The following is a 143818-nucleotide window of genomic DNA, read 5'->3' as shown; positions in this document are numbered from 1 at the left end:
GGTACTGACCACTTCTGTTATTGAACTGGCAGCAATTGACCTGCTCCGAGTGTTCTTCATATACACACTTACACTGGCCCGTTCTTGAATTCCAGATCTACACAGAATTAAAGGATGACAAAGACTTTTAAATACATTTAAAGTATACTTCATTTAAAAAAAATCTGTAAATTACACTGAAATACAGATAAAGTCCTAAAACATTCTTTATAACACCTCAAAAATATTTTTAGGATAAAGGGAAAGCATATATATTTACAATTAGAACTAAGAAGTTATAAGGGGCAGGTCATAATTCAGATTACAATCTGATAAATACTGGAATTTCACCAAGGTTTTGCTACAGTACTGAGGAATTTAAAATTCCAAATTATTCACATGTTAAGAGGAAAAAAAGACACCATGAAAAAAGAATTATGGATATGTTAGTCTCATATTATGGATAGGGTTGGACTCACACATTATATTCTACTTAAAAAGAATCATCTGATAATACAAGTAAAATAAGTGGTCATTCTGTAAGTATGATGTTAACGTTAAGCATCTTTTACGTTATATAACAAGCAGGGCTTTTGTTTGTCGGTTTGTTAAGTAGTGAACTATCCACACAAGATTTAAGACAGTTTAAAAAAGCTTTAGTTTTAAGAATCTGGTCTGCCTGAGTTGGTGAAAACTGAAATTTGAATTATTAATTAGGAAAAAAATTGTCTGCTCTCCATTTCCTTACCTTCACTTTTTTATCAGCTGAACAAGTTGCTACAAATTCACCATCTGCAGAGAAAGCGCAACAAAGTATTTCATCATCGTGGGCATTTATCTCTAGGAGCCTCTCTCCACTTTCTGTTTTAAACACCTAAAACAATAAACAATAAAATCTTTTAACTCACCTACAATTTTAAACCACAAGTATAAGTTTGTTTTCTCTCCAAGAGCTCTCTTTACATAAGCTCTTTATAAACGCTTTCAAAAGTAAACCAGTTTTGCGATTTCAGGGAAATTAACGTAATAATTATTACAATATTCAATTCGAGCTTCAATTTTGTAAGGATGATAGAAATTGTTAGGGAGAGAAATAGTGAAAACATTTCTGTAAACAATGTGTGTTTCATTAATGCCTTTTTCTACTGTCACTCTCTAAGCCTAAATCCATGTCCTTTCTCAGTATTTTTTAATAGGAACTGCAAAACACTGTAACTATCAATAAAATATAACCCATTCTTAAAACTACAAATCACAGGTTTACATATATATGAAATCCTTCTGTGAAAGGTAAGAATTTCAGCAGCAATTGATGATTTGGGGAACAAACAAGGAAAAAGAAGTAGTGAAAAGTCGTACAGAATGACACGGTCTCAGTCTCAGTCTTGAGCTAGTCACAGGCAAAAAAGGGCATTCAGGATACTAGAATTGTGAAGTCCCCGCTTTTTCCTTCACTTTTTCATAGAATGGGAATATCAGTGACAATGAAACGGTTGGTGTTTGTTCAAATAAGAATATAAATAGTGAAGTAACAGGAAATTTACATTTACAGTAAATTCTGCAGAGTATCTGTTCTTAATCTAATAATATTTTTTTTATTTTACAGAAACAGTAGAAGTAGCCTTGAAAACTGAAAAGCACAGGCCACTATTAGGAAAAACATGAATAAATTCAAAGTTAAACAATGAAAAAAGGATTACTGCTAATTTTCCTATTACTTCTTCAACAAAAGTTTAGTTCAAATGCAATCGCAATCCACAGATTTCACTTTTTGGGGTAGAAAATGAAGAGAAAAAGCAATCTGCAGTCTCAATAATGAGGCCATTTAGTACAGAAGCCCAGCACAGTAACTTCAGCACAGCATAAAATGAGTACATCCACCAGGAATCTCCTTAAGTGGATGCCATGACCACAATATTGTAGAAGCCAGCAAACAAAATAATTAAATAAAAACACAATAACAACACATTAAGTAGCCAAATGAGCAGCAACTAAGCACCACTAATATTATTACTTTAGTACTCAACTTATCAAGCATCCAAAAAAATACCAAAGGCTTGCAGAAACGTTGTTCTTTTCCCTTACCTTTGGCTGTCTGGAATATGGATAGTTTACCAGGTTACTGTCTGGCTGATTGCTAGTTTTCTTGAGAGCTGGCTGGCTCCCCTCCGGGCAGACTGCTGGCAAATTTATATTAGTCACTTTCCTCTCTGTCTCCCCTAATCCTCTTCCTAAGCATTTTGGGCCCGTTTCCAATCTAATACTGCCCTCAACTTCAGGGGTTCATTTTTCTCCCCAGTTTATTTCTTTTGCATAAGACAATTTACTAATTAAGCACCAAAGTAGCATAATGTCCATTAGCATTCCATAGAAATAGTAAAGCTGTAACTAAAACGTCTTACTGTTTCTCAGTTATGTAGAGGGTCTACTGTGACCAGAAATACCACTTTTGCGAGAAAATATTAAATATGCCGGGTGTATTACTTGGGCTGTGAGCAATTCCTTATCATTAAAAGGCATCTCATATTCACGAATTATACCAGTGAGGGTATAAACTCTAAAATCACACAGTTAAACTTTTGAACTATAAGATAATGCTTACTATTCTACACATGCAAGACATTTACGTAATAATACATCCTTTTTAATCATTTGTCTCCAATATATTCTAGATCCCTAATATCTCCATATAAGAGCAAAAGAAAAACAGGACTGTTAACAAATGTTAATCAGAATGGTACACAGCACCTCTTTTCACTCATGCATAGGTATCTTACCTGAAGTGTTTTATCAGCTCCACATGATGCTATTCTTTGTCTATCCTTAGAAAAGCAGGCATGGTAAACTGCATCTCTATGCGGACGAACAACCAGACGGTAGAGGTTTTTCAAGGATTTTTTATTTCTACAGGGTAAGACAGTTGATTTTAGATGAGTAAGATTTCCTAATGCATTTTTATTATTCAAAATCCTCTATAAAAAGATGACAGTTTTTCCACGCATCTTGAGTGGCAAGCTTTATAACAAAACAGCCAACCAACCTTACCTTTACCTCTTAGCCCTTATGTTGAAGTAATAAGGGAAACACAAATTCCAGCATTCACTCAGAGTTTTTATTGCTGTGCAATAGTTACAGCTTAGAGATCAAGAAAGATAATATGTGCATGAGAAATTAACATGCTACTTTATGGGCAAAGCTGTTGCACTGCAAGATACAGCCTTCCTAATGACATTTTTACGATCTGATACATGCTATTTCCAAATACAAATTTCTTCCTGAGAATTCTTGTTCTCCTGCAGGTTCCTTTTCAAGCTTATTCAAAAACATTCATGAATTGGCTTAGTAAACAAATTTTTAAGTAAACTTAAAAATTAGTAAACTTACTTGGTTTTAATAGAAATGACTCAATTCTTATCACTAGATATTTAAATAAAACCTATGATTATTGCTGCATTTCAATCAGAGATCAAGTACAGAATCTAACACACCTTAGATGATTCTTCCCTAACTTTAACAAAAACTTAGCTTTAGTAGTAATCAGGATCATCCTGTTTAGCCAGATCTTAATACAGGAAGCTGTCACTGTAATAAGATGATTTTTGGTGATGAATAGATTGTTACAAGATTAATTTTTTTTCGAGAGTCTAAATGAATCAATGTACTTCAAGCTTTTATCATTACCAGTTCCCGTCTTCAGGCTTAGCATTTAAATAATGGGTAAATCATATCAAATAAAGTAGGTGTACTTTAGAATGAATGCAATTTTTCACTGCAAAATAGTGACTCATCTAAGCCAGCATTTTAATTTTTTTTTGCATATTTTAATAAAGCTAAAGTTGCTGGTCAAGAGAGCAGTGTATTTACCTACACATCCTACAAATCATTTTTAGGACCTTGCCCTAGGATGGGAAACAAAAACATCAGTCTCTGTTCCGTTGATTTCAGTGCTGTTCTTCAGCATAACTCTCCCATATCCAAGGTGAAAGCCTTGAACTACCTGGAGGCTGAATCGTGCAACTTTAAAGTGTTTTAGTTAGAATTCTGTTAGCAACACAAAATGAAATAACCAAATACTCAAAGACAAGGTCTGAATTCAAGTATGCCTGGATTAATCTGCCTGGTTATTACCATAATTACCTGACAGAGTAATTCTGTTTTTTAACTACCAAGTACTGCAGTTATCAGAACAGAAACATCAAACAGGAGAATCTAACAGAGACAGTTACATGGTCAGATGACTACTGGACTATGGTGGAAAAATGTTTAGGTATGTATACTTTTTCCTTAAACAACTTCCAAAAATACGAAAACAGCAAAAAATTATTTAAATAGGAGAAATATCAAGATTGTATAAAGATTACATAGCCTTTTAGTATTTCCCATCTTCCTACTTTCAGAAACTTTGCAAGTTAACACAAATGCTCTCACTTCTAAAGTGTATATTTTATGAGAAAACCTAAGCATATATTGTGCCATACACATTACTTGCACTACAATTTCAAGTTTTTTTTTTAAAAAAAAGCATTTAGAGATGTTTCAAAGTACCTTATTTTCATCTTTGTATAGTTATTTAAACGGAACAATCACTGAGTACAGAAGTAAATATATTCCTCTATTTATTTCTATGTAATTATTACTAATTTGTGGCCTTACATATCTAGAGTTCCCCTCCTCTCACAAGTTCCTGAAAGTTATTTCACTTTCTTTCCCCAGAAAAAGAAACAGCAGTTCTTAAAAAGGTTCTTGTATTAGCCATACATTGTATTTAGTTGTACATTAAATTATTTTCTTGGATCAAGGGATCAGCATATCAGCGGATGGACTGCAGCTACTTACATCCATTCCAAATAAAATGCTCCTCTTTCTCTTTGAGCATGCAGCTTGGCTTGTTGATACACCTCTGATGTCTCTGGTTGGCAGAGACCCAGCTGTACTATGTCAGGAAACGGTTGCCGTCCAAGAAGGTGCCCATTTAAAGACAGAAATTCCTGGAAGTTCTCACGTACTGTGCTATCCTATATACGGAGCAGATAATACTTGATAACATAGAATGTAAATTAATTTCCTAAATGCCCTTTGCTTTTTAAATTTTCTATACAGCTAATATTCTGACAGAAACACTTAGTTCTATTTTTCTATTATGTTCTATTAGTAAGTGCATATGATAGACTGAAATATTCATTATCCTATTCAGGAAAGCTTATTATCCTTATTTTTCAAATAAAGGATACTGGCAATAGTGATTTACTCAATAAGCAGTCAATGTGAAATATCAGAAAGACTTGTCCAAGTGCTCAACAAAATTCTGCACCTCTTAAAAAGCAGAGTACCATAGGTACCCACCATCAGTTATTGTTGTTAACCTTAGCTATTGAGTTCCATGGTCAGTTACTTGGGCACACACTGAAGTTACAACTAAAACTAAAACTGAAAACTAAGTTTTCTTGATTTTCCTCTTCTCCAAGTTAAAGTTTAACTTACTACTGTTTTTATGTTTCAGTTTTTTAAGCTTTCTATATATCTCCCTACATGCAACAAAATGCAATTAAACATGGAAAAATATATTTGGAACGGACAGGTCATTTACATTTTAGTATCATACCTTTTGATCCAGGATTGAACTATATTCTACATATTCATGAATCAGATGAGCAGGCCCTACCAATTCTGTTTTAGCTTTAATCCAATCCAGAGAAAACATAAGATCACAGAGTTCCTAAAAGAAATACAAATTTAAGTTCAGAGTGTGAGTTCCACAACAGAATCTACTCAAGGGGAAAAAGAAATGCACAGGAAATACATTAGGTATTGAATATGCTTTGGTACAATTGTCTCCAGCTAAAAACTTAGACAATTTCTGTTTCCTGCATCCTACTCGATCAGGTATGAATATTCTGGGTATAGAAGGTTAAACTTGTTATTTTAATGCAAAGGACTGCTCTTTGATACAGCTAGTCAGAGAAGGGATGGGAGCACAAAGCAAATCTTGACTTTTGTAGCACACAAAACCTGGTTTAAGATAAAACTCTGATAAAGCTTCTTCTAGTCCAGTTTAGCAAAGATCACTCTGCTAACACTGATCTGTTGCTCTTCTTAACAGATGCTGAATTTGAATAAAAGCAAAAAATACTGCAGTTGCATTTAACTTAAAAATGAGAAAGCTACTTAAAAGGCAATCAGAAACAGAAAAAAGAATTATTAGAATAGAATATTTCAGTTGGAAGGGACCTACAACAATCATCTTGTCCAACTGCCTGACCACTTCAGGGCTCACCAAAAGCTAAAACATGTTATTAAGGGCATTGTTCAAGTGCCTCTCAAACACTGACAGGGATGGGACATCAACAAGCCTGTTCCAGTGTTTGACCACCCTCTCGGTAATCACAGAAATGCTTCCTAATGCCCGGTCTAAACCTCCCCTGGTGCAGCTCTGCACAATTCCCACCACTCCTATCACTGGATCTCAGGGAGAAGACTTCAGCACCTCCCTCTCCACTTGCCCTCCCGAGGAAGCTGTAGAGAGCAATGAGGTCGCCCCTCAGCCTCCTTTTCTCCAACCTAGACAAGCCCAAAGTCCTTAACCGCTCCTCATAGGACATACCCTCCAGCCCTTTCACCAGCTTAGTTGCCCTCCTCTGGACACATTCAAGGACATCCACATCATTCCAAAATTGTGGGGCTCAGAACTGCACACAGTACTCAAGGTGAGGCCACACCAACGCTGAACACAGCAGGATAATCACCTCTTTTGACCAGCTGGTTACACCGTGTTTGATGCACCCCAGGATGCTGTTTGCCCTCTGGGCTGCCAGGGCACACTGCTGACTCGAATTGAGCCTGCTGTCAACCAGCATCCCCAGATCCCTTTCTGCAGGGCTGCTCTCCAGCCACTCCTCTCCCAATTTATATTTGTGCTCAGCGCTACTCTGTCCTAGGTGCAGGATCCAGCATTTGGACTTGTTAAATTTCATTCCATTAATCATTGCCCAATGATCAAATTTATTTAGAACCCTCTACAAGGCCTCTTCTCCCACAAGAGAGTCAACAGCACCTCCCAGTTTGGTATCATCAGCAAACTTGCTAATGGTACATTGAAATCCTGCATCCATATCGTTGATAAATTGAAATATGAATCCATATCATTGATATTGAACAGAACTAGCCCTAGAATTGAACCCTGCGGAATACTGCTGGTGACTGGTCAACAGTCAGTTGTAGCCCCATTCGCTACAACCCTTTGAGCCCTGCCGTTTAGCCAGTTCTTCACCCAGCGCATCGTCTACCTGCTCATCTCACAGTTGGCCCATCTCAAAAAGAGGTTCAATTCTAAATGTTTGAGTACATGTGAAACAAACCAATTAACAACCAGCACCCAATGCTATTCAAGGCAAGAACTCTGAAGACGTTCAACTGAAACTACTGAAGTACTAATCTTGCTGCATGATTTGCATCTTATACTAGCTCAGTACCTAAAGAACAGTAGGTGGCAAAAAAAACTGCAATCGTTTTAAGGTGCTAAGGCAATCCTGGGAACATGAAATTTGCCCATCTAACTCTTCATAGATTTTTTTTATAGCTGTTGAAATCTGGTAACACAGAGAATGGACTTTTACACACAAATCAGTATGTCATAAGAGGAAAAAACTAACAAGAATTCTGTAGAAAAAAATAACTAATCTAATCAAATTTTCTGAAGAAATCAATTTACTTGTATTATACAATAAAGCGAGCCTGGTTTTTCAAAAAGGTTTAGAGAAGATTTCTTATCAAAGGTTCTTCAAAAGAAAAATAAAAACACAAGCTATTACGATACAAAATAAGAAATCTTCTCAAGAATTGGTTGAAAAGACAAGACACAAAGGATAGAAATTAAGCAGTTTTCATAACAGACAGTGATTAGCAGAGGAGTTCCTAAAGGACTCTATGTTGAGTGTTTACCTATCTGCACAAAAGCCTGGGAGAAGAGAGGTTCAAGTGGGAAAAAGCCTGGGGGGAAAGATAGCCGTAAGGGTGGGTCAAGAAAAGAAACAGAGAACACTGGTCAGAACTCACCTTCTGCATGTTGGCACCAGCCATGTGATACGCTAGAAAGTTATACCAGTACATGCAATCCTCTTGAGATGGAACAGGTGTATTAAGTTTGTAATATTTCTTGTACTGATTTACTATGTTTTTATGTAGCTCCTGCAATATGAATCAAAACACGCTTTCAGTTAATACTATACCAAGGTATGGATTGGTTTCGGTATTGAGGAATTATTATTAATATTGTATTGTATATAGTATTGAGGAATAATATTATTATTATTTCTCAACCATAATACGTCAACAAATGAACCAAGAAAAGCTTACGTTCTAGAACTGCACATTTAACCTAATTTATTCCTTAAGACTTCTCCAGAAACATTCTCTGGATATTAAAAGACAGAAAAGCAAGCTGTTAACCTTCGTTCTTAGGTTGAGAAGAGCTATCAAATCAGTTTGCACATTAGGTGTGGGTAGCCAACAAAAAAAAGACCTTTACATATGTCTAAAAACTTGCCTTTTATTCATATCTACTCTTTCTGCCTTGTCCTTCGGAACTGATAAATTTATTTGGCCCAACATATAGGTCCTCTCCCTGCAAGACTGGCTTTAAATTGAAGAAAAGGTGTAAAAAGCACTTCTCTGAATTAAAAAAGAAACTTCCTATTCTGGTAGGGTCTTGATGCCTTTGGAAACATCAGTAGAACATTCCATCTCCTGCTGGAAATGTCTTTGACAGAGAAATAATGGGTATAGAATCTTCTCTCAGTTTAGTTTCTTAGCTCCAAATGGAGTCATCATGAAATCACTGCACAGTTTCAAGTTGAAAATAAATGTTTTTAATTAGTCAGCATTAAGTTTAACTGCATTGTGGACCTATTCTATGAAGCTACTCTGGATACCATTTAACAAAGGAACATTTTCTGAAGAATGCCCGGCTTTGGAGAGCAAAGTTAAAAGCGAGTAAATTAGTCAATACCCTACCTGAAGCTGGTTGCGATTCTTCTCTGTAAGAAAGTCAAGTTGAAGATCATGTAAATAATAATGGAATGACTTCCCATTACGATCACAGAACAGCAGTGATTTGTTAACAAATTCCTGTAGTATATCTTCAACTTCTTCAGTTTCCATATCCCAAAGAATACAGAGAACCTAGAAAAGCACATTAAGACAGAAAAGAATCAGAACTAAGGGGTAATATGACTTCTATGAATATCATAAGAGGCTACCAATTAAGTGACAACAAAACACATGGTAACAAATATAGACATATTACAAATGGTAATAAATTCAGTAAGTTACTAATTCTTCCATATCAGGACAGATAATACACGTTATCCCATCTTTTGTCTATTTGTGCTAATTTATGGTGATGATATCTTTTTCTTAAAGGAGACAAATTTCACATAACAGTTTTTAAGCCTTCAGAGAGCTCAATTACAATCTAATTAAAGAGCTATATACAGAATGCATATTAAACTAACATTATGAATACATTTATTCAGTTTCACTGAACTTTTTAGTTTCACTACTGACAATAAAATTCATGATACAACAATGCACCAGACCTACCCAATCTAGCAATTACTATTAAGTTACATGCACAAGTTATATACAACAATTATAAATTTTATTAATTCTTTAAAGTTATTGTTTGTATCTCACTAAAAATTATTATATTTATGCATTGCTGTTATTACCTTAGTAGGTACTTTAACATCTTTTGGGAGGATAGAGAGGTCTTTATAGTAGTCTTTATAATTGTCATTCAGTTGCTCAACGCTTATGGACATTGCTTCATCAAGGGCTTCATAATCATAAGAAGAAGATTTTCTTATTCTTTTAAATTGCTTATTCTGCAGCTGTTTGAGATAGTATTCCCAACGACTAGGGAAGTCTCGTAACAATGCACCTATCAAGGATATCACAAGAGGAGAACCTGAAGGAAAAGATTAAATTAATCTTAGAGGTTTTCAAGGAACACAATCCGATAGTTTAGCCAAGTGGTTGAATACATCAGGTAAATTTCTCACTACATTGATTAAATCCTTGAGGTGCGGAGAACAGACAAACAAAACATCTCATTCACGTAGACACCTGCAAACTCACCAAATTTAAGTGTAATAGGGGGCAGGAGGAAGATACGCTGAAAAAAACTACTTGAAAATCAACATGAGACTTCTATTTAGTTTGAAAAAAACAAAAAGCATTTAACAAACACTTGTGTTTTACTTAAGGTATACCATATTAAAGAACGTTCCTTCCTCTATCTGCAAGTCAAAAACCTAGAAGAAAAAAAAAAATACAGTGAGTGGTAAATGGTATGTCAAAGAGCGGCAAGCATACCTTTGCATTCCCTTACAAGACAGTTAGCTTGTTCTGGCAGTTCTGATATTTTCATGTTCACAAATAGGGATAAAATCTCCAGTCCTTTCTCATGTGCTAGTCCACTTTCCACATGAACCTCATATTTATTGCCTAGACATAAAAACATGGAAAAAAATTAAAGAATGTAAAAAATCTTACGTAAATTGAGAGTATTTTCCACGCAAAACCTGGAGCAAAGGATCTGGCTCATAATTTTATGCATAGTATTTTAAATTCTTAATACTAAGAAGAGTGCAAATTCTACTTATCAGAATCAAGTTTGCATTAAAGAGACAAAAAATTAGATTATGATCTACTAATTAAAAATGCATTATGGGCACTTCATACTGGTGAATGCTTAATAGTGTAGAGATAATCACTCTAACAGCAGCAGTGTCACACAGGTTAATTTATTTTGTTGAGAATCATTGCACTCTTCAAAGTAGACATATAACTTTCAGGATAACACATAACATTTATTTCATGAAGAGCATAAAGAGCTAAAACTTCTCCTCTTGTGCAGAAGTTGATAGTCATAGATGCTATCAGATTCTTTTAAAAGTTCACGAGAACGAACTGCATACGTATACACACATAATCTGTGGTTCAGGAGAGGAAACTGTTCCTTACCAGCCACAGCATCGGTTACACTCCTGTCCCTGCTGGTGATAAGAACCTGACATTGATTATCAAATGCTTTTAATACCCAGGAATCCCAAATGTCGTCCAGGATCAGAAGAGATCTAGTGCAAGAAGAAATATTACAGATCAACTATTAGTCCTGAAGTACCGCATTTTATTTTAATAATGAAACATTTTCAGAATTCACAATGTATCACTACATAATTTTTGTATTAATATGTAACATACCTTAAGAGAGCATTAAACACAGTGCAAGAAAGCTGAATGCAAGTATCTCAAAAAAATGTTTTTACCATTTATTGCTTTATAGCTACAATTGAAGCATAAACAATAACATTTTCAGAAATGTTTCCACTAGTAGATGCCAGGTAAAACAGAAATGTTTACTCTGTTTTCATGTCATCAGATACTGTAAGTGAAGAAAAACGTTGTATAGGACTAGATAAAAACTCTGCTTGACACAGGTTACTGATAAGCTTTGTGGGAGAAACCAATTCAGTTTCCTTTTGACTCAAGAGTTCTCAGTTTTGTTCTTGTATTTTCAGATACGATTCCTCTTGTGAAGGAATTGTCTTGGATAATGAAATTTTTTTTTACATAATATTTTATAGTGACTACATATTCAAATCCTATGGCTAGTTATGTTCGTAGGTTACTACATGGAATCTCATCAGAATAATGTAAAGTAGACCTCCCTACACCTGCCCATGTCTGACAAAGAAGTTACTGAAAACTGTTTTTAAAAGGTTGATTCCAAGGGAGTAAGAAGTCAAAAAGACTGGCTGGCAAGTAGATTTATGAAAAGAAGTACCAGTTATTTGCATTCTGTGTCGTTTGCGAAGGAAAGTAAGTTACTGAAACCAAATACTGCAAATTGTTTATATTTACTGTCTTTTTTTTTTTTAAAGGGATGGAGTTTTCAACTACACTAGTCATTGGTTAAATTGTCCAATTCCCACTGAAGCATGCCAAGACTTCTGCATTTTTCTTCAGCTAAATGACACTTGTGCCATCAATGCTTATAAGGATGTTATCCTTCTTAACAAGTGCATACACATTACACCACATTTTCAAAGTTGCATGTAAGTCTCAGATACCCATGTCCCATTTTTATAAAATTGCTCTATTAACACCCTTTTGATAAATCAGATGGTTTACAAGAATACTATCATAGCCATAAATGACTAATTTTGTGGTACTTTCACACTTGAAAATATGCTGGGCAGCACGAATTACAGCCTGATTTTATATTTTTAATTAATCTGAGAGCTTCAAAGTTCTCCCAGTCTTTTGGTACTAGTGATTTTCTTCCCCAACCGCACCAACAAATCTTAAATCCTAATTAAGACTGTAAAGAAAACCCAAAAGAAAGCAAAAAACAAAAAAAAATACTACTAAATCCTGTGATAACAATCACAATTCTGAAATTTCTTAAAGAATATCATAGCTTCAGTTTCTTCAACCATAATACAATAAAACACAGTGATATTTTGCTCAGAAAGTTTTCATTTGACTAATACTTTAATCCCAAGAAATGCACTGGATTCACAATCTGAAGCCAGAAATAGCTGAAGTGACTTTTGGGCACCAAAGAGAATTCTAGTGCAGAACAAGCTCCACAAGCCACAGAACTAGTGAAGCTTAGTTTCCAGTACACTTGCACCCTGTGAACCTCTCTCCAGTTCGTTCCCCTCTGCCTCCTCTCATCCCCACTATGATTTCCCAGATAACCCATCATCAGCAACATGTTCAGTTTGTTCTTACCACATTCTCACATATACCTAACTGGGAAGGATGGAGCACGGGCCTGTTCCCAGCTCACGGCCGGTTAGCAACGCAACAAAGTGTGCTTCCCTTCAATTCATTCTGTATACACCTTTTCACCACTGAAAGCACCTACTTGTATTTCTCTTCTTTATCCGACTGTCAACTTTTCATAAACTTACAGAATTTTCAAAGATACGAAGTTCCTACCTTTAGAATCAATTTCAGCAATATGATCAAAGTGGTTAGGATAGAGGAGAGAATGGAAAGGATAAACAGGACTAAGATGAACAGTGTGATCACAATAACATAGTTTCGTAATGGTGAAAAGGAGTCAGACTAGAAAAGTTTTATAATCAATTCTTGTACCTTCTCCTTGAGGTGCAGTCATTCTCTGCAATAATCCTATTTAATATTCATTACTTTATCTTGAAACAGATTAACAAACATTGCCAGGTGAACTGCACCCTACATGCTATCTGGCAGTCTATAAAGACGACACTGTCACAGCTGGCACTGAAACATCCTCAAATGAAAACAAGTGCCTAACTGTTTCCAAAGCTGGCATTTTCTCCTTTCCACTTAGTTTCCTCATATACAGGAGCTTTTTGACAAAACACAGTTAAGTACCTCTCAAATGAGTCACTTTGTGCACTACAAACACTATCAACCATGTTAGGCTGTCATGTTACTTGGCTATACAGTAGTTGCCAACTTCTGGAACATTTCATGATGCCATAGGGATACATCTTACAAGAAAATAGCACACAGTTCTCCCTTCTACTTGGAAGGGACTGTAATGTTGTGCATGAATTAAACTTCCAAATTCTTCTGTATCAAAGAGCTTGGTTTTGTTAACGAACAAAAACTAACTGGAATTGTGTCAAAAGCTAACAAGAATTGTGTCAATGAAGATAACCACTTGTTGAAAGTGTCCTGTTTGCACTTTTCATACAAGACTTCCACAAAAAATGAAAGATTTCTTGTGGAAGACCTGGCAGTGTTTTTCAAATCCTTTCTTCACAAGATTACTTTTTTCCCCTGTACAAAAATGCCAGTATTCTTCTACTCTATGTCATCTATAAAGATCACAAGATTGGAGTATTATTACTGAGATATCTCACTCAGGTGCAGGCTAGTTTAGTTTAGCACAAATTTTCCCAGAGGGTAATGAAATCCTCAACAAACAAAAACTATTGCTCAAAGATGAAAAAAGCTGTGCAGTGGCTGAGACGCTGCTTGATTAAATCGAGTCACTTTTCCTGAAGTTTGAAAACAACTGGTTTCTTGGCAATAATTGATCATATCATGAAAACCTGCTTTCGCTGTGATAACTGTAGACATCAGCTGTTCTGGAAAGGAAAAATTTTCAGCAGTGATACACACCCTTTTTACTGCTGTATGATCCTCACACATCAGTGAAGCGTTCTATGTACACAATGAGAACACTGAAAGTTAGAGCAATTCTTACTTCCAACTGTTCGTTTTCAACCTTCATTATTCAACTACTAATAATTTTTCAAGCAACTGTGACTCCTGCACAGCTGGTTAACATATTTTGTTAGCAGAAGCCTTATTAGCCTACTAAACATATTCATATCCAGGACAAGCCTGCAATGTAACCCTTCAGTTACCCCATTAAAAGACTCACACATCTAAACAGGGACAGTTATACTATATATATTATGCATCTGCCTCTAGCATTTATTTACCCTTCAGCTTTTGTACACTTATCTGAACTTACTTATTCTTTTATCATATGCAAGTCAGTAATTCAGAAAATTTTAACGGGAACCCCCACACAAGAATTAAAATTCTAGAAGTATTGTCAGCTTCACCTTGAATAACACTTCCTAATTAGCTACAGTAAAACAGAAAAAGGGAAAGCAAAAAGTGGAAGAGTTAGGAAGTTGGGTTTTTAAAAAAAAAAAAAAAAACACAAACCAAACAACAAACCACACCACAGAGACATGTAACCACAACACAGACACCTAGATGATTCGACCAAAGTTACTCTGTAAAGTTTTATCAGTTAAAGACTAGTGTTTCATTTTACTGACATCACCTGGGATATTTGCGTAGCATCAGCAAACGAAGACGATCTTTAGCTTCTTCAATGTTAAGTGGTGGCCTTTGTGAAAGAGTAGAGTCATGTTCTAATCTACTACAGAGATTTTGAAGTTTTATTAGGAGCCCTGCTTTGTCCTGTTTTCCAACAGAGATCCAGTGAACTCCTCCTGGAAAGTAATCTAACAAGAAATGCAGCGTTAGTTGTGCTATACATTTAAAATCAGACATATTAAAGAGCAGCTTACAATAGCAATCAATGACTCAATTTCAATTAAAATATAGAACTCTAAAGTCTATTGCAAGCCAAACTTGCAACTCTACCATTAACAGAGAAGGATAGTTCTACAAGACCACTACTTTTCATTTTTAAAGGAACAGGCTCTGTAGAGCAAGTTCCCACACAGAATTCACACTGACGCTGATGCTGTCATCCCTCCTCTCTACATGCCGTCCTGCCTGTCCCTTGGCAACCCCTTCTACATCCATCTTCCTGCTAGTCTAACTTAGCATTTACTTTTTTCCACCCTGTTCTACTGCAGGAGTTCAGGGTCTGGGATGTGAAAATTATTGCAAGACAGTGAACGTGAAAGCATCTAGAAGCCCCAGCTGCAGCAGAGGATCCTGTATCTATCCCTACATCACGTTTTCTAATGCCCGAGTCCCACTTTTTCCTCCAAGAGTCCTATGCAGGGAAAAAAAAATAAATCATTAAACGATTTCATTTATGATCTGCTTTAAGTTAAAGTGATACTAGTGTAATCACTCCACAAATGCTCGCCATTATCAAAATATATGCAAAAGTTAGAGGAAGATTTTTTTCTTCTTCTAACTCACAAGGGGAAGAGTCTGAGGACTTAACAAGCAATGACCAAAAAGAATAAAAACTAAATATTATTATTTTGCACAAAGAGAAATAACAATTTCAAGTTAATTAAGGATGTATCTACTCTCATAAACCAAAGCAGATTCCAAGGTGAAAAGCTACTCAGAATCTTTTCTTATTAATTAGTAAAATATTTAGTGGTCCTAGAGCACTAAACGGTTATGAAAGCTGTTAAGTTGCAAGCAAATATTTCAGAAGCACTTAAGGAACTTAGAAACCTAAATCTTAAACTACTTTCAGATGACATAAGATACTTCACCATATATATCCGATGTGCATATACATGTATTAATTTTATAAAAATACAGATTTTTTTTTTTCTAAAATTACCTTCCAAGAGCTGATGATCCCTTAAAGCTTCTGCTGTTAAAACAGTCTTCCCACAGCCTGCCATTCCATAAACTGTGACCCAGCCTGGATCATTTCCCAAGCAGCACAGTTTCTGTTTAATAGCATCTACTAGTTTTGGCCGAGTGACAAAAACAACCGGTCTCTGTGGTACACCTCCTTCACAGAGAATTGTCTTAACTAAAGTTAAAGACAAGATACATGAAAATAAAAATTAAATTAAAGATGTGATGCATCTTGAAACCAAACCAAACAGCTCCCCACCCCATCCCAAATAACTAGTGGGCTTTCTCCCCCAACTCATGTCCCATACAAATGCTCTAAAAACTACTGAACTCACAACACCAAACACTGAAAAAAAATATTGTTTTTTAGAAATAAGTTACTTAGCAGGTAACTAGCCTCCCAGCTGCAATAGTGTCCCAGTTAATAACTACATTTTATGCTAGCTAGTTACATCAATCCCTAGAAGTAAAAAGATAATTAACAACTCCAGTAGAAACCGTGGCAAACAGACATAGGTGCTCAACGTTACTATATTCAACTGACAAGTCACTTTCTCAACCAGAAGTTACCGCCCCGTGGATGCGGCAGAAAAGAAAGCATGCTGTTAAGGCTTTTACTATTGGAATGTAGGCTGAGAGATTACAGATTACTCTTCAAGAGAGATGTCAGGATTTTGGAGGCTACAATTTTTTTTACATTAGAGTCAGCTTCTTTAATATATACAAGACAAGAGTCTTGTAATATATGTAAGTCAAGAGTCTTTCTTTCACGTACAACAAAAATGTTACAATTTAGAGAAAACTGTGAGAGCTTCAGGTGTCCTGTCTTTTAAAATAAACATTACTAAATATGAAGATTTTCAAGATGACCTACGGAAGTCATAACTGTTGTAACTCTCCTGCTGTATTAAATTATGAAATACAGAAATACTGACTACACTACTAAAATAAGCAAATGCACCAACTACTCCTTTTTCACTGGAACAGGTATTATAGATAGTCAATTAGTAAGGAATAAAAAATACAACTTGTCTTTACTTTCAAGCATAGGGATTGCTGTAGTTATACTGACCATATGAAGTCATTCCATCCATTGAACTTTTTCCATTACCAGAGGAGATGGCAGGGATGCCGTCCTGAAGAAGCGCAGCAAGATCTCTGTACCCTTCATGAAGTAGTGCATTATAAAAGGATCTATATGAATTATTATCTTTTTCAAGAATAATGTTTATTAGCATAGCTGCTCGCTCCTTCTGTGTATTCTAGAAAAAAAAAAATCGAAAGAAATGTTACAAAAAACTAAGAGACCTTAGAAATTATCTAATCTATCACTCTGTCAATTATAGACTGTTCATCGCCTTCAACTGTGTAATAGCTTTCAACTTGACTCAACTGCATGCTAGACATATGCTTACAAATTTGCTGAATCCAGCAATGAGATAGACAGAAAGTATTATTTTTAAAAAGAATGATAAAACATGTGAACAGACTAGGAAGATAAAAAACAGTGAGAGACAATTCTACCTGTTGTTTCACTTTCTCCTCCTCCTGTAATGTCAGTACTTCATCAGAAATCATACGATCCATAATATAAGAGGTCTTGATGTCTCTTTCCAATGCTTGGCGATTCATAAGTAAATAATTTCTACTCTTCGCATCCATATTTCTTCAGCATTTAAAAAAAAGTCAAGGCAGAATCAAAACATAACTTAAAAGTACAAGGAACTGAGTTTTAAAATAGTTTATAAATTTTGGTTTTAAAGTCAGAAAAAGTAGCAGAGCAGCTGCATTAGTGGAGAATACAATGAAGTTTCAGGCAAGTTCATATTATAAACTGCAGAAAGCTAAAAAATTTAGTGGTTTGGGGATTTTGGTTTTTTTTTGGTTTTTTTGTTTTTTTTTTTTTTTTACTTTCTGTCTTGATAAGGAGACTTTCATACTACTGTTTTATGAGTTTAATTACACTGTTTATGACCCACAAATCCAGCTTGGCTGGACAGTACAGTAGCATCAAGAAAACACTGGGAAAATCTAATATCATTCCTTTTCAACAGAGTAAAAAAAGGCACATTGTGAACTATTAAGTTGTATTAGTTCACAAGCTGCTGTGAATATGAATAGTATTCTTGGAATATTATTTAGATACCATATACTATTGTGTTTAATAAAGACATCCAGCTGAGCATTATTACAATTAATCTGATCACGTTATTTCTCCAATTGCTCCACTTGGAGGCATATAAAGCAGGTATAAAAAGAATTTAAATCTTTAACAACTAATTAGCCTCACAGTAAAACTCTTGTGGTCACTACATGAAAAAAAAGTCTGAGTCCTTTTCCACATTTCTATGAATTTATGTTTACAAACACTTGCGGAACTAAAGAATCACAGTCTGTGCAAGCTTCTCATACCAAATGTCTCTATGAAAAGGTCTCTTCCCCTCCCACTACATCCCTCAATTTTTTTAAGTCCTTGAATCATGTGACTGGGACAACAGATGAGAAAGAGGACTGGTCTCATGGCTGACAGCACCGGGCAGAATTACAATAAAAAATAAACTTCCTGTGTACCAAATCTCATGAGATAAACTCGATATTGTCTCTAAGTCCAAGACTCCACACAAGTACACTCAGATCCCAACGGAGGATGGAACACCCAACACTGCCAACGACTGATCTGCATCTTCCTTTGTCAGCATCAACCGTCACACAACCATAAGCATCACACAACCATAAGTTTGCATTCTTCCTCTATGTCATTAAAAAAAAAAAAAAATATTGCCTGAAGACAAAAGAAGGTGAAAACTATTGCCTACCACGTATAAGTTTCCGAATACTGATCAGCTGCCCCTGAGAGTCCCTAATGATCAAAACGATCTCTCCAATCACACTCCTGTGCAAGGATCAAAGGCTCCATAGGCAATAGCAAGCTCCTCCACAGAGCAGCCTGCAGAAATGCTCACCTTTTCCTTCACTCCTTCAGGAGCCCGGTAGATGCAGAACAGCTGCCTTTGGGTGAACCCGCGATGGTAGTGCCTCTTCCGCCGTGCTGACAGAATCTCCTATTTTCACTGGAAATTACGTGGGTTAGGAAAGTCTTTCACCCCACCTTTACTCCACCGCACGGCTTAGGAAAGGGGACGTGAAAGCTGCCTAGCCGCAAAACGTCCAGGTAAAGAAAAAAAAATAGTAATAACCAATCCACACATGAAGCAAACACATAAAGAAAGCACCCCGCAAAGGCACAAAACAAAGGGGTTACCTCACACCCAGACACGCCTCACCGCAGCGGCCCTTCCCAGCTGCGGGGAGAACGAAACAGAAACCGGAGCGCTCAGACCAGCCGCCCGCCACCGCCCCCCGCCCCACCCCGCCGGGCCGGGGGGCTCTGCCCGGCCACCTCCGCCATTTCCCCCCCGAAGCGGGGGCCGCCGAGCTGCCTCCTCAGCAGACAGCCCCAGAGCCGCGGGCTGGAGCCAGCCTCGGGGGCGCCACGGGGAAACCGCCCGGGCACGGACCTTCCTCGCCTCGCCTCGCCTCGCCCAGTCCCGTCCCTTCCCCCCTTCCCTCTCCGCCACCGCCGCTCACCCGCCGGGCAGCGCGGGGCCGTCAGGAGCCGCCGGCAACAAGTTCTCGCCTCGCCTTGAAGAGAAGCCGCTACCCCGGCACCGGGGAAGCAGCGCGCCGCCGGCACTTCCTCCTTCCGGCCCCCAGGGGTGGGAGAAGGGCCGGGCCGGCCCGCTGCCGTCCCTGCCGGCCTCCGGCAGCCCGGCCCCCGCCGAACAAAGCCCGGCGCTCCCGCGCCGGCGCGAAGGCTCGGCCGCCTTGGCGGAGCGGTGGCAGCACTAGCGCCTGACGTGGCGCGGCAGAGGCTGAGGGAGCGGCGGCCAACGGCTGCAACGGGCGCGGCACAGGCTGAGGGAAAGGCGGCTAACGGCTGCAGCGGGCGCGGCGCCAGGCGGTGGCCCCGGCCAGAGGTGGGGCCCCAGGACGTGTCAGCGTGGCAACGGCCCTCCCCGCCTTCCCGATAAGGGTGCCCCGGCGGAGGAGCGCGGCAGCGGCCGGAGGGGGTACCGGCCTGCCGAGGGAGGAAGGGAGCGAGCGGGCAAAGCGGCCCGAAGTACTGGGGGGAGTCGGTGGCGCCGCGGGCGGTCGCTGGAGCGGCAGGGCCGCGGGAGGCGGCCGGGGCTGGGTGGCGTCCCGCAGGCCCGCTCCTGGGCTGGGGGAGTTTCCTGCGGGCGGAGGGTGTGTGGAAGCGCCCTGGAGGGGAGGGGGCGGCCTGTCACTTTCGGTGCCCCGGGCCGAGCGCAGGCAGGGCTGGGGCAGGGGAAAAAGCGGGGCAAGGAAGGGGCTGGGGAGCTTGAGACGGTCTCTGTGGGGAGCTGCGGGTCGTTCCTCTGCCCTGCCCGGCGCTCTGAAGTTATCTTTGTTAAAGCCGAGTTGTTGGTCCTGTATTAAACTGTTTCCCTAACTACCGTTCAGATATCTCTTATTTTTTTTTAATTATTTTAACTTCATAATATGTGCTCTCAATCATAAAGGTGTTTAAAAGTTACAAAGTATCATTGTTCCTATTTTTTTGGGAGAGCAAGAGGTGGTTTTTTCCTACATGCTTCAAACTCCGAGCACACTTCCTAGAACTGTGATTCACAAACAGCTCTAAGCTTTCATACCGTGCCTTTTACATGTGTATGAGACTATGTAACTGTCTGTAATACTTAAATATTTATATTTTGACATGTGACTAAGCAATCCTGCAAAATTATCCAGAAGGAAGCACAGCATTTTTGTCTCAAATTATGCTAAACTGAATCCACCAAGGATCTAATCTATTTTGAGCAGCATGGTGGAACATTTTAGCCTTGAAAATTCCACTCTGTACTTCCACTTGGTTAGAATATGAGTTTTTGTATTCTTCGAAACTGGAGATTCATATTGCCTGAATTTATTTGGATCTTAATTTCAACAAAGTGGAAGGTATAGCTTTTCTTTTATCTAGATGCATTATTTCATTAATCTTCTGTATTGTTCTATTAATGGCTTTCTATCAGCTGATGTCTGTGGTTTTACAGATGGCATGAAATCATTACAACAGAACTATTTCTAAAGTAAAGCTTGATTTGCAATACCATTTTTAAAAATGAGAAAATTAATTTTCCCCTTTAATGTGGAGTAGGTAATTTATTTTTTAAAAAAAAATCTACAAGTAAAACAGGATAGTGAAATCCTGATGAAATTGTGACAGTAATCAACTATATAAAGAAATATCACGCTTTCAGTAGTGATTGAAAATATATCTTCAAAAATGCTTATTGTACAACAGATGAAATATTTCTGGAAAGGTGAAATTAGCTAATGTTTGAAAACTCAGTTCAGTTTGAAGGAAAAAATCAAAGCAGTGGTCTATGGTATGGAAAACAAAAATGTTCACAAAGCCTTATGAAAGTATTATGACACTTTACAAAAGTTCACATAACTAGCAAACACAGTCAGCACTGAAGGAAACATTTTTGGGGCTGTACTTGTGTAACTAAAGGGCAAAAGTTTGTATTTGGGGGTGCTTAGAAGTAACTAGTCCATTCTGTTTTGTTTTGTCTTTTTGGTTGGTTTTTTTCCTAGGTCTCTCTTTGCTTCTGCTTTTTAAAAACACAGAATGTCTGAAGTTAAGCAGAGGAAAAAAGATACTTCATCCAAGACCAGTGAGGGTTCACGAAAGGTTAAGAAGCACAGTAACTGTGGGAAGCTGGCAAGTCCCAGGACCAGCAATAATCAGAGTTCCTTTTGGATGGACTCACGAACAACCTTAAGCATATCTTCCCTTGCTGTTTGCCTGGTGCTGACCTGGTAGGTAACCCTCTGCAGTGTATTTAAATATTTTCTTTTGCATTCTATACAGTATCCAGTCACAGAATATGTGATTAGTTGCATTTGAATATAGTGTTTGGGTTAAATGCCTGTAGAAATTTGTTAAAGCTGGAAGGATCAAGAATACAATAGCAATATTCACAAGTGTGGAAACATTGGTATAGAGTGAGGGATTATAGAAGCTCGGTCTGTTGTATCATGTTGAAAGTTTAAAAGGTGTCTTGCTCATGAATTGTAAATACCTGCTTTGGAGACTACATGTGACTGTGAAGGGCAACTTAATCTGACAATAAGTACAACAAGGCTCATTTGGCAAGTAATAAATAATTCAACAGTAGAAGTGCAGTAGCGTTTTCTGTAAATAATTTGCTTAGCAGTGTGGTAAAATGTTTATCAGGTGGAGTCTTCAAGTAAAGGGCAAATATATTTGTAAAAGATGTTTTAGAATGTCTTAGCATGTTAGCAGCATCAATACCTTAGTTCCATCAGCAACTGAGCTTCTGGCAGAAATGATATGATGAAATTCTCGGAACTCTAGTGCAAGAAATCAGTCCAGATTATTACACTCTAGACATCAGTCTGAAAATTGAGGTAAACTTTGCTCTTAACATCCCTCAGATCTCATTATCTTAATCCTTGAGAAACAGAATGACAATAGTAAAATGTTTTGATGCTTCTGCTTACTGTTTTATCTATTTATGTCTGTTTGCATGTATCTGTCTATAGCTAGCATTTTAGCTTTTATTGCCTAACTTTATCTGTAGAGACTGTCGTAGATCTTTTGAAACTTCTAATCGCTATTCAATATACTAATAAGTATCAGTTTATGAAAGCACAAGTATTTTAAATGAACTCTATTGTTCTAGTTAAATTGTTCGTACCACTGAGAGGACCCCTGCATAGTCTACAGTAAACCTTGTTTTGGGATTAATAAACATCCAGCAAAATTCAGGGCTGTCTCATTTTCTTTTTAACTGTATAAAGTGCTTACAGTTCAGAAAGCTCCCAAATTCACAGTACATGAATCTCGTATGTATATCAAGTACAGGATTGAGATCTCTACTGTCTGTTCAAAGCTAACATCATCTTAACAGTAGCTATACAAGCTTTGCCACAATGCATCGTGTGTTCTTGGGTGGTTACAATTAAACAACATTACATTTCTTTCTAAATCCAAAGGCTTCTATGCATGATTTTGTGATGCTTTGCAAGGAAATACAAATTATTTTTTTGTGTTTTTTTTTTTTCCCCACCAGTTAAATAATACTTGATCAATAAAATATATTGTGAGGCAATGCATTACAAGCGTGTAATGGCCTCCCTATGTCAGCAGTCTTATTGGACATTTTTCCTGTTTGGATGGCATACAATGTAAAAACAAAGCATATCTATGGATGCTTCCTTATTTTTCTACCTCTATTGAAAGATAACTCCAGTATGAAGCGAGATCAACTTCATGAAATCCTTTTTTTTTTTTTTTTTTCTCTCATGTATTGATCTAGCAAATTCTGTGAACACAAATTCCGACAGTTACAGATTGCAGTGAATCAGGCCCAGGAACACTTAATTTATGCTAATTATGTAGTTATGTTTACTATTTATTTATTTGCAATTTGCAGGTTCTTATTTCAGCAGTCAAATAAATTTGCTAATATGGAAGAGAAGTACAGTTTCTTACAGCAAGAGGCTGAAAAATTCCTGGATGTGGAAAATAAAGTTAACTTAATTTCTGAAAAGGTAATCATTAACATCTTAATTGGATAAACTCTGATGAACATTTGACATTGTTTAACTTTGTTGTCATTTAGTTAAATTTAACTCAGTGTTTTAAAATAAATGTTCATAATGTGTTCTACTTGCCTGTGAATAGGCCTTTGGAGAATATTTCATGTGACGTAATGTGTCAATCCATACCATTGTTCAAGTGTGTGAATATAGTGGTTGTATCTCAGTATTAGTTTTTAGACACTAAACTATTTTTAAAAAAACTTACATGTATGCGCATTCTTTATTCTACCAGTAGTGCTCTCTGTATAATTCTAATATACATTGATTTGAAGAAAATTTACAGGCATTTTAATGTAGTAGACCTGTTGTAATAATATGAAAGACATAATTAAGTGATAGTAATATTTTTTCATTGCTGTTCTATTTTCTTATCTATGCATGATATTTTCAAGTAGAAAACTTGGGCTGACTGCTGAATTATCCTTTATATCTTACAGATAACGATGGGAGTTCAGCATGGCTTATGCTAGTGCTGTTGTTTTAGCACTGATCTCATAATGATGTCATTTATACATGATGTAATTTGGATATTTATATACTACACTCCAGATTGCAAAATGTTGCATGGGATTTAGGTAGTGTGATATATTTTACCAGGAAAAAAAAAAAACCAAAACCACCACTGTGGAAAATAAGGGATTGACAACAAAGAAAATGGCACGTAGTCTATAGAAATTCAACAACAAACATACCCATTTCTGTGACTTTTTCTTTCATACTAGGTTAATCAACAATATTTATAAGATGAAATATGAAAACAAATTATATAGGAGCTTTGTAACAAGTAAAGTGGCTCATAAGGGACTTTTTCTCTGTTTAATAAAGGCAAGTGGTTTTCTAGTCTTATTTTTGTTAAGGAGACATTGGACGTTGTTTTGTGTTATAAATGCAGCTTGAGTCTTCTGAAAGCATCCTACAAGAAGCTGCCTCGTCTGTCTCTGGGATGACTGAGTTTGAGCAGGAAATATCTTCTCTTCATAACACCATAAATGATATTCAGAACAATGAACAGACTCTCTCTCTAAAGGTGCACAGCATTAATGAGAAGTTCCAAAATGTTACAAATTCCTGGAGAAGATGCTTGGATGAAATGAACACAAACACTAGTAGTTTAAAATCTGAAGTGAAGTTTATACATACAGAAGTTACTTCCCAAATTAATGAAGTTGACCAAAGAATTAAATCCCTTTCAGAAAGAGTGAGAGATTTGGAAGACAGTACAGCCAGAAATATTAAAACACTAAAAAGGCAAGAAGATGATGAATTCTCTAGAATTGAACAAAAGTTGGACTTACATGCAAAGGCAGTTGAAAAACTAGAAGAAGAAAAGAATATTCTGGTAGCCAAGGACACAGACCTGAATCAGAAACTTGTGAACTATGAACCTAAGATCGAGGAGTGCAAGGCTCATTTGCCAACAATTGAAAATGCTATTCACTCTATTCTTAGATTAGCAAGTGAATTGCTAAGTGTGGAGAAAAAGATAGGGGACTTGACAACGCAGCTACATACTGTGGAAAATGATATGTTGAAAACTGTCTCTGATACAACGGCGATGCAAAAGGTTCTTGAAAGCATACACTACAATGACAGCATGTTGAAAGTGCAAAATAAAATAACGGTTTTAGAAGAAGTAGCGCGTGACATAAAAGTATCTTCAGAAGCAAAAGAAATAACTTTAGAAAGTTGTAACTTAGAAAATGACCAGAATGGGGATAAGTGAATTTGGACTTAGGGTTTTCATTGATGACAGAGCACTTTATTTTAAGTAATGTAACTCCAACATACGTTAAGGGTAGCTGAAATATTGTCATAATTTAACTAGGCATTGGACTAGACTGAAAGAGGATAGAGAGCAAGAAATACTGTGTTGCAGGAGGCAAGGAGTATTTTCTTAAATTAAGGATTATTTTCAGCTTATTTATTAAAAGATCATTTTTATTAAAATGGAATTTGAAGCAAAGTATTTAGATTTAAGGAAAAAAAAAAAGTCAAAACCAGAGCTGTTGGATTAAAATTTATATTTAGTTCTCACTACTTTGTTTTTTTATATTTTTACTTTTTGTATTATATTCCATGGACTTGTAATGCTTCTTATCTCTAGGCAGATATACATGTACCTTGCTTTTAATGTATTATATACCATAATGATGTTGTGCTCACGGTACAGAGTTCTCAATGTCAGAGTAGTTACTGGGATCTACATATTTTATTACATGCCGGAAAGCACTAAGTACATTTTTTAACAGCTGAAGCTTAGATACAACAGCATTACAGAAAGCATCAGTAAAGTAGCCCTTACTGAGAACCTCGTCTGGTACCAGTGTTCATAAGCAGGGGCTTACATAGCAGCTGGTGTTATCTTTTATTTCTTAGACCTCACACAAATAGCCTTCTTCGACCTCATTTCCAAACTTTTCAGACTTCCTAAAATGACCGGCACAGCTTTGTTCTGCCATTGAAGTCTTTGGACTACATATAGACTGAAATTCTTATTAACGGATATTCCTGTTATGTTCTTCTTCCATCATTTAATTTGCAAGTTTGGTGTGATCGGTCACTATCAGTTTGGGGTTGTGGGTTTTTTTTGTGGTTTTGTTTGTTTTGGTGCTGTTAGAAACAAGCTTTAACCTTTTCTTCTGTAGACTGTTCTCTGTTAGACATTACATGACGTGTCTGGTATTGCTTTGCATTCCAAAGGGAAGAATACTTAAGAGTGTCACTGACGCTGTTTCCCAAAGTTTGGTGAACCAAGAGCTTCAACAGCAATTAATGAAAGACATGGAGTTATGTACTTAGGGGCAGGGAATATCTAACATAGATCTGCTTACACCAGATATAGCACTACCTCATAGGCCTGATGGCTGTTCATTGAAATTTGGATCTCAGGACCACCATAAATTTGTGTCTACAGACTTATGCCTTGATAATTTCCAGTTCCTGATTTCTGAACTCAGGAAAGGAGATTGCTTAGTAAACAGTGTGAACCCATAATATTTATGACTTACTCAGGCTTAAGTTAAATTATTCTGGGTTTGTACACTCTTTTATCTAGAACTCTACTGAAATCTTCAGTAAATGGTTAATGCTGCCTATTCAAGAAACTATTAAACCAGCATTTTTTAATGTTATGAAGTCTTATCAGTTTCATATAGATTTGTATCTGTTTACAGTCATATTCAATAAAAATATGTTGTAGTGGATTGCCCTGTCCTGCTGCATTATCTAATTCAAAATAAATTGGTCTTCCAGAAGAGAGTATGGAATAAATACTTTAGTGTTTAGTGGTCCATTAAGAAATACTATTCTATACGGAAACGTGTTTTAAGTATTTTTTCCAAGTATGTTTGTACTTCATGTATGTTTGGGGAAGGGTGACTCCATTAGCAGTGGTATGCTCCCCAATTTAATGTCTTTCATCAACGCTAACCTTACTGAAAGCTGAAGATACATGAGATGGAACGGAAAATCCTCGCTCATCCTTGAGGGCATTAACCACCACAATTCTGCACAACCTCAATTTTCATGTTTTTTTTTTAAGCTAACAGTTCTGTGCTAATGAGGAATGACCAACACTATCAAAAAGTTAAAAATACTTGTTTCTTTGGTGATATTTTTACTAGTAGTGTCAAGAAAAGAATTAGTAACTTGAAACTAATCGTAACCTCTTGGAATGTGTTTGCCTGTTCGGTGTTTTTTTTCCTTTCCAAGTTCTACACTGACTTATTGGGGATTGAACAGGATAGTATCACTTAGATATCCTCCTTTCTTCCTCTCAAATTTGAAAACCAAGAACCAATCACTAAAAAAAAAAAACCCAAACAAAAAAAGTGAACTAACAAATTCAGCCAAAAATCTAACAGCGGCATGAGTGTTCCCTCATTAATGTAGCTTTGACGGAGCCAGGCTGTTCAAGTACTGTTTTTCTGTGACGTATTTTGGTGGCTATTCAAACAAAAGGGAACCATGCCTAATTCCTTTGGCTTTTTCTTCTGTGAATGTCACATTCAAAATACATATCACGGTTACCAAAATAAAGCCACATCAGTTAATTACGGTCTGTGATTTTTGGATAACAGAATTTTAAAGTAGGCATCTTTCTAAAATGTTTCTGAATACCTTTCAACATGGGTCTCTCTGGGGCGCGCAGGCTATAGGCTTAATACAAAACGTTCCATAAATAAGAAGAAAATTACATTTGATGACTTGCATTTTCAGAGGTCATGCTGGAAAGTCATATAGCACCTTCCTGTAATTTTTGTAATAATAGGAAAGAGTAGTAACATTTGAATTTGTTATATATTCTGAAAGGGACAAAAAATGAAATTTTTGCTTGTGTTGCAACAGAAGTTTATTTCCTCAATTTCAATATCAGAACATGAAGATTTTTCATTAGAGTACAGCTTTAAAATTGATGCGAGTTGTTCAGCTAGAAATCTCGTCAAATATTTTTGTTTGTATCCCTCTAGTGTGAAAAGACTTGGAACTTGATGGAACAGGTGGAAGACCTTCAAATAATTCCTCACGTTCAACATCTGCAGGAAGATATTTATACAATGAAAGCAAGGTCTAGCAGCATAATTAAAAAACAAGAAGAACTGCGGAAGAATTTAACAGCTCTTTTTCATGCAGTTTCAAGTGTTGAAGAGAATGCAGCTTCTGTAGCAAAAAACACAACTTTGACGATTGTGACAGTAAAAACTGACATAAGGCGCATTTCAGGCCTAGTCTCAGATATGACTGCACTGACAGATTCTTTGCAAACACTAGAAGACAGAGTAGAAAAAGGTGAAAAGAAGACAGTAAAAAATATAGGTGACCTGCTTACCAGTAGCATCGACCGAAGTACAAACCTACAAACCTTGGCATCCAGTAACGCAAGAAAAATTGAGCTAATTAGGACAGCGTTATCCGAGTTAAGGAGTGATTTTAACAAGCATTCCGATAGACTTTTGAATCTCGAAGGTGACAGAGCAAGAGTTCTGAAGACGGTTACATTTGCAAATGATTTAAAGCCCAAGATGTACAAACTTAAAAAGGATTCTGCCATTTTCGAGCCATTAATAAGTGACCTAACGCTGAGAATAGGAAGATTAGTGGAGGATGTATTACGGCGGGAGAAGGAAATTGCTTTACTGAATGAGAAATTGGCCAATCTAACAAGAGTTCAAACTGAGAGCAAAGATACGAAGGATGAAATAACCAAGATTTCCGACATGAACTGATCACTGTGAAAAGTCACTGCCTAAAGAACAGTAGTGTTTGAGGAGCGTTAACTCCACCATGTGTAGTACTGAGGAGAAAGAAAGTATTTAAAGGCTTCATTTAGAAGCACATGAAACTTGAGATTTGTGCTCTGCCTTTGAAAAGCACAGAAAAAAGTCATTGATTTCAAGGGACAAGCTATAACATGAGCAAAAAACATGTCTCTGTGTATGTGGGTTTTTTTTCTAAAGGACAACAGATGCTTGTTTGTTTTGTACAATAAAAGAGTGTTAAAGCATAAAATGTTGTTCTTACCTTTAGATTTTGCTTTCATGAAGAAAGTAGGGCCCAAGACAGACAGATCTTCAGCTTTCCTTTCCTGCTCCAAAGGAAGGAGTAAAATTGTAGTTTCCAGATAGTTAAACAAGGGTTAATCAAGCTGCAGTAGCAATTTAATATTGTCTCAATGTATTAACTCTGTGATTTTTTTAAACTATAGCACGCCCTTTTTTTTCTTTTTGTAAACAATTGGTATTTCCAGAGGTAAACGCAGTGAAGCAAGCAATGCTCAGAAATACTGCTGATGCCTCGCAAAAAGATTTTCTGTGAGGCTTTATAGTTGTGATCACATCACTGCAGCGCTGCGCGGCCTTCAAAACACTGAACTCTGAACAGAAACGCAACACACTGAACTCCCCTCTATGGGGACAAAGCCTTGAAAGACCTACTAACCCTGCTGATGGCTTTCTCCCAGCGGCACGGTATCTGTCCAGGAATCCTAACAGCGTTATTCATTCATTGTTTCTTAGCCTGTAAAATACTATAGTGAGGAGCAGAATTAACAAAGAGGTGCATTTAGGTCCCAAAAGGTTAGAGCGATATGAGGCGCTGGCAGTATTTCTGTGGTGAAGAGCAAGAGTTTAAGAGATCGGAGACATTTAAAAATGTGGTAGGCGGTAGACTGAAGTAACAAGATAACGGGAATGGGTTTAGCAGAGCAAAGAGGGAAAAGTGCATTAAATAGGAAAAAAATGACTATAAAAACAACTAGGAGAGGTACAGCAATTAAGAAAATCGCTATAGATGAAACTGCATCAAGAAGTGTAAGCATAGAGTAAGGCCTTTATAACTTCTCAATTGTTTAGTTGGTCATACCTGAACATCTTGCAGCTACTAGACTCGATTGTACGGAAGATACAACCATTCCTCTCCCTCACTATTCTCATCCTCATTCAGCATTCCGTATCTTCTGCCCTGCCTCATGTTGCTGGTCTTCCATACCTTCCTTGCTTCATTGCCCTCAGTCAACATTAAATGCTATGTTTCCTCAAGTTTTCCTCTTTTTGGTATGGGTCCATTCCTACCTCCAGTTTTCTTTAACCCCTTCCAGTCCACCTGAGAGACCACAAGGATAAACCTGTCAAAAGGCAAGTTTTCCCAGAAAGCATCCACAGGTACTATGTGCCAACGAGCGTCCCTTTGCTCTTTCAGGCAATTTTCAAGCAAGCCCCTGAAAATAACCAAGTGGCACTTGAAGGAGGCAGTAAAATTAAAGAACATCCGGAACGATCAGCCATGCTAAAGCAGGGGTTGTGTATCACACCTGAAAAAATATATACGTACGCACATACACCATAAGAGCTTGGGGGTTTCATAATAAGTATCTCTCCTTTGTGTATCAAAGCCTGGATTTCACTGAATCCACCAGTCCTGGGGGGATGGAGATGTCCTGTCAAGGAAAGCACTTGGCACTAAAGATTTTTCGCCCAAATTATGCTAATAGCTAGGCTTTTCTCACGCAGACACAGACTGCCTACAATGAATAAATCTGCCTTCCACTGTAGAAAGAAACTGAGACTTTGGATTTAAAATGAGCTACACAACCATCACAAGTCATGAAAAGATGAGTTAAGGTCATCTGAACGTATAATAAGGGCATCAGAATTTGACTAACGTGATGTTTATTTATCTCAGTAAAATCTCCATACACATTTTATTTACACAAGTGGAAAATACGCTCCAGCTGCACAGTTGATCAGAGAAGTCTTGACACAGCAGAGTTCCCTCTGGATGAAGACAGCACACTCTCACTTTGGAAGAGTGACCAGAAAATAAACCAGGATAAACTATTGATTTCACTTTCAACCCCTAAACGAATAACCTCCAGACCTCAGAACACGTCTACCAGTGAAAAGCCGAGTACACAGTCCTGTTCGTGGTCTCCAGAAGTTAAATACGCAGAAAATGTTACAGAATCATTAGTTTCACTTTATCCTTAGGTGTACACAGACCACTCCCGCTTCCTTCCCAGGAAGTGCAGGTCCAAAGCATTATGAAGCTTTCAAAACGTTGTTGCCACAAACAAGAGAGAAAAAGTTTAGAGGTAAAGTTGACTTGAAAAAAAATAATAATCTGGATCTAACATTTACACACCCGCTGTATTGTCCTCAGAATTAAGGCGAGTGATCAGTAATTCTCCCATAATCTGCACAGGTTTTACAAATCCTCAAGTGCCCTTCAAGCACACACCTCCACTGGACTAAAAAATTAAATGAAAGTTTTGGAGTTGCTTTGTAATTACAGTGGTCTAAGGACAGAGGGAAGGCTCTTTCTACAAGGGAAAAAAATGAGACAGAATAAGGTGTTTTTCATAAATTCAAAGCAGATTACTAACCTTGCCTCCTTAGTTTAGTTCTGTTGGCTGTGTGGAGAGCAGCAGCTCAGGAAAACTACAACCCCTTCGTTAGCTGATTTCTGGGGACACTCAACCATACTCTCTACAATTTTATTTAGTGATTGAGAGATTCGGGCAATAATGAAAATTACAACTATGCTACTTAAAACAGAGGCGCTTATGGACATGGTTTAGTGGTGGACTTGGCAGGGCTAGGTTTACAGTTGGACTCGATGACCTTGAGGGTCTTTTCCAACCTAAATGTTTCCACGAGTCTCTATCATCCCATGCTGCCCAACCTGTAGTGACACTCCGGAGATCCAGGCATAGAACTGGCAGATTATATTCTTGCCAGCAACCCACAAGTTAAAAACAAAACAAAACAAAAACAAAAGAGCAACTGCATTACGCGATCAGTGCTGAAAAATGACGCGAGCAAAGTAACCCCAACATGTTAAAATCTATTTTTACACACCGGACCATCAGCTCGGCCGAGAAGTTTCTGCTACTGACATCCTCCTCCCACATTGCTTGGAGTCATGAAAATCGTATTGTCACAAGGCCACGTAGCTATCAAGCTCAGCTATCCAAAGTACTCATATTTGCTATAAAAAAGCAAGATGTTTATTGTTTTCACTGTGAACTACATCATTTCCATGTAGAAATGTAAATGAATTACAGCTATTTGTATTCTTACAGCCCATTGTAAAATGATATGCGACGAGCATTTCGGCAAGTGTCAGCACATTTGACCTGTAGTACAACCCGATACAAACAAGGGGTGTGAATGGAGTGGTTATTCCAAATTTATACAGACAGTACACTTCAAATCAGAAAGCCGATCTCAGCTCCAGTAATAGCAAGAAAGGATGTTTTTCCCCTTCATAAAACAATATACACAAGCAGCATATACATAATCCATGTTTTACAAAGCACTTTGGGGTTTAGTGACCAGTCTGGAGTTACTCGAGTTGTACTTGGTTCAAAAGGGAGCGCTCCTTTGCCACGCAGGACCTTCCCTGCAACAAAAGCACAAACCCAACAAAAGCACCACTGCTCCCCTGCCCCATCTTCTCCACTTTTCCGAAAACGTACCACACGTTATGCTATAACGCAGTTATCAGTGGCAAAGCTGACCTTTTAAATGCATTGTAATACTACAGTTTTCCCACAGAAGCTTCTTTGAAACATCAGTAGGTGACCCTTGAAGCAATTAGCATTTTACATATGTTAAACCCCTTCACCTCAAGCGTCTGAACAAGCCTATGGCTGAATGACAACAGAGCCAGCAGCTGCAAGGCAACTCTCTCCCTCTTGGGATTTCCACTGAAACTCAACACCAAAGCAGCACCGAGTATATTTTCCCTTTCTCCGTTACAGATGAAAAGGGGAACAGCCAGCAGCCCCGTGTAGTCTTATCTCAGATTTACCTTGATAAACTTATCTGAGCATCTTTAAAAAAGATATAATTTCAGGTCTACCCTTGATCAATAAGAAAATGTATTTAAGATGCTCTTATTACTGCACATATTTAAAACAAATGCACAAAGTGACCCCATTGCAAAGATAAAATGTGTGGTTTTGCTCTGCACATAGAATGACAAGTCTTGAGAAATTTGGCTTTATCATCGGATTACTTGACAATCGGACTATCTCACTGCACGAGCCAAGTTTGTCTCACTCTTATGCCAGCCTTAAAAGTTGACAAAAGTGCTCAGGACTAGAAGGAGCTTGAGATGTTTTCCAGCAATCAAAGAAAAGTTAAAGCATGCCTTTAAAGAAACGATACACAGTACACAAAAGTGATAGTGTTGTTTTAACAAGTTGAACCGTGTACAAAAGTTAACTTCAAAAGCTGATTTAACATCAATAGTTTTGATACAAGATCAAATCATAGTTAACTCTCTTCTCCAAGGAAGCTCTTAGGAGCATTTAATGATTCGTTAAATGATTTCAAAGCTTCCCATTCACAGTGGGACAAGATGTACATACTTATATCATTAAATATATTTAATTCAACACCAAAGTACTTGTACAAATATTTTATTGAGACTCAGGGAATTTGGCTTCACTGTATAACGCAGTTGATACCAACCACTCTAGGAGTGTGTTTAGTGTCACGGTGACAGGGAAATAGAGCAGATTTAGATTTTACTCCACATTTTGAAAGGCAACCATTCAAAATAAGGCTCAGCTTGCTTGTTTAGCATAACCATCCAAAACCTTGGAAGTCAGAAGGTTTTCTCAGGGGGTGGGAAGCTCAACACTATGTAAAATGGTAGCAGGAACACCAGACTCCAGTAAGATGCAGCGGTCAGTACATTTATGCCACTCCACTGGTACCTGCTTTAACTGTCCTTTTGACTCTGAGGGACGCAAATAGAGGAAGGAGCAGCACAACATATGCAAATGCCAAGCTAAGTTCAATATCATCAGCTCCAGTGCTGAAAGGCAGCATATCCAAACAGCTTTGCACAAAAGACACTTAAGCTCCAGCTCTACTAAGTGAGCAAAGTAGCACTGGATACAGTGAACCCTTTTACCCTATTAGGCATTTTCTGGACTTTTCTGAATGTGATTATCAACTGCGGGTTCTTGAACAGGCAAAACACAGAAGGCAGCATGCTCATCTTTCTGGAAAAGACTGGAAAAAACAAATTCATTGCCTTAACAAAAGATTGCCATGAATGTCTCCTCTTACATGCCTAGGAGCCTAGATTTCTTCACATCAAGTAAGGTTCAAAAAAAACTGGTATGGCTTCTTGCACTGCAGAAGTGCACAGTTCAACCAGAACTCAGCATTACAATTCAACTAATTGAGGAAAAAAAACCAACCCCAAACTACAGGAGTACCAAGTGTAGGGAAAAACTGGCAAGTTTGTCAAACTACAGTAAGAGGCAAGCCATTTTTATTTTACTGTAAAGCTATAGTAAGCTTTTAGTGGTCAGATATCTTCAAGAATCTTTATTAACACCAACTTTTCTTTTGTTAAGGTAGCAGCTACTGTTTAATTCCACAGTACAACCAAAAGGACTGAGATCTTTGGTGCAGTTCAAAGCCAGAAATTAGTCAAAGCAGAAGTTAGTCAAGTAAGCATCAAGTTAATTATGTTGGGATGACCACCCCAAAGCAGAAACGGCTCTATTAAGCGTCAGGTTCCTTTTATCTCTATGGAGAACACTGATAGTATGACCAGGACGCCCTATCAGGCTGCAGTCTCGTCTCAGCCATTCAGGAGTTCAGCTATTCTACAGTAACAGCTTATTATAGGCAAATAAAACAGTGAACTCAAAGTGCACTGAATTGCAGTTAAGTTCCTGCAGTTCTGCAAGGACAGGTTCTTGGCACTTCTCTGGAAACAATGAAAGACTATTTTTGTTACAATCGTTTTACAATTCTCTCATTCATGAAGTGTAGAATAGGTTAATTTTTTTTTTTAATTTTTTTTGGGGGGAGGAAGTATTTGAGGTATTCGCTGCTATGAAATGAAGCTTACATACGCAGTAGTAAACAGACACTAAGCACTCTGTTTCTCATTTATTTCAGGCAATGACAGCGGCAGAATTTAAACCCTCATGTGGGATGAGGGCACAGCCAATAATGACATAATATAGAGTTTGTTTTCTACATAGTCAAATATATAAAAGTTTCATGAAACTCCTCACTGGGACAGCCAGCATAGTCAGTCCATGAGCTGTCTATTCAGTTAGACCGAGCTTCTTCTTCAGAGATTCTGGCATTTCAGGTGGAGGTGGACGAGGAAGTCTGAAATAGACCTTCACAGAATCGTAGATGAACCACTGTAGTGCAGTCAGCGTACCAATCATAATGATACGAGCAAACAGACCTTTCCATACACCTGTAGAGCAAAACATAAAGCATGAGTAGAGGAAGAAGCGAGGAAAAAAAGAAATCTTCCCCATAACACCACAAACGCTTGATCCAAAATACATGAAAGTAAGGATGTACCTTTGAATCCAAGCCTCATAAGAACTTGTGAAGCAGAACTGCCCTTTTCTTTGTTCAACACAGACACCACGGAATCAGCAGGATGGGAAACAATTGCACAGAACACACCAGCTGAAAGAACAATTTGAAATTAGTTCTGTGGTGGTTTAGCTGTACCATTACTGTGCACACTAAGTACAACCAGCTGCAACCACACCTCCTAATAAAATGCTAATGAATCGCACAGTAGTTAAGTCAAGCCTCCCGGTATCCTAAAAGGAGACCAGGTACATACTCGTGACAAGAATATTAGAAAACACCTCAGTTCTGCTCTTGCAGCACCTCTTCTGCTAAAACAAAACTCATTCTGAATCTCTGGATATTGAAAATCCCCCTTCCATCCAGATTTCTCTCCCCTTCCCTCAACCTTCCCCAGCCTAGCAAAGATGCAAGCGTTTTCACTTAAATCAGCTGTAGTTTCTAAACTTGGACATTAACATTGGTAACACACAGGAACAATTAAGAGTATTGTCCTATTACAGACTCAATTTTTCCGCTTACAGATTAAATACAGTTTTTTCCCCGCACATTTTAGTTACAAGTACATTCTCACATTCTACTTATATCTATTCAATATTCTGAAAAGGCTCCTAGAGTTGTGGTAGTCCATTAATGAAGTGTAGGACTTAAAGATTCCTTACCAATATAGCCTGCAACAAATGTGACCACCAGCTGTTCTCCTTTTGTACATTCACTTCGTGGCTTGGGAACGACGTACTTGTAGAGAGCTTCAACAGTACGTTCAAAGCAGGCAAATTTCATCATTGTGTATGGAATCTGTCTCATCCACAAAGGAGCAACACCTTTATAGAAACTTAACCGGAGAAGAGGTATTTAAGGTACTTTTTTTTTTAACTCCAAAAAAATGAGTTAGCTTATTGTTGCTATCGGAAATACAATTTGTAAATACTGACACAGTAAGGCTTAAGTGTCTCAATACCTACAGAACAGAAATTTAAGTTTTATTAGTTCCTGAGTACTAACTTATAACAGCAACACAAATGAGAAGTTACCTGATGCCTTAACACTGCACAGCTGTTTTTGTAGTCACTTTTCAGATTACAAGGCACTGCAGTAACGCAGTACTCATACTACAAGTGCAGTAAGGCTTATGTCTGCATACCAGCCAAGTCCCGATAGCGATAAATGACTTGTATATTTACAGCCACTTCTATCAGAACAGAAAGCTAACATGCAGTTACAATACTCTTACATGCCAATGACTCAAGCATCTTTGACTGTACAACCAAAAAGTTGCTGAATATCTCTGACTGGAACTGCTAGAAACTGAAGTTATCCAGCAGAACTCAGCACAAAGATACTCACAAAGATGGATCTAAGGAGCATGTGGAACTAACAGCCAGTTCAGCACTGATTCCCTGAAGTACGTTAAGCTGTTATCTTGAAATACAAAGATCAAAAAATATTATAAGCTAAAGGCGCAACAGTTTTAGCAAGTCTTTCATTAGGAAAAAAATACTCAACATTAAGAACCTGAATAAAAAGAAAAATTAAAGTCAAGAAGATACTTACGCCCAGATGCCTTCTTCTCCAAACATTTTAGGTACAGCCTCCCTCAGAGTGTTAGCATATCCAGGCTGTGTCTGAATACGAACTTTAGCAGCTTCCATTGGAGCCAGAGCAATGTCAGCAAAAAACTCCGCACTGGCAGATGCGGCTAAATATAGCGAAGTACGCCACAAATACGCATTTTCCTAAAGTGAATTTAAACACACATTTTTATTAATGAATCGTGCTTTTATGATTACTCTTAATTACTAATACTATTATGTTGCAGATATATAGCCTCATGTAAACTACTTAAGGCTTACCTCTCCCAGCATGTTGCCATATAGGATTTTGAAAACTTCATAGAAACCAAATTTACAAAGCCCCTGCATGGAGTATCCAATAAAGGTGGGAGCCCATCCCTTAGCCAAGCCACGAACACCATCTTCTTTGACTGTCACTGAAAATCCATTGAAGATGCTCTTATATTTTTGTGGATCAACCTAAACAGAATAGGCAGTTAATTGCTTGATACAGCCTACTATTTGCTTTCTCACACCCCCATCCAAAACATAAAATTCTTAAATTCCTCCTACAGCTGGCTTCCTAAGGTTCCCCGGACAGACGATGTACTCAACACAAAGTTACACTAATGTAACTGTAATGCTTACTTGCTAGGCTCAAACCCTAACTTATTTTAACTGCCAGTATGCTCCTCAATACTCAGGAGCCACAAAACTGTCTGATTTTTGCTTGACCTTTATTCTCCAAACTAACAATATGACTTTCTGTATCAAAAAGGTCTACTAAAATCACTATTCTAACACTGACAGTAGTATACTGGTATAATTATGTTTAGATCATATTCTTTATAAATTTGATAGCTTCTGTCAGCAATCTCATCCTCTCTATGTCACACCTAGGTACACTTGCCACAAACCAAGCCTGACAATTCACCTGATTCTTTATCAGAAGAGGTTATTTGTCCACTGTTAGTTTGATCCCTCCACATAGTCAGAAGATGGAACAAAGCAGATAAGCAGATCAAAGAGTACTCAAGAACTTCTACACCTGTACTTTGAATTCACAGTAAAGGCTACATATAAAATATTTTCTGCACACAAAAGATTGAGTGAGATTTTGTAAGTAACTTATCAGAACTTAAAAAAGACCAATTTGAGTATTTTTTTTCATGTGAAAGGAAACCATTTAACAAATTCTTAATCAGGTCATTCTCACAAATTTTAAGTCACATTACACTGTTACTTTTCATATTTGACATCACCCAACATTTCCTCAGAGAAATAAGAAGAAAGATACCAAATTATAAGTCAACCAAAGATTTCAGAAAGAGCTATGGGATCTGCAGTGACTAGTATTTTGTCTTGCAGTCTGCAACAACCTACTTCAGAACTAGTTCACCTAAACATACCAATTTTAAAAGATTCAGAATTTCAGAAAATTGGATATTTAATCACGGACTGTAAAATGAGACTATGTTCATGTCAGAACCATTCTTAATTATCATCTACATAAAAAGTGACCTCTTAGAGGTTTCTTCCTGGAGAACCTAGGAAGGATTAGTAACATGCTCTGTACTGGATCTGTAAAGGGACAAATGCCGACAGGTTTTACAAGGTCACACCTGGAATCCACAGGGAACTCTGCTCTTGCACCTTCCTCTAAGTGCTGGAGAAGGAAGGGGAAGTATCACCACCCTCATCATGTAGGAAACCAAGTACTGGTAGCCCAAGCTGAACATACCCACCAAGCAGTTGAAGCCTAGGAAGTTATGAGGCCTTACTCCCAGTTCTACATGCAGCATTATATATGCAGCATTGTATGGCGCTCGTGCTTTCGGCCCATTAACCCAATTTGCAATCAGATCAAGAACTATTTGAGATGCTGCATCTTCTTTACCTATTACCAATCTCCTCCTTCCCATGAAACTTATCCTTAGGCATGAGTAGTCAAGCTACCGATCTTGGATTTTGAAGTCCATAACAAGAGAAACGTGCACTCAAAGCTACATTTACAGAAATAAAACACAAACTCAGCTACAGCTATTCCTTAGTAGTAGAGATAGGAAATTCCTACACAGTTAGCCTCGTCTCAATGCAAGTTTTGTAGAAAGCACCACGCTGCCCTCATTCAATGCACCCTCTGTTTGTCTGATGTGTTTAAGGATTACTAGTTTGAGACCAGAATTTCAGGTGTTCTCAAGTATGCAAAAAAGCCTCTCACATAAAGAATGCTAAATAAATGCCTTCCGTAAGAAAACAATTTTAAAGAATATCACATCCAGTACTCCTAGTGTGACTACTAGGTCTCACTAGTTAGTAGTTCCCTCCTAATTTCAGAAGTTCTGTCATTACAAAATCACCACTTTTATAATCAGCATCAGCTAACTATCATCCCTAACAGGGAAGTTGTTAACTGCTTTATTTCCAGAAATTCAGAAGTGTGCTTTAATTTGCTTCATTCTTGAGGCACAGATTTGCTTGAATAAACCCATTAGCATGTTTTTATCCACGGCTGTTCACTAGGTGATTTTAATACGGAAGCTGGTATCACAAATTAAGTGCAATGTGACAAATCTCCTCTCAGTTCAATCAAGTATCACTTCAAGGAAACTAGCCAAAAGCCTTACCAATACTATATCAAGCTTTACCCACTCAATTCAAAGTGGCATCATTAGAAAGTATCCAAACCATAAGCCATGCATTGATATCCACAATGTTAATGGATCAAATTATACATGCATGTCACTCCAGGCTAAAAACCACAGATCTTCAAAACACCAAAGATACTATTTCCTTCACCCAAAAGCACACGAATAGTGCTGGATAACCTACCACACAGCAAAGAGTAACATTGTGGTGGTTGCCTTTTAGCAAATACAGTCAGTTAATTGGGCCTTAAATGTAGTCAAAAACAATTAATCCAGATTATCCTAAATGCCTCTGCTTCTCTTGAAAGTGGCATTTTGTTAGTCTCATAGCAGTAGACTTGATAAAAGTAGCATTCGAGTTTGCTCACTTCCTGTCATCCAGAAAACTGTGTCCCTACTGTAAACTCTTAATATGCTGCCTACATAGAGAAAAAGTTTAGGAAATGTTTAAGTTAATACAAACCTGCATACGACATTTCACTAAATCCAGTGGTACAACGGCAGTGTGTGTCAGGCCACAACTTAGGACCCCACCAACGCCACAGAGAGCATAAAACTTGAGCGAGCCATATTCACAACTGTATTCTGCAGCAAAAAAATAAAGACACACCATGCTTTTACATAAACTCCATGCACTGTTGGACAACGATGTCCAGGGGATAGTTTATACCTCCAATTTATTAGTAGATTAATTATAACACATTAAACATGCTTTGTCAATGTCACCACATACCAACATGCAGAACAAACCTGTATTCTGCATTTAACCAGGTCTAGAGGAACCAGTGCTGTATGTGTTGTTCCACAGCTAATAATCCCACCAAGGCCACAAAGCATAAAGAATCTGCCTGAGCCATATGCACAGCTGTATTCTAGTTAATTGGGGAAAAAAAATTACATATATATGATCAATCATAAATGATAACAAAAATCAGAAAAGAAACAAAATTGGCTGAGTGCTACCTTCTCAACAGTATTAAACTGAAATAATCTTCCGTGGTATATTATTCAACTGTAGTGTTTTACTCAAAAATAATTCCCTTGCTTTAAATTACCACCTTTTGGACTGACAAGATTTGATTCTAGGCCTTCCAAATTGAGTTTGTTCCTTTAAAAAAAAACAATGGAGGAAAGTCAAGTTTCAGCTCACAGAACATTTAAACCATAGAAATTAATCCCAGAAGCTGCTAGTAGAAATTATGATTTGAAGTTGCAATATCCAACATTCTCTTACATTCAGGAATTAAGCAAGAGTGTTTCTCTAGTATTCCAGAGACAAAGCTTCTTTGGTTAAATATTCTGTCACAGTGCAACTTCTGTGTTTAAGTAGAGACCATACAGATCTATGAAATCAGTGCTGGACTTTTCTTTATATAGGTATATTTTAATGTATTTTTCAGACTCTTTATATAGATTTTTTAAAATTTCCTTTCAAATACAGAATCTCAGATTTATACAGCTTCTGTTTAATGAAGCTGCAGAATTTTATTAAATTAATCACCACATTCAATGCTCATAAACAAGGTTCATTAAAGAATCTTTCAGATCACATTTAATTAAGAGATATTTCATTTGCACTGTCACATACAGTACTGTGCATAAAACCATCCAGTCTTAAAAATGCAAGTTATTTTCACAAATTCCAATTAAGCCTACACTTAAAGTGAGGAATCAGTTAACAGTCAGAACAATACATAACTTATGAGAATTTCTTTGAGATACTGCTCAAGACTGTAAATATGCTTGTTCGGGACTTACACGTACCTCTAAAATACCTTGGTTACACTAGCAGATCTGCAGACAGAAGTAATACTCTGTTCACAACTTGACAGAATGACTGGTTAAACAAACACAAACTAGGCTTTCTATGCAGGGGTAATGAAAGAACAGACTCTGGGTCTGTATTATGGGACAGCTCTTCCTAGCTGTATCTTTGGTCTGCAGCACAACAGCACTGCAGCAGTTACCATGCTGTCCAGATACCTGAGGTGTTTGTTCACGCTTTTTCACCACAATTTCTGTTAGAAGTCATACTCAACAACTGACAGAGGCGAACATTTGTAGAAGCCACAGAAAAATGGAGTTTCCTGTATCTGCTCTATCACAATGGTATTCAGACTGACCTGTCAGCTAGGTGTTCAAAAACACTAATTAAGAAAAGCCAAGCCAGTATCAACTAGGCTTGAACTCTTTACAGGTACCTAAATTTGTAATGGTACAGCAGTATTAGGAAAAAAGCCATAGTAGATCCCAGACTTCGTATTTCAAGTAGAGTCAAATTTCCTGAAAAATGTTACCTGAAAAGAGAACTGCCTAAACACTTAGTAGAGGGCAAGGAAGTTATTCTAACACACCTAAGACAGTGACTTAAGACAAACACCCTGAAGCTACTCAAATATATAGCACAAAAACATGTCTACTCTGTTAAGACAGCTACATCATAACTACTTAATTTATTTGCTTCTGATCTGACATGTTAACAAGGACAAATTCCAAGAGCTGATGATAAAACATTCTGTCTCTAAGCTGTGTTATGGCTGATGCCCTAAGCTGAACTCACAAGGTCTTGTGGTTTGTACTGACTTTGTGTGACCTTGTGTAAGCTCACGTATCTTCTGCGACGTGTTACTCTCCCAATACAAAGGCCAGAGCATAAACTGGTATATGAAATAATGAACACAGCAAAAAAGACTACAAAGACTAAGAAAGTGGTCACCTTTGGCTGCATCTGCCTACAAACAGGATGAAGCTCAAGCATAATGCTTTCAAGAAATAAGGGCACATACTGAATATATTTAGCGTACTGAAAAGCTATTTAGGGCTTTAGTTAGCTAGCAACAAGATTACTACACTGAAAGCCAGAAGTACTTTCTCGACAACTTAATAAAATTCAACACCCATTTCTGTCTCTCTTTCACATATTACATGAATGTTAATGCAAGAGCACTAACATACTTCGGTAACAATAATACTTCAGAAGAGGTATCTTGCTGAATGCACTTCTTTCTTCATTTTTTTATTATATAAAGGCAGAGAGATGCTTTTAAGTTACTAACAGCTTAGAAGAATTAGAATTTTAACATCTACCTCCACTGCTAGGACTATCATCAAGCTCTGACCTTTTTAAGTCACAGAAAATCTCTTACACTTAAATCTGAAATGCATCACTATATGTTAGACAGCATAGCTATCTAGTGTATGTCTCACAACTACAAAGGAGGGAAAAAAAAAAGACAACCCAGAACAGCTGCAGGCACCTCTAATGTGTCCAGATATTCAGATGTCCAGCTGTGAATAAACGTGTGTGTGGGGGGGGAATACAAATAAAAGAAAAAAAGGACGGGAGATAGTCTTTCAATCCATTCAGATTCACATGCTGCTCTTCTCCAAGGAAAAAAAGAAGCAGAGGCCTGAAGCCTCAGTCCCCGAGCCTGCAGGCCCAGAAGAGCCAGAAAAAGCCCTTTTATCCACAAGGCAGGCTCCGTCGGGGATTTCTGCAATTACCCTGAGCCAGAACATTCCCGTGTCCTTTGCCGGTAACACCGGATCCTCGCTGCCACTCAGCTCCCACCGCGCGGGGAGCGGAAGCGGCTGCCAGCGCCTCCCCCGCCCGTGCCCTTCCTCGTCCTCCAAGCGGGCGCGTAGGCCCAGCGCCGTCTCCTCCCCGGCCCGGCCGAGCCCCGCCAGGCGCTAACCCTCCCTTCCGCCGCCCCGAGGGGCGCAGGCCCGCGGTAGGACGGAGACGGCCGCCCGCAGGCCTCGCCTCCGCCGCGACCCCTCTCACCTTCAGCGGCGGATGCGGCCGCCAAGCTCCGCCGCGTGGTGGGCGCCTCCGCTGGCCCCGCGCGCTTCCTCGCCCCGTCCTGCACCAGCTGGAAGTGCGGCGCGTAGAAGGGGTTGAGCCGGGCGAGCGGCGCGATGGACGAGAACATGGCGACCTGAGGCGGGCGAGAAGAGCAGAGCGGGGTGGGATGAGGGAATCCCGCCGCGGAGCCGGGCCGGGCCGAACTGCCCTGCACCCGCCAAGGCGGTCAGTCGCCCCCGGGGCGAGCAGCGGGGCCCCACCGGGCGTCCTCCGCCGCGCCGCCCCGACTCACCTCCTAAGATGGCGGCAGCGCGCGAACCCGCTGCTCGGGCGGCGGCTGGGCGCAGAGGCTGACCGCGCGCCCGGCGCCGTCACTTTGTCCTTCGCCGACGCACGGGGCGGGGCCGCAGCCCAAGAAGCCGCCGGGCGATTGGCGGAGGCGCTCGGCGAACCGGCACTTGCCGCGCACGCGCAACCGAGGCCTACGCCCTTGGCCGGGGGAGGCAGCCGTCGCAGCCCCTCTCCGGAGCCGGGGAGGCGGCCGGCAGAGCCCCGGAGGGGTCTGTCTGCCCCCCAGGGCTGCCCATGGGCTCACGGCCTGGCCCTCGGCTGCTTCAGGCCGGCGCCGCAGCTGCGACAAGCCCGAGAAAGGCTGTGGCTTCTGGCTGAGGGCCCGCCGTCGGCGGGGCGCTTCTTGGGGGTTCCTCAGGGGCGCAGCGGCAGACGCTGCCCAGCGCCTGAGGGCCTCCCTTCGGGCAGCCGTGTGAGAGCCCGGGGCGTGTCAGACGAGACGCTCTCAACCACCACCGGATCACCCCCGCAGCAGCTGGCTTCGGGCCTGGGTTCACGCTCTACAGCAGTTGCACTTTGAATGGCGGCCAGTTTTTAAGATTAGCTTAAAGAAGTCCTCGGTATTGCCCTGAACTCCAGTTCTGTTCACTATCATCTAGCAATACTTTCTAACCACACTCTGCTAAAGCTGCAAGATGCAGCTCTCTTAACAAAAGGTTCACCCCTCTCAGCAGGCTCCCACCGCAGGGTGGTGCAAGACCACGTGTGGTCAGGGGACAAGCCACCAAACGTGCTGGCAGCTGCCACTGCATTTCACCTCTGGAGGACAGGCTTGCAAGGCACTGTGACATGGCCTATGCTGCACCAGCTGCAGCCACTTACAGAATTGCTAGTTACCACTTTGTTAAAGTAGAATGTTATCTGACCAGGTTTACATAGTACAAAACTGACGCAGCACAGTTCAGCTCTCCAGTTACCGAAGAGGTAAGAACTCCAAGCCTTCACCATCTTGACCACATCCCTTACATTATAGTGCTCTGTTAACGACGTAAGCACAGAAGACAGCAAAGCAGGAAGCATGCATTGGATGTCCCAACTATTACTTCTGGGCATGGAGCCATAATGCAACCGCTAGCACCCCTGGCACTGCCCCATTGAAGAAACACCCTTTCATTCTGTCAGCTCAGCAGCTCCTGTCAAACTTCCCTGGAGGGTGACCTGCAACACCAACCTTAGGACTTGGCTCTACTGGCTGTATTTCACAACAAAGCTGATCTAGGCAGACCGTCATGCACAGGCAAAAATGACACATGCCTAATGGCACTGCCACAGAAGTCTAGCTTGGCCAAGTCCCTCTTGAGTAAAGTAGACTCCAGCTACCAAATGGGAAAAGGTCAACTGAAACACATTCTTTAAATACTTTCGTTTAGCAACCAGCTGAGAGCCTGAAGCGCTGTTCAGTTCACTGCCACTGGCAGCAGTGAGGACAGGTCAGAATTGTTCATTTTGCCAGTACTTGTTCCGCTCTACTCACTTGCATCTAAACGACTGTTGGTAGCAATGTTTTTATCTGAAAGCTAAACACTGATACTTATTTTTAATTAGCTAATAACACCTAAATATCACTGAAACTTGGGCTCTTAGCTTGAAATTACATATAAATGATTGCAATTCTTGCAGATTTTACTGATTTTTAACATACAGAAAACCTCCGCTCCTTCCAATTATGAAGGATGAACATGTGACTATATATACATTTATATACATCTAATGGCAATTTGTGTGCACAACTAGTACTGATATTTAAGAGTTACAGTCTGTGGAACAATCAGTTTCTTTGGTTTTAGCTGACAACTTCTACCAGCTGTACTATTAACAAGTACTATTAACCACCAAAGTCTTACATATCCCTGTGAAAATACATGTATATGTTCCTGCTGAATGCATTTTACATCGAAAAATTCTTCAACCTTTCCCAGATGTGAAAGAACAAAATAGCCTGTAATTTGAACCATCTAGATTAATCTGATTTCTGATACACACTGAAGGTAGTAATAGATGAAGACTTGAAAGTTACCTTTTTGTGTCCATCTCTGTCAGATTCACAATAAAAAGAGCTATTGTAAATTAAATCCATCTTTTAAAATCAGTAGTTTTTCAAATTTGGAGAGTTTAGGAAAATGTCAGTTTGGTAACTCCAGTTTTCCTAACTATATCTCTCCTTCTGTTATTAAAACTCACCACATGCCCTCTCCATTCATAGGATCATAGAGTCGTTTGGGTTGAAAAAGACCTTTAAGATCATCAAGTCTGCCCGTTAACTTAGCACTGCCAAGCTGCCATAAGCCATGTCCCTCAGCACCACAATACATGTCTTTTAAATCCCTCCAGGAACAGTGACTCAACCACTTCCCTGGGCAGCCTGTTCCAATGTTTTACAACCCTTTTGATGAAGAAATTTTTCCTAATATGCAGTCTAAACCTCCCCTGGTGCAACTTGAGGCCACTTCCTCTTGTCCTATCACATAATACTTGGGAAAAGAGACCCACACCCACCTCTCTACAACCTCTTTTCAGGTAGCTGTAGAGAGCGATAAGGTCTCCCCTCAGCCTCCTTTTCTCCAGGCTGAACAACCCCAGTTCCCTCAGCTGCTCCTCATAAGACTTGCTCTCTAGACCCTCACCAGCTTCACTGCCCTTCTCTGGGCACGCTCCAGAATCTCAATGTCCCGCCTGTACTGAAGGGCCCAAAACTGAACACAGTACTCACGGTGTGGGCTCACCAGTGCTGAGTACAGGGAGACAATCACTCCCCTAGTCCTGCTGGCCATACTATTTCTAATACTAGCCAGGATGGTACCGGCCGCCTTGGCCACCTGGGCACACTGCCAGCTCATATTCAGCTGGCTGTTGACTAACAACCCCAGGTCCTTTTCCACCAGGCACCTTTTCAGCCACCCTTCCCTAAGCCTGTAGTGTTGCATGGGGTTGTTGTGACCCAAGTGCAGGACCCAGCACTTGGCCTTGCTGAACTCATACCATTGGCCTCAGCCCATCAATCCAGCCTCTCCAGATCCTTCTGTAGAGCCTTCCCACCCTCAAGCAGATCAACACTCCCAGCCAACTTGGTGTCATCTGCAAATTTACTGAGAGCGCACTCGATCCCCTCATCCAGATCATTGACATTATACTGAGCCCTGGGAACAGCACTTGTGACTGGCCACCAACTGGATTTAACTCCATTCACCACAACTCTTTGGGCCTGGCCATCCAGCCATTTTTTTTTACCCAGCGAAGCACACATCCATCCAAGCCGTGAGCAGCTAGTTTCTCCAGGAGAACGCTGTGGGAAACTGCCTCAAAAGCTTTACTAAAGTCCAGGTAGACAACATCCACAGCCTTTCCCTCATCCACTAAGCAGGTAACCTTGTTGTAGGAGACCAAGTTAGTCAAGCAGGACCTGCCTTTCACAAACCCATGCTGACTTGGCCTGATTGCCTGGTTGTCCTGTATGTGCCAAGTGATGGCACTCAGGATGATCTGCTCAATAACCTTCCCCAGCACCAAGGTCACACTGACAGGCCTGTAGTTCCCAAGCTCCTCCTTCCAGCCATTCTTGTAGATGCGCATCATATCTGTGGGATGCCAGTTAACTAGGACCTCCCCAGTTTGCCAGGACATTTATTGCTGATAAATCATGGAAAGGGGCTTGGTGAACACTTCCGCCAGCTCGCTCAGTACCCTCGGGGGGATCCCATCTGGCCCTATAGACCTGTGTGTGTTTAAGTGGTGTTGCAGGTCGCTAACCATTTCTTCTTGGATTATGGGGGGTTCATTCTGCTCCTCCTCCCTGTCATCCAGCTCAGGGGGCTGGGTACCTGGAGAACAATTGGTCTTACTATTGAAGACTGAGGTAAAGAAGGCATTAAGTACCTCAGACTTTTCCTCATGCTTTGTTAATGTGCTTCCCCCTGCACCCCACAAAGGATGGAAATTCTCCTTAGTCCTCCTTTTGTTGTTGATGTGTTTACAGAAACATTTTTTATTGACTTTTACAGCAGTAGCCAGATTAAGTTCTAGCTGGACTTTGGCCCTTCTAATTTTCTCCCTGCATAGCTTCCCAGCCCTTGCATTCCCTATTCCCCCTCATTCTATAATCCTTACTGTTGTGGTTTACCTCTCGGTAAGAACCTCACCCAGAGGACCCTATGCTTGCAGGCAGGGAGAACTGAGAGCTTTGTGACTTGCTTTGGCAACCTGCTTTCCCTCCCCCATGCGTTCCTGCCCCAAGCAGCATACAATCAAGAAATTCTGGACTAGTTCCAGTCTTACAATAACTTATCACAGTTCTAACATTTTGGTGGAGCCTGTAAGTAAAATCGAAGCTTTCACAAGCTTGTTCTCCAAGTGACTACTTATTTTCAAAAATATACAATGAGATAGATAGTGAAACAACCATTCATACTTTTGTTAATCAGGTCAGCACAAATAGCACCTGCTTGTGTTCTAAGCATGTATTTTCTGTACTCATTCATTGTATCAAACACCAGAACTACTAGACCATGACTCTAGAGAATCAATTCAAGCTGTAAGCCTTAACACTGCAGCATCTCCTTCAACAGGATCCAAACTGTGTAGGTTGAGCTACAGCAGTAGCATCCTCTGTGAAACCTCTCCTATTCTTACTAGTAACTGCCATACACGTCCTCATCTGATAATCTTTTCTCATCTAAATTCTCCCCAGACATTACATATTTTTCCTCCATAAAACATTACCTTTTTTTTTTCTCCTAAGTAACAAATAAAGAAGGCAGCATAGACAGAGTTTTTAACAGCAAATTACCAATGCTGACAAAGAATTTCAAAGCGAGGTGGGACAAAAGATCTGAGGAATTATTCCTTTACATATCAATATATACATAGTACTTATAGGAGTACACGCCACCTTAGGACTATTTTACAAGTTGAATTAACTTGTAGTCCTTATGTAGTATGGACACATGCATGTATGTATACGTCTGTCGTAGACTGCTGTTGCACTGGTGCAAAGCAGCCTGGTATACTCCCTACAGCAGAAGAAAAGCAGAAGTCATAGAAAAGTTTTAGACAAACAGAGGTAGATTTATCAAACAGAGTAAAAGCTCTATTAACAGACAATGAAAGGTATGCTGAAACACCTAAGTTTGTAAACACAAGATTTAAAGTTATACATCACAACCCACCTCTTATCTATTTTGATCAGCCAGATGAAGTTTTTAAATTTTTTCTCCAAAAGCTTTTTCAGCCCAATATGCAACTTCAGCCATATCATAGGAAGCCAAAGATACCAGGTATAAGACATACCACACAATTTTACAAGCTTCACTTTCAATTACACATTTTTTCTGCTTAAGAGCCTTCCTTTGGAGCTCTATTATTTAAAAGCATGCTTTTCGTACTCAGCTTTTCTGATTTAACTCTGCACAAACTAGTTAACACTTTTTTTTTTTAAAGAGATATTTTGACCCCAGAACCATTGAGAATCTAAATAGCAGGAATTGAGGACTTCAATATTATGAAGACTTTCATTAGTTGTGCCACAAGAAACAAACCAAAAACACACATAGGATCAAGCCTAGGAGACCTGAAAGTATTCTGTAGGGCACTAGCGAGCAGCAAGTAAACTTTGTGAAGAAAAATTTCCTTCACACTGTTTCCTACTTAAACACAAATCAAGACCTCAAAACACACACAGAATTTAAATTTAAGATCCTCCATGAGAGTTTCTTGTCTCAGACACTAGGAAAGCTCTCACAGTCTTATCATGGAACAAGTGCCATAAAATTAAGGCTCAACAGTGCAAGTGATATCCTGTAGCGATTTGCAGCTAATACCAGACTTCTGAGACCGGGTTCACATTAAAAGATTAACACACAATTTAAAGGGAAAAGCGCAAGCTCTGTTACAAAGCTTTGATTCAGACAGGCAAATCAAGATCTGCCATGTTTTCAACCCAGCATTCTAAGCAGTATCACCAATCACAAGAACTAAACCCCCCAAAACAACAAATAAAACCACCCAACCCCATTGCCATGCCTATTAACTTACACAGGCATTTTTCCAGACTTTTTGTAGTCCTTGCTCTAAAAGGGACTTACGCAATATTTACTACATCAGATCTCATTTGCAACTGGAATTTGGATACCAATACCAGTCCACAAAATCGCTCTATTTCATGATTGGTTCTGAAAGTTTAAGCTGGCTCTGTCTAGAAGCCAAGATAAACTAATAGAACAAAAGTGAGATTTTTTTTTAAAAAAAAAAAAAGGAACACCAGTTCCTATTGCTTCAGCACTTTGATACAAAGACTACAGTATACTTCAGTGTAACTTGTATAGCAGTATTTAGAAGGCTTTAAGCACATGCAACTATTCAGCTAGTAGCACTATTTCTACGTGTTACTCTTAGAATAATGCGAATAGCTTTAGGAATGCTGGTAAAACCATATTTGGAGCTGGGGGAGGAAGGAAAAGAGGGAATAAAGAAAGATATTACTCTCAGGGCTATCTCACACCGTTAAATGCCTCAAGTCAAAGAAGCTCATTCATTTTGTGAAGATGCATTGTCTTCCAAATACAACTGAGCTACATGTAAGTTACTTTGAGGACTCACGTAGAAAAGTCTTTACCTTCTGTGAAGTAACACTGAAGTTGAGAGGATTCTCCAAAACAGTGCAAAAATGAAAGAATGACGACATTTAATTGCATTGCAGTTCAGTTTGGGTTTTGTTTTTTTTTTTTTATGATGCTAATAGTATCCCTGAAGGAGGTCAACTGAAAGTATTTCATGTAACTAGAAGAGAAAGATATATTTCATGTTAACACACATAGCAAAGTGGGGTGAAAGGTAATTTCAACTAAAAAGGAAGTTCCTTAAGCATTGAAAAGCAAATGAAAACTAGCTTCTCTCCCCGCTACCCCCCCGCCCCCAAATTAAAGGTCTAACATAGGCTAAAGGATTATGGTGCAAACCTATTATTATAGTGCAAGTATGATGAATATTCTTCCCGCCAAGTGTTGACATTAACTGCTCTGGGTCTACCATCAGATTTTTAATTATGTTTTTTAAACATGGAAGACTGTAGCAGCACAAAATGATACCACCGATACATCAGTTGTCTTGCTTTTGCTGCGTTTCAGCAATGCATTTATTTTGATATGGAAAAATTGACACACATTAAAATCATTTTTATTTTTCCGCAATTTGACACCAAGTGAATGTCTTATGTTACAATTCTCTATAGGATGGACACAAGTTTAGCTATTTGGATTACTCAAAAAAGCAGATTAAAAGGAAAAATAACATTAGTCTTAACAGAACCCCCTCCATTGCTTTGCTACAAATTACCATGTTTGTCCCAAAGTTCACAGAAAGTAAAGCTTCCCCATAGCTATAGTCTACACAATAATTGTACCTAGAGTAAAAAGATACTATTAACTAATGTTCTCAGCTTTTTATAAGTAGCACTTTAAGAATAAGTAGTATGATTTATTGCAATTCTGTACCAAGCAATGAGACTGAACATCTGTATGCTGCAGATTAAAGCGCACCAAAATGTATACATTCACTTTAAAAATTGTTGCTTATCACTCTTCATTGGTAGTAGTGAAGTCAGCTGCCTGCTCAACTAAGTTACACAATATAGAGTGTTTCAGCATGCTTTCACTGAGAAAAATATTCAACTGCATGAAAGTAGTAAATCTCACCTTAGAAGATGAAACTGTAGCAGAAAATGCAGCAATGCCCTCTTCATACAAGAATAAAACTTCATATGGAATTTTCACACTTTGAGAGTACTTCTCTAAATGAATATTCAAAGATAATCACATAAAGCTGTGTTGGAAAGACCTCGCTTTTTTTAAAAAAAAAAGAAAGACCACTGCTAAAGTCAGAATTTAGACTACTTCAGATAACAACCTTGACCCAAAAAAGTATTTTAGTAGCAAATTATATTGATGCAATTTTTATTTTCCACGCATTTTACTAATAAATAAGTTCCTCTAAGACATCTCTTGCCAATTAGATTTGTATTCAGCTCCTACAACACTGTAAGCACTAAAATGAAGATATACATTTAAATGATGTTACGCTTAAACAGTTACTAATATGATACTAAGACTTTTACAGAAACGCAAACAGGTTTACAGTTACATTTACTAAAAAGTTACAGTAATCTACAGAAAAGGTGGTTGTTGTACTCTCTCTATATCCTAAGAGATCAAATTCAATTACATTGTTACTGAAAAAATGCATACAAAAATGCATTTCCCTTTATCACCTATGTTAAAATCCTCCGCCACAATAATCTAGGGATAAAAGTAAAAGTACAACTTCTTTTCTGTACAAAGGAAAAGCTTTAAAAACACAGCTTCACATTTTACTACATTTTTGCCCTTCTCAGCTTCCAAGTTCTTGCAAAAACAAATATACAGTTTCTCAAAAATCAATTTAAAGGATGTCCACATTAAAAAAATAAAGCCTACAAAAAGTTCAAAGATCTAAAAAAATGTTACTCCTATAGCAAAGTGGTCTCCTACTAGTCCAAAGTCCAGAAAGTTACTGATGTCCATTTAATATTATCTTGCTTCATTTATCCAATTTATCAGGTTCCAATCACATTATTTGTAAGAAGTCCTTGAGCCGATGAGAGGGCAGAAGAGTTCTCTACAATTAAAAACAGGAGATCGAATCAGGTGTGCCTTTCAAAAAGATACTCATTTGGCACCGTCCTGAGAGGGAGCATTCAGATATTTAGAGAAAGGATTTCCTTGATTAGTTTCCATAGACTGATAGACTAAAAACAAGAAGACCAAAACAACAACAAAGAAAAGAATTTTTATCCATAGGGGAATGGAGCGTTCTTTTTTTGTTGGTGGTTTCTCCGACTTGATGATGTTAGTTGAGGTATCATATTTTGGAGCATACTTAGAGAAGCTTTCCTCCATTCTGAAGTCACTGTGCTCTATAGGCCGGCTAGCAGCTCCTTTGATTGGCTTACGGCAGCTAGCACTGTTAATTAAAAAAATAAAATTAAAGTATTGCACATTTAAAAGAGCAATTTAAGGTATGCAGGAAAATTTTTGAACTAAAATTTGGAACTAAAAGAACTAAAAATTGTTTCTAGTGAATGCAGTACCTGAAATACCTGTCTCAAACTCCAACATTTCTATCATTATTATTTTTAAAGCTACTCATTTGGTGTTCAAACAAACACACCTTAAAAAACCCTCAAGTGACAATTTACTTCACCTTATCCACATAATCAATGGATCGTAACTGGCAATAAAACTCTAGGAATTGTCTCTATCTACACCTTTAATGATCACTTATGCAGCCCCAATTGAATTTCTAAACCTAAAGATTGTCCCTGGCCATCAAAATATCTACGGATGGCTAAGCCAATACAGAGGCAGAAGACAAAGCAGTAAGGGTTAAGAAATCCGCATACACTGCCAAGTCTTTATATACAAGGAGTACATGTGCATGATTTTTATTTAAAAAAAAAAAGTGGCATAGATTTAACTAGACTGATAGACTTCAGAACAAGAGCGAAAGCTGAATGGTGAGCACATGCACCACAGTACTAGTAACTGGTACCATATATTCTTATGGTAAGACTTTATGCAATTGCAGTTTAAATTGCAGCTATAATCAATGTGTTGGGAACACAGGAGTTGATTTCACATCTTAACCATAGGGAAATTTTTCTCATATTCTCTACACAGGACAAAGTTTCATGAACTGCCTAATTATCAAAAGGGCTGTATTTAAACAAAACTTGAAACAAAGTCGCAAAAAGAAAAATTTAATAGCCCTTCCTAGATGCCATCCTTATTCATGCTGAGAGTAATTTTGACTACAACAGGACTGCTACTTAAAGAAGAAAATACGGTATTTAAAGATTTTTTTGGCTTTCAAAAAGAAAGCTCAAATCTATACTGGGAGATCTTCCCTTAACAGTAAGCTTAAAGCAGTTACATCTAGTCAAAAACTTAAATATTGTGAGCCATTACCACAGAGAAGCTCTTCCCATTTAACTCCCAGCATCCAGAAATTCCAGTAATAATTCCTACTATAGTACTACCCTGTCCTCCAACCCCCAATTTAAGTAGAGACTGTTTTGTCTAACAAAACTACGTATATAGAACAGAAGACCTAGGTGGTCATCTCAACTGACACTGAGCAAGAATGCAAAAAACTGTTCCTCCAAATCTACCAATATAATAAAAAAATACTTCTCAGCTTAAATAAGTTTACAAGACCAGAGAAACAAGCCCCCATAAACCTTAGAAATACCTAATTCCTGTAGGCGTTGACACTTCATAAGGGAACATTTCCTTAAGAATATCCCTTTCTACTCTTCGTTCTTCTGTATTCGTTTTCTCCAGCACCTAGGAAATCAAAAACAGTTACAGGCCTACGAGACCACAAACCAAAAAGCTCCCACATAGCTATCTCAGTGACCACAACCATATGCAATTTGTAAGAATGAATGAGTCCCCAGTGACATTCAAGAAGTTTACTTCTTGGGTTTTAGAAGTTAGTTGAACCTTTGTTAGTGGTAGCTGTCTGATCACTTTTGGTGTCTTAAAGCGTTCAGTGCTCTCCTCAGTTTCCTTTAAGATAAAGAACAGACTGTATAAATACAATACACTTGCCGGCCAATGATGTAGATGATCAAAAAAACTTAACCATCACCTCTATCATGGCCGTGTTGAGCAGATCACAGGATTGGTTGTGGCCAACATGATTAAAAAAGCACTGATACGGGCAAACTGTCTCTTCTTGCTGTAATAAACAATGCCACGGTACCGCAGAATACTAACTGGAAAAAACTTATGCAGTTTGAAATAGAACATTGAGTTCTCCCACAGCCTTCTATTTGACAACTAAGTCTACACTGCAGTCACCTTATAAACAAATAAAGCAGCCCGTTTCATACATCTCAGACCCACTGGTAGAGCAGGCTTCACCAGTGTTAATACAAGTTTCATCTACAGTAACTACATGAAGCAATGAATTCCATTTAAATTCAGCTAAGGATTATCTTGTAATGTTAAGTTTCCACAATATTGCAGTACTACATTCATACAGTACTACATTAATACATTACATACACTTGCAAGTGCTTTAGACAGTTCTCCAAGAGGTTTACAATTTTGACAGCTTGAATAAGTTGACAGCAAAAGAATTATTTTCCTTCTTGATAATGGACAGGAATCTACAGATGCTTTTCAAATTCAGGCTTTTGGTCTAAAAGTAACCTTACTCTTTGATTCCCTAAATTAAGGCACATTATGGTTTTTCAGGATAGGCTGATTTAGAAGATCAAAGGTAGATAACCCAATTTTGCTCTGTTCTTGAGTTATTCAAAGAATTTAAAAGAAAAACATTTACATTTTGTACCAAAAAGTAGCAGCACAAAGAGAAATAACAACCCAAAACATTATTTATGTATTTTTAATCCTAAGGCAAAGCAGGATCTCCACACACACACCCTCCCAAACCTGAAAGGGGAAGATAAAAATAATCTTATATTCTCTTTTTTATGCTAGCCTATTTTGACTAGTGCCACCTGGGCAGTGACATCCTCCACCCCTTCCATAAGTAAGCACATGCACACAATAATCTTTTTCAGAGAGAGTAAGCAATAGCAATCTAAGTTTTAATTTATTTACTTCAGCTGTCATCAATGGTTTCTTTGGTGTTCTTCTGGGCATGTCTGAGAGTTCACTGATTGACAGTGTAGGAGCTGCATGCTTGAAATTTCCAGTCACCCTATTGACAACCTGCCGAGATTCAAAATTGTTCAAACTCAGAATCAGCCAAAATATAAAAATAAAAGGAAGAAGGGGGCAGAACCAAACAAGGAAACCTTTACATGCATTGTATATATGCATGTTAGGAATTAACTCAAGGAGGTTATGCAACAGATACTCTGAAATAAGCATAGTAAACACAGTGCTTATCATTCCAAGTAGTTTCTTTTAAGCCATTTAGAAACATAAAAGCTATTTAGTTCACAAGTAAAGCCAAACTTAAAAGCAGATATTCTGCATGTACTTAAAGAAATTAAGAAAAGTTCTTTTAGAGTGGTTCTTCTCAACCCGCCCCCAGAAAAGGCATTAGATGAGACCTAGGTGTCTACCTAGTCCCATCTCAAAGCAAACAGCATTAGATACCAATACAGATACTGAATATGTGGTTTCAAAGACTACTGAATAGAAGACTGTTTTAAGGAAAGTATGACTATCTGTTTGAAACAGAGTGATTCTATGAGCAAAGATATATTACAGAAGAATACTACTTGCATGTTTTATTAAACATATTTACTAAGCATATTTACTAGGGTCTCGTTGCTTGCAGTCAATATAGTTTCAGCTATGGGAGTACTCTCTGTTATTACAGCATCATCTACAGGCAACTGCGCTGTAGCTTCCACCTGTTTGTTTAAAACAAACAAAAGAAAACAATTGAATAAAACAGCCACTGGGCCCTAAGAGTGAGAAAAAAAAGAATGTCTATTATAATAAGCCTCTCATCACCCTTTTTCTTGGTGTTCTTCTTGACACTCTTGTAGACTCCCTAGAAAATGCCTGCAGAGGTCCACTTTTTGAAGATCCACTTGTCCAGACAGTCTCAGTAACTCCATCTTGAGAATAAGTCTATTCAAGCATCAAACACATGATCAAATACGTGAAAGCCAGCTCTCAACACTGGATACCCACAACCAAAAGCCAGAATAGCATGCATACTCCAGAAGCAGTGTGTTTACAATCCAAAAAAATTTTGGATCCTAATACATTCAGTAATGAATAGCTAACTAGATTAGTAGTTTTGACCACAATACTTACATTAAAGCACATTGTTTTTCCAAATACAGAACTAACTAGATAATGCTCAATAGTGAAAACCAATAGTCTGCTCACTGAAATAACTAATGCTTCAAACAGTTACATCAAGTCACAGACAGCAGATATGCTAGCTTTCAGGAGCATTACATTACCTGCCTACACAAAAAAATTAATCTATGCACATAAGCAGAAAGCATCACCTTGTTCTCTACCCAGATAGGGATCTATTCTCCCAACACGAGATGGGAAAGGTTTAGGCACAATCACCTAACTTTCAACAGGAACTGATCTCCAGCCACAGCGGGCAGGGGGAGATGTTTTATAATCTTAAAAGTTTCCACATACAGAGATGAAACTCACAAAATTTTGACATAACAGTGAGTTTAAATGATCAAGCCTGACACAGATCTTCATAAGTCTAAGTAACAACAGGAAGTCTTATAGCCATTAACAAACACAGATCATTCCCTACACCTTATTGCAAGTGTCATGCTCAAAGAAAAAATCCTCCTCAAAACTAATTCCAAACATAGACCTGGAGGGAATGGGAGATGAGGGCCTGCTTCTTCTAGATTATAACCAAATAAAAAGAAAAATCTTGTATAAGTTTTATTTTTAAACTTATTTACTTTGTTAATACCGAAGTCTTTGCACAGTAACACCTCATGCATTGATGTATTACCAAGTTTTTGGAAGTTACACTCAGTGCTGACGGAAGTTATACAGAGTGGTGCAACTGTCAGTTACAGGTTTAACAGCAGCAGTAACTTCAGTGGAACAATATTAGCCCCCAATGTTTTAAAAGAGCAGTGCAGAAAGTTTTTTTTTTTTTTTAATCGAGGGAAAAAAGGTCTAACAACGCCCTTATCCATTCCCCACTTGTATCTTCAAAGTTACTCTAGTGAAACTAGCAGCTGAGCAGCTTTATGATTCTTAACAGAAGCTGTGTTACAGCTGCCACATATCCAGCAGAGGGAGCAACAGTGTTTTGCTTTACTCCAAAGTCACTGAACTACTTTGAAAACAAAATGATGTATATTTATGAACAGACCTCAAGTCCAAACAGATTCAGATGTTTCATATAGAATTGTAGATTTCAGCCCAAGTCTCCAATATTCTTTTCCATTTAAACAGACTTCTGATAAAAGACTTCCCAACATCTCTTTATATATTCACCAGACACTGGCTTCTCTTCCCTGTTAAGAAAAGCTTTAGCCTGCAACCTTCAATCATGGCTCCCCACCTCACACCCATACACTTTCTATTTGAGAGGTGTTCTTCTTGAGAAGCTTGGAGAAAAACACTAATTTCAGAGTGGTTCCACTCAAACACATTCCACTCAAGAAAGTAGTTAGGCAATTCCTTCATCCCACTATTGGAGAGCTCCCCTGTCCCAGGCTGTTTGACTAGGAACTAAAGTACTGCAATAAATAACTGCCTCTCTCCTTAGTTCTTCAGATGCTTGCCAGTCATGTGTTTTAAATACCAAGTTTTAATTTTTTTCTTGCATGAAAATACTAAGAAAAAAACCAAAATCTACTGTGTAAGACCCATCCAGACTTCAGAAGAGCATATTCAACAGTCAAAATAAAAAACCACTAAAGAAACCCTACTAGAATGTAATACTCACACTTAGGGACCCCAACACCTGGTGTATAACCAGAGAGTTACAACGGTGCAGTACACACGTACTAACTATTCAGCATGTGCTTTTAACCATCATTATTCACAAGCATTAAAGCTATAGATTATGATTTTCCCTCAGCTAACACTTACCAAGTTTTCTATTGGGTGCATGCCACATGAAATTTGTACACCAGCAGCTGCAATGCTGCATGTTTTATTTTTAAGAAGCCAAGCTATATAGATAGTCAAAAAATGCAGGTAGGAGTACAGGAACACAGCACATGCAGAATGTCACGATACAGTATCTCAAGGAGGGATGGTAGTTCTACATTACTCGGACTCCTTAACATTTAAGTTGTTTAGCCAGCCTCTTTCTGTCCAGTGCCATCTACCATGAGGCCTTAGGCTCTGTTTTGAACTCTCTATTTATCTGCCTGACTGGAAGGGGGCATTCAAATTAGGGTTTTCTTCCAGCTTTTCCAGTTCACTACAAGGAAGCAATTAAGCACAAACAGCCAAGCTCAAATTCATCTAGCCCTCCACTGCTAACTGACTGATAAGACCCATAAGCCTGCTCAGCCTCTCCACCCAACTTCTTTTGCACCACCCTGCTTAAAGACTATCTATTTGCACTCTTTTCTTAAGAGAACTGCAACATCCATCCGTGCCAAATGACAGACAATCCTTTCAGCTGTGTATGCCTGGACTCACACTAGTGCTGGACCGGACCCAGAAGTTACTAACGCATCTGCTCACACCTCACTACCGACTAATTCAGACCCACCACTCTTCAGAGACTCATAATCTCTGAGCCACTGCCACGCAGTGCATGACAGCTGTGTATAATGCTGCAGAATGAGTACGGTCACTTGACACATTAGCTGCAAACTTAAGATCCAATTTCACAGGAAGAGGGAAAGAAAAAAGGTAACATTCCCCATCATCTACTTTTATTCTCAGCGCAAAATATATGTCTACACACATTTGCTAGCCAAAAACACCGAGCTGTTCTTGGCTTCAAGCACCTTTAAAGTTTTGTTGGTGGGAGGTTTCTTTTTTGTCTTGGGTGGGGTTTTTCGGTGTGCAGTTGTGGTTTTTTTTTTTTTTTTTTTTTTTACACAACAGTCTGGAGTTGCAAGGCAAGATGTTTAAAAAGCTAGGGAGCTGGAGTTCCTGAACTAGCATCATTTTTGGACTAATTAAGTGATATTCCTTCAATTAACTAATTAATTAAAATATGCAAGTCGCAAAATATTGTGTCTATACAGCACATATAAGTATCCCTGAAGATTAGGAAGCTTTGTCTGTTGATAGCTGAATTATAGATGATCTCCAGAGGTCCCTTCCAATCCTATGATTCTATATACCTCTAATTACACTGAGGTTAGCAAGGATTTCCGTGTGAATAGCAATTTAGAAAAAATTTATACTTAAAATACAAGAACCTCAAGATTCAGATTCCATTATAAAGACCAGCACGAGCAGAAGTTGCCTGAATAAATGAAGAAATATTTTATGTGTTCGACTATGTGTGTGTTGACTTGTAGAAGTGAAATCTGTTCAGCTTGTACCCTAAAAATCCAATTAAAAATAAGCAGAACTATTAATGGTTCTCCATAACTGTGTTGTATTACACAAGCTCACACAGCAGCATGTTACCTGCTTTAAGAGATATCCATAGCAAAAGCACGTTTATACATACATACACAGTATCTAAATAGGAAGAATCTGGCTTTTACTGTACTATAAAGCAGTGAGAAAAGTCAGCAATACACTAAAATACATCAAGCTATTAACAGGTCAGATTTTGAGTTTCCTATACAAGTCTTTTACTGTAGCACAACGCCACTACTTATTGGTCAGATGAGTAACACTGTAGAAGATCCTAAGTAACCTAAGATGGGGAACAAAGTATTTAGTGACACTGTCACATCACAAGGACAGATCAGCCACCAACCACCAAAGCCAGTATTCAGTGAGCAGTTTGAAAACCTCAGGTGCTTCTGTAAAATCCCTCTTCCACCAAGACAACAGAACTAATGTTATTTGTAAGTAAAGGACAAGTGGTACGTACAGCAAGATTTAAACTTGTTACTTATTTTTATTCCAGCAAATTAATGTCTACTGCTGCTACAAGCATAGTAGGAGGAAAAATATTATATAGATAACTAGTGCATGTGTGTACACACACATACAAACTTCTCTCTCTAAAACTATAGGCATATACAGAAGTATATTACTTCATGTATTATATTTAAATCACAGTCATTGAAAAGATGTATTTAAAATGCATACACATATCTATATCAAAACAGATAGACAGGAGGATGATGTACATATATGTATTTAAAAACACTTCTAAAAAAACACACAAAAAAGCCAAAACAAACCCAAAATATTTTCCAAACTTTTTTTTAAAGAAAATAATGCTGCTTTTATTGAATCAAGTTGTTTACAAACATCCAACAGGATGACATCAACCCATCTGACTTAACCTGTCAGGCTTCCAAAACTAAATATGTTAAGGTTGCCTATTATTTTTCTCTTAAGAGGTGCTAAAGCAGCTGACAAGCCAGACAAACAGCTTTTAGCAGACCATAATTTTGCATGTTATCAGACACACTAAAAACAGCAGCTATAGTTAATTCACAAGATTTTCATGCTGTATTAGAACAGGCTTTCCGAAAGAACTTTTCAAAACCAGTATAGACCACTTAGTCAAATGTGATTATGTGAAAAGTAGTACGGTGTTTAGTAAGCCCATCACCTGCAGTTAGTAGCCATTCCAGATACCACTAAATTAAACATACCTGGTTGTGTTCAACAACTCTTCTTTGTTTGAGTGCTACTGGAGTCTTCGTCCTGGCTTTCAATGGTTCTCTCTTCTCAAGCCTCAGCTCAGTCTTCGGATCTGTAACCGGTTTTAATATAACAAATTTCTAAAATACTACTGGTTGTTGTACTAGTTTAAATCAATCGTATTTTAATAATTTTAAGAGGCAACATAACTCTGTTATGAGTTAACATTTCCTTTAAAAGTTGTGAGATAACAGGTAAGTTTCTCTATTGAATGCAGAAGAACAAAGACTGTTGAAGAATAACCTTAAAAAACTACTTTAAAACACTGATTTTGGTTTTGTCCTAGAAATCCTCCACTTCAGATAAGCCCTGACCAATCCAGCAGTTCCATTTAGAAACTGGTATCAAGTTGCAATTACTTTATCCAAAGCACCATTATACTATTGATTATAGTAAGGGTAACAAAGCTTTTCAGGATTGTTTAGGCTGGTAGTTTCCTTTCCTTTAAAATAGGTCCTTTTATACAGAACTTTCTGGTGCAGAAGTGTGAGTGGCTAGCAGCAAGATTCTAAAATCCTAACAGCATTACACCAACACATTTAGAGTTTATTTAGGAAAACTTGTTTTTGCCAGGGGAGTGTTTGTTTACTTTGGTTGTTTTGTCCCCCCCTGCAGCCTTTGAACAGTCTGGTAATTAGAGGAAGCATACATAAGTATAAGGAGTATTGTCAGTTGTGACTGGGCTCTTAGCTGTCCTAAACATAAATAAGTAAATCTCTAACATCCCCTCTCCATCTGAAAGTGCAAAAGATTAAAGTTCAAAACCAAGCCCAAATATGCAAGGGAGATCCATCAAGTTTCTAGCTGTATTTCAACTCTTTCTGTCCTATCCCCATGGAAGTTCCTTTAAAAAAAACCAAAACAAAACAACCAAAAAAACCCACCCACCCCCAAAACCAAACCACACAAAATAAACATCTTCTAACACTCCATTCAAGACACTCTTTTAAACCTACATTATTTTTACTTTTTGTAAGATGTATTATGGTCTGTTTTAGGTTAAACTTCCCCCACTCTTATGCTTTTTGATATAAACGATATTAAAATCGCAAAAACCACATCCAAGATCAATCAATCAACCCACCCCAAGCTAAATCCACAAGGAATAGAACATAGAAGGGATTGAGTCATACATCAGAGATATTAAGCAACATTTTAAAAAGTACAGAAGTTTAACAAACATTCATACACTATCCCACAGTAAAGACAACTACTATAAGCACTGTAAAACAAAATTGCACTTGCACTTAAAGGTGAAGTGCAAAGAACACTGGAACATTTCATACACAGTTCTTCCTATCCAATTTACAGGCTTCAATCTGGGGAAAACGGACAAAAGGGAACAGTTCAGTAGCAAAAAAAGTTTCCTTTCCCAGAACAGGCATCTAGATCACTGTGCTAGGACCGCATGATCAAGTACATGACTCACATGGTCTACAACAGTATCTTAAAGCCTCACCTAACAGCAAGATCATACCCTCTTTAGATATTTCTTCTACTGTAAATATCGCTGATGTGTAATTAGAATACTTTACACACAAATTCCACCCAAGTCTTACCTTCTTCATTGTCACTGTACTGGTCAGAATCATTATTTCCGTTCTGTCTGGTGTTCTCAGCAGCTGAAGAAACCGCTGGGAGAGGCACTGGTGCCTTCAGTTCTGGACCCTGCTCCATCAGTTTCAACAGTTTTTTCTCATAAAGTTTCCTAGTGGTAGCTATAACAAGGAAGGATACATACTAAAGATATAGTTTTCATCTCCCCTGACTTGATTGCTAGGACTTGGCTGGTACATATTCCTTGGCAATCTCTGAACGTACATTTTGTATTATTAATCCGTCTGTATGGCCCAAAACATACTCCTCCAGTATATAACTCTACCTCTAAAGCTTCTAACTTTTTGGTTTAAGAGAATTCTTAAGATAAACCCGGACCCCTGAGCACCCTGAAAGTTACAAGCATTTATCTATGGAAAGGGAACTTACCTGCTTCTTAGATGTTTTGTTTCATATGCTGCAATACACAAGTTGTTATGCCCTCACAAAAAAAAAAATTGTGAGATTGATATTGCAAGGGCAACAGTTTCCATGCAGATTCTACTATTATCCTCTTAATCCCTTTACCCTGGAATTAATACCCCTTCCCCTTTAGTTTAATCTTTGCCCTGTTGGCAAATTCAGTCCAATAAGCATCAGAAGAGGTGCAAGTACGCAGCAACAACAGAACTTCCTGTTTGCTGCATCTAGCAATCAGGTTGGCTCACCTGATCTAAGAGGACAGATGTTTAAAACTAGACGGTATTAAGTCTAGCACATCCATGTCAAGACTGTGCTGGCAAAAGTCTGCAGAGCTGACCAGTGCCTGAGCTGTTAGCTGAAGTGGCAGACTCTCACAAGAAACAGAATCCATACCCTGTAAGAACTAACGCTTTCACTTAAGACAAAATTTGAACATCTTCCCAGTGGGCTGCATAGGTACTGGAATTTTTCCAAAAGACTTGAGTGCTATCCAGGAGGAACAGGTTGAATGGGAAGGCATACAAAAACTGCTAACAGAAAAGTATTACGCATATGACTTTGAATACACACAGGACTCCAGGCTCCATCCCTCTCACTTCCACCCACCCAGGATTTCAAGAACATTCCACAGAAGACTCCGCACACTACAGACAACCATCTTTTAAAAAAAAAAAAAGTCATGAAATCAAAGTCCCTTGCCATTAGGCTAATGCACAATCTGAAAGGCAAGAAGCTTTGATCCCACATCACAGATGAGTGCCCAAGGCAGGAGATTAAGCTGCGGACAGGACTTCTCCTGACTTAGGTTAGCATGCAGCATAGAACACTAGGTTCAAGGGGCCAGAAAAAAAAAAAAACAAAAAAACAAAAAAACAACACCAAAACAGCAAAGGAAAAACATTACTGCACAATGCGAGTAGGAAATTCTCTAGGGAAGGGGAAGTTCCATGTTCTCATTCTGCTCTCAGTGCTATTAGCTTATTATGTAAGCTGTATTTTCTATTTGAGCAGGCTCCAGATCTCAACCTCTGTATCAGAAGACCTAATTATCCCAGCACTGAACTTTAACTAATAGTTACACAGCTTCAGAACTGAAGTTGGAATATCTCCAGCTGGCCTAGACCACAAGAGGAACAAACTGTGGACTTGCCTACACTGCAATGCTTCTCAATGTAAATAGTTCAATGAAAACATCTTAAGTGGGAAGTAGGATTGTAACAGTATTGGTACTAAATTTAATAAGCAACTGTATCAGAGAAGCTTAGAGCACCCAGAACTGAGGTTTAGTGAGAAACACGTTGAAGAGATGAATATTTGCTAGTTCAGTTGACCTACCTACAATTGGGCCAGGATTCACTCCATACTTCACAAGTTGCTCTTGAAGATCTTCATTACTCATCTCTGTTATATCTAGGTCATCCTGCTCCTCTGGTCTGGGTTTGTCAGTCTTTTTCGTGGCCTTCTGTGAGCGTGCAAGGGAGACACAAGAGACAGAGCATTTCCAGTTATACAGAACACATCTTTTTCTTCTAAGGGAACAGGAAGATACGAGAGTTCTAAACATACAAAACCAGAAAAGTAATTATATTCTCCCCATACATCCCACATTAAAGGCCTATTTGAAACACTTCAAACATTTACACCTACTAAACTAAACAAACATGCACAAGTTTCCTACTTCTATAAGGAAATACTCATCACAAGCCTCCTCTATAGTTAAAAAAAAAACAATCTTGCTCATTATTCTGATCCTTTGTTTTAATTTAAAGTTCAAGCATATAAGAGGATTTCTTTCCTATGGCTGGTGAGGTAAGCTTCTAGCCATTTGACAATCAATACTCCAAGCTACAAATACAGTGTTCCACTAGCATTTCTTCACATTATTCTTCTACCCAGTAGGTCAATACTTGCTCCTCTAATGACATGGAACAAGTTCTTCAGTATTCACACCCTCTGAACCAAGTTCCCAAAATCCCCATTCTCACTTACCCTGGTGTTCTCCGTAAAGTTACATGATGTTACAAATTTGAGTGCAGGAAAGCCAACACCAGAAGCACCCTCACACTTCCAAAATCCTGCCTGTTTGCTCAGGCCACTGCTACTGGAGCTCTAACAAATCCTAAACCCAACTCTGGCAACACTACTTGAACAGTTGGCAACACATTACCACTACATACAGATGGTTATCAAAATAATCTGCCAAGATGCTACTCCTAAATTAGCAGTTTCCACTATATCCAAACAGAGCAATCATAACATTTGTTCAACTTGGGAAGCCTTTGTTACTACAATAGACATTTCAAGCTCCAAGATCTGCAAGAGAGTGAGGAGGTAACACAGAAAAAATATGCTTAGGATCTGCTTGCTCTCAACTAAATAAGATCTTGGTACTGCTTTGAAATAAATCACATTCAGATCTCAAAGTTGTAGGATATAAACATATACAACTTCTACACTTAACGTTTTTCTCAACTTAGTTGCCTGAAGGACCTATCTGGGTTTTCTAGTACTTACCAAAGACTAAAATTCCAAATACAAATATGTTATAACACTCAGTCACAATTAACAGTTTTCTTTCTTGTTATACAGGGTCACTAAAGCGGCAGATATGACTAATGACAGATTTACAACTCACTTTATTAACTCGTTTATCACATAAAAATTTGTTTTTGAAATAACCAAGCTTACTTATCTAGTACACAAAATACAACCTACCTGCACCTATAGGAGACTTGTATTTACTTTTGAATGTGTTGGTCATAACAATATTTCAAGTTAAGTATCACATTAAAAAGAATTTCTTATTCAGTGCATTTTTTTCTGGACTACTGAACCATCCGAACAGTGGAAAAGAGTTCCAAAACACACGCTGGGCTTTCTTGTTGGCATCTGTTTAGACTATTGACAGCTCTGGTGCATGCACACATCACCAAGCAGATGAACTAAGATGTTACTTCCATATTGCAAAAGAAAACTACAACCATGGTACAGGAAATCAACATTCCAATGGCACTTAAAAGTAACTGCAATCCTAATTTAATGTATTTCTGCCTCTGTATCATTTTGAGGCCACAGAAGAAACTATAACAATATACACCAAAAGAATTACGCAGTACTCCACTAGACACTTCACAGAAGTCTTACCTACCAGAAAGCTAACTGCAACTAATGAGTAATACGATCCTCTAACATAAGTCAACTCACTTATCTCATAGTATCTTTGGTATTTTTTCTTCTTCCAAGTACCATTTCATTTTTTCCTGCAGTATTACCACACATTAAGACCATCAGAATAGTCAGTTTCAGCAGAGAAAAAGGGCAGGGAGGGGATGAAAAGTTGAAGGTAATCTACAGTCTTCATTAATACAGCAAGATGCATTTATTACATTGTGTTCTGTGAAGTCTTCAACTTTTATTTTTGAACACCTATTCTTTTGAAGCAGAAGCAAGTGACTTCACCTGTACAAGTAGAAAGCTGCCATTTAACCACTCACTGGACAATAAAAAACAGTCCCTAGAAGCACAGGCAGGACAGAATAATTTGTCTCATACCTTGGCTGTGCTATGACAGCATTAACCTCAGCAACAACAGTAGCTTTAATTACCATCACTATTATACTATACAGCACCACTACATTTTCTGTGCATCATGACAAGTTATCCATGGGACTACCATGTGAGACAGATCAAGAGCTAGCTTTAAAATCTACCATTGCAAATTAAAACTAAACAAAAAACCCACATACACATATTTTCCTGATCTGGTGACCATTAGGAAAATTAAAGCTGGCTTACTGTGGTGCAGAGGTGAAGTGCTTAAAACAAAGTTGTGGTGAACACCAGGATTTACCAAAGTAAAGTTGGCGCAGCTAATCACTTTGCACATAATGTAAATATTCTTGCAACACTATACCCAGACCAATAAATCCTCATCTGAAGATCTTCTAATTCCATCCAGAGCTAGCAGCATTAAAAAAAATACTGCTATTTTCTAGAAAACAGAAGATGTAAGAGGATCTACATATTTCATTTGAGAAATTTGTTCACATCAAAGAGATGGCACTTTGGTAGTGGTATCTGTCAGGCTTGGTTTCATATTAACTAGGACCCAACCCTTCAAACAAGTACTGAAGTGAATTATAAGCATGGGGCTCCCAGACAGCATTCTCAGTTCTAGGGCCAAAGGAAAACATGAGTATAAGAGAAGTTCACCTTCTCAGGGTGTCCCCTCTCCACAGCAAAAGGCTTTCACCTTCTTTCACTAATGAGAGGAGCAGAAAAGTGTAAGGAATGAGAATTCAGACCTGCAAGCTACCCCCTACCTCATCTTCGGCATTCCCACTGAATGGATCCAACAGCCACAAACCAGTTTATCAGACAAAATTTACAACCACCTTTACTAGTTCTAGTACTACTCCACCAAACACAAGCGTAAGTAACATCTTGACGAAGCCACTAAATAATATAGCAGACAACTATTGGACATCACCAAAAAACGCATTTTCAAATACCAAGTTAAACGGCACCTACATTAGGATATTCAAGGACTTTAATCTCAAACAGGTGCAGCTTCATCACTAGAAGCAGAAAGGCTCAGGGCTTCTTTACTATTTCTCCGAATGAGATTAAGACAGGCTAAGAAAGCCCAAATCACACTAACAGAATGCTCTTTAATTCTCCAGTTTGTACAGTGTCATCTCTGGTAACAAATAGCAGTATTTCTCTTAGGGGAAGGGCAAGTAAGGGACTGCACATGCCAAGTCTCAATAATAGACTTATACTGTGAAATATAGATGTCTATTCCCCTTGCACTTTTTATTCTATCATACACAAACATTTCCTTCAGTAGAATTTAAAAAGAAAAAAAAACAAAAAAATCTTAATGAACTTTTTAACCTCCAACGCCTTTTACCAAAAGCTACAGGACAGACAAAATAAACAACAGAAAGGAAATTATGCAGCAGTAATTCAGAGATATTGATGCACTCAACTTTCAGAATTCTCTACATTTTTGACCTTAGTAAATGCCAGACTTAGAATTTCCGAGCCTATGTACAGTAACAATCCTAAATTCTAAGATTAGGGACTACTTAACCTTTCCACCCCCTCTTCCCCCCAGACACTAACTTCCATGTTACTCAGTGAAGGGAATGGACTCTCTCTGAAAGCAAATGCTGCATAATGAAGAATTGTTTCCAGAGAACCTAAGTGAAAGACTAAAAATTCACAACAAAAACAAATCAAGAAACCAAACCAACAGATGGTCTCATGGCTCAATCAACTGAACACCAACCTGGAGATCTGGATTGTGTATGTGCCCCTGCTGAACAACTGACATGCACTGCTAGACAAAAATTACTTCAACAGGATTATTTTATTTAAATATAACTGCAGTTATTACACCAGCACTGTAACAAACGTATCTGCCTAGTTCATGAGCCTAGAACTGCAGAAAGTCTGAAGGTGCAGAACAGCATGGCAGGACTTCTCACTGTAGCAGGAATTACACAGTCACCTCCCCCCTACTGCGCACAGCTGTCACTCAGACAGCAGATGAGTGCCACTTATAAGGCCATAAAGGTGTTAATCTGTATTCTGGGTCACATTCGTACAGCACATCATAATTAAGAGATACAGCCACACGGGAAACACTGAATAGATTCTCTTCCTTCAGTGGATAGCATATACGCTTTACATTCTCTCACCTATCCAGGTGTGCAGTTTCACCTTCTACACTCCTAACCTTCATAAACTACCAGCTTTACTATTACCTTCCCTTTTCCAATAGGGAAGGGGGTTGAAACCATACAGTTACCTTAGCTCCATATGTTATCACTGCCACACCATTCTGACCATAAAGAGTTGAAGTGAGCTCTTAATTTACCTGATTACTTGATTAAAAAACAAATAACATCTTTACTTGATAGGTATCTTCTATAAACTTTCAGACAGGCCTTTCAGGTCAAGATGCTCTCATTATACCTTCATTAACAGAAGTGAGAAGGAAACACCTGACTGATCTTTTTCAAATCACCACTTTAAAGGTCAAAAATATCACTCAGTGGTTTAGAAGAGATTAATCCAGGACATGAAATGTACCAACAAGCTGAGTCATAAAAACCTACACATTGTGAGCTCTGAACTGCTCCAGTTTGGCAACAATGTCAAAATGATATTTTTGGTATGTGCTTTAAAACAATGCTCCTGAAGAGGCCAAAATGCCATTTCATAGTTATTTTTCCTTTGAGCTATCCTGATATTCAGCTCATATCTAATCAGGACCAGGAGCATTCAGATGCAGATAGTTCCCCCTGCAGCAAAAAGGTGTCTCACATACCAGCCACTATCCTCACATACCACTATGCTAAATAGGCTTAGGAAAAAAAAGTTGCTCAAAAACATTAGTAGAGCTGGAGAAGCTGGCTCCTCCAGACAATGTTATCAGACTGCAGGCAAAATAAGCATGATTTTAATAGCTTTTCCTCTCCTGGTAAGAGTATATAGTCAAAGTAAGCCTGTTCCCATCCTCCCTCCTGCCCCAAAATAAGAGAAGTATTACATATAGAGAAGTGGCCATATTTAAAATGATACTTTCAAACATTTCAAAGGAAAGCTCTTTTTTAAAAAAAAATGTTTGGGCTAACAATCTTACTTTGGTTTAGTGAATTTTATGTATTTGACAGCATTTGAAGCCATCTTCTACAAAGCAGACTGAACTTTATGCAATAGGAGGGGGTTTTGCTGCATCACATTACAAAGCATAAAAACGTTGCCTGAGTTTCACTGAAGGTAAGTCAAATTTTACTACAGTAAAATAATTTTTTAACTTTAGGTGACAAAAAAATGCTAACTGCCTAAAGAGTTTGTTGTTCCAAAGTATGATGGTTTCAGGGCCTGAAAACAACGCAGTCAGAACAAAACCCCTGCAAGTTTTGATCTGCTCATACATGCATGTTAATCATCTGTATGTTCACTACTGTACCAGAATTAAAAAAAAACAACCACAAAACACAGATCAAAATAAACACAGATGCAATGGCAGCAGCATCACTATGGATGCATGACACCTGTCTCAGATTAACTTTACACCACTAGCATACTAAGGTTTTCATTTGTTCTGAGAGAGGTATAGGTTCTATATAGTATCATTAGGGCTGTGCTGGAAGACTGAGGGATTTAAAAGATATAATTTGTAGTAGAATTAAAACTACAGGGTTTTTCTCATTGCTGCACAGCTTTTATCCATAGAAAGCGTGCACCTAAGCGAATTATCAAATGCCCAGAATGTAGAAAAAGAGAACACTAAAATGACAGTGTAGACAGTTTAAAATTACTAATGACTACAGCAACGTCAAAACATTGAAAGGACAGTAAAGCTAAACCGGGTCTCTTGATACTGTCAGTGAATGACTGCAACATGGATATTCAGAGTATATATACCCCTCGGAACTTGTTCCTCATAGCTGTCTTAAGACAAAAATACTGCTCTCCCCGCTTCAGCATCCGTAAGTCATCTGGCAGATGCAGTAAGGTACCGATACAGACAGAAGAGAACGCGCTCGTTCCCCCTCAAACCGAGCCCCCCCCTTTCACTCCCCCACACTCGGAGGGTGCCGCGGCAGCGGCGTCCCCTGGCGGCCGGCCCTGCCGCTCTCCGCCGCACGGGCGGGAGCGCCGTAACGCGCCGTAACCCCCCGCGGCGGCGGGCCGGGAGAGGGTCACGGCTCCGGGCACTCGGTAAAGGGAGGTGCGAGCGGGCCCGGGCTGGGAGGGGGGGGAAGGCTCAGCCCAGTAAATCCCTCCAGCGACTGACAGGTCGGGACCACCCTCACTCAGGCCAATATGTAATCCCGATTACAATAAATTTCTCCACATTAAAAGCCACATTAAACAATATTTTGTACATCTTTGATAGCCTATGCCCAGACTGCTTTCTGATTCTGACCCCAATCCTTTCAGAGGACTTGAGCAACCAAGACGATTGCTCACTCAAGTCACTTGGATTTCATCAGGCAGGCACACAAAAAGTTCAGTACTCACAACCATTGTCTCAGTATTGCTATGAATAAGCACAAACTTCAGAAAAAAAAAAAAATCACATCTCTCATGTATTGCTCTTCTCTATTCAAATTTCTTTGTTCCAAGAGTGATTCTGGCCCTTTTCTACCTCTCCCTCTACACATCCAGAGCTCATTCATCCATCCCAGGAGTGGGAACGAGTCTTCACTCCTCTAAATCAGTTTGTTTGGGTTTTTGACTGGGTTTTTTTGGGTGGTTTTTGGTTTAATTAATTTTTTTAAGAGTTGTATAATATTAAGCTATATCCAAAGAAATACAAAAAAAAATTACAAAAGAACAGCAGAAAGCACATTAGGACAGAACCCTCCAAAAAGCAAACCTATCTAAGTGCTCTTTCACATGTTTCCACAAGTTAATGCTAGCCTTGACTGAGTCATCTGGATTTAAGATACTATTGCAATTTTCAAGTTAAGCAGTATTCAAATTTTTAGACTGATACAGGAAACACAGAATAGAGCAGTCCAAACTTTTTAATCCCACAGAAGAGACCTTTGTAATATAACAAAGTATTTTGCTGTTCTAGAAACATATTTAGTTTATTGCCTAAAAGTTTGAAACAGATTATTTATATTGTCCCCCCCAACATACACAAACCAATACTACAATTTCTAGGACCTGTAATATACATAAAACTGGAACTAATAAAGCATTGCAATTTTGTTACTCAGATCTCTACCTAACAACAGAAAACGAGACATGTTATTATACCAGTACATGTTAGAAAGTACTTTCATGCAGCCAGTGCAAATTGTTTTCCGGTCCTGTTAAACGTGCACATAAAAGGAATACTTAAGATAAAACAATGCAGTTACACACAAGAGTGAAAGACAGAGGATGCTGAATACACCTTTGTTTCCGGAGCCTACAAAGTGACTTACAGGAAATATGGGATTCCTTTATTTTATTCCTCTTTTCCATAATGCCTCGCATTCCCAACTTCCTCTCTTTGCCTCTTATTTCTAGTTTTCTAGGTTTGAGTGCTTTCCCTCCTGTCCTCCCTTTATCTTATCAAGGTATTTCACCTAGTTTTCATACCAAAGTCCCACTCCCCTGGATATCAAACTTTCTTCACCCTACATCTCTTTTTCAACTGTTTTGGGGGCAAGTCACTACAGAAACCTCATGTCACTCTTTTGGAAGGACAGCAGATCAGAGAAGCACCCTTATGCCAGAAGGCATTAACAGGGACAACAGCCACTCAAGCTACAAGCAGTTTCAGAACTACCTCAGTTGTATTATACAGAAAACAAGCACGCATCTGCTGAGCTTTTTTTTTTTAGGGGGGGAGCAGGCAGAGGGGCATGTGGGGGGTGAAGGAAGAGCACATTGGCCCCAAATACAAGCAACTGTCACTAGAATATTCACTGAAGTTTTAGAAGTTATGCTCTAATATTAACACACAAGACTAGCAGTAATAGCAGAGCCTTCCAGACATTGTTAAGGAAAGTGTGAGAGTACCACCCATTCTGTAAACATAAAAAAAAAAGTCACTCATAATTGTTTAAGCACTGGAGAAGGGAAAGGAAAAATCAGCCCTAGGAACTTCAGCAGTTACAAGACTTTCCTTCTCCTACAAGTATGAAACATATCAGATTCAAGCTCATCCTACTTTACTCAAAAGCACTTCATGAACGCTACAGGCAAGACCACTATAAGTCACAGAAGTGTCTAGTTCACTGTAAAATTTCTCCAGTGAACGCTAGTTAAGTATTTGAATTAAACAGACGTTAAGAAGAGGTAAATAATTTGCTTAGAAATCTCTTCCTCTTTTAGTTGCAGTTTTCAGTTTCTTAATTCAAGAACTGTTTGTTGGGGTTTTTTAAAGTATGAAAAACCTTCAAAGGAGCCAGTTTCTCTGCACTCTCTCTACAAATGAGCTTTGAGAGACAGTATTTCAGATACTACCATTAAATACTTGTAATGTCACACACATTACAACTCCAGTAGCAGGCAATCATTACACAAGCCTTCACACAAGACTAGACAGCTTAGAATTATGAATGAAAATATTGCTTTCTCAATATATGCAAGTTTACAGACCACTTATAAAAATTAAAAAGGAAATCACATTTTCCGAAAGGGAAAAATTCCAAGTGGCATCAGCTCCTCCCCTTTTTCCTTACATGATAAAAGAAAGTATGTCTAAGAAAGCATGTAGCAGACCAACGGAACACGCAGCAGAGACACTTTGCTATAAAACATATGCTTAGAGGTGCGAGACAGCTACATTAAGCAGACCCTCTTTACACTAAGCAGCCCACTTCATTAAACAAAACAAACGAGCTGTTCCTTCCCAACTTCATCCTTTCATCTGGGGGTATCTGCACAAAGCAGCGCTGCTTCGGTACAACCGAGACAGCTGATGGAGTCGTCTTTCCAAAGTAAGTTGCAGCCTCGTGCAGAGCTTCTCCCGCTTTACTCCTCCAACCACCAAGCATTTCACTTACGAGACCGCCCGCCAAATCCGAGGGAAGCCTTCCCAGTTTACGGCCAGGGGGGACTGGATTGTCTCACGCTCCACGCGCGATCGCGCTGCCCCTCCCCGGCTCGAAGGGTCCCCTCCCGGGGCGCCCCGCGGCCGAGCCGCTCCGGAGCCCCCACCACCGAGAAGCGCACACGCGGGAGGGGATCCGGAGGCGAAGCCGGCGGCTGCCCAGCCACCGAGCCCGCGCCTCCCGGTTCGCTTCCCGCCGCGGGGCGGCCGCCTGGCAGCGCGCCCCTGCCCCTCCGCCCCAGGCGGGAAGGACCGTCCCCGCCGGCCACGATCGCCGAGCCGGACCGCGCCTCAAGTAAGGCGGGAGAGGACGCGCGGGGAGCCGCGGCGCCTCACGCCGGTCTCCCACCAGCGTGCGGGGGCGGCCGGACCTATTCGGGCGGGAAAACGGGCCCGAGGCCGGCGGGAAGCCGAGGGAGCGCGGGCGGTGGCGGGGAGAGGGGCGGCGGTACTCACCCGCCCGGCGGCAGCGCCGCGGTTCCTGGCGCCGAGAGGCGTGGGCTCCCGCTCCTCGTCGCTGGAGAAGTCGGGCTGCGCGGCGGCGGCGGGCGGGTTGCGGGCGGTGAGGTGCTGCAGGTAGAGCTGCACGTACACGTCCTTGCGCTGCTCGCCGCCCGGCAGGCTCACATTGTTCGCGATCAGCTCGCTCTTCAGCTTCTCCTTGGTCAGCACCGACGGATCGGCCAGGAACTCGGGCATCGCCGCCGGCCGCCGCCGCTGCCCTCCCGGGAGAGGCACCAACAAAGCGCGGGGAGAAGGGGCGGGGGGGGGGAGGAGGAGAGGAAGGAGGAGGAAAGGGAGGAGGAGGAGAGGACTCGCCTGCCCCGCGCCAGAGCCCCAGCTCCACAGCGGGTGGACGCGCACACCGAGCGCTTCGCCCAGCCGGCAATAAGCCGCTCCCCGATTGGCGGAGAGGGGAACGACGCGGCCCTACTATTGGCTACCGGGTGAGAAAAGGGAGAGGCGCGCGGGACCCAGTAGCGTTAGTGCTTTGCGCGAGGGAGAGTAACGCAGTTTAAATTCAGCTCAGGCGGGAGAGGCGCGGGGGGTGGGGTTCGCGGGCGGCAGCGCGCGCTGCCTCGGGCGGCGGTAGACGCCCCTTCTCCGCCCCCGCCGGCGAGGCGGGACCCTCGTCAACGGCGTTTTTCCCTGTAACACTGCCGGCAGGGTCTTCCCGGGGTCTCCCCGCCGCCCTTCCCGGCGATAAGGAAGCGGCAGGCTGTTTTCCTCTGGCGGGAGAGAAGGGGCGGGAGCACCCCGCTGGGGTGGCGGTTCGAGCCCGGCGTCGCGCCTCTGAGGTGACGGACGGTGCAGGAGCTCCCGGTAACCTGCTGTGATCCCGGTGACCTGCTGTGACATCTGCCACCCTCAGGCACCGGTTTGCCTGGCGCGATCGGCTGGCAGAGCTTGCCCACCGGCTTTCCTTGGGTTTGCAGAGGCGGCTGCCCCGCAAGGGCGGGGGTTTTCTCACAGATTAATCGGACCTGCTGCTGTCGCCGGCCAAGGGCTAAGCTTCACTGTAATACGTTGTCAGGCTTGAGAAGAAACCCCGCCGGGAAATTGGTAGCTAATCTGTTAGTGTGACTGTTGCTGTTGTGATCGCTTACACGTCAAAAAAAAATGAATAGCTTCTACAGTATTGCAAAATTTGAAGGGTGTGTAGTCATTTTATTGAGCTTTCACAAGTGTGTCCCTGCTGGGGAAGTAGGACTGAGTTTAAGACTGCATGGTCTTTAAACAAGCCAGTTAAACCTTCCTGTGTTTACACACTGCTTGCTGGGAACACACACTGCTATAAATGTTCCTGTATTTTATGATGGGAACAGTTTAATATATAGATCATAAAATCATAGAATCATAGAACGTGTTGGGTTGGAAGGGTCCTTTAAAGGTCATCTAGTGCAACCCCCCTGCAGTAAGCAGGGACATCTTTAACTAGGGATCAGATTGCTCAGAGCCTCATCAAGCCTGGCTTTGAATGTCTCCAGGGATGGGGCCTCCATCACCTCTCTGGGCAACCTGTGCCACTGTCTCACCACCCTCATTGTAAAGAACTTCTTCCTAATGTCTAATCTAAACCTACCCTGCTCTAGTTTAAAACCATTTCCCCACGTCCTATCACTACATACCCTTGCAAACAGCCCCTCCCCGTCTTTCCTGTAGGCCCCCTTCAGGTACTGGCAGGCTGCTACAAGGTCTTCCCCAATGCCCTCTCCTTTCCAGGCTGAACAACCCCATCTCTCTCAGCCTGTCCTCACAGGAGAGGTGCTCCAGCCCTCGGATCATCTTCGTGGCCCTCCTCTGGACCCACTCCAACAGTTCCATGTCCTTCTTGTGCTGAGGGTTCCAGAGCTGGACAGAGTGCTCCAGGTGGGGTCTCACAAGAGCAGAGTAGAGGGGGGAGAATCACCTCCCTGGATCTGCTGGCCATGCTTCTTTTGATGCAGCCCAGGATGTGATTGGCCTTCTGGGCTGCAAGCACTCATTGTTGGCTCATGTCCAGCTTTTCGTTCACGAGTACCCCAAGTCCTTTTCCACAGGGCTGCTCTCTATCACATCATCCCCCAGCCTATATTGATAACGAGGATTGTCCTGACACAAGTGTAGGACCTTGCACTTGGCCTTGTTGAACTTCATAAGGTTTACTCGGGCCCACATCTCTAGCTCATCCAGGTGCCTCTGGATGACATCCCATCCCTCTGGCACGTCCACCGCACCACTCAGCTTAGATCTGATCTGATTGATCAGATTTAAGCTGAGATATGATTAATCAGATCTTAGATCTGATTATATATCCTATGCTTTTGATATACTGCAGCATCAGAGATAAGAATTGAACTGTAAATATTTTAATTTGCCTATCAATCACGCACATGAAACAGGACTGTTAGCATTTGGACCCACTCCTCTTTACATTCCAAAAAGAGTTTTCAATTGCTGTTGAGGAAAAGAATTTTCTCCATTTTGATTTGCTCCATCACTAAATATGGTGGCTGTCATTTGTGTTTACCTTGCCATTACCACAGTATCAGTTAGAGGAAGGTGCTGAGGGTTATTTTCGTGGGAGGTAATTTCAAGGCAAATCAGGGATCCACCCACAAGAAGCCTGCTGCTTCCAACTGAGGAATTGGTGTGGTGTAACAAAGTAATTAATACAAGCGAGAAGTTTAGCTTGGGAAAGTTAATTTAGCTAGTAGCATAAATAGTGATATGAGGTGGCCACCACTGGCAGTTCATTATAATTTATATCTAAAAGTATTCAGTTCTTGGTGCTGTATATACTTTACCTGTTCAGTTTGTTAGACAGTGAGGCTGAACAGTTGGTAGAAACATCTTCCTTCCATTGGTAGCATATGCATACAAAGCAAATATTCATATACCAATGTGGATTGACTAGCACTTGTAAACCTGAACAGAACAATTTAAATGGTTCTGTTCATTTTTCAGCATATTTTACACAAAGTTCTTCCTGGAAGATGGGTATCGCGTGACAAGTGTTTTGGAAATGCTTAAAGGAAATTTAATTCCTCTCCAAATGTGTTAGTAATAACTTAAAGTGTAGATAAGTATGTTTCACCTTGAAAAGCCTCTAGGAGCCTTGGAAAATAGATCCTTTAAGAATTCATATCTTTCTCAGATATGAAACCAGTTGCAGACAGACACAGCGTATTTCATAAAGGCAGCAGCAGAGAGATTCTGCAGCTGCTGTACTAATGTAAAAACTAACAACCTCTATTCATATCAAGTAAAAAATGTTTTAGAGCACTGTAAGGGGGAACTAGGTCTGTGAAATTTTAACCAGTTAACAGTGGAAATGCAATCTAAAAAATTGGTGCAGACACCATCAAACAGAGAAAAACGATACTATACTTCAGGCCTGAAGCTTGTTTTCTGACACTGCTTCTTAGTGGACTGCAGCCGCCATTTGCAACTCCTTGTACTGTTCGGAATATGGAATACAGTTGGTGCTCGCTTTTCTTGTGAGTGACCCTTAGGAGTGGAAAGAACGAGAACTGTTGAGCTTGAAGTCAGTTCATACCTTCCAACTTAAGCACATTGATGGTAAATCTGGTTTTAATGCATTAAGTGTACCATAAAAAAATGCAACAGTAATATGGTATGAAGTAGTAAATCACTACAAAGTCACACTCCCAGTTCAGCTTTGCTCATAACAAATGGTTGGGTTAACTGCCTTTTTGTTGGATCTGTATTTTTTGTCTTTTTGCTGTCAGGCAGAACTGGTGTAGAAGCAAAAAGAGAGCAGAAACTCAGCATTGTATGTTTTGGCTATTTGTTCAAAATCCAATATAGTGGTGGTGTGGTTTTGGCCGGATTGGCCAATCAGAATGACAGATGGCCCTCCTCCCCCCCTCTCCTCAGAGAGGAGAGGAAGAGATAAGATTTATGAGTTTAGAAAAAGAACTAAACTACTTTAATGAAAATAATAATAAATAAGAAAATAGTAAATAATAATAGAATAATAAAAATTAAAGGAAAAAAATATATACAATATATACAAAACCGTAGCTCCCAGGATGACGATTGCGTCACCAGCAGACACAGGGAAAGTCCCAGACTGGAGTCAGCGATGGACAGGAGCTGAATTCCGGAACGAGAGTCAGGAATGCTCAGATCGGGATCAAAGGCAGATGAACAGCCAGGGTCCTCCTCAGATGTCAGCCATTGAAGAAAGAGCAAGCCAGAGCAGCCTTGCCCCTTTGATCCCTCAGCTTTTATACTGAGCGTGATGCATATGGGACAGAATGTCCTGTTGGTCAGTTTTGGGTCACCTGTCCCGTCTGCTCCTCCCTACGGGTGGGACCCCTCTACACTTCTCCGCTTCCGACCCTCTAATGGGGCAAACAGCGAAGTTAGCTGACCTCGGTTGTTAGAGCGATAAGCATAAGCAAGAGCCTCTATGCATACCATCCCTTGGTATAATCAGGTCTTATCACTCTGAGAGTGAACAGTTTCTGAACAATATGCTGTTAATTTCAGGCTTTAGTCCTGTTAGACTTAGTTAGAAGAGGCCCAGCTAAAAAGTAAAATTACAAATCAGAAAATTGGTTCTGTTTTACCTCAAACCAGGACAAGTGGTTGTGGAACCACAGCCTCAGATTAACATTACTTACAGTTCATATTTACAGTCCATTTATGTTTTGAAAGTTATTTCTCCAACTACAGAAATATGCATTATCTTTTGTGAATTATTTTCTCAATTATATTTTTTCATGAACATAACTCCCTTGCACAGACACTGGATTCTCTTATTGTCTTACCTTTAGCTGCTTCTAAAGTGACAAAAATTAAAAAAGCGTCATATAACACTTTAGTGTCATCCTATTTCAGAGCAGTAGACTTCTCTGGGAAGCAAAGTCCATAAAAAAAATCCTTGTCACACAACTGTCCTTCACTCCCTGGCTCTACACTTTTCATTGTCACTCCTTGGGAGGAACAGGCAATCTCCAGGCAAGGTAAAGACAAGGAAAGTAATATGAGAAAGCACCAAAATATGCACATATATAATGATTAACACTGGGATCTGCAACTGTCACCTCACTTGGACCTTAATACAGCTGAGGATCTGCACCTTTACTGTTTGTTTTGTTTGAAGGAAAGCAAGCTTGCACTTTATAGCCTAATGCAGCAGTCAAAGGATGTAAGCCAAGGAGTTCATTATGAATGAGCTCAAAAGATCTTTCTGATGTTTTTACAGGGGGAAAAAAAACCCAGGAGGTGGTCCCATATGCCTATTAGACAACTTGCATCTTAAAGGTTGGAGCACAAAACTGTTTTTTTGCCATGCCTTCTGTGAAGCATTCCAGTACTTGAATCCCTAACAGCAAGTTCTAGTTTTCAAAGACCAGAGTACCTGCCTCTACCTGAGAAACGAGTAGTCACATTTTACCTCTTGTCAGTATAAATCGTGACAAGAAGAAAGTTTAGGAAAAAAGTGCAAATGGTGTGAGACTATGGCCATTTTCAGTGGTTGAAAGGCTGCTGTAAGCTTGCCTAAAAATGTGAAATATGCTGAAAGTAGAAGCCAAAAGTCCTTCCTTTGTAGGACCCTCCCAAACGTCTGGAATTTGTTAGCTTTCCTGAGTGTGAGAAAGAGATTTTCAGTCATATAGTCATCTTTGACATGAAAACACTGAATGCCTTCTAAATTATCTCAGATTTCTGGCTTTGAGTTTCCCCAACTTCCCCTAACTTCTAATGCCACCCATAAAAACGAGACAGGTAGTTTATGTTGCGCTACACTGAAAAAAATGAATTTTCTATATCTGTGTGTTCAAAAAAGTATTCTAAACTCAGTGGAGGGTTTGGATAACATTTAATCCATAATGAAGCATAGATGTATAATTTGCATTCACATGTAACATTTGCCTCATAATACATAATAAAATTGTGAAGGCTATAAACCGATTCCTAGCAAAGGCATTTAAGGAAGTACTACAGACATGCCCTTGTCTTAGACAGCGCTGATATGGAAATCTTGTTAGCTAAAGGAAATGTAAAAAAACCCACATGAAGTATTAATTCAGTCTTGGTGCACAGCAAGTGTCACGATGAAAATAATACTCTGAGAAAGGCAACAGAAACTGGAAAGCATTACTATAATTAAAATAAGCATTTGCCTAATCATTATGGCACAGTGTAACTATACTTTCTAGAATCACTTGTTTCTTCTTCACGTTCTTGATTAATTTAGAAAAATTAGGTGGCTTTTTAACAGCTCTCGCTTTCTTATCAGAAACATTTTTTTGAGCGTAAACCAAGTAGAAATGGCAAAGCAATAAGAAAAAAAGCGTGCCTTACTGTAATGGAGCATATTGCAACCCTTTTTGAAAAAGTTGCACCTCCTGGTGAATTTGCCAGCGGACACAGTTTTACCTCGGGGACAGGCCAGGCGACCACACTGTCTCTATCACCCGCTGGGGAATGCTGCTGTGTCTTGTGCCGCCCGAGGTGGCAAACGCAGGGACAGGCTGTGAGCACAGGGGTGCCCAGCGCTGTGGGTCGCCCGTACCACTGTCCCCAGGTGCAGGTCTGTACCACTCAGTGTGTACAGCTGAGTGGTGGCACTGTGTTAAAACTTCTTACTGCTGACATTGTCATAGACAAAGGCCCGTACCCACAAGGACCAAAACCAGGAGTATCCGCTCCCACTTAAGTACAGTGACAGGAATGAAGTGAAAAGGATGGTTTACAGGGCACTTTCCCACACCAAATCATTTCCAAACAAGCATTATTTGGATATCTATTTTTATCATATACGGACAGAGATAGTGCAGAAGCTATATTTACCATATGTAAGCTATTACTTCAGCTCCAAGATTTTTTAACCTTATGTGGATTTAAGTTATTATCTATATTTAGCTAGTAATTATTTAATAAGAAAAAAAAAATCTGTGTTAAGAGATCAGTCAGGTTACAAAATGAAGTATTTAAAAGTAAGAAAGAGACAAAAGCGCAGAAGCGCACATTCTGTAGAAATGCTGGTGAGAGACAAACACCCACCAGTGTACTTGAATGCCTCAGAATTAATGGAGTCAACAAAAAATCTGTGAGATTAGAGAAAATTATTATCCCCATTTTACTGATAGGAAATTGTGAGGGTGACTTTGCACAAAGCTAAGGCTCATTTAAGTATTTAATTTAATTTTGAAACATCACTAGATTATTTTTATCTAGGCTCTCCCTCCAAAGAGCAACTGACAAAAAATTTAAGCGACTCATTGGAAGTTACGGTTGTTGAGAGGGATGATCCTGATCTCTATCCCATCCCAGGCTGTGTTCTCCTGACATTTTCTGTGTGTTGAATCCAGTAGTTGTGCCGCCAGATCTGCATGCTGAGCTGGCAGCTGCTGCTGCACAATGGCACAACGTGATCCAAGTGGAATGGGGGAGACAGGCGGGCACAGGACAGGGATGGACGGGGATGGACAGGGCAGAGCAAGACCCACTGTTTGTGACACCCTGCGCTCCTGTTACGCTAAGTATCGCGTGAAACCACACCTGGAAAACTTCGACTCCTATTAATACATCTTTTATCTTGTCATTAGATGAACTGCAGCCAGAGATGATATCTGGCAACGATCCCGAATGCTCCGAGCAGTGCACCTGCTCTGGTAGCGGTACAGGGTTGGAAGCAGATTGCCACCACTTCTTCACCCAGCTCTCTCTGATGGGTGGTAAAACAGAGGCATAAGATATTTTGTGGGACCAGGGAAACATCTAACAAATTGTGCATCCCATAAAAAATGCATCCATCTAACAGATTATGCATCCAAAAAAAAAAAAAAAGGACTAACCACATAAATAAAAAAAAAACCACATAAAGGCTCAGTCAGCAGAGCACACGAGGCAGTCCTCTTTTATTCGTACCTGGTAAAATCCAAGTCAGCTGAAATACTGTGACCAGTTCTGGGCACTTAAAAATGCAACTCGTTTGGAAAGACTCCAGAGGCAAACGATACAAATAATCAAGAGGCCCACCAAACACGGTCTATTGAGTAATAGAATGGCCACGGAGAGGCATAACGAATTTCAAATATGTAAGATGTAGCTATAAAAAGGAAGGGAATAAACTGTTCTCTAGGGCAGTAGCACGAGGGCTGGATTTAAGTTACGGCAGGGTAAGAGACATCAGGGTTAAACCACACACGGTCGCTTCATAACAGTAAGGATAGCAAAGCGCTGGAACAGAGCATTTAAGGAAGAAGCAGAATGTCTGTATTTGACAGGTTTTAAGGGTATATGTAACAAATATTAGCCCATAAAAACAAGAGTATTTATCTTAAAAAAATCCACATATTTTGATGACTCTGCTGAGGCTGGTTTCTAAGACTTCTGTATTGTCTTAATTTTTTGCCACGGATTACAACGCTAATAATTCTTACAAACTTAGAATCTTTTCTCTGGCATGTTTCTCGCTGTTTCTCAAATCCAGGCCCTTGGCAAACTATTCTGTTTCCCTCCTAATGAAATTTCATTACGTGTCATAAGCTTTAGGAAAAAAAAAAAAGGGTTCATGGCCCTCCGTTTCCTCCGAGACGGAGTCGGCAAAAAGCGGCTGAGGAAAAAAAAAAAAAACTATTGACCCCGACGTGATTCGAACACGCAGCCTTCTGATCTGGAGTCAGACGCGCTACCGTTGCGCCACGAGGTCCTGCTGAGCAACCCCATTCCCAGTGTTACAACTCGCCTACCAAGGGCCGCGGCCCGCGCCGCCCCCGCCCGGCACGGACACGGCTGGGGGAGCCTCGGGGTCCGACCGGGGCCGGGACCCTTCTCACCCGTGATGGCAACCGCAGACCCCGCGGCGGTCCCTCCCCCCTGCCACTGCTTCGTTTCGCGCCTTCCCGCGCAACTGCCTTAACTCGCACCCCCACTACCGGCGCCCAGCGGCAGGGGCCTCCCGCTCCCCCGGGCATACCGGGCTCGCCTTCCGCGGCACTGCCGCCGCCGCACGCAGGCCCATGGGGCCCGGTTTCCGCTGCCCGGAGGTCGCCCGCCCGCCCCTTTAGTAGGGCCCTTCTGTTACCAATGGGCATTGCGGAGTGTGGATTTATCCATAAAGGGAGGCTCGGGAAAACCGTTATTAAGGCAGTTCCTCGTTAGTATAGTGGTGAGTATCCCCGCCTGTCACGCGGGAGACCGGGGTTCGATTCCCCGACGGGGAGGCCGCTGAACGTTTTTTCGGTCGGAAAGGCGCGGCCCATCACCCCGCCTTTTGCCGCCGCGGGGAATCAACGGCTGCGACTCGCCCCGCCCGCGCAGAAGAAACAACAACAATAAAAAAAAAAAACAACACAACAGGCGTACGCGCCCCTCCCCGTCGGGGAATCGAACCCCGGTCTCCCGCGTGACAGGCGGGGATACTCACCACTATACTAACGAGGATTTGTGGGATGTCTGCGCCCCCCCCCGCAGCCCCTCGCCAGGGACGTGGCGGGGTGGGATGGAGCTGGGAGGCTCTCGGGGGGCAGCGTAGCCCCCCCATCCCCCCTCCCGGTGGCCTCGGGGAGGCTGGGGCGAGCCCAGGAGCAGCCCAACGCCGTGCGTGGGGTGCTGCCCCCCGGCGAGGGGAAGGGGCCGTGCCGGCCGCTGCCACCCCCTTGCAGCACGGGGGGAGGGCGGATGGAGGAGAGAGGCCTGCAGAGGGCTCGTGTTTGCTTGGGGTCTCCCGGCCCTGGCGTGGGGAGGGAGCCGTGTCGCGGGACCCCCCGACCCGTGTGGCTCAGTGTCTTCCCGCCCGCCCCGCCACGGGGACGTCTCGGGACCCGGCGGCAGCGATCCGTGGCACCCGGGTTGCGCGGAGGGTGGCGGCCCGGGGCGGGGAGGAGCAGAGCGGCAGCCCGGGTGTCTGCGGGTCCTTGCATCTCGTTCACGCAGCCCGTTTCTCTTGCCAGGAACCCGAGAAGGGCCGGAGTCAGCAGTCCTCGGGGTGAGGGGACTCCACCACCTGCTTCTGACCGACCGAAAAAGGGAAGGAGAGAAATGGAAACCGGGTACTTTGAGATTTGAGAGGAAAAGGCAGAAGGACACGTCCGGTCAGCAGTAACGCGGTTGTAGGTCTGCATCACAGGGGCATTAGGCAGGACACTATATTTAATTCGCTAGCTTGGTGGATGAAGAATTAACGCCAGACATAAATGGGCGATTGGAACTACCGGTGTTCCCTTTTGAGGTATTTCTTTGGATAAAAGGACCCCGGCTGAGCTTTGTCAGGCATGGCTAAAGAACAAACAGCAACCTATACGTAGACATCTAAATATGGGACCTGTAAACAAAGCATTTTTAAAAATTGGCCTACTCATTTAAGCATTTGAATATAAACATGTCTTTCTCAGTGGATGCAGCAGATTCAGATTTTGTCCTGATGTGAAAAATAACAACTAAAGTCTCACAATAATTTCATTACTTGAGAGGTAGTGTAATAATGAGATAAACCCGTAGGGCTGTGATCAGGTGATAGGCTTTAAACCTCCCAGAGCAGGATCAAAACCAGTGCTGCTAGGCTGGTCTGAACTTGCTGTGCGGGTTCAAATTTTATTCAAAAGATGTTGATGGTTCACTTTAAACTGAGAGACTCTCTGGTGGATCAGACATTGCCTGTTTGCATTTTGTGGGACCACTCACACTTAGCTAGTTCAGACCTTTTTGCCAGTCGCTTCTCAGTTCCTTCTCTTCCTTGATCCCTGTGGTCAGGTAGCTGAGATGTGACCGCTCGTGTACATGGTGGTGATTGCTGCAGTCAGACCTTCCTTAGCTGCTGCTTTTTGCCTCCAAGCTGGTTTTGCCACAGGTTCTTGTACAGACCTCTCCTCAGGCTGTCTTCTGCTGGAAGAGGACTTCTGCTATCTCCATAACATCTCTTGCAAATTTTTGGCATTGCTAAGCACTTTGAGAGTACCAAAGACAGACTCACAACAAGTTGTGTAGGCATTTTGTTGTGTTCTTCACTTTGTCCATGAGGGCAAAACCGGATCTCACTGGGAGTTCTGGACGTGCCGGAAATATGGGGAAAGGCTATAGTGTGACAATCTCATGAAGCACTGTGTAGGTCCTTCAGCAAAGGTACAGGAGGACTCTGCAGAGCCAAAGCCAAGTCTCTGAATCATGGAATCATAAAATGGTTTGGGAAGATTCTCTAGTCCAACCCGCCTGCCATGGGCAGGGACATCTTCCATTAGATCAGGTTGCTGAAAGCCCCATCCAGCCTGGCCTTGAACACTTCCAGGGATGGGATGGGCAACCTTTTCTAGTGTCTCACCACCGTCATCATAAAGAATTTCTTCCTTATATCCAATTTAAATCTGCCCTCTTTCAGTTTAAACTCTTGCCTCTTTTCCTGTCACTACAGGCCTTGGTAAAGGTCTCTCTCCATTTTTCTTATAAGCCCCTTTTATATATTGAAAGGCAGCAATACAGTCTCCCTGGAACCTTCTCTTCTCCAGGCTGAGCAACCCCAGCTCTCTCAGCCTGTCTTCATAGGAGAGGTGCTCCAGCCCTCGGATCATTTTCATGGCCTTCCTCTGGACCTGCTCCAACAGGTTTCATGTCTTTCTTGTACTGAGGACTCCACCAGAGCTGGACGCAATACTCCAGGTAGGGTCTCCCCAGAGCAGAGTAGAGGGGCAGAATCACCTCCCTCGACCTGCTGGCCATGATTCTTTTGATGCAGCCCAGGATAGGATTGGCTTTCTGGGCTGCAAGTGCACGTTGCCCTCCCACGTCCAATTTTTCATCCACCGGTATCCTCAAGTCCTCCACAGGGCTCCTCCTAATCATTTCATTACAGAGTCTGTCCTGATATTGGGGATTGCCCTGACCCAGGATTGCACTGACCCAGGTTCAGGACCCTGCTCGTGGCCTTGTTGAACTTCATGAGGTTCACATGGGCCCAATCCTCAAGCATGTCCAGGTCCCTCTGGATGGCATCTCTTCCCTCTAGAGTATCAACTGCACCGCTCAGCTTGGTGTCATCTGCAAACGTGCTGAGGGTGCATTCAGTCCCACTATCTATGTCATTAATGAAGGTATTAAATAGTATTGGTGCCAGTATGGACCCTTGAGGGACATCACTTGTTACTGGTTTCCATTTGGACATTGAACCACTGACTAACTCTTTGGATGTGGCCATCCAGCCAAGTCCTTATCCAGGAGGTAAGGAACCAAGGTAAGAATGTTGTCAGGGCCCATAGAGACCCTCTTTTAGACCAAAGAGAATCTAGAAGAAGAATAAGTGGCCTAACGGCCACCCAGTCCAAGAAGGGGGCATCTTGCAATATTATGAGGAGCTTGAATGAGGTTGCTAATACAGTTTTAAAACCATAGAACCATAGAATCGTCTATGTTGGAAGGGACCTTTAAGATCATCAAGTCCAACCATCAACCCAACACTGCCAAAGCCACCACTAACCCATGTCCCTCACGGCACTGGCAATTCTGTAGCAGAGCAGAAATACCTGTTCTGCAATTCTCTATTTTAGGGAAACCCTGAGATGAACCCCCCCAGAGTAGCATGATAGCTACTCTGCATCAATGGAGGAACACTGCAAGAAGAAAAGAAGAAACGCAGGACTATTGACAGCCAGGACAGGCTTTTAATTTCCCAGGTATCCTCTGCAAGGCCCCAGGATCAAATGACACCAAGTTTGCAACAGCTTCCTTAAGATGTTCTCTCCTTATATTTTCTTTCTGTTGTTTTTCTCCCTTTTCAATAGCTCAGTACATTGCTAAGGGTGTTTTTATCAGAAAGCAACTAGTTCAGTAATGAGAGTCCTTGGTCATGCTGACTGCTCTGCTTCTGCACACCCGCTCCATTTCTGAGACAGCTACTACTGATGACATCGGCCATCTTGCACATTCTCCACTTCTTCCAACCAGGGCAACCCTGAAGCAAAAGTGCCAGTCAATATCCTGGCTCATGCTCTTGCACAACTTCCTCCCACTCCCCATTTGGCAGGGAGAGCAAGCATATCTACTAAAAATACCTACTGTGACCTGAGCTGGTGATGGCAATTCTTACATAGCCCTAAAGAAGTGTTAACCAACTGTCCTGCTATGGTGAAAACAGTGACCACCTTTGTTCTCTCAGTGAAGCCTATATGCACTTCCAAAGCCAGACTTTCAAAGGCATACTCTTGACTAAGATGACTTGTCTGCGGTTGCCCAAGAAGGGGAGAAAGAAGAGCCATTGAGGTATGAGTCAGCAAAGCGAGAGTGCTGTTTTGAAGTGGATGGACGATTACAATGCTGTAATGACTTCCAGTTACAGAGCAAATGCATTCCCTGCTGATTTGTCAGAGACGTGTACGCACAAAGCAGAACAGGTACTAGAAACGAGTATCAATGTTCCAAGGTCTGTGAAGTATCTGCCTTCCCCTCGGGACCTGCACACAGCTCTTCCACATGTCTAACAACCTTGTTCCATGCTTTCCTCATCATTGCACCAGCTTTGTACTCAGCAATCACTAGAGACCTGCACCCTGGAGCAACAGCCATCTGCAAGAGGCCCTTTACGACCATAAGCAGGAAGGAGTAGGGCTGGGATCTAGTGCACCATTGTAACTGGAAGCTAGTTACCTCCCCTTCAGCTTGCTGAACTTGCAACTTGTCCAGTTAAGTTTTGAATGTCATCATGGGTGGGAGATTCTGCAAAGTAGAACACAACAGCTCATCCGCCCTTATTGTAAAGATTTTTTTTTTCCCTTGCATCTACTTGGAATTTGCCGTCTTGTGACTTGATCAGTTGCCTCCTGTCATTTTGTTGTGCACCTACAAAAAGAGCCTGGCTCCCTCTTCTCTGGGCAGCTGAAGACAACAATTAGATCAACCAGTAGCTTTCTCTTCTTCTGGTTGAACAAATCCAGCTCTCTCAGTGTCTCCTTGCTTGTCACATGCTCCAGCTCCTTATTCGTTTAGTGACCTTCTGTTGAGCTCATTGCAGTCTGTCGATATCTTTCTTGCATTGCAGTGCCCCAGACTCTGCACGGTACTCCACACTTGCAAGTGTGACATAGGTGTGAGAGCAGCAATCACTTGCCTTGATCTGCTGGCTATGCTGTACTAATGGAGCCCAGTATATGATTAGCTTTCATGGCTACAAGAGCAATTGCTCACTTGTGTCCACCCTTGTTGTTCACTGGGTCCTCCAGGACTTTTTCTGCAAAGCTGCTGTTTACCCAGTCGTCTCCTAGCTATTGTGTGAGGTTATTCTATCTAAGGTGCAGGACTTTACATTTGCCTTTGTTGAATTTGAAGACATTCATGTTGGCCCATTTCTCCAGCCTGTCAAAGTCCCACTAAATGACAGGCCTACCCTTGAATGTATCAGTCACTCCCCTCAATTTGATGTCATCCACCTGTGTCACCTGCTGGCATTTATTTGCCTTGACAAGGAACATATATTGTTAGTGGCATGGTGAAGTTTAGCACAGCTGATACCATCCTTGTCAGTGTGATCTGGGATGGATCCATGCTGTTGCAGCTGCTTGTACTTCTCCTGCCGCAAAGAACTGCCCTTGCTTCTGGCATTATGTTGCTCAGGTGCAATGCCAAGACCATAGTTTCCTTTTGCAGATCAGAGACACAAACTGTGAAGTGCAACAGTGCTGCCTTGGAGACGCTGCCTGGTCTACCAGGCAGAAGGATGGGCTGCACAAAAGATCCCGACAGTGCAGCTGCGCTGGCATCCCAGAGTCCAGAAGCAGTGGATTTGAACACAGTGCGTGCTCATGGGTGACATTGGTACCAAGTCAAGGTGCTATATCTAATTTCATGTAGCCACTTAAAATTTGGCCATGTAATGGTGTCTTGAACTAGATCAACCCTCTTACACCAGGGCATCTCTCACTATAAACTGCTTGTTGAACTGCGCTCAGAAAATGATGCCTTCTTATTAAATATGTTAAGCTTTCTTTTTTTCACATAAACAACTGGACTGATGACCATATTTTATACAAATAGGAAGCTGTTTGATATTGTGATTACTTTCTATTTTCTTGAGATACCTTTTGGTTAGCTTAAGATATATTCGTAGTTAAAAATATATCTGCTTCAGATTAGTCAAGGTGAGTACTGAGTGACGCCTGCCCTGTGTCACCTCTAACGCACTACAGCCTTCTGGAGAACCTCCCTGATACACATGAGTTATTTTCTGGGTTTTTCAAACCAGAGTCCATAAAGCAAGCTGTGAAAAGCAAGCTAATCATCATAATTGCATTTAGATTTGTTGTACAAGGGTCTATAACCCCATCAGAAAAATGTTAGTGGTCCAAACTGAGAAAAATAAAAAAAGCTACAGAAGACCACTTCTGTTGCCTCCTCTGCAGTTTATGGAGTGATCTAGAAAGTGTCATCAGGGGGAATGCGCTAAGTGCAGGACAAAATGTTGTTAGGGCAGCTCCTTGCACCAGCAGTTCCCTCCTAGCTGTAGTTGCCCCAATGACCTGGGTGGCCTGAAAGAGATGAGGACAGTCCTCAGAACCAGCAGTTGCTGAGAGCTAAGTTTTGTGGGCAGTAAGTCAGGCCCTCACTTCCTTGCCAGACTGTAAAATGGCACAAGTAATTTCAGCCTAATGACTGTAATTTTATATTCGGAGGCAGCGGGAGAGGGGAAAGGGCCTTCTTTACCTGCAGAAATTAACACTTCTAAATCAATGTAAACATACAAACCCTAGATGAGAAGTGAAGCTCTTCACTGATCTGGTCTTTAGGATGCCCCAGTCCAGAAGAGTTCCTGCAAATTGAATACATTTGATTCTGATTACTCTTCATAGCTATTTTATATGCTCTTATTGCTGCCCATTGACACATATCCAACACTCTGTCTGCTCTTTGTGTTCTATTTTCCATTTATTTTTTGTCTGCACCCTGACTCTGTGAAGTTCACAGCACAGGCCAGTAAGAATGTATGAGTTATCAAATGGCATATTAAGTTACAGGGCCTCTTTCTGGATAGTTTTTGGCCTTATACAATTTCTGTCCAGTGTAATGGATTTGTTGTGCGGTCTGTATGCCTTAGTGATCTCTTTCCACGCTAACGTATTTTAATCAAGCCAAAATGAAGTTTTAGAAATTATTAGAAAAATCATTTTATTAGAAAAATCAATTTAACATCACTTAAGGGAATGGGTGATCAGACATCCCATGTAAAATCAACAGCTGAAGAGCTGAAGAAATTCAAGGTAAAGGGGACTGTGACATTGCATGTCAGTGCCTGCTGGATTAGTGGGAGGAGGGACTTAAGGGGCTTTCCCCTATTAGCATGCCTAGTATAGTTTATACAGTACTAAATGCAGCCGCACAGCTGGGCAGCTTCCTCTCCTTGTTGCATCATGTGAACTGTCTAATAAATAGAGCCTTTTAAAAACTCGTTGGAGGAATCTCAGGGCTTGAAAGTTTATGTCCTAAGACTTGTGAAACAAAATAGACATGAAGTGCCCATGCAGAACTGCATTTTCTGTTTAGGTAAAAAGCACTCTGAAAGAAAAGTTGAATAGTTGAATCTAGCCATTTCTGTTCCTATAGCATGGTTGAAATCCAATGGATACTCCCTATACGAATGAGCTGCTTCTTAGAGGGAATCTGCATTCTGATCATTTTTCCCCTCAAAAGGGATTGCCAACCAAATTACTGAAGAGATACCATAAAAAAATGGAAAATTCAAAGCAGGAAAAGTGGAGGCTGGCTGGTTTTAATGAATAATTTCAACTTTAGAATAGTAAAAACTGATAGATGTCCTGCTTATAAATCAGAGGATAGGACTCAGTAATTAAAAGGAAGAAGATTGATCAAGTTTGTATGCAAAACACACCTCTTTTGGTGTATGAGATGTATCGTTTTGGAGTAATTTCAAATGAGTGTTTATGCAGCAAAGCCTTTAGAGACATATCAGGACACTGCAAAACCCGAATAGATTATGTACTAATGTAAGTCATTCCTGTGTAATGCAGTTCTGGATACTAGAATGTGCCTACCATATGACTACAAGAATAGTCATAACTTTCTAGCTGTGATGAAAGATTGCAAAACAATTTCACCATTGGTCTGACTTGGTTTGAAATATGGTATTTCTTAGAATCTCAAAATTGTCAATAATTTACTTCAAAATAGACCAATCACGTAGTGCCTAAGAAGGAAAATTCTAGAGAAAAACATGAGAAAAATGAAATCCTGTCATGTACAGCTACAATATAACTATCATGTCTGACTCTTGCATCATATCAGTTCTAGGAGGAAACAACTGTCATTCAAAAAAAAAATCATGAACCTAATAAAGCAAAATGAAGTGGAGAGACAGGAAAAACACGGGATAGCAAAACTCACAGAAAACAATACAGGCAAAAGCACCACAGACTGAAGTTACATATCCAAAAGAAAGATGTCATGAGATAGAGGCACCACACAAAGGAATTATACTTTAAGGAGCATGGGGAGATATTTAAAGGTTTTACAAAACTATAAATGAGGGAATATGTGATGAATTTAACTTCATCTTAGAAAGCTGATCACCACAAACTTCTTTTTTGCATTCCAGTGCTCACTCAATATAGACATCATCGACAAGTGCAAGCCAAGTAATTATAATGGGGAAACTGGACATCAAAACCGAAGATGAGCAAAGGGAGCAGCTGCTATTAAAACCAAAACCTCTGTTCTTGCTTAAGGTATGAAATTAGAAATACACAAAAGATCCTGCAGAAGACTTAAAAAAAAAAAAGTATCCCACATCAGAAGTCACTAATGCCCCAGACCTTGAATAGTGCACTACTGAAAAATCAGTGGGTAAAAAAAAATTCAGTGTGCTGAGCCAAGAATGAATAGAAGTCAGTTCAGTTTTTATCTAGTAGGTAACACAAGGGAAACTCACCTTGAAAACACTATCAGAACATGTCATGGAAGTATAAAGGGAAATTTATGTATGTTTTGCTGCTTTTGTGAAGGTTTTGAGAAGTTTCAGCATGACAGACGGATATGCATCATTGCAAAATGCACTGATGACTCACAAAATCCAGAGTTTAGAAAACACTGTAGCTGAGAGAGAAAGCAGCATTGTGAGCAGATATTGAAGCAGCACCGTGCATCATCAAGGTACATTTTGTCTGTGAAAGCATTTGGTATTAAGTAGAAAGCATAACAAATAACAGTTTGGAATCTTCTAAATGGCATCTGAATTAATGGATCTTATATGAACAATATAATGCCTGTTAGCAATCTTCCTCTAAGAGTTCGATTGGAGAAGGTTGAAGAAGATTGGAGAAGAGCTTGATGACTGTTTTGGAAGAAATTATGATAAATCTTAGAAAACTAAAAGTGCTAAGAATAGTCTCAGCAAAAGACAAAGTTGACAGCTCATTTATTTTGACAACCAAGCACTAGATCAAAGCTATCAGCACTTTAGCAATTTGTTGCAGTGCTGGCTTCACTGCACTCCTGGTCCTCCAGTCACCGCCATTTACCGCTTCATCGTGTTGTGTGTGAGGAACAGAAGAATAGCTCCTTTTCTGGACAAAAATATGGCTTGATGGGATAACAGTTTCCTCCCTCTTCCTTTCCTTAGGATACAAGGGCCACATGGCATGGAAGCCACATTCTTCTTTTCCTTACTCGGGGGTGTACTCCAATGATTGCTGTAGTCCATGTGCACATGAAAACCTTGAGAAACCCCAAGTGGTCCTCATGACTAACAAAAACCAGTAAGGCTTAACTGTCATTTCAATAGTTGGTTTTTATCTTTGCCATGTGTTGTACTATTAATCCTACTTCTGGCTTCTCCACTCTGCAGTCTTTTTGTCCTCCTTTTCACTATTCTTCCTCTCCCCCTCCCCTTTTTTTGTTTTACTTTTTCTCCTTAATTAAAAACAGGATGCCCCTTGTCTTGTCCAGGTCATGGAAGTGCAAAAGAGTCACCTGAAGGCTGGAGGAAGTTGCTGGTCCTGTTCAGCCGAGCCAGGAGAAGATTATGAGATTGGCTTCTTTTGCCCCGACACAATTTTCAGTGAGCGGACGAGCAATAGAAGGGAAGTGGATAGGTTTTTAGATTTAGCAGATGGAAGAAGGAAGATGGTACAAAATAAAACATTAAAAAGCCCTTACAGAAATTAATTGCCATTTCCAATGTAATTCATGATAGAGAAAAGCAAATGTGCGCATTCACCAGAGATTGTTGAAGATGTGATGGATGGTTAACCATCTTCCTCAACTGTAAAAGCCTGACACTTAAAAAAAGATGGAGAAATGAATCACAGTGCACTTTAAATTTGAAACAAGATGAATATTTAAAGTCAGTTGTATAGCCAAAACCACAAATGAGGAACTGTTGAGAATGGTGTGCTTAGAGCACAGCTGCTTGAAGTAAGAGCTTAACACTACCGTGTATCGGCAACACATTGCCTGACAATCACCAAATTACTCTTCATCCTAGTAAAATCAAAGAAAAAGCAGCAAAAGAAAAAATACCAGATGCATTGCTAGGTAGAGTCAGATTCAGAGAACACAGGACATTTTACAGCTTTCTCACAACTGATAAAGATGGGAGATGAGAAGGCGGCTGAGGAATTGATGTGGGGCAAAATGTGAAAGGACATATTGTCAAGGTGACAATAAACAATTAAAATAAGAGGATATTAAAGTGCAGTGCAATGCAAAATAATGTATCTATTTCTGGGAAAAAATAGAAGCAAGTTTTTTTCCATTTACTTTAGTGTTCCTCATTATGTGTGATTGGAATGTGGAGATTTTTATTTCAAAAGGCACAAACACTCTGCTTCAGAACAGTAATCTTTATTTCTTTGCTGTCTGCTATTTTGCAAGATAATGATGTTTCTGTAAGTTGTTTTGTGTGTTTTTTTTTTTTTTTTGCAGAACTAGATATTCAAATTTGCAATTGCATTGGCTCCCTCTGGTGGCATTCCAAAAAGCTCTACTTTATAGTCCAGTAAAACTACTGTTTCAAAATTAGCTTGACAGCAGAAATTTGAGGTTACTGTTTTATGAGGTTACTGTCTTATTAAAAATAGGAGAAAAAATATCATATCTCTTAAATCCAATTTATCTTACACAAAATGAGCTCATAAAATGAAATTCTAGCAATTAGCAGTCTGGGTCAAAATGGCTGGAGAAAACATCATTCATTTCCCCTCCCTCGCGTTCTCTTAACTGAATTCATGGACAGCATTTTGCTAGTATGTGTTTGGAAAGGAGTTACAACAATGTCTTAACTATGGGACTGGCCTGTTTCACTTTGCAGCAAAAATCAATTAGTCTCTTACAGAAAGTTTTAATAAGAGAATTTCCATTTTGAAATTAAGGCGCTTGGCAGCTGTTGCCACTTGCATCCTGAGAGTCCTTGCCAGAGCTGAACCAGATGTGCAGTTAATGCCCATTTTTGTCCATTTGTTATTAATGATGAATACAGAAACGAGAGGAAAGAAAGGATAAAGAGGAGCAGGAAATGGGGAAGCAGTTAGATCATTTCCCCTATTTATGCATGTGGGAAGGACCCACATTTTGGGCATTTTTCAAAAGATGAAGCTAACCCTTTTGCCTGGAGTTGGGTAACTCTGCAGTTGCCCATTCTCAGTGTAGCAAGACTGACTGAGAGGAAGAAAATAATTAAAGTTGCATCATCATTGCATCCCAGTTCCCTATCTCTGCAGCATAAGTCCTCATTACTGAACATGGTAGGTTTCCCAAACCTATGAATGCTCCTGCCCCTTCTTTTAGTTAATAATAACAGAGAGTTCAAGGACTATTGCCTGGAAACAGAGAGGGAGAATATTTTTTGGTCAATTTGACTCTGCTGTATGAATATTCTCAGATTGATACACTGATATACTTTTAATTATATCACTTTAGAAACTATGAAAAGAAGAAGACAGGAAAAAGTCATTTTTTTGTGTAGATTAACTATTCACATTGGAAGAAATGATGTAGGTTTTCTGTTTAAATGGATGAGAGAGGCACAATCTTTTCCGACATAGTTTAGGAAAAGTAAAAAGGGAAATTCTAAAGATATTTTTTAAAACCATTGTTTTCTAAATGGCAGGAAGACTAAGCTTTTTGACAGGACTTCAGTGCTAAATACCAATAATATTTTGCATTTCTGACAATATTCAGCTGAAGATATCAAATTTTTGCCAAGTTTGACACAGGCAAAATCCTGATCCTACAAACTCCTCTGCTTAAGCAAGAGAAGTTAAACAAACTTATTAGATAACTTTTTAATGAACTTACTGGGCTACTGAATCTGAAATGTCAGCTTTTCAGAATTATTTCAGACAGGTTATTTCAGGTTTTCAAAAAACCCACAACCAACAATACTATGGTAAGTAAGTACAGTAAGAGCTGCCCATCTGTGAATAGTATATATATTTATTTGTATACCACAGAATGAAGAATTCTCTATGATTCACTTACTAGTATATTTAAGCATAAAAGCTTGGCATTCTTAAGGCCTATTTACATAATTCTGCACACCTGCAAGTTCTTGGAACATTTATTTAACCTGTTAGACACACACCAGCAGATAAGCAATATATTGCATGTGTCAGCATGTTGTTCTAAAACCTTTAATATGAACTTTAGTATTTCTAAATCTTGTTTCTTCGTATCAGGAAGTCCTGTGTTATTCAGCATGTTCTTTACCTGACATTTCCACAATGTGTGTTTGTTTTACATCTACAACACCCGCTAGCTTTGGACAATGCCTTTTTGTTTTTACAATCAATTGAACCAATAATAAGTTACCATTTTTTTAAATAAGGCTAGCTTGCGAGTCAAGAAAGAATATAAGAAATTTCAGCCATGTTTAAAAGGCAAAAATGATTGCACTGTGCATTAAGAATGGAAAGTCATTCATAACTGCATCATATGATTAAAAGCTGAGCTTGACTATTTATAGCTAAGCACTGTCAAGAGCAATATGTGTTGATGAGAGAACCTGACTGTTAGTACATTCCTAGATGAGGTGCATGTTAATGAGGCCTGTACAGTGCAAGAAAAGGGATGAAGAGTGAAGATAATATTTAAAAGCCAGAAAACGTTTAAATTGCTGAGATAGATACACAAACTATGAAATCGAAGGCAAAAGGAGCTGAAGTAGGTAAAATTTTTGCTTTCTAACTATTTGTAAAACAATTCTGCTTTCTATAGAGACATAAAAATGTAGGATCATAATGCTTTAAAAATTTACTTCTAACAAATAATTATAACTAGTATTTTATAATACTAATAATACTAATATATAATATTATATTATATATATATAATACTACTAATAAATGAAAACCCTGTTGGTAAACAATGAGGAATACATTCAGAGTGTTTATTTTCCTGAAGGTATTTTCTTAAACAAAGGCAAGAAAACAAACACTTTAGAGGGTGCTTACAGTGCTGAAACCAAGCTTTTTAGGTTTGCTTCTGTCTTAATGTGTCCTATATTAAGGATAATTTCAGGATAATTGGAAAGCATCAAGGCATTCGACTCTTAGGGGTGTGTTAGTCCTTAAAGCTGGGTGTGGAATCCCTTTTATGGTGCCCATCATCTGGTACAATTCCCCAGAAGATTTCAAAGTTGATGGGATGTAGCTTTGCAAGACTATTTAAATCAGTCTGGTAATCTGACTAAAAGATGTATATTCAGGGCTGAAGGTATATCAGAAGACAGATCAAAGGATCAATTGATCAATCTTCTGGTCATCACTTTTATTCAGCCAAAAAAATCCTTAGTTTGCAGAGAGTTCCTAAATTCTGACTGTCCCTGTAGAATACTATTGTATTTTCATAGGATGAAAGATTAAAATATCAAAATGATACAGTTTTTTTAGGTAGATGGATTGTGGATATCCTGTTACAACATGCATTCTTATCATACGTTACCTCCTGTAACTGCAGAGTGTAGCAATCTGTTTTCCCTGTTTGTAAGTGAAAGAACAACTGTATTCAAAAATTGGCGCTACAGGGCCAGTTAATAGTATCCCTGTTCTCTTAACTAGAGACATGCTTGTGTGTAAAGTTTAGATCTAGGTCTGAGTTTCCCTACAATTTATGGAGGGACAGAAGAGCACTGCAGTTCTGCAGACCGGATGCAGAACTTCGGCTGAGATATTTGAGAGAAGGATGTTGTGGATAGATACATATCTCAGATTCGAATACCTTTGTGTTTCAGGATGCATTCAGAATTTGGGTGTTGCCTTGTGCTAGTTCCATATTTAAACTTCCTCTGTGGTAAAACAATGACTTAGTAGGAGATTTTAGTGAGTGAAATAAAGAGAATTCATGGCTTTTGAAAAAGACAAGGTAGTGAAAGCTCTGTTTATAGAGAGGAAAATATGCACAGAACTCATGGAAAGGGGATATGAATTTTGGAAAGCTGCAACTACAGTTTCTGCAGTCCATAAACCACATTTCCTTCATGTGTTCAAATGATACAGCCAAGGGACGGTCACTGTGCAGCGTGCTCTCTCTCTGTGCCAGGTCACTTTCTGAAAGGGAAAGCAGCATGAAGTTACGCATCAAGAGCGGCAGTTTCACGGCTAGTCCTAAACGGTTGGATACGGTACAAAGAAAGGATGGGCATGGGTGATAGTATCAGGACAGTACAAGAAGAGCAGGCATGCCATGCACGTTGTCAAAAGTTTACTGGTCAGAGATCTGAGCAGCTCAGCTGGCTCGTGTGCCTACATTCATCTTCTCACTCTGCGGGCACATAACGGCGATGCCCAAATTGCAGTCACTTATCTCCTAACTGCAATACTTAATGAGCACAGTGTGAATACTCCCTCCCAGTACAGTCAGTATAGAGACAGAGACAGAATTTCAGTGTTAGGCCAGCAGAGAGTTATTCTGGGCTGCCTACAATGTCCAAAGTCAAGTGGGATAAAGGTAAGCTTCTTTGACTAGTAAATTATTATTCCTGCTTGTTTCATATACCCCTCCTTGCCACAAGAAGTTACTTCCTAAATTTTTTCATGATTTCAGCAGCATAGAAATATTATCTACCCTGATCTATTTTTTTCTTTAATTTAGTTTGTCTACAGAAGATGGTCATACACAAAAGCTTTAATTGATATTCTTGGTATTTTGTTACTAAAGAGATGGTTACACTGGGAATGAAGATTGTTTTATATTGAAATGTATTTCATTAGGTTATTTAATTGATAGGTTTGGTGCTACCATAAGACAATTCCCAAGAAAAGGGAATGTTTTAACTTAATATCCTATGTATAAACATCTTCCAAGCCTGTATGGTAATTGCTCATCATTATGTCTGAAGCAATGGTCTTTTGGCAGAATCTTAATGACTGTTATTCCACTGGGCAAGCAAAGACTCTGGTATTCACTTACTAAGTTATTGTCTTAATTCTTTGTGCCTGGGTGATCACAGAGAACATTATTAATAATAGATTGGAAATGAAGGATAAGAGGATCTATTCATCAAAGACCTTATCCAAAGGACGTATGAACTGGCTTGCTGAACTGATTGTTTTATGCAAGTGATAGTGTCATTTGTACAGCAGGTGCCTCATAGCAGCCACTCAAGAGTCACTGAACGGCATTGTTCTCAGATGTATGCATCGTACCATCTTTGCAAATTGTAAAAATAAATGTATAGACTACAAATACATTTTCAGAGATAAGACTGCTTTTCATAGATGAGACTGCTTTCAAGCAACTAAAGATGTGATATGATTTAATTTCATTACATGTCTAGTTATTCCTTGCTTCCTAAATGCAGATGAACTGGAATAGAGAAGAAGTTTGTAGCAGATATACATCAGAAGATAACATAAGAAAGATTCTAAAAGGTTTTGGAAGTATTTGTATTACGAAGAATTCTTCTATCATGCATATAGTTGACATAGCTGTGGCTCCTGGATTTTTCTGAAAGGGAGAGATTTTTCGTCCTCTTTTGAAGTGCCTTAAAATAGTTGACCTTTTATATATCCACTATTTGCTTTTCTACAGCCTGCAATGGGAGAGATTTTTTTTGTTGTTCTGCAAACAGCATTATTTTCTCCTAGACATAGCCATTTTAGAGGAACTCACAGGAGGAGTACCTCTTACAGGAGGAGGGGTTTGGAGAAAACATGGAAAAGTCAGACAGCTGCCACATTGCAAGAGTACCCCATTTACAACTTAATTATTTAAGTTGTCCTATGAACCATTTCTCATTTTCCTGGAGACCCAATGTATTAAACTCCATGTTGGGTGGGATGGGATACAGAAGGTGGCGTGTGATGGAGAGCACAGTGATGTAAGCACATGGGGCACGTGCTTGGTGTATTGGTCATGGTACAGAGAACAGCTGAAGTGCTGCAGTTCCTACTACTTGTCAGGGCCTAATTTCAATGAAGGGACAAAGCAGATAACAACTACAATGCAATACCATTGCATTCATTTTTTTTTTTTCCAGGGCTCCGGGCCTGAAATACAGCTCCTACAGAGATCATCAAGGAACTGCATTTGCCTACATGACTGCAGAAGGTGAGAGAAGTTGTAGTGCTGCATTCCCAGTGAAATCCAGGAGCTAAGGTAAGACCTATCAAATAAGCAAACCTCATGCTAATATTTAAGAGTTCTACAGTTCAGTTTTAAGAGCCTTTAGTTTTAAGACACCCCTCCTTGTTATTAGCTTACACAGAGGGCATCAATCCCTGGGACTGAACTCAGTCTTGTGAAACCAGCAGCAAGGAGAACAGTAAAGCAGTATTTACTAAGAGAGCAGAGCAGAGGAGAGCAGTGTGGTGGGACTCAGATCACCAGCAGTGTTGGATTCACAGCAGCATGTGGCATGAGCAGTAGTTGACTTCATATTTGGAGATGGCCATGGAGAATTAAGATGAGAAGATGATAGTAAATACATTTTACTATTATTTGTGGTGTTTGCAGTGGCTTATATTGAACCTGAAACTTCCATCAAATGTGAAATTTGTATTTGAAAACTTAATGTGCAGAACAAGAACTCAGGCATTCAGTCAGCAGGATTGGGGATTCCATGGAAAAGCCATCCCTGCAACATGGCTGTATTTGACTGGATATAGGTATATAGATGATACAGATAAGAAGCTGTGTTTCACTGGATATTGTCCTTACTCCACAAGGGCAGGTGGCTCCCTGGGGATGGGGGCGGTGGCAGCACAGGGCTTGGCAGCCTAGGCTGGTCCCACTGCCCCAGCCAGTATCAGGGCAGCTGGGGACCATTAGAACAGCCCCAGCCCTGGGCACTGGCCATCTCTGTGGGGATGGGCCGAGGCTGTGCTGGGACATCAGCCAAGTGATGTGGGTCAGGATCAGGCCTGGTGAGGAGCTCTGCGGTCAGACACAGCACTGGGGTGGCTGGCCAGGGCCTCTCCATGCTGCTGTCTGGGGGTCTCTTCCCATGGACACCAGCAGGAAGGGGCTGCACTGGGTCTGTCTTGGCGCTGAGCCCTGCTGCCAGATCCCCAGGACAGGGGAGGATGCACTCAGGAGCCTTAGAGATATATTCAATAAAGGCACTACAAAACAAGCGTCAGCAGGGAACACAGAGTTTATCACAGGATTTATAATAATTGACAGGTAGGAATCATACCCTATGAAGGCTGTATGAGAGCTGCAGAGCAGGTGAGGAGACATTGTCAGCTGGGCCTGTTGCCCTAGCACAACATAAAGACATGCTTCCAGGCCATGAGCATGTCTCTGTAACTCATCCCTCCCTCTCTGCAGCTCAGACATCTGAAATGAAGGGTTTCTGTTTCAGCCACTGAAGGAGGAAACACCAAGACTGAAAAGAAGCAGCATCATTACACCTGCTGAAACTAGCACAGGGTTAGTCAACGGCTAATAGTGGGCAAAAAGTTCAGAGAAACCAAGGACATCAGGATGGGATCTAACATGCGCTGCCAGTCAAACTATCCAGCCACTCCCTTTGGGTGAATACTGCTGGGTCTGAATGATTACGTGATTTGCTGATGTAGATTCCTGGTCTTCAAGTATAACTGATGACATTCTTTTCATAGGAGAAAGAGAGATCAAGAAAAGAATGATTTAAGAACATGACGGTAAGTTTCGATTTTTTCTAAGCAGCATTACTGCAGAATATTAACTTGAGACAGAGACTGAGGAGATCTGAGGCCCGAGTGTCAGAAGTCAAAGATGTGAATGAAATGCACTCAACTTGTCATTAAATATTAATACCTCCATCAGGCAATATCAGGGGGTCTTCTGCCAACATTTCAGACCAAAAGAAAGGCTTGCATTGTCTGAAAATGTCTTGCTTTTTTCCAGCTATATGAATTGCAAAAATAAAAGATGTTACCTCTCATTACAAACCATGACACCTTGAGGCCTCATAAGAAAATTCTCCGTGACTGAAATGTTGGTTAAGTACATTTTGTGAAATGTATTCTGCTGCTAGCCATTGATTTTAATTGTATTTACACAGTCCTTCTGAAATGAAAACATTAGGGAGACAGTTCTCTGCAAATACGAATTTCAGCTCCCCACACCTTTGCATCATCTTCCTGACGTACTTGGGAGAGCCTAAGCTGGTGGTTAGTGAGAAGAAAGAGATGTATGAACCAGAATATTGACAAAAATCATTGACAAATGGTCTCTAGTCAGAGCTCCTGAGGGACCACTGCAAAGTTGAAGTGTCCGTCCATGATGCTGAAATAAACATTGCAAGACTGAAGTGATCAGAAAATACAGAGTCTCACTTGTTTCCTTAAGAACAAAGAGCTCAGTGTCTCCTCAAGTGATTTTACTCATTTCTTGAGACAAAGAAGGTCTTGGTGCAGGACTCCTCCTACTTATAACACTATAAATCTGCAGAAAAAACAGCGAAATATGTCAGTCCTCAGAAAAATAGTTGCATCATCCTGCCATGCCCCTTGTACACGTAAGCATTAGGAGTCCCAGAGGTAACAATTAGATATGAATATCTGCAAATCTAAAATCTTCTCTCAGTCCCATGGCTTTTCTTCACACCTTTCCCAGCAGTATCTTTCCATACTCTTTTCCTAGATACATCCTGAGATTGCATTTCTAGAGTTGCAGGGGAGACACGCAGCATCCTCATCAAGTTTGTGGATTACACCACATCAAGGGGGCTGTTCAATACACTGGAGGTCTGGGCTGCTTTTCTGAGAGGCTGGAGGAACAGACCAACAGGAACATTATGAACTTCATGAACCTCAAGAACCTCAACAAGGACAAGTGCAAAGTCCTACACCTGGGAAGGACAAACCACTGGCAACAATACAAGCTGGGGACTTGCAGGCTGCGAGGAGCTCTGTGCAGAAGAACCTGTAGGTTCTGGCAGTCAGAAAGCTGAACATGAGCCAGTGTGCTCTGGCAGCAGAGAAAGCATCCTGATCTGTATTAACAGGAGCACAGCTTGTAGACTGGAGAAAGTGTTTATCTCCCTCTACCAGCATTCGTTAGATCACACCTAGATAGTACATGTTTTGGGCTCCTCAAAAAAAAAGACATTGCTGAACTTGAGCAAGTTCAGCAAAATGCCACCATGGCAGTCAGGCTGGAGGACCTGCCCTGTGAGTGGAAGCTGAAGGAATGGGACTTGTTCAGCCTGGAGAAGAGATGGCTTCAGGGGACCAAAAAGCAGGCTTCCCATACCTACAAGGAGGTGACTGAGGAGGTGGAGCCAGGATCTTCATAGCAGTGGATGGTGGGAAGCCAGGAGACAGGGGTTGTCAATCGAAACAAGAGAAGTTCAGACTGGATGTAAGAAAAACCATTTTCCCCATGAAGACAGCAAAGAAGTGGTACAGGACCCCAGAGAGACTGTGCAGTCATCATCCCTGAAGGTTTTCAAGATCTGACTGAATAAACCCCTGAGCAACCTGGTCTGATCTCATAGCTGACCCTTGTTTGGTCAAGAGCTTGGACCAGACAGCTTCTGAAGGTCCCTTCTAACCTGCATTATCCTCTGATCCTATGAAATTATTTCTGAAAACTTTCCTCCCTTCTCCCCTCCTTGGGTGACTTGAAGAGGGTTTAAGGGGGGTGAGAAGAGAAACTAAGAAACTAATGTTTTATTTCAGTAAATTACATTAAGATTTTATGATTAGGGAAAGGGACGTGGAAGTAGCAGAAACCACAGGAAGAGAAAGCATGGAACAAAGTATTTTGGAACAGAGTCTGTAAACAGTTATTCATGTGAGCAAGGACTGACAGGCAGCCCTGATTAGTGTACAACTGTAATGGAACTTCACTCTTTACAAGATCAAAATAGTAAAGTGCTCCATTATGGCAATTATCTATCAAAAGGTGAAAGCGCAATAGCTGAAGTTACTAAAATACTTCTGTGTTCATTAGCCTCATTATGTTGGAAATGTGTTATAGGGCACTATATGCTAATGCTGTACCTGACAAACAGAAAATATTAATGGCAATGATAGAAAGACAAATTATAAGGAAGCCAACCCATGTTCAGCCATTACAAATCCAAGTACACGATCAGCCTACAAATACTTATTGATTGTTCTGTGGTCAACTTCCAAAACCCTTTCATCTGATCCAAGTTATGAGGGGATTGAGGTCATGCAGCATCTTTCTCATGACATGGTAGATCAATAATATTCTACTCAGAACCAAGACTGAACAATTTTGATTTTTAACTTAGGGAGACAGACAGCTCTTCATTTGACCTCACAGTTCATTGGAAGGCAAATAAATGATCAAGCATTGTCAAGCATTCTTTGGTTAAAAGCTCTTTGTAGTCATATTTGTAAACTGAAAGACCCAAATAACTTGGATTGAACTGCAGCATTTTAACAAGGAAACTTAATAATATCACCTATGTACAGGGATGTACAGGTCCCTGCTTTCTGTCATAAACATGTCTTAAGGTTTTGCATTTAATTATTTTTTAGATAACGTTTTATTAAAGTAATTACTTCTGGTTCCAGTCAGGAAAAAGCCTTTAACTCATCAGCTGCCTGTGGATTCAGACATGTTTTAAGAATTTCATCATGCCCCTGCGTGGCTGAGTCAGGATTTCAATATTCACTCGTGTCTGGGGAGAACAGAAGGTACGTATAGATTTTATCACCGTGGAATACATTCCCTCCATAGTGGTACTAGTTAACAAGCTATAGGGAGGAAGGACTGTTCCCCAGCTCTTTCTCAAATCCTTCCAGGCAACTGCTTCCAAAGCTCTAGAGTCATTCAACACCTACATTCAGAAGATCTAAGGGTTCTAATTATAACCAGTTCTTCACCACTGACATAGATGATGAGGAGGAGAAAATGAGATCTCAGTGTGTTTCTTCTGTATTTTATTCACCTGCAGCGAGCATCAGAGAGATAACTGGCTTTTATTGATTGCATATGGCACCACTGTCTCAGGATACTAGGAAAAAGTTATATGAATGGCTGATTTGTGTAACCGATGTGTTCTAAATTTGGTGCTCATTTCTAGATTAAAGCCTCAGAACACAGATCTGCATGTACAAACTCTCCGGAGTTATCACATTTATGTCAAGAATTAAGCTGGTGTAATGCTGTTGCACAGGAAAAATTACACACTAGCTGTAGAGGAATAAAAACACAACAGGACAGAAGTGCGTAATAAAAGGAAAAAAATGAAGATGCAAAAAGGAATCGGTTGTTTGTGAGGTTAGGGGAATGGGGCTCTATGGCTAAACCCAGCTGGCCTGGAGGAAGAGAAAAATAGGGTAAATAAAAATATGTAGGAACAAGGCATTGCCCATTAAGTTTTAATACGATTTGGGCAAGAAAGCAGCAATGTTTAATAAGAATCTAATTAAACTTGAGTGTATTACCTGGCAGGGGCAAAGATATGTGAGGGAGGAGTTCTTAAATAGCTAGCACATATATTCGCTGTTCTCAACAATGTATTTTCTCCAAGGAGAATTTCAAAATATGACACTGTTATGCCAACAGTCCTCCCATTTCCTGGACCAGATTTTCTTCCCTTTTTTGAATCTCTGCATGTTTTAATAGCTTCAAAAATGTTGCAAAGGGATAGTTAAATTGTTCAGTAGTTACACTAGCAGACAGTAGTTAGGAGAGATTTGCAAGCTGGGAGAAAGAAAAACAAAAAGTCCTGAATAAAGAAAGAAAAAATAGCAACAGAGATCAAAGTATGCTTTGGGAAAGCTGCTCTTTATGATTTTAGCAGGTGCAGCAAGTGATGTAGCTTTGCTGTGCAACGAGGATAAGATAGGCTGCTGTGCACAGTCCCAAAGGGCCTTGGCGTACGAGTGTCACCTAAGCAGCACACACTGCCTTGCCATAGCTTACAGGGATTGGAAGAAGGTGGTCTTGTGACAAACTTAAGGATGACGGAGGCCAGAGAGGCTTATCACATTCCCTAGAAACTTTTCTAAAGAAATAATGTCACCAAAATGACTACTCTTGCCTTTAGACCAATGCAGTTTCTGTGGGCAGGCTGAACTACAGGATGCTTTGGGATAGAAAATTTCTCCTTATTTCCTTTCCCTACTGTTCAGCTGGGAAATTGCTCATTAATGAGTACTAACACTGGCTTAAGCTTCCAAACTTCTCATAATTCATATCCTCTGTCCAGAATGTCCAAATGAGATTTTTGACCCTTTGGGAGCTCATGAGCTATTGAAGCGAAGTTGCTCTGCTGCTACTATGTTGTGTGCTGAGTTATGGGGTAGCACTGGCAATGAGTCTGTGTAGTGATCTGAACCCTCAGCCACTGGAGCAATGTGGTGGGACAGACAATCCTGGGCCACAGAAGGATTCAGCTGTCTGTCTAACCCAGGATTCAGCTGTCTGTCTAACCCAGCCTCAACTGGGAGAAGGAGGCGGTGGTGCTTTGTGGATCTACTGTAACCACCTGTCTGTGGACCACTGCTGGATGTCCCTTCTCTTCAGCTGTCATGTTTCTCTTTGCAATATGGGGTTTTTGGCATGATGCTTGTAGGCTCTGAAAGATTAAGTACATTGGATAATGTATATAATAGATGTTGCATTTGATGAAAAAACCCTCATATGATATTGCCAATTTAAATTGCATTTATTTTGAAATTGAAAACAATTTAAAATGTTGGATGATTAGGATGCACTTTGTAAGAGTAGACTTTTGCATATTATCCAAACTGAAAATGCCAGCACTTGGATATGTAGTCAGTTAGTTGCAGAACTTGCAGCTATGGGATCAGAGCACTTCACAGAAATCTTTCAGAGTTTATAAATCTATATTCCAACCACTGCCCTAGTAGCAGTCTCTCTGTGTTCACAGTCATAGGACCATATAAGCCTAACCTACACTTTTTGAGCCAATATGATGCCAGTGCAGTTTCACATACTCTCAGCATTGGTGCGTGTTGGAGCCAAGGGCTGCAGTGGCCTTGACTGTGCTCCTTGTTCTGTGCAGGGTTGCATAAAACTGGGAGGAATCAGGATCAGACATTTAGCTGCTCTTGATGCATTTTCCCTCCCTTACATTCATGATGACAAGAATATAATCCACATGGTGGCCAGGTAGCATGAACTTTAAACCTTCCAGGTGTCCTTTTACTGTTTCTAAGACAAATAGCTCGTCAGAGTTTCCCATAAAAACTGCTCAAAAAAGGCATACAAAGAAACCATTGTAGTTGAAACAGGGAGGAAGATAGCTATGAATTTTAGAGTTCACTTTTAGGGGTCGAAATATTGTGACAAAAGCATTTAGGATGTAATTTGTGAAGAGAAACCAAGCTGAAGCGCATTCTTTGGGAAACAAGAGAAAACATTGCTCAAGCTTATTACTCAGGACAGATTACTAAATGTTTTTAGTGTGACTGTAACAGATCCTTTGACATTAGCAGACACATGTGCAGAATACCAACACCTCGTCCTGGGAGATAATTAACAGGAAACAAAAATAACATGGCCAAAACCTGGTCCCTCTCTGCTGTATTGTATCATCCCTTCTGGGAGGCATAGGGTGCGGTAATATCAACAAGTATTAAGCTAGGGTTTAATCTCAAGCCTCAGGCTCTGCCAGCTTCTGCATCGCTCTATAAATCATCCTCTCTTCTTAGCAGAGCTTGATTGGGTATTAAGGATGTGTTTATATCTAAGCTTCAAAGTCAGCACTCGCTGATACAATTAACTAATCTACATCTCTCAAAGCTGAAGCTAGTTGTTTATTTTTAGGTAGAACTATTTTTCACCCAAAAGCGCTGATTTATCAAAACTGAAGTGTTTTGTGGGAGGATGTTTTAGTAAAAATTGAATAGAGGTGTCTGCTGAGGAGGCATGTGTGAGAGAGAACCTGCTAGTTTGACTTAGCAAGGGGCGACAACAAGTTGAGAGCCAGGTGTGTGGCTCCTTGCAAGCTCAGCTTCTCTGTTCTCAGTTTTTAAGTGTCTCATTTTAGGGCTGCCAGGAGCCAGCAATGAAGAAATCCTCAGTGTTCAGCCCTGAGCTGCCCAGCCACCCCAAATGTTGGTGTAGCAAGGCTTGAGGAACACGAGGGATCTTTGTGGAAAGGTAAAAGCACAGAGAGATCTGGACTTTTGAAAACTGTAATTTTGGAATTTCTTTGCTGTGACAACTTGAGTTTTAAGTCTGAAAGAGAAAAGGCTTTTCTACGTTCTCTCAGTGGAAAAAATCCTGTCTCTAGACAGACATTTGTATATCTGCAAATGTATGTATACAGCATTAGCTTCCCATTTCCTAAGCTGTCTCCACAGGGCTTCTTAAACCCTACCAGTTTCAAACATGGAAATACAGGTTCTGAGACACACAGCAGCAGTCATGAAGGCAAAATGCTAAGACAGCAGCATGGTATGAACTAGCCAAAGAGAAATTCCACATTGCAGTTATACCGCTTTATGAAACAAGTCTAAGAATGCATGCATTTGTAGATGCCATTCTCAGGAATTTGGGGGGACATACACACCCCTGTCCCACTCTTTCCAGCTCTGGTTTGCTGCATTTAAGACTTGCAGTTGCACCTCATTGTATTTGCCTTTGGACGAAGCACAAACAGAGCATCTGCTCTGCTCCCCTCAACAGTGACTCTAAAGATCTAGGGTCAGAAGCTGTGAAATAACTACTCTCAATTCCCTGAACAAGCTTGCTATTGAGCTGACTCCTTTGTTCTTACCCAGGGAGAGTACTCATCTCTCTAATTTCCTTGGCAGCCAAACCACAACCTCCTACTATTCAACATAGTCTGAAACTATAAAGCATTGGTTTGAATACTGTTTTATAGTGCGGAGTTACATAAAAGAAAAGAGACACTGACAAAGGCAACCAAAGTACTTGTCTACGTAATTACACTACTATAATTATACTCCTAAGATAATACTTGTATAACTCACCCAGGATGAATGTCTTTTTTTTTCCCCTGCAGCTTTATATCTCTTTTAAAGCAATCTGATGATGTGAGTCTTGGCTAGACTACAGTATTGTGTTTGCCAGGACTTGAAACTTTCAGTATTTACGTACTCTGATCAGTAAAGAATGAAAATTTGATTGATACAGGATGGCTCAGTGCCTCCTCTCAGACTTGTCTTCCTGTCCCTATGAGCACTTTCAATAGTGTTCAGCCCAGTCTGCTCTCTTGGTGTCTATATTCAAGAGGCCTCAGGACCTGGCCCCACTTCATCTAAAACTCCCGATTAACTGCCAGGAGGAAGACTGCAGTGGGTAACCTCAAGGGAGGAGCAACAAGTATCAGAAGGGGGCTGCTCACTTTCCTGAGCTGCTGGCCATTGGTTTACTCTAACCTCATATTGCTTTCCCAGTCATCACAACGTCATACTGAAAAGCCTGCCATGATTATCAGCCATTCCTTGGAGTATGCTGGGAAATAACATACAAATTTTAATTCTTGATTGGCCAAAATATGCTGGGTTGTACAGGGGCAAATTGGGAAGGAATGTGATAAAAATGCATGTGAAGAACTGTAGTTCCCAACACATGCTCCTGGCTTCTGATAATCTGAAGTTTATGAATGAATGTCCGAAGACAGAGTTTGTGTGGTATTAGTGTTTAAAATGAACAGTATTTCTGTCTTTTTATGAACGTAGAAGCCTGTTTGGAGAAGCAGAAGAGCATATAGGGGTTCGTCACCTTTGGTCTAGATTTTTCTTCTTTAATAGGAATCAAAATTTCCATAGCCTGTGTCAGGCCATGAGATTCTTTTCTCAACCAGGATTTTGGAAAGCACTTATTCAGGAAATATCTTATCGTCCTTAAGGTTAATTATATATGGAATTTAATACTGGCATATCAGGAGCTAGAATGAACCTCTTTAAAGCTCAAAGGTGAATTTTAGATTTTATAACTTCCCTTTCTATCTTTCTAGTAATTAAATGATTCATTTTCATATTGCCCAAGATACTCTTACATCTGTTTAAGTGTTGTTACCACTGGGCTTTTACAGCTGAAATATTGTCAGTTGTATTCAAATCTGTGTTTAAATTTGGGATAATGAAACCACATGTTTCTGCGTTTTCCTCAATAGTGAAAGATATTTGACTCCCAAATTATAAAACTGTTGGGCCTATTTTACTATTTTAGTATCACCTGTATTCCCTTTTCTATCCTTGAATGCAAATAAATTTTTTAAAGACAGCCAACACTGTGAATGTCATGTAACAACACATGAACTTTGCACTGGAGCTAAATCTAATGTGGCGGCATTTCCACAGCTGTGGGAGAATCATCTAAAAAGGTTAGGCAGAACTACCATTTTTTTGGTTTGAATACGTAAAATGGATCTGTTCAGAGTCAGTGGACATCACCCCTTTTGGGCTTGGACTCACTGGACCATGTCCAAAAATCACTGAGGTACTTTCCTCCACCTACTTGTATCTGCCTGCGGGGACAGAAAAGTCTGTTTGCTGAGTACAGAAGCCAAGCAGTGTTAACTTAAAACTGGAATTTAAAACAGATGGTGGCCTACGTTGCCACTGACCTTCAGCACACTCTCATTACTCTTCTTGTCACCCTCACGCGGTGGTTGTGATGTGACCCAATGTACAGAACAGTTGCGTTTCTTTGTTTCGTGCTGTCCTCCCTGTCCGTCACATGTTGTCTCTGGTTTTATGCTGAAATTTTCATCTCTCTGGCTAGGGCTGGCACTGTCGGTCAGTGTGGAGGAGCAGGGAGATGGCGCACGTGGTGCCTACCGGCGAGCTCTGGGTACGAATGGAAAACAGAGTTCATTAATAACACAATTAACATTTTGCCAAAGTGTTAGTAATGCAAATACACTATTTGCTCTCTATCTGTTTGTTATTTTTAGTATAAAGTCTTTCTTTTATCTGAGTCTATGTTCAAAGCCGCGCCGCACAGTTTAGGTGAGCGACGGCACCTGAGGCACCCGGGGAGCACGACTGGGCCTGCAGCCCGCCGGCTCGAGGCTGCCCGTGTTTTCAGCATACAAAACCCCAGGCTGGACCGCAACGGGGGGGGTGGGGTGGGGAAATTATCACAAATATTAAACCGAACAGTTAATTTAGCCGTCAGATAATTTTGAGAGCTCCCCGCCTCTGCGTGAAAGCCACAGCTGAGGCTGGCTCTTTGTGGCGGCGTCGCAGGGTGTGTGTCGGGGGAGGGAGGACATCTTGCGGTCAGCCTGGAAAACTCGCCCTCTCCCAGCAGACAGGCGGCCCTCAGCTGCCACCGGGGAGATGGAGACACTCGGCGGGGCCCCCGCCTGGCCATTTTGAACCCCCCAGATGTGCTCAGCCACGCTTCGCAGAGAGGAGCGGCTGTCCGCCACCTGGCGCTGCCGTCCGCTTGGTGAAGGGAGGCTGGCAGGGGAGCGAGCTGGGGTTGGCTGTTCCCCGCTGAGGTCGGGGAGCTGCAGGCGCCCAGGGCTTCTGACGATCGTTGCCAGGGATTCATTGTCTCCTTAATGTACACCTGGGAGACACAGGCATCAGCCTGGACAAAGTCTCTCCGTGCGGGGGGCCATTTTGTGTCAGCAGGGAAGTGGGCGCTCCTGCAGCTCACATCGGGACACTGGGATAAAAGCCTGCATTGAAAATGCAACTGAAGCAGGGGAGTGGGACGAAGCTGCTGAAGCAGGATGCTCTTAGCACTCATTAATCAGAGCCTGATTAGCGGGATTATGACTGTGAACCAAGCGCGGGGCCTGCAGCATGGTCCTGCGGGCCTTACCCAGGCTGGCCTTGCAGGGCACTGAGCCGAATGGGGGGGGCAGGCCGAAAGGGGGGCAGGCCGAAGTTTGTTTAAACTTTCAGTTTAAAACCATTACCCCTTGTCCTATCGCTACACTCCGTGCTAGAGTCCCTCTCCACCTTTTCTGTAGGCCCCCTTTAAGTACTGAAAGGCTGCTATAAGATTCCCTGAAGCCTTCTCTTCTCCAGGCTAAACAACCCCAACTCTCTCTGTCTTCACAGGAGAGGTGCTCCAACCCTCTGATCATCTTCGTGGCCCTCCTCTGGACCTGCTCCAACAGGTCCATGTCCTTCTTATGTTGGGTGCTCCAGAGCTGGATGCCGTACTCCAGGTAGGCTCTCATGAGAGGCAGAATCACCTCCCTCCACCTGCCGGCCACGCTAATGCAGCATGCCCAGGGAGGGCTGAGCAGCGAGGTCCCAGGGCTGCCTGCCTGCAAAGCAGGATCGGAGCTAACAGTGTCACCAGTCTTTGGCGCTCATCCTGCCGTCCTCACACTGACCTGTGTCAGGCACTCGGCAGCATGAGGAACAGGAAGAAAAAAGCAATAATTTATCAGGGATGGGACTGTCGTGTGTGTCTGCCTGGGACGTCCTCTGCAGAAAGAGGTTTGCAGGTACTGTTGCTACTCATGTCAGACACGCTGAACATCTGCTGCACAGACGTTGCACAGGGACTGGCACAGCACACTCATACTATGGGAAATCACAAGATTTCTACTCACAGCTTTTCCTTTTGGATCACGTGCAACAGTGTGCCACCAATTCTATCTACCCAGATGCATGGAAATCCCAAACAGATACACCAAATCCTCAAAATCCACCAGGTAAGCATGTCCAGAGAGAAAAGGAGAATCTAGGGAAACACAGATGTCTGTCGGTTTTAATCAGGGCTACAGAAGGATGGAAGAAAAGAACAAAATGGAGGGACAGCAGTAAAAAGCTCGCTGGACTTTTCTGGGAGCAGGTAATAGGAAGCCTGGCTCTGTGCTTCAAAAGGTATTAGCTAAACCTGCACCTAGCTGTCTGTATGCTTTCTCCCCATTTTTCATATGCTGTTTTGGGTCAAGGACTATCTGCATTGTGTTTGTACAAAGTCTACCACAATAAGGCTGATTTTTATCTATTTTATATCTGTTTCTAAAAATAGATTAAGAATGATCAGCTGCCACATTTTGACCCTCTAGTGTAGAAAGGTGAGATCAGCCACATACATGAAGGACATGCTGACTGAACTTGGTAAAGTCTGCTTTTTATGGAACTGACAAAAACAAACATGGAACAAATGTAGAGCCTTGTGATTTATTTCAATTTAATTCTGTATATGGGATAAGCAGATGCACACTTGACTGTTTTAATCACTGCAGTCAAACATTTATTTTGATATATCAGCTTACTATAATAGAGGTAAATCTGTTGGGATGATGCTACATTAGGTCATTTGTTGTCCAAAGGTATTTTGTTTTAAACTTCTACCCCGCAATCCTGTCTGAACTTCTTTGTGGCAAATCCCAAGATTGGGCAGACACTCACTGTACTGTACACACCTTTCATTTCACTGGGTGTTAACCATCTAACCATTTCCTTGCGCTCCCCTGTGCCACTGCCTGCATTAACACGATGCAAACACTTGACCACGTAATTTTGATATTCTTATACAATACCTAACGCAATGAGGTCCTGAGGCTACAAGGCATTACCATGGTAGGGCAGAAGTAATCACAGTAACACCAGTAACACACTCACTGGCCATGAATTTTCCTGACATGATGTACCCTTAGCAGCACATCCAGCTCCTGCTGCATTGTGCAGCTGAGAATTGTGGACAGAAAGCGGAAGCCAGTCTTCTGATGGAGATTTCTGCTGCCTAAGAGACCACCTTGAAATGTTCATCCTTGCAGCTTAAAATAACTTGAACATTTCTTTAGAATTCTGTACAGATGTAGCTCAGTTGCTGAAGAAGTAGGAGCTGTTATTAATCTGTCTGGAAAAATATGCACAATAATACCAATGAAAAGAAAAATTCTGCTCGGCCTACTTCCATCCAGCATTCAGTTTCAGTAAATAGAACTAGCTTAAGGGAGACAAACAAGATTTGCCTCTGATACTGGTATGCATACAGGAACATGGGCGATTTTGTTTTATGACTGCATTTTTTTCTATTTCCTGTTTCAGTTTTTTTTTTTTTATTATACCCATTTTCTATTGCTGGAACTCCTTGTATGACATTGAAATGCAACATTTTCTTGGTTTGTCTTTGATCTTTGAATAGTAAGTTTTGAGTTGGGTTTTTAAAATAAGAATCTTTATGCGTATTTCACAGGTAGAAAGACTATCCAACTAACAAGCCCTTTGGCCTTATTTCAGTCCTAGTCCTCTATGTTCATCATTCAGTGGGTTCCCAAAAACCATGTGTGTTTTTCTCCATGATCAGAAACAATTTAAATTCCAGGACTGTTTTTAGTTTCTTCTTCCAGTGTCTGTATTTTAAACCATTTTGCTTCAGCCTGCACAGTTTTTTCTTCTTCTAGAGCAGGTTGTATACATTACTTTCCTCAGAGTGAGATATCCTGTATATTTCATTATGAGATAAAATAAGACCAATCCACAAGCGATCTTTTGCCAAGGCAAGAAGGGCAAGCTGTAGCAGCTAGAAAAACAAATGTGAAAACAGAACCAAACTGCAAGGAAACAAACATTTTCCAGTTGCAGAGAACAGTAGTTTGTCTGGTAGCCTATTATTGTCGATTTGCTAACATACAGAGCATATCTATCAATATCCACATATTTAACACATATCTAATCACATTTGCAACAGAAAATAGACTTATTTTACACAGTCATGACCCAAATGTATCTTTAGGTACATCTGATACCTTGCTAAGTTCAGGAATGTCTTTCTTTGCATCTTACACATTCACACTAAAAGGAACGCATGAAATTTGACAGTTCTGTCACAAGTATTGTGTCACAGATTCTGTGTATTTTGTAATATATGTGGCCTGTGAATCAAAACTTGACAGCAATCAAATGTCTGCAGTGTACATTTGTATATAGTCTGAGTCCATGTGCTTTCACAGGAAAAATGTTGTTTCATACTACATTGCTAATCCCCCACAGGTAGGGAAATAACTACACTGATTTAGTTCACCCTTATTCTGACTTTTGTTATATCCATCCTGCAGCTTTTGCCATGCCTTGCCATCAAGCACAAGAGTCTAAAGCATGAAGTGATATCTGTGCCATGGCAGGTGTAGCTGTTGCAATTGTTTCAGAAGCGTCGCCTGGGGCTGTCTGCCTTGACCATCCGATGTGGGAGCTGCTGTATCTATAGCATGAGTGGGCACAGTGCAGCTCAGGGTATGGTATGATATGGTTTCCCAGCTGACATGGTTCATAGCCTAATACATCAGTCTGCACAGTTTTAGTGAAATGGTAGGAATAGTTGAAGCTGCTATACCAGAGTCTGAAGTGCAATGGCTGAGAGCCAGCACACATCTGTGGGCAAGAGTCTCGCAGAAAGTTATGGGACAGAGATCTCTGAGACTGAAACTCCCCGTATATTGTGAATGACAGCCCTTTGGTATGTTTGAATCTGCACAATGATTTTTCAGAAAATGTTTGCCATCGCTGCTGTTCCCAGAGTACTGCCTGCATGGGTACTGATGGCTGGAGCAGACCACTGACCAGGCTCTTCTCATCTGTTGGTGGTGTTAATGATATGTCATCAGAACTGTCTGGGACTGTTTTGTAACAAGCCACTGCACTTTAATACATTTGTTTTATTTCTCTGTATAAAACCCCCAATTTTTGAAATCAAAGCTTGCAGCCTGTTCCCCCATAATGTAAATGAATCACTTTGGTATTCCTTTTTAGATGAATCCAGCAGTTGTGATAATGACATTTTCGAAAGTGGCTGCTGCCTAATGCTGTGTAATTATTTTTAATAACGATTGATCCATAAAATAAAATTCATACCATTCTTAATACACATTCTGACTAGAAGCAGTGATGATGGTGTGTGTGCAGAGCACGCATATCAAGTGTTTGATTCTCTGTTTCATGGGGCATATCAAGCCCCTGGCTGGTGCAAAAGTAGGTATTTTCCTTTGGCTGCACTGGAATTTCAGTTGCTCTCAGCTGCACAGAATTCCGTCTATGATCCAAACAAGAGTCAGGCTCCAAAGCATATTATAGAAAATTAAAAGTAGAACAGTATTATCTGTGGATACTTTACTGTCTGTCCTAGACAGTGAATGAAAAGAAGTCACGAGGAACAGAGATAGTGTTGAAAATCCCCTGCTTAATACCAGATATGTTCTCTGTGATAAAGTAAAATGCAGTTCTGGTTAGTTTTTCAGTTGTAGGATCTTAGGCCAGTGTAACACAGTCCAAAAAGAATAAATTGTGGCATATTTTGTAAATGAAAGGAAACATGTGCATAACTTTTTATTTATAAATTGTCTTCAAAAATTGAATACTCTACCTACTTGGTCAAACACACTTGGCTCAAGTACTTATGTACAGGACATGCCTGAAGGTATCTATTATTAAAGACAATATGAGGACGTTAGGATGAGTCAGAAGAGGAAAAAGGCTTCTCTTTAGTCTTGAGTGAGCATAGTTCAAATAAAATAAGTACCTAAGAAAGCAGTATCTTTTTATGCTGTGAGATGGAGAAAGAGAACATTCCTTTCAGCACTGTGAAATATTCGTGTCATCTGCTATGACATGGTACCTATGCAGGCATTTTATTAAGCAGTATCACTTGGCCACTGGGACAGTAATCTAGGCCGATTCCTGCCTGTTACTGTAATATTATTCAACTTGTGTCTTTTCACAAAGTCCAAGAATATCTTTTCTCTCTTGTTGTTCTTTGATGGAAGCTCCATTCTCCTAAAATCCAAAGATCTGCTGAATACGGGCATTGGTATTATTTTTAATTTATGCATCTGCTGGTTTATAAGCTGTTAAGAGGCATTGTACGTTAACTCTAATTTGGTATCTACGTTTCTTAACAACAGTCATATTTTAAAAGCGACCTGTTCTACTCATGAATACAATAAAGTATGCTTTCAAGAGCTGATAGGTGCATTGAGTTACAAAGACTTCTCTGGATTATGACATTTTCTTGCATTAGCACGTGAACTGCTTTCAGAAAGTTGACAGTTAAAAGGGATCAGTTCATCTGTGACCTACTGAGCATGCATGGGATCCAGCCCTTTGTTTGCAGGCAGAGGCTAATATCTGAAAGACCAAAGCACTTGAGGGACATTACCAGCAGAAGAAAGAAGGTGGGGTTTGTGCTTTTTTCTTTTTTTTGATGTTAGCGGTACAATGAAAGGAAACTAATACAGTGATAGAAAGTGTTGCATCTCTAACGTTACTGTTATTTCTCCTCTGCATCGTTCGGGGGGGCCTTTGGTAATGAGGGACCCTAATCCTGGAAAGCTCCACTCCAGCCTTTGTCCTTCTTTGCTGGGACGGTTGCTGACCAGCAGTCTCTACAGGTAAAAACATTGCCTGCAACTGTAAATGGTGGCTTTGTACCAACTGAATCAAGTCCCAGGGAAGAAACTCAGAATCTAAAGTCAACAAAATCAAGTTTAGTAGAAGTAAATACAGAAGATGATAATAAGGTGAAATCAAGCACAAAATGGCCAATACCTGTCAAGATAGCAGAGCTGCAGAACAGGGTCTGGGGTTTATACTGGGTCACAAACTGAAAAAAAATCAGTAAGATATTATTGCATAGAAAATCAGTCTCCCTCTGGGATGTATTAGCAAGAGTGTCATTGAACTGAGCAGAATTTACTCTTTGCAGTGCTGGTGTGACATCATTTGGAGAGGTCAAAGCACCACACATTAAAAGGAAGACATACTCAAAAAGGGCAATGAGAATAGTCAGAGATGTGTAAAAAACATTATCTGGGAGAAATGAAAGAAGAAAGGATTTGTTGCTTTCAGAAAAGAGGTAACTGTGATTGAGGAGACGTAATGCTGATAACATTTCGAGCCCGTAAAATTTAAAAGATTATTATTATTAAGAGGGCAGTGATTAATCGTTCCTTCTGCTTATCAGCATAGACCAAGAAAATTAGCAGATGAAGTTTCAGCAAACACTACTTTGGCTAAGTATTTGGAAAAAAATCCAGCTATGAAGGTGTTAATGTTCTGCAACAGTCTATGGAGCGATGTCTTCTACCCAGATTTTTCTGAGTAGGCTATATAAATGCTTGCCTCTTCATAACAGGAGGCTGAATAACAGGAGGATACTGGATGTCGTTAGGTCCTTTCCAGGCCTACAGTAGGAATGCCAGTAAGAACTGCAGGGTTACCTCTGCTACAAAAGTCTCTTCAAACTGTGAAGCTGCATCAGTGCATGGTATCATCAGGTCCTCACCTTGACATGGGCCACTGCATTGTATGCAGGGATACCTTCATGCTATGAAGTTTTAATAACCTTGGCGATTATGAAGGCTTTTCAAACTACCAGGGCAGCTCCCATGATAAGCACAACCTACAAAGAGCTGCTTGGTGGCACGCCACTTCTCTCCGAGACACAGCAATACTCCCCTGTATCCTCTTTCACATGGTTAGGACATGGACTTGCGGGATCTGGGACAAATCCATGAAAACAGGGACTGCCAGTGAATGTAACCATTGTTTCCCCATTTTGTCTGTGGCCTGACTCCCTTTTGAAAGCCTGCATCTGTTTTCCTACCTCCTGGGCTGTGTCTGAAGTAAATAGAGATGAGCTGAAGGACTTAATGCTGGCAGCCTGGAAGGCAAATAATTCTGTCCCTGGGACTGTAACCAGGCAGCTAGCCAATATCAACTTTAGTAAATCAGTAACACTCACTGCTCTCAGCAAAAATCACTTCTTTCTCTAAAAGACCGCATTCTTGGAAATCGACACTCAAAAACCCACTTAGGAACTTCCCAGACAATTAATTTACATCTCTCTGGCTTTTAACCTCGTCCCCCCACAAGTTGTTACAAAATTTGGGCTGCTCAAAAGACTGCTGTAGCAATCGTAGCAGGAAAGCTCAACACCACTAGGAGTCTGCACATAGCTCTTTTGAATTAATACACTTATTTTTTTTTTAATTTTTTTTTTGAGCTGAGGACAGAAGAATATGCAGTATTGTTTTGATGGGACATAATATATATGGGAATAATTTGTATGTAATGACAAACAGGCTCTCAAATCTGTTATTACTCCTGGTTCTCTGGCAGGCATAAAAGCATGCAGGGTGCTGCACAAGCAACGAAGAGGTTCAGATACATATTCTAAATAGCGTGTTGGAAATGGTAGGAAAGTCTTGGTGTTGCAGGGGCTCTGTGCAGGCGAAAGGTGACTTTTTAAAAGTCATTGTCCACACTTCTGCTGTCACCTGGGGATCCCAGGGCAAGTAAACTCTATAATCTTTGACTGACTCCTTAAAAGATAACGCTAGAAACTGAAACACACTATTTCATGCAAGAAAGGTTTCCTACATTTTGGCTTTAGAAAGTCTGATTGCTGAAATGCTGCTTTCATACAGCCTTCTCTTCTAAAAATTGGTTTTCCCAAAATGATCCCAAACTTTCTGAAATAACCTGACAAATCCTAATTCCTGTAGAACTTTTTTTCTCATTTTTGGTGTTATCATTGGTAAACATACCTCTAGTCTGGTATTAAGTGGCAAACTTTTGACATACTTCTAATAACTTTTAACACCTGCTTTTTTTTCACGGCAGAGTAAATCCCACTGAAAAATATTTATAGTGATCATCATTTCAGATGCCTTTACAGTAAGTCCAGAGGACTTAAGAAAAAGTGTTGATCTTTTCTGTGGGCCTCCATAACTGCAGAGAGTCTGACTGCAATAAGTCACAGCTCCCAAAGGGGCTTTATATAGATTCAAATGCAGAGAGAGCAAAGATAAGCCCAGAAGCTAAAAAGCACTGAATCCTGCCTTAAAATTAACAATCGCAAAAGCTGTGTCTATTTAGAGCTTTGATTTGACTAAGTCTCTCAAAGCACAGATCAATCATAGGCATGGTAACGAAGCCCATCACCATAATGTCTAAGTGAGGATGGTTATCCCAGTCTCATTGTTCCCCGCATTAGTCTAGAGATACGGTGGGATCAAGCTCTCTTGTTAGACTCTCAGCCATTCCTCCCTTTGTATCTACAAATGACAGACAAGGGACAGAAACAGATACGTCTTGGAGTCCACAACAGCATATCAATATCCCAATCTGCATAGCACACAACAGGGGTCACCTTGCAGATGGATTAGCGTGCCAGCTCCCTGTTGCAGCTAGGTAATACAATGAGTTACATAAAAGTTAATTAGCAAAGCAAAGAAAGCAGAAAGCCCAGAAAGGCTCTGATGATTTCTTTAAATACTATAATCCTCTGATGTTCTGCAGGTTTACAGCGAGACTCATGGATTCCTCTTCTTTATGTCAGAGGGTTACTGCTTGGTGAATTTGACTCTTTACATGCATAGCTGTATAATCTATAAGGCAATTTATAAGACAGGGTAATGCTTCACGAATCAGTCCCAGAGCTACCTGTTATTTAGTGTCCTTTTTATTTATTCCATGAAGGTAGCATTTAATAGGACTGTCAGACTGCTCCTGACTTTGGCTAGCCAGGGCAGATCTCCAAAAGGAAAAACTTGGAACAGTTTGGGAGTACAGGCCTATTTCAAAGCTTTTAATTCCTTTGTTTTACTTGCCTGAGTGTTGCAATCCTATAGTTTTATTTTTAACAAAATAAACTACACTTTTGTACCAATCCTTTTATCTTTAGCAATAAGCGTGACCTTTAATTTAGCTGCCATATACGCTCCAGCCTGATACCACAGACAGAGCAAATATTTACCCTCAAAGATCTTGTGTCCTTCGGGATGTGTACCATCCAGTCCAAATGCTGCAGCTCTGTAGAGCTGAGGAACAAGCTTTAATCTTATGCTACAAGGACTGCTTTGCAGCAAGGTGAGATGATGGCTGTACTTGTGGACATCCATTTCCCTTAATGGGGATCAGGACTTCATTGTCATGGGATTCCAGGCATAGCAATGTGATGACCGTGTAGGATGAGAAAACAGATCTACACAATGTGGTGGAGATCAGATGAACGTGGTGATAAGAAGAAAGTAGAACCAGGTGTTTTATGAACCTGTGAGACGAGCAGAGCTTCTTAATTTCCACCTAATGTGGTCCATGACTCAAAGGAACTGAGTCATAGTAATAACTAATACAGCTATTCTTGATCTCATTTCCTATGGATTAGCACTTCCATTGCAAAGATGTGACTACTGCTGCTGATGCTTTTATTAACAACCAGCAGTGTTCTCCACAGAAATTAAGCCCTCAGTCGAATTTCTGCAGCTGTGCCTCTAACGCCCTCTGGCCATCTGAAAATCCCAGGGTAGCTCTACAGAGGGACAGAGGACTTAGTAGAGACAAAGACCAACTGTGGTCCCTCCAGATCGGTTCTCAGGGTGGGTGATAAGGTGGCAGAAGGAAGCCACTATCTGCCCGTGCTCTAGATGTCCTTTGGTAAAGCAGAAGAGTTAGTTCCCAGGGGCAGCATGTGAAGGTTTCAAAAGTTTCAATCCTCTATAAGAGGGAAAAATCTGTGGTGGAGCTTTCAGGAAGGAGGAAACTCCAGGGAACCCAAGGCACAGGGCTGTCAGGATGGGATAAAGGGGAATGAGCAACGACGGTCAGCCAGAAAAATGATGTTTTATTGTGCTTTCAGGATCTGGGCTGCATGGCCTTTGGCTGCCCACTTCACTCCTTTGGGCTTTCACCCCTTAGTTGCAAACTCTCCTTTTGAGGGATACACCATAGATGCAGAAGTGCAAATTTTTTTCTGAGACCTAAACATCAATACAATGCATTGCTATAAGAAACAAATGTTTACTTAAAAAACGCACAAGTAGAAAGAACTGCAGACCCTCTGTGTTTGAACTTTCTCTCTGGAATTGTGGTGCTAATGCAGAGGCCACTGTGGTTTCATAAAAGAAAAGAGCAGGAATGTCATGATCTGTAACATTTTTCTCTTCCACAAATGATTTCGTGGTAGGGGTTGGAAATTGTACAAGCAGCCACTGGATGGCAATGTTTCACACATAATTTCAGTCTCAACGGTTTAATAAGACTTGGGAGTGCAGGTGCTCGTCTGATTAAAACTTTCATCCAAATCCTGGTCTAACACTTATTTCAATTCCATGTTTATATGGCTGACAAAAATTGAACTGACAGTTGTATTATGGAGCGGCTACTGGCTCTGCATAGCTAAGGTCGAAACTTGTTTTCCATTATAAACTCAATCTTGGCATCACCTCTGAAATTCTCAGTAAAGACCATTTCACTTTCACACATTGGGCCCACAATGAGTAGCAACGAGAGATGTTTTGTTCACATTTCAGATAAGTTAGGCAAGGTATCCATTTGGTTCAGGTCTATGGACACCCAGGTGTTAAAATAGGTTTTAACTTTTTTTTTGCCACACTTTGCAGTGTCTCCTCTGTGAACCTTCCTATGAAATTCAAGACCCTGAGGACATCATGCGCTGGGGCTGAAAGGCTCACTGGATAAAATGGGAAGTGGAGCTCCTCCATCTGAATTCAGCCGCCTTTCCTTATGTTTGCCTGAAGTGGAAATTCACCTAACATTTCTGAGCGTTTTCAGAAAATGAAAACCTAGTGACAAGTAACACAGTGACAGGTGCAGGTATTCTCAGGAAGCGGTTTTTTACAGTCATCTGTCAGTATTCATGCTGGGAGCACTCACACCTGGATTCAGCTAGGAAACAAGCACAGCGCAAATCAGGTGACTTGGCTGGCAAATTACAGCTGACCAACATGGCTCGAAAAGAAAATGCTGAATGCTTGGAGAACTAAGGTGGCATATCCATCCACGTTCTTTTTTTTCTCTTTTAAAAAGAAAAATGTAACATTTTGGGAGAAAACATGAAATAAGAAAGTTGAAGAATCCTGATCGTTAGAAGTATTTATTGTGAAAAAGCCAAACACTAAAAATCACTGATGGTATTAGTTACTTTGCTTCGCTTACTTTCTCTCCTTTCTCTCTGTACACCTGCTCTTGATATCTACTGCTGACCAGCACATACCTGACAGGTATGCCATATGCCAGGCAAGAAAACAGAAAATCACTGTTCAAGGGAAATTATCGACAAATCTTTGTTTCTTGTTTCAGTGGAGGTTTCAGTGGTAATTCTGGGAATAATGTTTACAGTGCGTTCCTTCCTGTCTGGTCCAATTTAAGATGGTGTTTACTGGGTCTGAGGAAACCAACTCCTTTGGAAGAGGATTTTCTCTTGAAATATTTCTTGGTGCTGCAGCCATCCAGGAATGGATACGCTTTCTACTCTGACGCTGATTTTGAGCAACAAGCTTTTCAGATCTGCCCTCAGAGGATTCGGAATTGCTCTGTATGGGAAAAATCCAATCTCATTCCTAGATTGGCACAGCCTATGAATCCTCTGCTTTACTTCTAAAGATCATTGAGAATGCTCCTAGCAGATTTTGTGTAACAGATAAAAAGGTACACAGACGTCTGAAAGCCTGGTATTGCTGTGGAAGAGAGCTAAGGTTAGAACTACACCTGAAGATCATTTCCACTTTCAAGCATTCTCTGTTTAGTCTTACAATGTGTTCCCTAATTTTGTAATGGCTCTCTTAGAGAATTAAAGTGCTCTTATATTTTCCTTCTCTGATACTGACAGCCACTCTCAAGCTGTACACAAGCTTGTATCTGGGATGTACATCACTTCTTTTTCTTTGCTGCTGTGTAGAGTTAAATTCAGAAGGTGAACCTGTATTTGATCAAGCCATTTCAAACTTGGCACTTCCACCATTTTTGATCATGAACGATGAAGTGCCACAAAAGTACATAAACTGTTACAACACAAAACTGAGGTATGGTGAGGCAGTAAGGCAGAAAATAAATTAGACTTACATTGCCTAGACCTTGCTGAAAAAATGATGTAACCTAGTCCTGGCAGTAGCATAGTGATACCATTTGCATCACTGAAATTCAGTAATAAGGTCAACATTTCTCTAAGGAACTATTGCTTCAGGTGTCAGTAATCTGAGTGTAAATATTTGTTTTGACAGGACTTTCATCAGTTTGCATATATTTAAGTCAATTATTTAAAAAGGGAAATCTTTTAAAAATAATTCTAAGTGTTCATGCAATTAAAGCAGATTGTTAAACCCCTGAACACCTTACCCAAACATATTTTATAGGGTATATCATACAGGAGTTTTTGTTAACAAGCATCTGTTGATGGCCTAGGAGCTCAGGTTCTTGGCTGATGCAGTAGGTCAGTCATACAGAAAGGATAAGTCTCAACAGCACTCAACAGCCGTTTGCATAACCTGCTCAAAATACCCAGGGTCTGACTTTTTAAAGTGTATGATTTTATTGAAATGAGTGAGTTCAAGCCATAGGTCTAATATACAGCTCCAGCTGTGCCTGAAGATCTGTCCCCAGGAATTCACATTACACATTCTGTATATGTGGAACATGCAAATAGTGGTCACCTGTTAACATTTTAGTCTAAATGCACTGACCAAAAATCAGATAGGACCTCTTCGGCAGGGACAAGGGAATACTCTGTGCTACTGAAATAACAAAAGATTTAAGTAACTGTGTTTCTTTTTCAAAAACATCAGAGTTTGCCTCTTTGGATCAAAATGGAGTATTTGATTTTGGGACCTTAAATCAGGACAGATTGTCTATTGACACATGTGGGTACAAATCACAATGAGAGTTGTCCTGGTGTATTCCTTCAAGCATTGAACAATTCCTGAATTAACTATGCATATGCTTGAAGCTAATCAGGCAGATGTATGTCTTCAGCATCAAGCTTATATGTCAACACTGGAGTTCTTTCAGTATGTTGTGGTGGGCTCAGATTAGGCAGACTTCCAAAATATGGTACCTTCAATTTTACATTTTAGCAAACCTCATACTGAAGTCATCAGGACTTTTCCTGAATAAAGAATATAAGATTTCCCCCACTATTTGTGGTAAGGCAAACAAGCTAGTAATTTTCTGCTGTCATCAAAGGATACATTTCTAAAATTCCCTCCCAGCAGAAGCACATAATCAGCTCTCAGCAAGAAAATGAAATTAACAAAACGCAGAGAACAATGAAGAACAATACTTCCACAAGTAAAACTTAGGGGTGACTTTAGGATAGAAAGAAGTAGGGTACTCAAAATAACATATCTGGAAAACATTTCTACTCACTTACGAGAAGCTTCTGGATATGAGCACTATATTTCCTATGGAATTACAAAAATTAAAACAACTTCGGGAAATTAATGTCCCAGTATAAATATTCTAAGAGGCAGTAGTCAGAGTTTCTTAGAGGGAAACCTTCTGTAGTACATCATCACCAAACACAGAATTGGTCCAGAAACACCATGAAACAGTATGTAAAATGAGACTGGCATTTTTCTGTGTGGTAACTTTTATTGTGCTATGAAGTCAGCTAGACGTCACGGAAATAGACTGATTTGAAAATACACTATTAACATTTTTTGCCAACATTAATGATGTCAAAGTGACTCGAGAGATTGCATTTATTTCCTATCGAAAATAACAATATCCTGATATTTTCTCCACATCGGATTTGTTAATTTTCTGTGTACTGACATCTGTTTAGGGATAATAGTTGTCAAATCTAAGAGCTTATAAAATAATGGGAAAAGGAGAAGGAAGGACAAGATTCCATGGGAGGACCCGTAAGACCTAGGATACTGTTTGGTGGTGTGTGCCTGTAGAGCTGGGTGGACGGGACTGCCAGGATGGAGACTCAACTATTCCAGGACCTGACGGCTACTCCATGCCTGAGACTTTGAGGGAAACTCCAAGAAATGTGATAATCAGGGAACGATTGACCTTTTAGACAAATGTCTTCCTTTGCTTCATCAGCTGTTGGCTCATCAGCTCTGCACAAAGATTGAGATTAGAAGACAGTTATCCTCTTTATTGCAGGACTGGTGTTTCCCTTCCAGGCTGCTTTAGGAAAATTGTGCTTCTCTCCTCAAAGTGTGACACCTCTGGGTGTCAGGGATGTTGACACCAGTATCTTCTAGAAAGACCTTTTAATGGAAGAGCTGACTGAAGGGAAGTGTCACTGGCGAATGCCAGCACGGCCACCTTGCTTTGAGGCTGAGTAAGGGCTGGAAGGCATCAAAAAGACTCCAGACATGGTCCTTCAAAGCTGGGCAGCAGCTCCTCCCTGGCCCCCCTGGCCTGCCCCACACCTTCATCCCATGTGTGATGCCACCCACCACGAGGCACTCTATCCCATCCACTACTCAGTGTCAAACTAAAGCAGACAGACAAGTGGTTCTGCAGCTTTTCTTCTCTTTGACCAAAAAGGGAGGCTATGGGCAATGGGTGCATGTCAGAAATATGTCCCTTCCCCGCCTGGAACAAAAAGACCACCTTGCAAGGAGATGGGGAGGACAAAATTCCTTGTGAACTGAGGAGCAAAAGAGGTGGAATCTGAAACCGTGTGCCCACTGAGGTCAGAGGCAAATTTGCCAGGAAATCCCGTGAGGCCAGTCCTATACCAAGAATGGGAGGCAGAGAGCCAGAAGCTTGCAAGTGTTCACAAGGAAGCTGGCTTTTTGTTTTCTTAGTTGCACTGCAAATTAAACCTGGGAAATATAAAATATTTTATGCCTTGGCAGAAGCTTTTTTTTCCCCATGGGAAAGAAAAGAGAGAAGGATTCCCTGGAAAACTTTTAAAATGGAGAGGATGTTTTTGGGTTTTGTAAGCCACAGACCAAATGTTTTGAATGCTGAAAGGGAATATTTTTGGATTTGGTTATTTTGTTAGCAGCAGCCATATGTTTTACTAGAAAACAAAAGCCTTCACAGCTATTTTATGCACTTTCATTTGCTAGCAAAATGTTTTCATCCATTTTTTTTCACATCCTTGCAACGTTCTCCATTAAACTCTGCTTTATTTTGCCATTTCCCACTTTCATTATATTGGTCCACACACAACTTTGCAAAATGGACCTACATAAATGGGTTTTTTTGCAGAGAACCTCTGTCAGATTTATAAAGAGAAGGTGGCTCAAGCAGTTTCTCTCTAAAGTGTCAGAGAATCAAACGCTAAATGGTTGTGTCCTCTCTCTCACTGCTGCTCTCCTACTTATACCTGTGATTTTGGATTCACATCCAGTTTTCAGAGTAGCCAAGATTTCTGGTTGCTATCTTATTTTACTATAGTATATATCTCCAGCAGTGGCATAATCTCTGGCTGTGGTACCACTTAGCAGTTCATATTTTTTGAAGCAATCCCTTAAATTTTAATCCAATAAATGGCTTCTCTTAGACATCTGATGGAATTGTACTGTTTCTTAGCTTTGTTTGAAAAAACCTTTAGCTGTAAGTCTATAAAGAAACTTAATTTCCACCTTAATTCCAGACTCAACAGAATAAAGACTGTATACCTGTTTTACTGATATATGGGAGAGACTTGAAGAAGGTAACCGTTGCAGAGATTGATTCTGCAGCCTCAGCAACTTTAAAAGTAAGTAGCGGGTTTAAAATCACCAGCTTCAGCAGTTTGAGAATCTAAAAAATTGTTGTGAAAGTGAAAAACATCTTTCAGTCTGGAACTACGGGGAACAGCATCTGCTACGTTATGGCTTATGAATGATGATAAGAGAAGAAAGAACAAACAAAGAGGTTAATATATTTAGGAAGGCCTTATTTTGGATCTGAGGAACTATTTCTCATATGAAAGAAGGGAAAATCACTATATCATGTCCAAGAAATGTGTTTGTTATAATATGCCTGGTTATTTTCATAACTTAATAGTCAGTATTTTTTTTTCTTAAACCAAAAAGGACACACTCTTTGGAGAACGTACTGTTAGACATACTCAGTGTACACAATCACAGCCTGGTTTTGGATGCCTAAGTGGCAACGGAATTTGAATAGATGCCCTGGGAGAGGCAGAGGATCGTGCTCCAGTGGTTTCTGAAAGCTCCATCAGCAGGAATCTCAATCTTTTGATTCTATTTTTCTTTTCTGTAAGGTGCCACATGCCTGTCACGCTGCATAAACAAACAAAACGCCCTCACTGATCAGGACAGTGAGAGCTAAAAATGCACGTTGATAACATAGAAATGCTAGAATGATTTTTCTTTTGCATTACCAGCATTAGGCTGTCTGAGGAGTGGTCTGAGGGAAAGCATCCAGAGACAAAAGCTTCTACTGATTAGTCCTATTCTGTGTAAGGAATTTGCATCTTGGTTCTTGATAGCAATTCAATCTTTTTGTACAAAATTATGCTGATGATGGATTTGCCAATAGGTCTGTTAAAGCCACTGGGGATTGCCTGGATAACTCTCTAGGGCAGCTCTGGTAATCATACTTGTGGAATTATGGGATTGTTAGGGAAATATAATTTAAAAAATTAGATTATTCTGGACAGGAAAAAGACAATCTTGTTCAGTGAGTCCAGACCTATGCTACATCTTGCTTTTCCTTTTCCTATATTTCTGATTTTTCCATTTAAACTACATTGTTAATTGCCACCATAACTTTTAGTATTTGCTTAATTTGTATGCTGGAAACTGGAAAGGGGGATCAGAGGGTGTCTTATTGCCTCACTAAAGTGTTGCCTTTATATCAGCTTGTCTGGAGTTTGTTGGTTTTGGGGAAGGCTGATCATAACACATTTGCACTTCTTGTTAGCAGTTCTGTAAGAGCCTCACAGGAGAGAGAAATGGTTTCAAGGTATTTCTCATGAGAAAATTAACAGATCACTGTGACTATAGTCACAGCTAAGGCGCTCCGAAGACGGTTCACTCCTCATACCAGCGTGTGGTCCATGCTGGCTTTGCAGGACAACCCTTTGATGCCTGTAATTAATATCTCTCTTTTCCAGCAAAATGTTGGAGCGACATTCACCTGTCAACACTGGAGTGAGGATAGGTGAAAACTACTTATACGTAGCACCTTTTCCTTTCACCAACTTTTTTTTTTTTCATTCAAAGCTACCAGCTGAAATACAGCCATACACTCCGGAGCCTGTTGGGTTGCTTTGCCAAGGGACACTCTTGTTTGCATAATGGGACCAGCTGGTCATGGCAGGTTATGTGATGCCGGCAGCTGCCTCTTTTCAAACAGCTTTAGTGGCTCCTAGCCCCTGCCAATTGCAAGGTTGAGACACAGGGTCCTCTGGGACCTGAGTCTTTATTAAGCAACATGGAGAAACCCTGTTGTTTTAAAAATTTGAAGCAAATTAGAAGGGTGATTGACTACTTCATGGATAGCTCTACTAGCATTTCTGTTAATCCAGAGAATGATCAGTGAACAAAAGGGAGTAAGTGGGGTCTACTTTTCATATGTTTTTAATAGCTAAGAATTTTTTCCCCAAAATCTTTTCTGCATTGGACTAGCTCACAAAGAGGTGTCGCAAACATTTACTACTTTCCAGCCTGGTGTTAATTATGTCAGTCGCCTGCATTGTTTCTGCTCTCTGATTGAGTGACTTTGGTAATCAACAACGTCAATGAAAATTATAACAATCAAACTTAAATGTGGGGTTTTTTTTTATGAATATCTCAGAATTCAAAGGTGAAAATCAATGTTTTGAACATCAGTGGAAGTGAAGCTTGACTGCATGAATATTTGCTGACAGCGAAGATGTCAGATTGGCAAATCATATGAATCAAATTTGGGTTTGCTTGTTCTTATTGTTAATAATAACTGCTTGTGTGGCAGTATTACTTAATATTCTTTCAGTGTTCAAAATATAGTGAAAGCATACAACTAAGTGATAATCTGAACTTCAAAGAAGTTACAATCTAAGCATAAAATACAGGGGGTTTACTGGCTTTGGAACAAATGTTTGCAGAATTTCTCTCTTTTGTCCCTGTCTCCTGTCTCTCACACATAAAAATACACTTTTCCCAATTATAAGAACTACTGTGAAAAAATTGATTTAATGTTACCACTATATATTCCCCAAGATAGGGCTGCATAAAGCTTTTGGTTTCTCTAGCTTCTACAAGTGCTTTGTTTTAGACAGAAGAGAGGAATCGAATCACACTGATCACATTTCTGTGATGTCAAAAGATTCACTTATAATTCTGATATGCTTTTATATTTCATTCTGCAGAGGGATCTGCTGCAAAAAAATGTCCTTTCTCTTAGAGCCAGTATGGAAATCTATCATCTCTAATAGTGGTTTTGGTACTTTATATAGCTAAGAGGGTTGGGTAAATATCCTTAAAACTTTTCTATGTACATTAACAACCTTACAGTTCAACTCTTTAGACTCTGTTTAAAATCTTCCAGCGGGAATAATCATTCAAAATTGAAACTTCGGCCACTGCTTTCTAGCAAGATTGCTTATTGAAAGCTCATATTTTAAGTAAATTTTCATAAACTAATAAGTTCATAAGTAAAAATAATACTGGATTTAAAAAATGTGAGCTTTTAAAGTAGAAATACTAATCTAAAAGTTACAATATGTAATCAGGGCGTAAAAACATGCCAAGAAAACTATATGCTCAATCCAAAGAATTAAAACATGACATTTCAAACAGTGAATCTCTTCTATGGATTACTCAAGCATAAACTGCAGACATGGAATTATTTTTGAGGAATTATTCAATATAGTGTTTGAAGTAATGCATACATTCAAGAAATCCATAGTCCAATAACAACAAGGAAAAAAATTGTATATGTCTTCTCCACTTGCAAGAATTTTTTGTCACTCAGAGGTGGGATCAGCCTCAGAATTACCAGCAAAGTGAAAGAAAGCTTCAACAGCCTTGGCTAGCAGTGGCTAGAAAAATGCACGCTCCTACATTACCTGATGTGGTTGCAGTACCCTCCATTTAAGCCAGGGTTATTTCCATCCATGCAAGGATCAGTTGAAATTTTTTTAATTTTTATTTATTTATTTATTTATTTTAGCTAGTAGCTGAAGACTCTCATGACACAGGCATGCACTAACTGCAGTGCTAGAAAAGAGTGAAGTTCATAACCCCTAGCAAGATTACAGTAATGAACTGTATGAAATCAGAGGGAGAGACAGATGATACAGAACCTGGTCAAAAGCCAAAGGAAATCAATGGCAGATCATCTGCAGGCTTCAGTGTGGTGGGATTGAAACCAGGGCATCTAATCTCAAATCTGATCCTCACTTTGTCTGTACATTTGGGCAAGTTATTTCAACTTTATAGCCTTCGTTTCTTTCTGGAATGGTTGTGATGCTTCAGTTAGCATTTCAGTAGAGTGTCAAAACCTTAAATGAAAAGACAATGCCAGAAATATGAACCAATACCAACAACACAAAAATATGGGCTTTTAATCTTAATTGAAAACAAGTGGCAGCAAGATGATGATATGTATAAAATATACTATAAATGCACTTCAACTTCCCACTTACAGATTCAATTAGAGAGATATTGCAGGAGTATTGATGAAATATGTAAGAGCACCGAAGAAAAGCAATAAAACATCCAAACCACGCAAATGCCTGCCATATGAAAACTTTCCTCCACATACACAGAAAACCCACAGGTACTGAATTTATTGGCAAAACAAAGGGAGAAGCATATTTCAAGGCAAGCAGGTGCTTGCAAAAATAAAACCATTCAGGAAATCTCGATGAATAATAATATGACTACTTATCACTTACATGATGAAGGAAACATTTTTGCCAAGGGCTCGGTACTAGTGCAACCTAGCAAAATTGTGACTGAAGAAAAAGGAGCATTGTCAACATGCATATCAAAAGGTTATTGGATTTCATATTAGGATATTAAGAACTTCCCTTTCTGAGTCTGAATCATCCATATTTCTGGCTCCACAAGAGTGCTTCGCTAACAGCTAATTAATCCTTCCGGTTGTTCAAATATATATATGTATATAACTGCACCTTTTTGCCTAATTTTAACCTTACCATTTTTGCAAATGAGGAATCATTTACTCGGATTAAACCAAAAGGACATTTTCATTGAATTGGGATGATTCTTAAAACCGGATTTTACAATCGTACTGATATTGGGCAAAGCAATGCTCTGCACTTAGAGAAAAATTCTGTGTTATCCACTACTGATCTCATACCCTGAAATGACGGTTTTCTTTAAGTTTTCTGTGTTCCTGAACCGTCTCCTTTCAGGAATGTTTTTAGGTGCTCTCACTGTCTGTTGTTTGCTACACACTAAATATTCTTGGGCCAATAAGCACATTTTTCACAAGTGTATTTTTGTCAAGTATTTCCATGGAGGCAAAAGTACATGTCCTTTTGTCTGCTAACTGCAGTAATGTGAAAATTCAAAGCTTTTTTTGTACAGATTAATTTGTCCAGTATATTACTAATTGTTATTTTCAAAATTAATTTTCAAAATACAATTTATATATATATATAAAAGGTAATGGGAGATAGGTCTACAAAGCTGAATGATGCTGATGCTGAAAAGCCACTGTGGTACTTTATTACCATTCTCTGACAGCTACATAATGAAAAGTGTAACATTTTTTCAAGTATAACAATAACATTTAATTTTTTTAAAAGGGTTGAATTCTCTATATGTTAATGAATGCCTGAAAAACGTGACTGATTTATTTGAATTTCACATGAAGAGAGAGTGGTTTATCCATGATAACGTTGTATAACCCAAAAGGATCCCATCTGACAGCTGTTGAATAGCATACGTAAAAGATGGGATGTGGGAGCAGTCAAGTCCATTATAACCTATATCGGTGCCCCCCTTTGGCAATTTTACTATAGAAATCAAGACTTAGTGCGCTGGAAAATAATTACCTTCTCCTCACTAGAGATAGTCCCTCTGTACTGGGATAATGCTCTGTGGACAATGGCTACGGGACTGCTTTTGTCACGCTCTTCATGCAATCTGTATTTGACTGACAAACAAAGAATTTCAAGGGCAAAAGTTCAGGTTTTTACAAGTGCTAGATGTAAACCCACAAGGTAAAATCCTCTTCTCATACGTGTCAAGATACTCTGTTCTCCCTCATGCATGAGCCATCTCAGAAGGTGGGTAGCGGAGAATAATGACTACGAGAGCAGTGATGTGGCTTTGAGATGAGACTTTTGCTGTGAGAACACTCAGTTCATTTAAACAGAAAAGGACTCATTATCCTGCCGTCTGTGACAAAACTTTAAAGGCTAATTTCATTTCAGTCCTTTTGTCTGCCTGTGGAAAACTAACCGTTCTAATTCCTGTTTGCTCTCATTTGCCTGAACAGGGTAATTTCAGGCTCTCCATTTCCTGATTTTAACAACAATTAGACCTTTGGGCATTGCTGAATCGGCTTGGATTTTTACAGCTAAACCGTCATACTTGAAGCGTTGCGGAAGCCTACAAAAATAAAAAACTATCCAGCATCTTCCCCGACATGGGGGATTGCTTAGCTTACTGCTGTTACAACACTCCCTGCCCTCATGCACCTGTTCTAGATCTGCTTTTTCTCCTTCTGAAAGGACAGGGTGTGAGAGGGTGTTTGTCAGGAAAACGTAGGACTCAAAAGCCCAGTATGGGATCGGAAGTCGCCTGCAGGCACACACGGGCTGGGCTCTTCACCTCCCCTGCGCTCCATAAACCTTCTCCAATGCTCGATAGCAAACTTCAGTAGAAAAAGCAGAAGCCTCAGAAGCCCCTCTTTGCCCCAGAAAAGGAGCAGGCATATCAGTACTGCTTTGCATTTTTCCAAAACCAAGGAGTGTGTCAGGTGAGAATGTCTCAATGGTCCTGAAAGAGGTCTGTCCTCAGCGGTACCAAGGGAATTGAAAAATAAAACATGCCATGTTTTATCTCCGCGCCGCTTTGTCTCGCCCTGATTTCAGACTGACACACTCCCCTGATCTTTTCAAATGCTGAAATATTTTGGTAATCTCCTCTGGCTCCCAATAGACACAACAACTGCACGTCTTAGCAGGCAGACTGGGGACTGAGCAACCGAGGACAGTGAACGGAGCTCTCACTGGGGAGAGGTGTCGGCGTTGGAGCTGATATCGTGTTCCTGCTGGGGTGTGGGAGTGAGATCAGGAACAAGTTATGCCAGCTTAGACTCTCTCTGGCCTCCAGTCATATTCACTAGGGTCATATTTTTGGAAATGCTTAGCACCTGTCACTGGGACCTGGTTTTCAGATGTGCTTCCAGTTGAGCATGGAAATAAGCAGGTAGATTTCAAAAAAGCTCAAACTCCTGGGGTGAATTCTTCTGAAATTCTGGCTGCATTTGTGGGTGGTGAACATTTGCAGTTCTTGCTCTGAGAGCTTTTGAAAAATGGCTCTGACTCTTGCTGTAGAATAAGAATTACAGCTGAGTTTCATTTTTGCACATCTAAGGAAGGGTACAGGCAGGTGCTGCCTGAAATCTTTCCTTTCTCATCCTATCGATGTCTTGACTCAAAAGTAATATGAAAGTTGGTCTACCTGTGGCTTATTTCATCCATTAAAGCAAGCCAGATCTAAGATGGTCTGCTCGGATAGGATCTGAGCTGTTGGCTCAAAGCCTCTTGGGAATTTATATGCCATTTTTATTCTGTTCTGTAAACACATGCATGAGAAAGCTCCTGGAGGACTAACTTGTTAGCTACATGTGAATTGTCATTTTGGTCTTGTCTGGGTCAATAAAAAACTTCTGAGAGATCTGCTAATATGCTGCAAAACCTGTTAGTTGAAGATAGTAATTCCGGAGTGTCCCCTCTGGGTACTCTTCTGGTTCCTGGAAAGAAGGGAATCATTCACACAGGAAGATATTAACAAAAATGAGAGACCAATAAATGCACCTGTCAGTGTTCAGCAACAGCTAAAATTAATTCACAAATCCAAACAATCTGCAGAAAACTGAACACAATTATATAAGAAATTAAGTTATACAGTTGCCATGACCTTTAATCAATCATTCCAGCTGTTAATGTTAATTTTGTGATCTGAAAATCATAGTTCTATTTGCATTTTAATGGCTGTTAAATGAGAGTCATCAGGAAGAAATAGTAGCAGCTTGGCCTTTTGATACCAAGTTCTTCCTTCCTAATGTGATTTGGAAGATTTGGAATTCCTGTTCAGAAGGGGTTTTGTTTCAAACTGCAGCAGGCATAGGGAGCCAATTTTGCAGAGGGAAAACAGGCAATTCAAACCAAATACCTTTTTAATCCAACTGTAGCTCCAAACAGATCACAAAAAAAACAGGTAAAAGCTGTAACGGCAAATTCTTTACCTTCATACTAACAAAAAATCTAGTATCTTTTAAAACCCTTTTCACAGATATATGCTATTTTAATATTTTTCCATCAGCAGGGTCTTTGTACTTAACTCACGGAAATTTTTGTCAAATGGGAAATGAAATAAAACACAGCAAATGCAATAAACCCACTAAATAACCAGGAATTTTAGGTTCAGTTCAATTAATTTATTTTGTATTTACCTGGCCAAAGTGTTGCATACAGGACTGTCTTATAACATAGGTACTACTCATTGTCTTATTTTGCAGATAATGACTTCGGTGGTATCGCATTAGATCAAAACTCTATTTAAATCAGATTCCCACTCTGGAATAACTGTGAACCTGTTGATTGCTTTAATTTTTAATAAGATCTAAATGTCTGCCAGCCTCTTATGCTAGTATTTTCCATTTTTAACATTTTCTTATTAATAGAAAGACCTTCATTGTTACATGACAATTTATTTGTATGCGACGTGCATAAATCTGATTAAAATGTGATGTTCTGCTTAAATCTTCATCTAAATCTCCTAGGAGACAGTCCCCAGGTGAATCTTCTTTGGTTAAAAAAGGAGGTCTTGGAACTACATGTTCAGAAAGGAAAGCAGTGAGCTGCAGACAGATTTCAGCAATTGGAAAGCAAAGTCAGTATTAACAATGAAAGAAGAAAATGGTTTAGCGCTATCCAAAGTCCTTTTTATTTAAAACAGGTAAATTGTGAGAGGAAGAAAGTTTCAGCAGATGTTTTCAGGCTGAGTTTCATAAAGGATTTAATAGCAATAGGAAAGAAGAACATTGATAAATGCCCTGCCTTTTATCACACAAGTAGGACTTGTGTCCATAAAGGCAGTCTAATTTGAATGCATTGAACAGCACACCCTCTTTTTTCCCCAAGCAGAGAACCTATGCATTTTCTGCTTCTACATTACTTCTACAAATAAAACGTGTACAGGTGGTATGCATGCTAATGGGGCTGATCTCTGAAGTCAGAGCAGTGACTGACGCGGGAAACTGCCGCAGGGCAGAAGGACTCCCATCCTTACTGGGACAAGCCCTGCCCTGGGTTCTTATGCAGACATACTGCTGCCCTTCAAGCTTCCTATTATTTTAAAAGCTAACCAGGATACCAGGCAGCTACTAGCTTTGGCTGAAACACGAATCAAAAGCAACACTTTCAGGATGCCAACATTTTGTTTTTGCTGGACTTCAGGAAATCTGCTTCCTTAGAAACCCAAGGATTTGTCTGTCTGGCCAGTAATGTACCAGTCTGTAGTACGGCTTTACGCAAAGTCAGTGCAGTCGTGTGTGTGTGTGTGTGTGTGCGCCTGTGTGTAAACGTAAGTAAGCGTCAGTACGCTGTGCATAAATGGTGATAGAGATCCCTAGTCTTAAATTCTGGCTCCCCAGAAGTCAGTGAGAGCTTTGCCGCCAGTTTTGGTGGAACCAGGCAGTCACCCTGCAGTCTGGAGTCCTTTAGTCCAGTTAACAATGGGTGAAGTGCAGGGGTCTGAGGGCTTCTCCACACTGCACAGACTTGCTTGGTGTGAAAAGTTAATTTATTCTCCAAGTTTAGTCAGATTCTAATGAGTCTGCTCAGATAACTAAATATGGTGTTTATTAGTATTAATTGTGGCCTTTTTTTCCCATTGATATATGTCTTTCCATTGCAGGTCTTGTCATAGTTAAATAGAAACAGACAAGTCTCCAAAGGTTTGGAGGTTGATTTGGCCAGATGTTCAGAAGGTCTGTGGCAAATTCTAATTCTCTTCTCTGGACCTCTTCAGTTAAGACATCAGTCCACAGATCTCCTGAGTACAAGCTCTTTCATAACATTCCTAGTAATTCCAATTCCAATCAGGTTAGAAATAAGAACCTTTTTTTTTTTCCCCAGGTACTTAGGATTTCTGTGCACATCAAATAAGTGGATATTAAACAGTCTTCTAGGAGAATGGCATGGGGAAAGGATTCACCTGGATTTTTTCCTAAGGAATCAGTATTCTCCTTTTTTACCCAACCATACACATCTGTCCTGAATTTTCATTGCTGGATTAAAGGCATTAAAGAAATCCAAACAGAGCGATATCTTAACTTATTATTTTCCACCTGTTGATAATCCCTGGAATTTGAAATGTCACTATTTTATTCTTAAGATAGAGCTTTCTCAGGAAACCCTCTATGTGGTGTTTATCATGCAATACATATCATGTTCCTCCACAAACTCCAGGAATCAAGCCAGCAGATTAGCTCCAGGAGAACAGACAAATCTCAAAGGTACTTTTATAGCTATATTGCAGGTCAGAAGCTCAATGCAAATGGGACCTATTTTGCTGCTCACAAATTGCTGAATTGCAGGAAATGTCTACATTAATATCCTAAACAAATATATTCTTCCTGATATTCTTGATCATATCTTATTTGTATTGCCTTTTTAAAATCTAGATAATTTAGCATTAAACTGAAATGGTTTTAACAAATCAGACCCTGGGGTACTGGAGAGTTAGTTTTCAGGTAGTCAGGGCTTTAATTCACTTTTGTTCTCTGATTTCATCATTTTTTCTGCACCCATCAAAATTGCTACCTGCCCCTTTCAGACATATTAAAGCTTAGGAAAACTAAATATTTTTCATTATATATTTATCCTAATTTAAGACAATTTTAATGCTTGATAGTCAGAGTTTTTGATGATGATCTAGCCTGGGGACTAATACAGGATGTGGGCTGAAAAATCTTTATGCAAAAGTAAGCCCATTTTCAATTTCCTTTCTGAAAGTGTACCAGAAGCAATGATAGATGGTGCACAATCTGGGTGTCAGGTACCTTCCTCCTCTTCATGAATATGCTCTTTTTTTCTTCAGAAAACTCCGGCCAACCTTGTTCCATCTGATTGTAGATGTTTTTTAGAAGCTTTACATCATTAAAATGCACCGATGGTAGTTGTGAAAAGGAGTTTCATTTCTGTCCAGTTCCCCAGATTGTTGGCAGTAGTGCTAAAATACACCCAAAGGCCATCTGGCCCATGGAAGATAGTTTCCATACGAATAGTTTTATGCCCAAAGATTTATGTATGCAAAGATAAGTAAGAAGATATTGTTGAGACTGAAGGAGAAGACTCTTAGTAAAATACTGACTACTGGAGGTTTTATTGTGACAGTAGAACTGGGTTTCCTCACATTCCCTTTGTGAAGACAGGCTGGTTGTATGTAATCTTGATTCATCGGTCTTCTAAAGGGAAAAGAGGAGAGATTTGAGGATGGCTGTCTTCCTGGTCAGGCAGGAACTGGAGAATAATGACTGGAGAGAGTGAGCAGAGACTCCCACCTGCACTCTTGAAGCGAAGAGTGGAATCATGGTCAAACCCTGAGGGCAGCATTGCTGAGACAGCTGACGCTGCATCCAGAAGTGAGAGACAAGAACTGGCCTTTTGACTGATGGGCAGCTGCCTCCAAAACTGGCATGAGAAAGCTCTGTTGCAGAATCCTTGCTGGATTCATCAGCCCTCAGCCTCTCACCCTCCTCACTTTGCCCAAGAAGTCCTCCTGGGCTCCCAGTGATTATTAAAAAAGTTAGTAACCTCACCTGTTATGGTAATTATGAAAAATGGATAAATGGTAGATGTTTAACATGGACCATGCTACCAGGTCCCCCAAAGGGTAGGTAAACATTTCCTTAGCCACTTGGTGGAAGGGTTTATCACATCTTGTTCAAGTGGTAAGTTTGGAATGGCACTTGGTGGCCTCATCTAATGACTTCCCAGACCATAGGATTTCTCAGTTGCTTCAGGAATGAGTCTTTGAAGATGGGTTTGGAGTGCTAGGCTTTGCAGACCTAATGGCAGTAGAAAAAAACTGGAAAACAGTGTAATAAAGTGAATGAACAACAAAGTAAATGACAGTCAAATAAGTGAAATAAATCTCTGAAGAGAAATGATGTCTCAGGAGAGAACCAGATTTAATGGAGAAAAGAAATTTATCGGGAACTTCAACAGCATCTGGAGGAAGGACGGTTAAAGTGAACTAATCAATAAACATTTAGAAAGTTGCCATTTCCCCAAGTCTCCTAACACTCACAAAGTCCTAATCCCAGCTTCTTAAGCTGTATAGCACAGCTGAGGTTGCAGGACAAGATAGTATATCTGGTCTTGTGCTGGCAGACTTAAACAAAGTTCCCTATATTTTCTTCATCCCTGGGACCTACAGGTAGGCTAAGCTGATTTATCAGAGCTGAACTTCTGACAGAATAGCCCCAGAGGCTATAAAACAAGCTTGGACTTAGCATCGTTATTCAAAAAACTGCATTTAATGATTCAGGACGCAGACGATTTCAGCTAGAGATGTATTTTAAATAGCTTTCCTGATTTGACTTTTAGACTAATGGATAGGAGCATATCACAAAATTGTAATAAATATAACTCTGCATTACATGAAGCACTACTAATAAGTTGCTTCTAGTGACAACGTTATTGCTCCTTATATGTGAGAACATACTGCAGGTGTCACAGGTAATTTCTGGAAAAAATTTTCAGAATATTTACTGATAAGCCTGATAGGATTATTGTTTTGGATGGGAAAAATCAGGAATAGTCTATCTTCTGAATCTTATATGACTGACCATAAAGTGGTTAACAGAAATTCTCCATCACTGCAGAAATATTTACAGCGAGGTGCAGTTTTATCAGCACAAGAATAAGTAAAATCTATTTTAAACTAGGCTAACATACAGCACTGTGTATGTGAGTATTCCTGATTCGGAAACTTTTGCAATGTGATTACTCTCCTGTTACACAATCTGGAACATAAATTGACAGCATTAGGAGGAGCTTTTCATTCATTGGCATAATGGTTCAACGTGTTATGGAAATAACTTAGATTCATTTATATTCAAGGGCTTTGGAAGGACTTTTATGTAGAATGGTGCTCAAATGCAAATTTCCAACATATCCAAATTCACTTGACATATTTTTCTCTTAAAATGAATTATCAAACACTAGGATAATATTACGGGGAAAAAATGCATGTTTTAACCAGCGGTAGCCATCTTATTGTGGAGTGATTTTCACATACATCCTATTACCGTGAAAATGCCAGATATTTTCTGTATTTATTTTGCATATCACTAAAGATATGTGTGTGTTTTGTTGTACATTCATTATTTAAAGCTTTAGTCCTGTAGCCGGGCAATAACAAACAGCTCCCCACTTAAGTCTGAGAGTAGCCTGCTAAAAGCCAACTTCGAAAGGGATCTGAAATCCAAATCCAAATGCTTATGTGGACCATCCTGAGAGCTGCTGCATCTCATGAAGATGTGGGGCAGAATTTGGCATCCGAAGCAGAAGTGATAAGAGGCTGCTTTGCTGGAAGATGTGTTGGTGCTAATTAATGTGTCCTCTAAATTTTCTTTATTATTGCCATTATCTGATACCCAGAAAGGAAGGGTGACCAGCTACAAAGTCACTTAGATCAGTGACTGTTGTCATAGATCCAGACTGTTGTCAGATGTAAAAATAAAGCGCAATGCTGATTCCCTGTTGGACCCCTATGCTTCGCCTCCATCAGGAAGCAGTGGAGCCCAGGAGTCCCAGCTCTCAGCCTCTGTTGATACAAAGCCATGCTTTCATACGTTCCGAAATCTTAGCAGTCATTAACTGCTGAAGTCCTCTCTGTTCTTCCAAGTCAGAGACCACAGAAAACAACAGCTGAATAAATAAAACTGCCTGTAGAGAAGGCTAGGGTCTTCATTTGCTTCACTGGGAAGCTTTCAAGAAGTATTGACACCTGCACCAAATGAAGATATCTCATCTCATAATAACAAGCTTCTGGTCGCCCAGAATGTCAGAAACTAAAACCATCATAGGATACAAAACAATTTGATGGTAGGCTGGAGGATTTACTGCTGATGAACTACTGCCAACTGTAGTGTGTTCATCCATCATGGCCTTAAATCCAGTCTGGATTATCCAAATTGGCCTCTCTGCTGATTTCTCTTGGAGATTTCTGAGAGGTTACTAGATATCATTGCTTGTGTACATTCACAGAAGATTCCAGTGTTTCTGTGAAGCTAATTAAAGGCAAATGGAGGTCTATTTAAAGAAATGAAAAATGTAAATGTGAAGTCGGGGACCTGATTCAGTCAAGTGACCACAGAGAAGAGGTGAGGGAAACATAATAAAGCTCTGAAAACCCCACTACAGAAGAGCTGACTTACAGCCAGGACAGGGAAAATGAATGAATGCTGAATTTCTTTTTCCTGCACGCTGAAATATTTTCAATGTGAGTCTAAAATAAACCTTTAAGCTAAACTTTAAAATACCGCTGAATAGTTCAAGGAAGTTTCTGTGAATATAATAGACCATATCGAGGATCCAAAGTGTCAAATTCAATCCGAGAGTCTGCTGCCACCACTGCAGCTCAAACAGGAATGTCCCTCAGGCACTAGCTGTGTCTTGGTCGTACCCCATCCACAGAGTACCAGCTACTACAAGCCAATATATAGATGGCCAAGGAACTAGACATAGGTATCACTTTGAAGAATTGCCTTTTTGAGGGCACAATAGCCTACCCAGGAACCTTCAAAACACCATTTTTCGAGGATCTCAGATTCCTAGGAAGACAAATAGAGCCTGTTTACCCCAGCAGGACAGAAGCTGCGTGTAGAGACACCGAGTTGTTATCCGCCATGTTTATTCTTGCTCTGCTTGTGCTGCTCAAGCTAAATGTCACTCACCCTTTGCGATCTGCCAACTAGAAGATTTAATTGCCATAGGTTTGATGTGCCTCTGCTTAGGAGGCAGCCTCTCTGCTCTCTTTTGTGCAGGGAGCAGCAAAGGTGGCAAGGAGGGGAGGAAAGGAAAGCCCTTTTCTCCCGAAAGGGGGATGATGGTCTGAATCCCATGGTCTTCCCTACAGGTCTGTCCCACCATCCTTCCCTTCTCATGATTAGTGCCTGATCCCTCTCTACACAGCTGCCTTGAGGCTCCCTACAAGCTCCCCCATCGCCTGCTTGTGCAGGATGTAAGGCATTACACACTTTCCACAGTTTCTCAGGGGACCCCTCTAACCACAAGCGGTTTATAGTTGAATGTATATTTGCAAATTGATAATTTTGCATCATGTTGCAAGAAGCTGCTTAGCCCTGGGCAGTGCTGTATTAGGAATGGCATTAATTCCCCCATGGTCTCCTGAACAGAAACTACAAAGACTGGAAGTAGAGCTGAGAGCTGGTGCCGGCGGTCTCAGAGGGAGCTGCTGACAGCCTGGAGTGGCAGAGGAGGACTCAGGGTCCTAGGACACGATGCTGCAGATGACTGAGACGTTCCCTTTCTTCCCATGCATCTGCCTAATGAAAGGAAGGAGTCTGACCTCTGGGACTGGAGCCTCTCCGGAGGATACAGATAGCCACACTGCACTCTCATGGCTTTACTCCCAGTGGAGTCGCCCAGCATACCATGTGTGCCATGCACAACATTCAGCCTCAGCAGGAAAACACAGCTATTAGCTTTGCCCTGCGCTGATGAACAGAGTATTCACTAGCTTTGCTGTCAGGTAACCTCCCGAAACCTGCAAGCGGGGCATGGGCAACTCTTCCCTGCCAGCTGTAGAGCTGCTCTCCCACAGCAGATCCCATGCCTCAGGGCTGCAGTGCCACTTTCCCCCGGACAAGAAAATATAGCAAGAAAGGGGAAAGGGACAGTCTAATCAGGGAAGTAACTAGGAGGGTGGGAGAGGTGAAGGATACTAGAAAGGAAAATGTAGTTCAGTCTCAGGAAGTCACGTTTGTATTGAACGGTGCTGGAGCTGGCTGGGAAGGGAAGAAATTGAATGGTTCATGCGTTAATACTAGCTGGATGGTTATTGTGCAAAAGGACTTGGAAATTCTCGTTGGTGAGAGGGGGTCTGATGTAACTGTCATTGCAGAGCATTTACAGGGTGATTCACATGAGTGAAAGCTTCTAATCTCAGGGTGTAGTTCCTGCAGGTAGGACTGAGGGGGAGGGATGGCCCTGCACTTCCCCCTTTAAAGTGATCAGCAGCTGGAGGAGTGTGAAAACATGCAAACGATAAACTCCAAAAGGGATACTGGGGGAGTGAGGGGGGGATGAAGAGATGATGTCTGCTACAAAACACTGTATCCAACCAGAAAGTAGGATGGACTACGCCTAAAGCGTCTGCACTGTGGAGTGAAAATTGCATTATTATAGGGAACTTAAGTTTGGAAGATCAGCTGGTAGTAAAACATTATGAGTTTCAGAGATTTGAATATTTTTTTTTCTTTCCTTTTTTTTTTTTTTTTTTCCTCCACGAAAGGAGATTGCACTTGACGGCTATCTATTTAGAGACTCATTCTAACAGATGATAACAGGTTAATTTTAGGACTACAAGTTGTTGATTGCCTAAGGCTTATAGGGTCTAGTTACGTTCATTATGAACAAACAAAGGACAGTCCTAACTAGTAATATTTATATTTGGAGCTTCACAGAACTGAACTTCTCGTCATTAAGGAATATTAAGAGAATTTGACCAGAGGGTGGATACAAGACAGGAAAAAAAGTCTGAAAATCAGGAGCTGTTTAAGAAGTTTGCTAGATGGGCAAAAAGCCATGGCCTAGAGTCAAGAACAAGGACAACTTTGGCAGAAAGCTCAGGACGGTTGAGAGAGGAAGCCCCTCACGACAGGTTTCTGAAGCACAAAGGACTATAAAAGGGCAGTGAACTGTTGCATGGAGACAACCACAGCATATGGCTTCTAGCACGGCACATGGATGTCCTTGGATATTGGCAATTTTTCTACAGCCCACCCGGCCTTTTGGAGGGATCTCCTGCAGAAGTCCATCCTCTAGGAAGATGACCCTGGCTGACTGACAAGGGTCATGCATGCAGCAGCAGTGGAGGGCTGGCCTCAAAAAGTTAAAAGTTTCCTTCAGTTTCCTTCCTGACATCCAAATTCTGACACTGGGAACAACAAGTATCTTCCTTGGTGTTCCTTGAGAAACTACGTTTTCCCCTTTGTGAATGATGACCCTGTG

At 40.4% G+C, this 143818-nt stretch overlaps 4 protein-coding genes, 1 long non-coding RNA gene and 4 other non-coding genes across 26 annotated transcripts in view; 3 read left to right on the top strand and 6 right to left on the bottom strand.

Moving 5' to 3' along the window:
• Window positions 1-19867, bottom strand: part of APAF1 (apoptotic peptidase activating factor 1) — a 37870-nt gene extending 18003 nt beyond the window's left edge. For 2 of the 5 annotated variants that reach the window (XM_074575648.1, XM_074575665.1), the window contains exons 1-16: window positions 19672-19811; window positions 19047-19236; window positions 17608-17749; window positions 17156-17345; window positions 16061-16258; window positions 14843-15026; window positions 11002-11114; window positions 10351-10482; window positions 9705-9943; window positions 8989-9156; window positions 8032-8163; window positions 5582-5695; window positions 4816-4994; window positions 2757-2883; window positions 728-853; window positions 1-97 (exon numbers count right to left, since the gene is read on the bottom strand). The exon at window positions 1-97 is cut by the window's left edge and continues 35 nt beyond it. In XM_074575648.1, coding sequence (XP_074431749.1) covers window positions 1-97; window positions 728-853; window positions 2757-2883; window positions 4816-4994; window positions 5582-5695; window positions 8032-8163; window positions 8989-9156; window positions 9705-9943; window positions 10351-10482; window positions 11002-11114; window positions 14843-15026; window positions 16061-16258; window positions 17156-17345; window positions 17608-17745 — 2137 coding nt within the window. In that variant the 5' untranslated portion in view covers window positions 17746-17749; window positions 19047-19236; window positions 19672-19811. Of the gene's footprint in view, window positions 98-727; window positions 854-2064; window positions 2160-2756; window positions 2884-4815; window positions 4995-5581; window positions 5696-8031; window positions 8164-8988; window positions 9157-9704; window positions 9944-10350; window positions 10483-11001; window positions 11115-14842; window positions 15027-16060; window positions 16259-17155; window positions 17346-17607; window positions 17750-19046; window positions 19237-19671 lie in introns of those variants that run through there. The other 3 variants (XM_074575657.1, XM_074575675.1, XM_074575685.1) reach the window with 3 other exon arrangements.
• IKBIP (IKBKB interacting protein) lies at window positions 19789-29240 on the top strand. Of its 6 annotated transcripts, XM_074575697.1 has the most exons (5): window positions 19798-20060; window positions 21703-21927; window positions 23568-23685; window positions 24629-25300; window positions 28206-29240. In XM_074575697.1, exons 2-5 carry the CDS (start codon window positions 21737-21739, stop codon window positions 28959-28961), a joined length of 1737 nt encoding a protein of 578 aa, XP_074431798.1. In that variant the 5' UTR covers window positions 19798-20060; window positions 21703-21736; the 3' UTR covers window positions 28962-29240. The 6 variants fall into 6 exon arrangements, with proteins under 6 accessions (XP_074431819.1, XP_074431798.1, XP_074431809.1 ...); XM_074575718.1 differs by lacking the exon at window positions 24629-25300 and having other exon boundaries at window positions 19789-20060; XM_074575708.1 differs by lacking the exon at window positions 28206-29240 and having other exon boundaries at window positions 24629-27534.
• Window positions 29241-35123: 5883 nt separating this feature from the next.
• SLC25A3 (solute carrier family 25 member 3) lies at window positions 35124-44584 on the bottom strand. 2 transcript variants are annotated; one of them, XM_074575627.1, is made up of 8 exons: window positions 43902-44584; window positions 43589-43742; window positions 40555-40676; window positions 37457-37636; window positions 37158-37339; window positions 36266-36438; window positions 35586-35696; window positions 35124-35475 (listed from the first exon to the last, which is right to left on the bottom strand). In XM_074575627.1, the coding sequence occupies exons 2-8, from the start codon at window positions 43734-43736 to the stop codon at window positions 35315-35317; spliced, it is 1077 nt and encodes a 358-aa protein (XP_074431728.1). In that variant the 5' UTR covers window positions 43737-43742; window positions 43902-44584; the 3' UTR covers window positions 35124-35314. The 2 variants fall into 2 exon arrangements, with proteins under 2 accessions (XP_074431728.1, XP_074431737.1); XM_074575636.1 differs by lacking the exon at window positions 40555-40676 and adding an exon at window positions 40268-40389 and having other exon boundaries at window positions 43902-44348.
• LOC141738152 (small nucleolar RNA SNORA53) lies at window positions 36735-36974 on the bottom strand. The gene has a single exon (XR_012585329.1). It is a non-coding gene; the product is annotated as a small nucleolar RNA SNORA53 (small nucleolar RNA).
• A 6469-nt stretch (window positions 44585-51053) lies between the features above and the next one.
• On the bottom strand, window positions 51054-74781 carry TMPO (thymopoietin). Of its 5 annotated transcripts, none has more exons than XM_074575605.1 (9): window positions 74327-74781; window positions 64633-64759; window positions 62838-62996; window positions 61230-61330; window positions 56485-56604; window positions 56286-56381; window positions 55618-55728; window positions 54236-54330; window positions 51054-52948 (listed from the first exon to the last, which is right to left on the bottom strand). In XM_074575605.1, exons 1-9 carry the CDS (start codon window positions 74567-74569, stop codon window positions 52654-52656), a joined length of 1347 nt encoding a protein of 448 aa, XP_074431706.1. In that variant the 5' UTR covers window positions 74570-74781; the 3' UTR covers window positions 51054-52653. The 5 variants fall into 5 exon arrangements, with proteins under 5 accessions (XP_074431706.1, XP_074431676.1, XP_074431686.1 ...); XM_074575575.1 differs by having other exon boundaries at window positions 64633-64756; window positions 74327-74717; XM_074575585.1 differs by lacking the exon at window positions 56485-56604 and having other exon boundaries at window positions 74327-74717.
• Window positions 74782-82970: 8189 nt separating this feature from the next.
• On the bottom strand, window positions 82971-83042 carry TRNAW-CCA (transfer RNA tryptophan (anticodon CCA)). Its single transcript has one exon. It is a non-coding gene; the product is annotated as a tRNA-Trp (tRNA).
• A 442-nt stretch (window positions 83043-83484) lies between these two features.
• TRNAD-GUC (transfer RNA aspartic acid (anticodon GUC)) lies at window positions 83485-83556 on the top strand. The gene has a single exon. It is a non-coding gene; the product is annotated as a tRNA-Asp (tRNA).
• A 148-nt stretch (window positions 83557-83704) lies between these two features.
• Window positions 83705-83776, bottom strand: TRNAD-GUC (transfer RNA aspartic acid (anticodon GUC)). The gene has a single exon. It is a non-coding gene; the product is annotated as a tRNA-Asp (tRNA).
• A 14389-nt stretch (window positions 83777-98165) lies between these two features.
• LOC141737714 (uncharacterized) lies at window positions 98166-124705 on the top strand. 4 transcript variants are annotated; one of them, XR_012585233.1, is made up of 8 exons: window positions 98166-98266; window positions 99798-99916; window positions 101383-101424; window positions 104296-104418; window positions 107745-107857; window positions 110453-110521; window positions 111748-111857; window positions 122049-124705. It is a non-coding gene; the product is annotated as an uncharacterized LOC141737714 (long non-coding RNA). The 4 variants fall into 4 exon arrangements; XR_012585232.1 differs by having other exon boundaries at window positions 98169-98266; window positions 111748-112352; window positions 122049-124677; XR_012585235.1 differs by having other exon boundaries at window positions 98169-98266; window positions 104260-104418; window positions 111748-112352; window positions 122049-122587.
• Window positions 124706-143818: the final 19113 nt, after the last annotated feature.

This window comes from Larus michahellis, chromosome 1, assembly GCF_964199755.1.
Source record: "Larus michahellis chromosome 1, bLarMic1.1, whole genome shotgun sequence".
Taxonomy (NCBI): domain Eukaryota; kingdom Metazoa; phylum Chordata; class Aves; order Charadriiformes; family Laridae; genus Larus; species Larus michahellis.
This window is presented reverse-complemented; position numbering and strand designations above follow the sequence as displayed.

Bases quoted from the DNA above. Each gene is read 5' to 3' on its own strand.
- IKBIP (XM_074575697.1), top strand. From the start codon at position 21,737: ATGTCTGAAGTTAAGCAGAGGAAAAAAGATACTTCATCCAAGACCAGT. The intron at 23,686-24,628 runs GTAATCATTAAC...TTATAAATGCAG, and splicing joins TTAACTTAATTTCTGAAAAG to CTTGAGTCTTCTGAAAGCAT. The intron at 25,301-28,205 runs GTTCTTGAAAGC...GTATCCCTCTAG, and splicing joins ATACAACGGCGATGCAAAAG to TGTGAAAAGACTTGGAACTT.
- SLC25A3 (XM_074575627.1), bottom strand. From the start codon at position 43,736: ATGTTCTCGTCCATCGCGCCGCTCGCCCGGCTCAACCCCTTCTACGCG. The intron at 37,340-37,456 runs GTAAGCCTTAAG...AATTCACTTTAG, and splicing joins ATGGCAACATGCTGGGAGAG to GAAAATGCGTATTTGTGGCG. The intron at 36,439-37,157 runs GTAAGTATCTTC...TCTCCGGTTAAG, and splicing joins GGAGAAGAAGGCATCTGGGC to TTTCTATAAAGGTGTTGCTC.
- TMPO (XM_074575605.1), bottom strand. From the start codon at position 74,569: ATGCCCGAGTTCCTGGCCGATCCGTCGGTGCTGACCAAGGAGAAGCTG. The intron at 64,760-74,326 runs GTGAGTACCGCC...GCACGCTCACAG, and splicing joins GCGGCGCTGCCGCCGGGCGG to AAGGCCACGAAAAAGACTGA. The intron at 52,949-54,235 runs GTATTTCTAAGG...TTTAATTAACAG, and splicing joins TCAACGCCTACAGGAATTAG to TGCTAGCTGCCGTAAGCCAA.